The following is a 102,464-nucleotide window of genomic DNA, read 5'->3' as shown; positions in this document are numbered from 1 at the left end:
AGGGGAGAGTATTGACATATTGTGGGGTTGGCAACCAATGTCACAAAACAATATGTATATTAATTGTTTAATGAGAAACTAGTTTGCTCTGCAAACCTTCATCTAAAGTACAATAAAAAAAAAAAATCTACCCACTCCCAAAATAAATAATAAAAAAGCAAACTCCTCAAATTCCTAAAAATAATAAAAATTAAAAAGCAGACCTACTGGATTGGTTGAGAAGGCCTGGGGTGGCAAGAAAGGCCTGGCCGTGGTGCAACCATGTCACTGGATGCACCTCCCCCAATTTTTCTCTCCAAAGGAGAGAACCATCTTGAACCAGCCAGCGAGCTCTGGGGAGGGCATCCTGCCCAGGCCATGGCCCCAGGAGGCGCGTGGTCTCAGTAGGCAGCTCCGGAAAACATTTCTAAGTCCCCCTCTGGAGGTAGAGTCCAGCCTCCGTCAGTCAGAGAAGCCCAGGAGGGAGCCCCAGGCAGGGCCTTGTGTTAGAAGGCCTCCCCCAAGAAGTTTGCTAAGCCCCCCTCCAGAGGCCAGGAGCAGTTTGAGTAGAACAGGGAAGCCCCAGTAGGCTGCCCCGACCCAGCTTTGGTCCTGTGTGAGGTCTGTTCGATAGGTGCACCTTTGAAAATATTCCCAAGAGTCCTTCCGGATGGGAGAACGGGGCAGCCATCCAGGAGATTAGGGAGGTCGTGGATCTAGTTGTAGGAGGAGCCCCTAAAGTATTTTGACGTTCCCCTCCAGTGGTGTGGACAGGCTACAGGGAGGGTGCCCTGGTCTTAGAAGGGACCCACCAAAAGCGTTTCTAATCTCCTCCAGCAGTGTGGACAAGACTGGATGGGCCAGTGTGGCTTGGGGAGTGTCAGCTGGCTCCCTCTTGGCCCCGGTCATGGTATTCTTTCACTCTGGGAGGGGACACGGACCAGGCCAGCAGGGAAACTGGATGTGGGGGCACCGGGCCCACTGTCGGTCCTGCTTAGGTGCCGATCTTTAAGAGGACTTCCGGAAAAGATTTCTAAGTCTCTCTCACTAGGCTGGCACCGGTCCAAGCCAGAGAGGAACGCTCATGGAGGGCCCCCCTCCCCGGGTCTGCCCAGGACCCTGTGTGGGACCAGATTGAGGATGTGGCTCCTGAATGTTTTCTAAGTCTCCTCTACTTAGGGGGAGCAGAGCTGGGCCAATCAGGGAAGCCTGGAAAGGTGTCCCAGGTGCACCCAATGACCTGCTTAGGGCCTGGGCATTGGATAAAAAACAAAAACAAAACCATTGCTGTCGAGTCGATTCCGGCCCATAGCGACCCTAAAGGACAGAGTAGAACTGCCCTAAAGGGTTTCCAAGGAGCGGCTGGTGGATTTGAGCTGCCAAGCTTTTGGTCAGCAGCCTTATCAAAACAGAGGCTGCATTCCTGCTTAGGACCCTGTCTCAGGAGCTGCTCCCTGAGAAGGTGCTTAAGCCCCCCACCTTGGTGGGGACGAGTCAGGTCCAGAGAGTGAGCCGTGAAGGGGCATCCCAGACACAGCCATGTCTCTGAGTTTGCATTGGTCGCCACATGCGCCTCTAGCGAAAGTTTTCCAGTCCCCCTCTGGAGAAGGCCACGGGCCTGGGCTGAGCAGAAACACCTGAGGAGGACTCCCCAGTCCTGCCATGGCCCCCGGGGGGCCAGTTGCTGGATGCGACCCCTACAGAATTTTCCGTCTCCTTGTAGAGGAAAATACCAGTAGGAACCCTGGTGGCGCAGTGGTTAAGAGCTACGGCTGCTCACCAAAAAGTCAGCAGTTCAAATCCACCAGTTGCTCTTTGAAAACCCTATAGGGCAGTTCTACTCTGTCCTATAGGGTCACTATGACCCTATAGAAACAAAGAAAAAAACCCATTGTCATCGAGTTGGTTCCAATTCATAGCGACTCTATGGGAGCGACTGGTGGATTCGAACTGCTGGGCTTTTGGTTAGCAGCCATAGCTCTTAACCACTGTGACACCGGGGCTCCATGACCCTATATAGGGTCGTATATATATATATATGGAGGGGGGTTCCCACTCATAGCCACCCTATAGGACAGAGTAGAATTGCCCCATAAGAAATGCGAGGAGCGGCTGGTAGATTTGAAAAGCTGACCTTTTGGTAAGCAGCTGTAGCTCTTAACCACTGTGCCATCAGGGCTGTAGATATACATATATATATATATGTATATATAGGGTCACATTAGCTAATGGGGTCCTCGGGTGACCGCGGCTGAGACCAGAGCACTCCCCCACCTGGCCTCTTGGGATGACCTTCAAAAAAGAGAACCAAACCGGCTGCTGTGGAGTCGATTCCAACCCTATGTGTATATGACCCCATATGTATGACCACACACACATACATATGACCATATATACACATGGATCTGACTCTATACACACACACATATACATATGTATGTATGTGATCCTATATATATATGTATATACATCCTGTATATATATGGTTGGAATGGACTCGACGGCAGCGGGGTTTTTTTGGTGGGGGGGAGTCATCCCGAGAGGCCCGAGGAGGGGGCTCTGGTCCTAGCCACAGTCACATGTGGACCCCGTTAGTTTACGTGTCTCCGGAAAATGTTTCTAAGTCCCCTCCAGGGTGGCTAGGGACGGCCTTGGAGGGCGATCTCACGTGGGGCTCGGTAGCCACACCTGAATCCCAAAAACGTTGAAGTCCTCCTCCAGAGGGGGGACGCTGACCTGGGATGGCCAGGGAGGGCCGTGGAGAGCGCCCCCACAGTCTCATGTGGGGTGGTCATCAGGGGCACCTTGCAGAAATGATGTCTCTGTCCCTCGCCCGAGGTCCGAGATGGCCTAGGCCAGCATGACACCCCCACAGCTGCGGGCGCGTGTAGGCGGAGTGAGACTTGGAGGAGGCCGGCCTCTGCGGTCCGGGTCGGTCCCGGTTGTGCCGGTTGTCGGGCGCCACCTGGCGGCCACTTTTGTATCGTTCCCCCCCCCCCCCGAGCTTGGGCGGCCTCAGAGAGGAATGGGATTTGGCCGTGGAGCCCAGAGCAGAGTTGCAGGGGCCGCCAGGGATGGCACGGTTGTCCTGGCCACCACCCGTGCCGCTCAGAAGGGATTTGCTCGAGAGGTCCCTGCAGCTAGAGGGGACAGCCGGCATCTGGGAATTGAGTAGCTGCCCACAGGACCCACTTGGGCCCTAGAGGGCAACCTGAGTAGGGAGCCCTGGCTGGCTATGTTCCACGTGGAATTGTTCTAAGTCCCCCTCACGTGCGCCCCACACCCAGCCCAACACGACGGCGTGCTTCACCGTTGCCCGATTTGCTTCCCGAAAGTGTTTCCAAGGTCCCCTCTGCAGAGGGGCGAATGGCCCAGGCTGCCAGGAAAGCTGAGCTAGGTGCCCTGTGCCCAGCTGCAGTTCCTATTGCAGGCACCCCCAAAAGTTTGTAAGTCCCCGTCCAGTGGTGGGACTGTTACCACAAAACGCAGGTCTGAGCCGCCTGTCACAGAAGCCAATACTGAGACAGGGGTGAGGTGAGCAGCAAGAGTGTTTCAGTGTGTATCAATATACAGGAGACAGAGGGGAATGAGCGCCTCCAAAATCTGCCTCCCCCTCTGGAGGCCGACCAGAGGATTTTATCGGGACAGGGTCAGGGTCTGAAGAATCTGTGGAATGCTAGTTCCCCTTTGAGGTGGGCACAGTGACCTCTTTCCAGACACGCTGACCCTCGGCAGGTGTTCGTGAAGAGCCTTTGTTCAGCTGTCTTGCCTTCAGATTTTATCACTCGTTGGTCTACCTCCCAAAGAGGAACTTAGGTTAATTTTTAAACTTTTATAAAATCAGGGGAAAACAGGCGGGAAGAGAGAAGGAAAATAAATCAGAATCATAGGAGCATGCAGAAGTGAACTATGCAAGCAGTGTGTTAACAATACCACAATACCCAGGACGCTAGGCTTACATAGCTGACAATAAATGTGAAATTCCCAAGCAGTCCCTTTCAGAACCATCTGGGCCAAACAGAAAGGTCAGGACTGGGCGCCCTGGACCTGGCCACGGTCTCAGACAGGCCTTAGTTGTCTGAAGCACCTGCTGGAAACTCCCATTCTGCTGCGGGGGGTGGGGGGAGGCTGGCCCTCATTGGTCAGGGAGGTTCAAGTAGGTGCTGTGGGCCGTGCTTCATTCCAGTATCTTCTAAGTCCCTCTCTGGAAGCTGAATCCTTGCCAGGGCTGGCCAGGGACGCCTGAGGACATTGCTCCTGGCAAGGCAGTGGCCCTGGGTGGGGCCCAGACACCACCTAACCTAAAACTGCTTGCTGTTGAGAGGATTTTGACTCTTAATGACCCTATAGGACATAGTAGAACTGCCCCATAGCATTTCCAAGGCTGTGAATCTTTCTGGAAGCATACCTCCACTTCATTGTCCCGTGGAGCAGCTGGCGGGTTCGAACTGCTGAACTTTTGGTTAGCAGCCAAGCTCTTAACCACTGTGCCACCAGGGCTCCTATTAAATATATGGTCCTTGAAAATTTCTCTCCCAATCTGTGGGTTGTCTTTTCATTTCATTAATAAAGCCATTTGAAGAACAAAATATTTAATTTTTACTAGGGCCCATTTATCTATTTTGTTCTTTGCTGTTTGTGCTTTTGTTGTCATATCTGATAATACATCATTAAAAGCAGGTCTCACAGCTTCACCCCTATAACGTACCATGAGGGACAGTTTTTATTCTTGGTGAGTTTTTTTTTTTTAATTACAAAATTCCTTACCATAAAAGAATCATTGGTGCTCTTTAAGCCTCGGAGTATTATTCAAGCTATAAAATTAATAAGATCATGAATTAATATTGACTAGAGTAAAAATAATATTTTAGTATTGTACAAATAATTTCAACTACCAGAATCTGCACAAAGCCAATTTCTATGAGGCGGAGGTCAAATATATCCCAGATTTCCATATTCTCGAAGCTGCTGTATGTACCACGCCATCTCTGACACCAGTTACTCTCTCTCCTCTCAGCACTGTTCCCTACCCATTTGGGTTTGGCAATTCACTGTAAAGTCTCACAGAACTCACAAGGTGGGCATACACTAAAGTGGTTTATTAAGTAGGTAACAGGGTACCACTGGGGATCAGGATCAACAAGCTACAACTCTGGAGCAGGAGCAGGAAGTATGTAGGCAAAGTCTCCCTTCTTCAGGGCAGGACATCTCTCTCAGCTCCTCTCAGCCATGCAGGCCTCCTCTTGGCCCCCTGAGGATGGGCTCCCCCTCGCCCCCTCAGGACGGGCTCCTTTGAGACCCCTCGAAAACCACTTACTTTGCAGATTACTTTTTTTTTTTTTTAGCAGTTACGCCACTTTGACAAGGCAAATACCAACTCCCTTTGCTCCCCAAGGGTATCTTTGATTACTTAAATCCGCGTTTCAGCTCATATACGCATTTAAATCACAGGCTTCTTACTATAGAGGAAATAAGGACAGCCGTAGTGGATCCCAAACACCAGTGGGAACCACTGATCCCTATGGTCCCAAGTTGCTGCGCTCTGGGTTCCCGCACGGACACCGAGCTTTCCAATACCGGAAGCGGAAGTGAGCGTCCTCGGTCGGCAGCCCAGGTTGTGTCCCTGCTGCTCGTCTGTGAGGTCGGTGTGGCCCTGTCGCCGGTGGGCCCGCTCCGCTAGCCGGTGACCCGCAGGTCCTGTCCCGGGTCTGAGGGCGCTGCGCCCGCTCCCCGCGCACTCCTGGTCTCCCAGAGCCTCGGGACTCCCTGTAGCCGGGGAGCCGCCGCCGCCTGGCCGCGTCCTGCTGACTCCTCTGGGCTCTCTCGGTGCGTTCACAGGTGAGGTCGTGGGAACCCTCGCCGCGCACACGCGTGCTTCTCGGGTCAGCGGCGTCAGCGGCACAGGGGGCGCGTGAGAAATGCAGGGTCCTGATACCTGTAATAAAACCACCTAACCCAGGAGTCAGATGAGACTGCTTAAAAAGTTCCTTACACGAAGATTCAGAAAACTGGTTTTATTTAGCTACATGCATGCTTGTGGAGGGCAGCAAGCAAGGAGCCAGGAGAAATGTTCTCCGGTCAGGCTGCCCGCTGGAGAGGCGTGCATATTTATGGGGCGGCAGAATAAGGAGGTTGTACATCTTCATTAAATTTCTGGGGAATCATATGCAGAATAGCAGTGGGACAGGGGAAGATGTCTGGGCCGGATGCTGGTGTCGGACCTTTCGCTTCCGAATGTTTTCCCTCCGTTTTGTACTGCAGCACTTTGCTTCCTTCGGGTCTTTTAATGGCACTTGTGTTCTGCATACGTCAGCTTAAGAACACGGGAACCTTCCCTGCACGTGGGTTGCAGGCCGCAGCTGGTCTGCACTGGTTCAAGCCACCAGCCTCTAACACCCAGGTGGGGATTTTCCAGGAAGGTTAGAAACTGAAAAAACAACTCAAAAATATCTTTAGTGGGCGAGGCAGAATTTCTAGTTTGTCACCCTTACCCCCCCACCTCCAGGGGCGCCCCTTTATTCTCTTTTCTGTTTCTTTACACTCCAGCCTCAGCCAGACTCTTTGGCCTCATCTGCCAATGCCCCAGCACACATGCACACGCAGACGAACACGTGCATGCGCGCGCACACACGAACAAGATTTTCCTGCTTCTCAGCCTTTGCACCAGCTATGTTTTCTGGTTGGAGAAAAACTTTAATCATAGGAATTCGGTAATTCTTATAATACAGGTCTGACTTCAAATGTCACCTTCTCAGACAGTGCCCCCTACCCCCGTTACACCCACGCGTGTATGTTTAAATATCATTGCAGTTTTCAGAATGGGGTAAATCTAGTTTAGTCGACATTAACCTTCATCATGTAAATACAGGCAAATTAAGTTGAATGTGACCTTGGCTTTTACCTGTTCTTCTTCCCTGTGTGACAGGCTTCCAGCAAACAAACAGCTGTGAGGCTCTGCATTGTGCTGACGGCAGCTTTCACACCCTCCCTGCTGTGTTGCTCGCCTAGAGTTCTAGTGAGTCCACTAGAGCTGTGGTTGCCAGCCAGAGGTTGCTATTTCAATTAAAATAAATTACACCTAAAAGGAAAAGTTCATTTCCTCAGTTGTACTAGTCATGTGTTCAGTGGTAAGTAGCCACATGGGCTAGAGGCTACCCTATTGGCCTGTGCAGAAAGAGAACATGGCTGTCTTCACAGAAAGGTCTCTTGGATAGTGCTGCTCAAGAGTATATACAACAATTAAAGTTAACTAAAACTAAAAGAAAAAAAAGTACAGTTTCTTAGTTGTATTATTCATATGTTCTGTGGTAAATAGGCACATGGGGCTAGAGACTACCATATGGGCCTGTGCAGAAAGAGAACATGTCTATCTTCACAGAAAGGTCTCTTGGATAGTGCTGCTCAAGAGTATATACAGCAGGTGATAATCTGTGTGTGTCCTCGATGATCAGTGTCATAGGCCAGAAGGAACAAGTAAAGAAAATACAGAGTGTCTGCCCTAGAGTTATAGTCTAGCATGGGAGACAGTTTTAAATAACTAGTGAAAAACCAGGGACATGTGGTACCTGTATTGAAAGGACCTAACCTGAGAGGTTAGACAGCTTGAAAAGGAAAATTATCGAAGCGAAGATTCAGAAAATTGGTTTTATTTAGCTACACGCATGGCTGTGTAGGGCTGATAACATGTTTTATGGGTGGGGTGGAAGAGTGTTTCAGCTGGAAAGAATGAGTGTTTAAATAAATTCCTGAGGCGACAAAGAACCCGTATCCATTCCTTGATGAAAGTCAGAGATGATTGAAGCCGAGAAAACAATGTGTGGGTAGAGGGGGGTGTTGTGCAAGGCAGCTTGATTGGAGGAGGCAACGGCAGCCGGTGGTTTAGAACCATACTGACTACTCTGGGCTCTTTGAAGGCTGGTGGACAGCCACTGCCGGGTATGGAGCAGTTCCTGTGCTGCCAGTAGATTTGGGAGTGACAACCGTGATTGAATGGTCAGGCAGGAGCTTGTGAGCCAATTAGGGAAGACTGAGGAGGCCTAGACATGGAGATTGGTTGTGGATCAGGAAGACAGTGCAGTGATAGCATGTAGATGTGGATGGTTCACAGGGCATCCATTGATGGAATGCTCGTTCCTTGGGTTACAGGCTATAGATCAGTGAGTGCTTCTCATACTTGAATGTGAGTGTTATGGATTGAATTGTGGCCCCCACAAAAATGTGTGTCAAATTGGCTATGCCCTGATTCCTAGTGTTGTGTGATTGTCCACCGTTTTGTCATCTGAAGTGATTTTACTGTGTGTAGTAGATCCTACCTCTATGATGTTAGCCAGTACCCGTTGCCGTCGGGTTGATTTTCAAATAACGACCCTATAAGACAGGGTAGAACTGCCCTGCACGGTTTCCAAGGAGCGCCTGGTGGATTCGAACTGCCACCCTTTTGGTTAACAGCCATAGCTCTTAGCCACTACACCACCAGGATTTCCTCTGTGATGTTAGTAAGGCAGAAGTAGAGGCCGTTACGTTAACGAGATAGAATTCAGTCTACAAGATTAGGTTGTATCTTGAGTCAATCTCTTTTGAGATATAAAAGAGAGAAGCAAACAGAGAGATATGGGGACCTCATACCACCAAGAAGGAAGAGCCGGGAGAACAGCGCATCCTGTGGACCTGGAGTCCCTATGCTGAGAAGCTCCTACACCAGGGGAAGATTGATGATAAGGAACTTCCCCCAATACCGATAGAGAGAGAGAAAGCCTTCCCCTGGAGCTGGCGCCCTGATTCGGTCTTCTAGCCTCCTAGACTGTGACACAATAAATTTGTTAAAGCCATCCGCTTGTATTTCTGTTATTGGCAGCACTAGATAACTAAAACAACGTGGATAACCCGAGGATTTTGCTAAAATGCAGATTTTGATTCAGCCGTTCTGGGGTTGGGCTCGAGTCTACATAACTGAACAAGCTTTTAGGTTATGCTGGATATAAGACCAGAAATAAGGATGTGAATTAAAATTAGTGCTGTGAGAGAAAGTGATAAAAGGAAGGGTAATGCTGAAAGGGGAGATGCTGACATAAAGATGACGCGAGAGAGAGAACATTGACCTGAGGCCAAGAAATGGAAGACTAGGAGGCAGCTTGGAGGGGAGCAGGGTGGAAAGAAATGGGAACACCGGGGAGGGATGCTCCTCAGAGAAAACCTCATGATTTCCTGATTGATTGATTATAATACTGAAAAACAGTGCGTTCTGGAATCCTCCCAGATTTCTTAAAAGTTTAGGGGTTGGTGGTGTCATGGTTTGAAAACAAAGGGGGAAAAAAACTCAAGGGAAAGAAAGAAATGTTAATTGTAAAAGCAACCGGAAAAATACACATATTAACCAAACCCAACCCAACCCTACCCATTGCCATCAAGCCAATTCTGACTCCTAACGACCCTATACGACAGAGTAGAACTGCCCCGTAGGGTTTCTAAGGAGCAGCTGGTGGGTTGGAACTGCCAACCTTTTGGTTAGCAGCCGAACTCTTAACCACTGTGCCACCAGGGCTCCATATTACAAAGCTATAAATGAAACAGAAAATTGTTTTAAAAGTGCAGAAGAAGGGTTTTAACTGCACATAAGTAAAAGTGAATGAACCATGAGTTCATTGACAAAAGTTGAAAAATATGTTCTTCCTGACAGTTTGCCCACATTGCTGTCAAATAACAGTGCGTGTGTTCATGTATAAGGGAGAAAGTTACACAGGTGAGCCCACAACTTCAACCTTGGACCCCTGACTCCCTGGAGGGAATCAGGTTCAAGTTTTACAGTCTGGCCAGGTCTGGTTGCTTCCTGGGATAAGTAAATTCCTCCATCTGTGACCTTGCTGGCAGAAAGAAGAGGCCCATGGAGCCACATGAAGAATGCAGGTGTGTGCCCTGGAGGCTGGAGCCTGTTCTGCCTTCAGTGCAAATGCCCTCAGGGTGGAGCGTGGCCCTGAGCCTGGGAGGAGGCCAGAGACCTGTCACTCCCTGCTTCTCAATACTATTTCCTCCCCATCCTTCTTCCATTTCAGGTCTCAGGTGTGATGCAAGGAGAACGAGTCCAGTCCAGGCAGATGGAGACTTAGAGCAACCATTATGCATATTTGTAATTCAAGAGGAAGTGTTTCAACTGCTGTCTGGTGTGTGGACCAAACATTATTCATCTGCCTCCAAACTGCCCAGTGCTCTGCTTCCACTCCCGTCCCTCTTCCTGATGTGGCTTCATGGGCTCAGAGACGACATTCCCTTAGACTTCCAGAAGCTGGAGAAGGAAATGGTGAGTTCTACGGAGAACTGGGTTCTCCTTACCATAAGCGCGTGAGGCTGGATATGAATTGTTGGGGGAGCAGCTGTGTGCTGCGGGACTGGTTCCTCAAAGAAGAAGAAAAATGGCAGAGGAGGCCAAGGGACTGAGCCCTAGGAGACACCCTGATGCCCTGCTCCACTGCCACCGGACACTTCTTCTGTAGCCATGTGGCTTTTCAAGACGTGAATGCTGGGGTCACCTTCCTTCTTTGACTCCCAGAGCTGTCACCGTGGGGTGTTAACGTCCCCACCCTGGGCCTTGGTGCTCTGTGTTGAATGACAGAGTCTGCTGACAAGATCCTGAAGACGGAGCAGCTCTGGCTGTGGAGGCTGAGCCCCACCCTCCAGAGCCGTCCTTGGCCCATCTCTCTGAGCAGTGTTCTTGACTCTCCCCAGGCACTGGAACAATTTCTGTGCAGTTCTAAAACCACAGCTCCCCCTCTTACCCTGTGTTATGGGCCAGAAAAGTGGGGGAGAGTTCGCAGGGGGAGACCCTGACTGTTCGTGGGGTCTTGGGTGATGTGAGTGTTCTGATGTCACAAAGGCATGAAGCTGAGGACAATGAGTCCAGCTGAGTCCAGCTGGGTCCTGTGTGGGGTCTCCAGACCCACTTTTCGCCTAATGGGGAAGACTTTTGCCTTGAGGCATTGAGGTGTGTGGAAAGCATGACTCCCCAGTCTAGGTCCTTGTCCTCCCACCTGTGCCTGGAGCTGGGATTTAATCCTCTAATTGTTGATGTTCTCCGTAGTCTTGAATTAAAATCTGCAATTAAAGTGTTCTGTCATCCCATGAGATGTATTAAAGTTTTTGGATTTACAGTTTCCACTGGATGAAAATTTCTAGATCACTGGTTGTGTTTCTACTGAGAATTTTTCAATTTAATGGATATAAACTTCTTAAACTCTGAGGAATATTTATTTTAACTTATAAAAGTTACTCCAAAGTTTATCTAAATCTTGAGAAAGTTATCTTCTGTCTGAAGATTATTACTGTCTGTATTTGGAAGTTTCTGAGTATTACCAATAGTGTTGCTAGTATTATAGGCTTATCGTCCAGGTCTTCATCCATAGGCTGTCTCTTGTTTCGTTGTGCCTCTCTTGAGCTTTCTGTAGATTCACTTGTTACTCAGTTCTTCAGTGACTTGTAATCCATGCTGACGGTTGTAGGCTTTGATCTTCATCAGTAAGTGCTTCAAGTCCTCTTCACTTTCAGTAAGCGAGGTTGTGTCATCTGCATAACGCAGGTTGTTGATGAGTCTTCCTCCAATCCTGATGCTGCGTTCTTCTTCATATAGTCCAACTTCTCTGATTATTTGCTCAGCATACAGATGGAATAAGTATGGTGAAAGAATACAACCCTGGCACACACCTTTCCTGACTTTAAACCATGCAGTAACCCCTTGTTCTGTTTGAATGACTGCTTCTATGTACAGGTTCCTTGTGAGCACAATTAAGTGTTGTGAAATTCCCATTCTTCACAGTGTTATCCATGATTTGTTGTGAACCACACAGCCTTTGCATAGTCAGTGAAACACAGGTAAACATCTTCTGGTATTCTCTGCTTTCAGCCATGATCCATCTGACATCAGCTGTGGTATCCCTCGTTCCATGTCCTCTTCTGAATCTGGCTTGAATTTCTGGCAGTTCTTTGTCGATGTACTGCTACATCTGGTTTTGAATGATCCTTAGCAAAATTTTACTTGCATATGATACTAATGATAGTTTGATAGTTTCCACATTCTGTTGGATCAGCTTTCTTTTTTGTCACTTTCAGTTTGTTTTTTTTAAATTGTACTTTAGATGAAGGTTTACAGAACAAATAGTTTCTCATTAAACAGTCAGTACACATATTTATGACATTGGTTAACAACCCCATGACATGTCAACACTTTCCCTTTTCGACGTTGGAAGATTTTTTTTTTTTTTGTGAAAATATAGCCAAAGTTACACCATTTCAAATGTTTCTACATGTACGATTCAGTGACATCGGTTACATTCTTCTAGTTGTGCTGTTATTCTCACTATCCTTTTCCAAATTATTCCATCACCATTATCTTCAACTCACTGCCCCCTAGGCTTCCCATCAAACCTTTTGAGTCGCTGTTATCAATTTGATCTCACATAGATAATTGTTTTTTTTTTGTAACTTAGATGAAGATTTACAGAACAGTTTCTCATTAGACAGTACACATATTGCCCTATGACAATGGTTAACCCCAGGACATGTCAACACTGTCCCTTCTCAAACTTGAGTTCCCTATCACCAGCTTTCTTGTCCCCTCCTGACTTCTAGTCCTTGTCCCTGGACTGCTGTGCCCCATTAGTCCCGTTTGGTTTTATGGGGCTATCCAGTCCCCAGCCAAACGGTAAACCTCGGGAGTGATTTCACCACTGAGCTAAAAGGGTGTCCAGGGGCCATACTCCAGGGTTTCTGCAGTCTTTCAGGCCAATAAATCTGGTCTTTTTTTGTGAGTTAGAATTTTGTTCTGTATTCTTCTCCAGCTCTGTCCAGGACACTCTATTGTGGTCCCGGTGAGAGCAGTCAGTGGTGGTAGCTGGGCACCATCTAGCTGTACTGGACTCAGTCTGGTGGAGGCCATGGTAACTGTGGTTCATTAGTCCTTTGGACTGATTTTTTCCTTGCATCATGTTCTCTTAATTCTCCCTTGCCCCTGAAGAGGTGAGACCACTGGAGCATCTGAGATGGCTGCTCACAGGCGTTTAAGACCCCAGACGCTACTCACCAAAGTAGAATGTAGAATATTGTCTTTATAAATTGTGTTATGCCAATTGAGCTAGACGTTCCCTGAGACCATGGTCCCCACAGCCCTCCGCCCAGCAGTTCAGTCCCTCGGAGTTCGGATGTGTCTATGGAGCTTCCATGACCTTTCCTTGTACAAGCTGTGTTGGCTTCCCCGGTGTGTACTGTCTTACTCTTCACCAAAGTAACCACTTATTTATTGTCCATTTGGTTCCCCCCCACCCCAGCCATCCCTCATAACCAACAAAGATTATTTCTTTTTGTGTGTAAACTTTTACGGGTTTTTACAGTAGAGGTCTCATACAATATTTGTGTTTTTGTGATTGATTTATTTCACTCAGCATAATGTTCTCCAGTTTCATCCATGTCATGAAATGCTTCACACATTCATCATTGTTCTTTATCTTTGCATAATATTCCATTGTGTGTATGTACCATAGTTTGTTTATCCATTCATCTATTGATGGGCATCTAGGTTGTTTCCTTTTTTCTTTGCTATTGTGAACAATGCTGCAATGAATATGGGTGTGCATATGTCTATTCGTGTGATGGCTTTTATTTCTCTAGGATATATTCCTAGGAGTGGGATTGCATTTTGTAGTGCTTTTTTTTTTTTTTGTGCTGATGTTTTCTTTGTTCCTCTTAAACGCTCCTGTGCTAAATTCCTTTCGTTTGTGGATTTTTTTTTCATTTCTTTTGTTTTTGTAGGTTTTGTTTTCACTGAGACTTTGTTTTTCTTCATTTTGATGAGTAGGTTTGTTAACTTTCTTTGCGGTTACGTTGAAATTTACCCTTATATTCCTAGATTTGAACAAGTCTATTATTAATTGGTATCGCTTTGCCTTTCTTTCCGTTAGAAGGTTCTATACCTACATCGTTTATTCCATCTGTTGTTGTTCTGATGCTGTTGTCATTTACAGATAAACGTCTAGTAATTCTTTTGGTTTTGTATAGTCCTTAAGAGTTCATTTCCTAGGTTGGTATTTGGCTAGTACAATCCTGAGTCCTGTATTCAGCCTGTGGTCTGATGTCGTTTGTTCTCAGATCAAAGGACTCGTTTTAATAAATCTGGTGAGTTTGGTTTGGTTTTTACATAGTCGTTAATTTCTGTTTATCTGGAAATGACCTAATTTCACCATCGTATTTGAACGAGAGTTTTGCAGGATATGTTATTCTTGGCTGGCAAGTCAAGGTTTTGTATATGTCGTCCCATTGCCTTTTTGCCTGCATGGTTTCTGCCAGATAATCCGAGCTTTGTCTTACTGCTTCTCCTCTGTATGTGACTTGTTTTTCTGGAGCTGCTCTTAGGATTGTTTGTTTTTGGTTTTAGCGAGTGTCATTATGCTATGCCTTGGTGATTTTCTTTTGGGGTCTATCCTACATGGGGTTTGTTGAGCTTCTTGAATGGTCAGCTTTTCATCTTTCATGATATTGGGGAAGTTTTCTGTTAGCAATTCTTCAGTGATCCTATCTGTGTTTTCTGTTTTCTACCCATTCTGGAACTCTGATCACTTGCAGATTTTTGGTTTTGATTGTATCCCATATAATTCTCAGGGTTTCTTCATTTTTTTTCATTCTGTTTTCTGATTTGTCTTCAGAGTGGTGTCCAAGTGTTTGTCTGCAATTTTGCTGATCCTGTCTTCCATCCTTTCAAACCTGCTCCTCAGCCCTTCTGTGACACTGTCCATTTATGAAATCTTGTTTATCTTTTGGATTTCTAATTGTTGTTTCTGTAGGATTTCTAGTTGTGAATTTATTTTGGCAGTATGTTCCTGTATTATTTTCTTGAATTCTTCTGTTTTGTGGTCTGTATTTTCCATGAATTTGTCTGTCCCTTCCATGAATTTGTCTATTTTTTCCTCATTTTTGTCTGCTCTTTGCTTCAAGTCTTGGATAATTCTAAATATTAGAGATTTGAATTCTCTATCAGTTAGGTATATTGCCTTTTCTACTGGAAAGTCATTTGGTGTTTTATTCTGGACGCCGACCGGAAACATCCTGTCCGGTTTTTGTAAATGTTTTGATGTTGTCTGCTGTCTTCAGGGCATTCAGTGGTTATTTTCTTCATTTATTGATTGTAGATTTGTTTCATCCTGTTTTTTTTTTTTTTAATTTGGTTATGTTTGAGCAGGCAGGCTGTGCGTTCTTTGCTCGTCTGTGGGCACGATACTTTTCAGCTCCTTCTCCAGTGGGCAGGGTCAGTCACTCAGGTATGGTATAACAGGACAGGTCCGGCTGCAAGGGAGTTGCTGGGAATGGTTTGTGGCATGTACCAGGGCTGACAGTGCGGACCGGGAATCAGTGCAGGGCAGGTTCCAATAGGCCGTACCTGTGCTGCTTGGGAGTGTGATGTTCAGCGCATGGTGCAGGTAGGCAGGAAGGAGGGGGTAGATTATGATGTGTGGAGCTAAGATGGGTATGGGAAAGAGGAGAGAAAGGAGAGGAACAGGGCCAAAAACAAACAAAAAAGGGGTGCTAAGGGAGCTTGCTATTGGAGTGGAGAGATGAGAGACTGAGAAATGGGGAAAAACAAAAGAAAAAAAACCAAAAGGGTAAAATAAACAATGAATAAATCAAGAAACTGAAAATGAAAGGTAAAAAGGGAGTAAGAAAGAGAACAAAACAAGAGAAAAACCAAAACAAACAAACAAAACAAAAGAATTGCCCCCAGGGATGTCCCTGTGTGTGTGCGCCGAGTAAGGGAGTAGCTTCCAAGCTGCGCAGTACTGCCTGGCTAGAAGGGGCTCCCAAGGCCAGAAAAAAAGAAAACAAAGAAATCAAAACAGAACAAATCAGGGCAAACAAATAATGAAAGCCGCGGGGGTCCGACCAGCACTGCAGCACGAGTTGGGAAGCAGCTTCACAGTCAAGCAGTGTTTGCAGCCTTTCAAGAAGAAGCAAAGATGGCGCACGGAGCCAGGTATTTGAGAGAAAGGAGGGAGAGGTAGTGAGAGGTAAGGAAGAAATCTAAAGAAGGGGAAAAAAGCAACACCAGCAGCCAACAAACGGCACTCAGAGCCGGCCTGTGTGGGCGGGTGGAATCCAAGTGATACCGGGGTGAAGTGGGTGCTTCCTGGCCATGAGACGGTGGTTGTAAAAAGCAGAGGAGGCTGAGTAGGGGTGAAGAAGGGTGGGAGGTGGGAAAACCTATGTTGCTGGTTACCAGTTCTGTCTCCTGCTGGAAGCTCCATTAAGTTGCTTTCTCGTACCCCTTGTTCACTGATCTCTGATAGGAGTCCAAGATGGTGGATCTGTGCTGTGGTAGCTGATAGGGGACCTCTGCACATATCTCTCCTCGCTTTCTGTTCTTGGTCGGCTTCTTATTCCATTCGGTGCTTGGCTGAGTTCTTTATCTCTTTATTTGATGCTTAGGGTTTCAGGATTGACGTGTGACTCTGTTTGACTTAGTTTTTCGGATCTTTCCTGCGGCGGGACGGCGTGGTGCTTCTGACTATAGCGCCATGTTGCCTGGAAGTCTGGATCACCTTTCTTTGGAATAGGCATAAATAGGGATCTCTTCCAGTCGGTGGGCTGTCTTCCAAATTTCTTAGCATAGATAGTGGGCACATCTAGCTCTGCATTTGTTTGTAGAAACATCTCAATTGGTATTCGTCAATTCCCAGAGGCTTGTTTTTCTCCAGTGTCTTCAGCATAGCTTGGACTTCCTCCTTCAGTACCATTGGTTCTTAATCGTCGGCTACTACCTGACACGGTTGAACACTGACCAGTTCTTTTTGGTACAGTAGTGTATTCCTTCTGTCTTCTTTTGACGCTTCCTTCACCATTCAATTTTTTGCCGAGTCTTTTAATATTGGAACTTAAGGCTTGAATTTTTTCTTCAGTTCTTTCAGCTTGAGAAACACTGAGCGTGTTCTTCCCTTTTGGTTTTCTATCTCCAGGTCTTTGCATATGTCATTATGATACTTTTGTCTTCTCGAGCTGTTCTTTGAAATCTTATGCTCAGCTCATTTCTTCCTTTTGCTTTAGTTATTCATGTTCAAGAGCAAGTTTTTTAGTCTTTTCTGACATCCACTTTGGTCTTTTCTTTCTTTCATGTCTTTCTTTTCAAATTGTGCTTTAGGTGAAAGTTTACAGTTCAAGTTAGTTTCTCATAAAAAATGTATACACACGTTGTTATGTGACCCTGGTTGTTAGGTGCCGAGTCAGTTGCAACTCCTGGTGACCCTGTGTACAACAGAGCAAAACACTGCCCGGTCCTGTGCCATCCTAACAATTGTTGCTGTGATTGAGTGCATTGTAGCAGCCACTGTGTCACTTCGTGTTGTTAAGGGACTTCCTCTGTTTCGCTGACCCTCTAGTTTACCAAGGAAGATGTCCTTCTCCAGGGACTGGTCCCTCCTGATAACATGTCCAGAGTACGCGAGATGTGGTCTCACCATCCTCACTTCTAAGGCACATTCTGGCTGTACTTTTTCCAGTATATGCATCCCTGAATCAGTGTATTTTTCTTTTTGATGGTTTTTATGGTATAAACAAATAGAATAATACTTTGTGTACTTTTTATGTCAGTCCCTTTGGTTCAAATTCTCATTAGGATAACTCTTCCATGGCTGTTAATTCATTTTAATTGCTCCATAATCTTTTCTTATAGGAATATAGTGTCTCATTCTCTTTGATGTCTTTTCTCATTTGGGTCTCAACATACTGTAAGTAACCTCTGCATCCTCTCCATAAAATGTGCTCCCCTTGTAGCCTTCCCCATCTGAGTGGTCGGCACACCATTTGCCTTGGTGATCTAATGCTACCATAACAGAAATACCACAGGCGGGTGGCTTTAACAAACAGAAATTTATTTTCTCACAGTTTAGGAGGCTAAAAGTCTGAATTCAGGGCGCCAACAATAGTGGAAGGCTTTCTCTGTCAACTCTGGGGTAAGGTCCTTGTCTCTTTTCAGCTTCTTCCTCCTTGGCCTCTTAGTGATCTTCATGTACCATGGCATGTGTCTTCCTCCATCTCTTTTTTCTTGCTGCTTGTTTAATCTCCTCATATATCTCAAAAGAGATTACTCAAGACACTCCGTGTGCTAATACTGCCTCATTAATGAGATTATAACCAAAGATACAGGGTTTTTGTTGTTGGCTCAGACTCATAGTGATCTTACGTGCAATAGAATGAAACACTGACCTATCTTGTGCCATCATCACAATCGTTAAGCTTGACCCACTGTTGCAGCCACTGTGTCACTCCATGTCTTTGACGGTCTTCCTCTCTTCTGCTGACCCTCTGCTTTACCAAACATGATATCCTTCTCCAGGGACTGGCCCCTCCTGATAACATGTCCAAAGTATGTGAGACAAGGTCTCACCATCCTTGCCTCTAAGGAGCTTTATGGCTGTACTTCTTAATGTAGATCTGGGTTTCTAATCCATATCATTTTTCTTTTCCATGAAGAACTTCTTTTACCATTTCTTGCAGGAAAGTTATACTGGTCACCAATTTTCCTCATATTTGTATGGAAACATCCTTCTCTTTCATCCTTTTTAAAGTATATTTTTAATTGTAATAAAAATCTATGTAACAAAGCATTTGCCTATTGAGTAATTTTTACTTGTATAATCTAATGGGTGGTGAAAATGGTTAAGCACTTGACTGCTAGCCGAAAGGTTGGCTATTCAAATCCAGCTACAGGCTCCTTGGAAGACAGACTTGTTGATCTGCTTCCAAAGGGTCACAGCCTTGAAAACTCTATGGAGCAGTTCTACTGTGCACATGTGGGGTCGCCTTGAGTTATAATTGACTGAATGGCAACTTGAGAACAACAGCAATAACAGTGAAGTTGATTACTCTGAAGTGTTGTGCAATTATTGCCACTATCTTTTCCTTTTTTATTGCACCACCAGTAGCAGTAACTCAGTGCCCCCTCTGCAATGAACCTTCTTTTCTCACTCTTTCCCACCCCTGGTAATCACTAGTAAGTTTGGTCACTATACGTTTGCCTATTTTGTAGAAGTTGGATCATGTGGTATTTGTCTTTTTTAGACTGAGTTAATTTCACTCAGCATAATGTTTTCAAAGTTCATCCATACTGTAGCATCTATCAGGATTTCATTTCTTTTATAGCTAAGCAATATTCCGTTGTGTGGCTGGATTGTATGTTTTTCATCCATTCATCTGTTGATGGGCATTTAGGTTGTTTCCATGTTTTGGCTATTGTGAATATTGCTGCAATGAATATTGGCGTACAGATTTCTGTTCTTAATTCTTTTGTGTATTTGCCTAGGAGTGGGATTGCTGGGTCATATTGTAGTTCTATAGTGAACTTTCGGAGGAACTGCCAAACTTTTCCATAGTAGTTGTACAGCTGTACCATTTTACGTTTCCACCAGCAATAGATGATGGTTTGTTTCTCCACATATTTGCCAACACTTGTTATTTTCCATTTTTCTCCTTCTCTTTTGAAGGTTTATTTTGCTAGATACAGAATTCTAGTTTAGTCGTCTTTTTTTTTTTTTCCTCTCTCAACGAACACTAAATGTTTCATTCCAGTCTTCCCTTGTCTTCATGGTTGTTTAAGACAAATCTGATGTAATTCTTAACAGTGCGTTTCAATAGGTGATTTTTCCCCACTCTGGTTTCTTACAGTGTTTTCTCTTAGATTTTGTGCAGTTCCCTCTCTTTCCCATCACTAGGTGTAGTTTGCTATCTATCTTGCTGGGTATTTCCTGAACTTCCTGGGTCTTTCGTTTGGTGTGCATCATAGATTTTCTAAATTTCTCAGTCATCGTTACCTCAAATAGCTCTTCTTTTTGTTTCTGTTGTCTTTCCTTTCTGGTATTCTCAATACGTGGATGACTCTCTTTTACTAATTGTCCCACAGTTTTTGAATATTCTGTTCCATTTTTTTCATTCTTTTTTTCTCTTTGCATTTCAGTTTTGAGTGTTTATTAACACACCCTCAAGCTCACTGCTTCTTTCTTTGGCTTTGTCCTGTCATTTGAGGAATTTGTTAAAGGCACTTTTCATTTCTGTTACTGACAGTTGATTTTTAGCAATTCATTTGATTTCTTTGTTACAGTTTCTATTTCTTTATGTGTTGTTACATATGCTATATTATTGGCATTTGTAGCATGTTAATAAACCATGTAATTTGGAATTTTTGGTTTGATGATTACGAAATATCTGCTATATTTTAGACTGATTTTGATGTTTGCACTGTCTCTTCAAGCTGTGCCTTTGTCTTTAGTATGCCTAGTGGGTTTTTGTTGAAAGGCTGGGATTATTATATACTAAGTAGAAGGAACTGAGGTGAATAAATAGGCCTTTGTTACGAGGTTTTATTTTTTTCTAGCTAGACGCTGGGCGGTGTTTATTGTTTGTTGTAGCTGTCAGTTGCTCTGATGTGCTTTTTTTCTTGTTGTGTTTGGGTTGTTGAGATACTTCTTAAATCAGGTCTGAGACTGATAGTTCTTTTCTGTTGTAATCTTGTTATTATGTAAGAGCGCTATGGATGAAGAGGTAAGATGAGGGCAAAAGGGAAGCCTGAGATGGTCCAATGATTGTCAGACTTAGTGAGTCTGTGCCCTGGGCAGGGAGCCTACAAGTGCTCCTCTCTTCTCCCCTCACCCACTTTCATGAGACAGGAAGCCTAGATGAGGCTGAAGTTGGGTGTTTCACTACCGCAGGTCAGGTAGACTCTGGTAAAGTGAATTCTTTTGAGGGAGACCTTGTTAGGGAGAACAGAATTCTCTGGGAAATTTTTGAAATGGCTGCTTTTCCTCTTCCCCCTACTGGAAGGAAGCACTAGGAAATTTTTCTCTGATGGTCACACTGAGGACCTGATAGGGTTCTTGCAGGTAAAACTCAACAAAACTCTGTGGATTCACCTAAGTTTGGGCCCCCCAGCATTTTTAACCCGGAATTTGTCCGCAGTGACCTTCCAGCAATTCATCAGTTGCATTTTAAGTTTTCCTATGCTGATGCTGATCGTAGAGGTGGGTTCTGCTCCTAGGTTTTTGCTCTGGTATGATTCTCTGTAGCTGCTTATGCGGCTCTCCAGTTTTGGGGAAGCAATTGTGTCTTCAATGTTCTGAGTTTTGGATATTCAGATTTTTTTCTTGTGAGGATGGAAGTGATAACTTCCAAGCTCCTTATATATCGGATCAGAAACTGGAAGCCTTTGTGTTTTGTGTCATTACTGTTGTCTTTATCTTTTATGTTACTTTCTTTACAATACTCACTTATGCTGCTTTTGTTTTTCCCATTTTGCGAAGTCACATGTTTAGCCTACTGCTAATGACTTTTTTTTTCCTTGGATATAAGCAAGATATCTTTCCCTTCCTGGGCACGAAGGTTAGTGGAGCCCTTTGGCTCTTGTACCTCCGCGTTGGGATTTGTTGAGGTTGACGAGCATGTGAAATGTATATGAGTGTTTCTAGAATCATCATAGTCTGCTTCCAGTTTTTTCAGAATGGAAAGTGCTTTTTTTCTCTTACCAAGCCAGGTTTCACTAGTTAATGTTTTCTAAAATGATTACTTTGCTCCCTGTGCTACTTTACTAAAGATAAACTTGGTTGTGTTACTTGTTTATTCTCTTACTGTGCTGCATTTTCTGTAGAACGTATTGCCGCTTGAATATACATATATATGTTTACTGTGTACACTTAAAGAAGTTACTATCCATATTCATCTGGATGTTTCTGTTTTGTTTATTGCTGTATTTGCTTTTTCAACATGAAGTAGGCTGTGTGTCAGTATTAACTAAATGAATTTTCATAAATGAAGGGAGTCACAGTTAAGAGTCTGAAGGGAAGAAGTTTTGTCCAAGACACAGGACTTTGCCAGAAGTAGCTCGGGTTGTGTGAATTGAATAGGATGTTTCTTTTGTCTCTTCTCCCTAGTATCCAGCAGGACTCTAAATCATCCATGGTGTTGCTGGAGAATAACAGCGAGGATAACAACAAAACTATTCGTATGAACAGAAATGGATTTGTTAGGAATTTAGCCTTCAAAGACAAACTGATCTTCCTCCTGACCGTGGCTCAGCATTCCACGTGGGCAACATTGAGCATGTGATTGTCTCTAACTTTACTCAACGAGAAAATGTTTGAAATATCTACTTAGGAGGCTTATGAGGTATAAATGAGCTAATGTGTTGCAAATTGTTCTGCGAAACTTTTCACAAATCATACTTGCTCAGTACATGGAAAATTTTATTATCTTTGTTTAATGAACGTTAGGGTTTTGATCCTCGCCCGCTGCACTGGAGGAGACGTTTGGATTTGGCTCTAGCTCAAGAGTTTGTTGTGATCCCATCACACCTGGATTGATAAGAAATCACATACACTGCTCACGTCACCCCTTCCCTAACATGAGGAGTGTTCTTACTCTAAAACTGTTCTGTTTTACAGCCTTTGTTTTCCGCAGGACATGAGGAAGCCAAGGAATTGGTGCTATTTCACAGAGGTCGCTCTTACAGATCAGGGGATTCGACTGGTCGGGGTTCAGGTAGTCATGGTTGGGTGACTTCCAGGGGCTACAAATAAGAGAGAATTCTGGAATGGAGCCTCTAGAGGGCTGATGTGCAAGTCTTTGTTTCCTAGGCTTCGCAGGCAATTTAATAGGTAAACTCTCCACACTTCAACTTACGAAGTTGTTTTTGTGGTAGAAATCATACGTAACAAAATATTCGCCAGTTCAGTAGTGTTTACATGTATAACTTGGTCACATTATGTTTATCATGTTGTGCAATCATTATAGGATGGAAACAGTCTCTTTCCGGTTAGCAAACAGAAGGGCATGCTGTTCTTGTTTATGCAGAGGTAGTACTCTTTGTCATAACAGTAGACTTTATGTGAGGATGTATGAGTTTGAGGAAACAGTCACTAATAATTGATGTACAGTTGCATCCGGTCTTGAAATTTGAGAATTGTGTGGCGATCTGGATTCTCCTGTTTCCTGTCTCATCGGAGCTCTTTAAACTTCTGTTACCTTTGCCTGTTTCTGAAAAGGACAGAACATAACAGAGCGATTTTTTCAAAAAATAGGTGACTGACATGTAAAAATTCATAATTCTGCAAAAGAATATTCTTTTTTCAGAAAGTGAACCTGTCATCTTCTGATCTCCTAGAGTTCAAGAAAATATGACCAGCTCAGGGCCTTGGGTTGCCAGTTTCTGCGGGCTCTTGGTCCTCCTGTGGCTGTGAGTGGCAAAATGAAAAGCTGCCATTCTGCAGCGTTTCCCAGTTGTTAATACCTCGTCTTGCGTTCACCCTTTGTTTTATGTTTGTTGAGTGTTCTGGTGGGTCTTATGGAAGGAGGTGTAATTGTTTTTTCACAAGGAAGCGATGATCTGAATGAACGTATTTCTCTAATTTTTGCTGTTTTCTAACTGTTCTAGGCCATAAAGAGAGGAGTAAGCCTGCAGTGGGTCGAAAACCTTAGAGAGATCATTTCTGTTTGTTGAAAGTGTATGAGACAGGATGCAATAAGTGAGGAAGTGAATGTAGTTAGTGAAGGGATAAGGCTGATGGCTATACCCAAGGGTAAACCTTGGTGGAACACAGAACTTTGTGTCAAATCCCTTTGAATTCTCAGTTCCCCAGGGCTATCAGCGTCACTCTACATTCTTGTACATAATTGAAGTACATGGTACCTTGCTGATCCATAATGTATGGAATGTTTTATGACTCAGTGGTCTTTGAAGATGTGGCCATGGACTTTAGCCAGGAAGAGTGGGCTTTGCTGGATCTTGCTGAGAGGAAACTCTACAGAGATGTGATGATAGAAACCTTCAGAAACCTGGCTTAAATAGGTAAGAATAGCATCTTTTGTTTTTTATTTATTTACTGAACAAAAATATTTAACTCATTGATTTTGCTCCAGTATTTGAGCAAATGAAACAGGCGTGGTCCCTTCGTCTGTGGAGCTTACATATCCTGGCTTTCCTATGAACATAAAGCTCTATATGTTAAAATGAGTTTTCGTTTCTTTTGTGATAAAAAGCCCCGAGGCTCTCTAAGTGTTGTAAGTGTAAGCACTGGCTTCAGGGTTACTGTGGGACATTGAGAGATATGTGGTTTGGGACCTTGTAGAGTTTTACTGTATTTATTACAAGTTTGACATGATTATTTTGCTGCAAATAAACTCACACCTGAACATTTTCAGAGACCCTGAAGAGCAAAGTATTGCCTCAGTTTTAAGGAAATGTTCACTGCTCTTCACTGTTTTCCCTCACGATAGGCATTTCTTCATGAGCACCATGTCAGCTATACCTGTTTGTTTTCCCAGAGAAGCAAGGGAAAGATCTGAGGACAGTGGAAATCGGACCCATCCAGGGCCACTGTGTCGGGAAACACCAGGAAAGCAGGAATTTTTGGAAGGACCAGCCCTGTATGGATGGAATTACATTTGAATTAGTCAGCTAGAAAAATTCTCTTTTGAGTCGTGGACAAAACTTCACAGATACCAGAGCTTTTCTGACTTGAGCAATTTTCTCACACCTGTGGTCATGGAGACCGTTTTCTTCTTTGGATGTTACATGTGTATTGTATCCAATATCTTCCTTCTTGGTTGTCCTAACTACAGCTATTTATGTTACCATCACTCTGTCCTCATGGAATTATTTCCTAGTAAATTGCTTTTTAACCAGTGCGAATGTGCTAAAACAGTGAAATGTGGCTGTCTTTTGTTCACAGCATCCTTTTTCCGCTAATGATTCCTTTCTTTTTTGTTTCATATTGTGAATCTCAACTTGAATATTTGGTCAGTCTCCCAAAAGCTTAGTGATGGAGAAAAGTTATACAGTGAACATATAATGTTGCAATACATAGAGAATAACACCTGGTTGCCTGTATTAGGAAAAGTCTACAAATTGCATGGCAATATAGATCGCCATGAAAACCAGGAGAGACATTTGAGATGAGTATAATTCAAACAAGAAAAAACAGTGCCTCAGGGAAAGACCTAATGTGTCGTGACGTTGAAGTACACAAATATATATTTATGTATGTATATTAGCACTTTTAGTCAGTTTGTAACAGTTCAGTAATTGCCAACGTAATGAGGGCAGCGTATGCATTGCATAGGAACCATATCTGTTGTCTGTCAGATTTTGACCCAAGTAGGAAACAGCAGTGCCCTACTCAAAGATGGCAGCCATTTGTGCCACTTTGAATATGTGTCACTCTCCACAGTCCTGCCAGTAATCCAATTTCCCACATCATGCTCCTGAAACTTTCAGATTGGATTATTGGCAGGACCGTGGAAGAGATACACATTCAGAGTGATGTAGTTGGCTGCCATCTTGGAGCAGGGCACCGCTGTTTGTTTCCTACTCATGTTAAAATTGGATGGGCAACAGATTTGGTTTCTATGCAATGTATATGCTACCCTCGTTTATGTTGGCAATTCCTGAATTCTTAGGTCCATTTCGAAGCCTTGACATAATAATAGATACAGCTTCTCACTTTTGACTATCTCTTTATCCAGCGTTTTGTATTTATGACAGTAGTAAAAAAAATCTGCTGTCCAAGTATTTTGAGCATTAATGACGTATGTTTGGCAGTAATGAATGTTGAGATGCGAGGCATAAGGAATGCTGGTTGTGATGGTTAAGATTGTATGTCAACTTGACCGGACCATGATTCTCACTGGTTTGTCCTTTATGTAATGATGTAATTTGGCCGTTATGTAATGTTGTTATCCTTCATTTTTGGATCTAATGTCATCGTTCAGTTTTGCATAATGCCAATTTTGCATAACAACCTGATCTTTGGAACCTACCCATATTGATTAACGAGGAGAAGGTGTACACACACAAGTTTATGTATGTAAACATAGGTGGAGATGTATGTGTTTAGAGAATTTGCATAATATAAGAAGCATATTCAAATACATGAGTCAGATATAGAGTATTTGAAACATACCTTACTTGGGCACAATTATTAAAAAGCCTCAAATATTTTAGAAATTCAGTGACGGTAATGGTGGTATTTCTGCTAGATGATTTAACATAGGAGACATGAGACAAGTCAGGGCAAAAACCATGCATGTTCACTGTGTTTGGTAATGGTGAAAATGGGAACAAATTTATTTCCAACACCATGTGTTCCCTATTTTGAACAGAAGTCATACAGTAGACAACCTCTGTGAAAGTAATGAGTGAGCTCAGTGTTGGAAAACCTTCAGCTGGACTCCAGATCTTACTGGGCTCAAAAGAAATCTTCCTGAAATCCTTTTGAATGCTCAGAGTAATGAAAAGTCTTCATGGCTCACTCATCATATAACCATCATATCGGATCTTCCACCAGATGCAGTGTCAGTGTAAGGAATGTGGAGAATCCTGCAGTTCTTCCTCTCACCTAACTTCTCCTTTGAGAATTCTTCATAGAAAGAAACCCCATAAATGTAAGGTATGTGGGAAGGACTTCATTTGTATGTCAACCCTTAAGAATCCTGTGACAACATTGACTGGTGAGAAACGCTGTGACTGTAACAAATGTGGGAAAGATTTCTGTAGTTTCTTATCCTTTTGGACACGTGAAAGGTCATAAGCATGCATGTAAAGAATGCTGTAAAACCTGTAATCCTTTATCCCTCATTTTACATAAAATATTTCCTAAGAAGATAAGCCTTATGAATGTGAGGAATGTGGGAAAACCTTTAGTTTCTCAGAATCCACTGTACGTATTAGAACTCACAGTGGAGAGAGGACTTATGAATGTAAAGAATGCGGGAAAGCCTTTCATTGTTCCTCATCCCTCACTACACATAAGAACTCACAGTGGAGAGAAACCTTATGAATGTAAGTAATGTGGGAAAGCCTTTAATTAGGCCTCAGTCCTCACTATCCATATAAGAACTCAACGGTGGACAGAGGCCTTAAGAGTGTAAGGAATGTGGGAAAGCCTTTAGTTGTTCTGCAGCTCTCACTATGCATAAAAGAACTCACAATGGGGAGAAACCTTATGAATATAAAGAATGTGGGAAAGCCTTTAGTTATTCCTCAGCCCTCACTATGCACATATAAGAACTTATGATAGAGTGAAGCCTTATGAATGTAAAAAATGTGGAAGAGCCTTTAGTTATTCTTCAGCCCTCACTATGCGTAAAAGAACTCACAGTAGAGAGATACCTTATGAGTGTGAGGAATGTGAGAAAACCTATAGTTATTCCTCTACCCTTAACATGTATAAAAACTCACAGTGGAGAGAGGCCTTATGAATGTAAGGAGTGTGGAAAGCCTTTAGTCAGATCTCATACTCACAGTGGAGAAAGGCTTTATGAATGTAAGCGATGTGGAAAGACTTTAGTTGTTCCTCACACCTCACTTCACATATGAGAACTCTAAATGGTTTGATTACTCTTATGTTAAAAATGGAATGTTTCATCGTTACTGTTACTCATTTCGAACAACAAATTTTTGAGTCTATGAATAAAGAACAAAGTTTCTTAGTAAGTAGGAAATCAATACTAACTCGAAGGGATAATTAAAGCTAATTTGTGCCTTTGGAAGAAATGACAGTTTCATTGTAACGGTGGGGTTGTCCTCATCAGTGTTTGGTAGTTTCTCAGTCCAAGCTAAATTCTACCTTTCTTAAAGTTTTTGTTGTTACAAATAAGGCTGCAGGGAATAGCCTTGAGCAAGTATGGTTTTATATTTTTTAACGTTGTTATTGATGTTATTTTGTGAACAATTAAATACACTTGTTGTGTATTTGGTTAAGAATATTTTATTTTCTGTTGTCTCCTCTTGTAAATTATTTTATCTTTTACAATTAGTAACTCATGTAGCGATACCGCAAATGTTCTGTTTTTCATTGTACTTTGGGTTACTAATTTTAGTATCCATATATAATTATTCAGTGCTATTATTATTTTGGTGTTTACCAAATGGCATTTTCTGTTTCATTTCTTCTATGTTTATTGATCGGGAATACTGCAAAAAATACCTTTTCCATTTCTCCTTTTTATTTAATTGTTTATAATAGCATAGGCAGTCCACAGATTACAAAGGCGTTCCTTTTCTAAGTATGTTTTTAAGTTGAATTTGTACATATATCGCGATAGGTATGATTGTATGTAATGTCAGTTGAGTGTTTTTTCGAGTATAGTGTATAGTGCATAAAATTTTTTAAAGAAACACTTCCAGATACAGTAAGACAGTGTTAACGTATTACGTTAATAACAGTAACAGTGTTTTGATGCACATCACAAAGTTGTGCACATTTGTGATTACAACCATTGCCTCTTCATTGGGAGGCCGCCCTCTTAGGCACTGCACATGTGAACCCCCACCATAGTGTGTGGGGGGAGTGCTGGCAATGGACCTCTCACCCCTGCATGGCTCTGTACCTGACCTTGCAGGGGGCGCCAGCCTCCGCTCAGCTCCGAACAGTAAGAATGAGCAGCGGGCTGACGCTGCATCACCAGTGGACAAGGCATGTGGGGCTTGAGTTCTTGCAGGAGGGGCTCTTCATTGGTAATAGGCTTTGTGGTGGTGGGTTCATGATTATGCGTTGTATATAAGTCAGATGTTAGTAACTTATGATCGCCCGTATAGGCAAATCCATATGACTTTTTTTTAAAAAAATATATTCCACATTTGGTTATTAGAAGCTTTGTTAAGTAGATACCTATATTTTTTTGTGATGTCTCCATTTCTGCCACTGTTCAAGACTCATTTTGTCTTTTTTTCTGCTCGAGCAGTGGAACCAGACTTTTCTCCAAGAAATACTGGTTCCTTTTATTAGATAATGATATTTAGAAACAAATATCTCGGTATCAGGTATACTTATTGCTGTTGGGTCCTCAGTTTACAAAGAGTTAAATATTTATGTGTGAATGTATAGGTATGTGTTTCTTAACATTTGTGCTGGCAACGTGTTAACTGCATATATGTTTGTGGTCCCATAAGATTATTCCAGTCGAAGAACTAGATGTGTACGTATTTTGCTAAGTAGGAAGATCCTGATCAGTTTCTCACTACCTCTCCGGGTCCCAGGTCTCCCATGGCTCTGGGGCAGCAAAGAGAGGGGTCCTGGCACCCATCTATGGCTGCCTGTACCACTGTGTTTGCCTCAGGCAGGGACCATGTTCTCCTTGCCCATGTGCTCTGCGTGTGATGTCTGGGCCCCAAGGTCACAGCTACTTTTGCTGTAGTAGCTGCTGCATGGTACGGGCTGCAGTGGTAGCAGGAGGAGCAGGGGATGCGGCTTAGGAGGAGGTGGAGGAGACAGTGCTGGAACAGTTTAAAGCCCACGGGGGGACAAGAAAGGCAGGGAGGAAGGAAGTGAAGGGAGCTGGCAGCACGGCTGGGTTAGGACGCGGCTGGCTGGATGACGTGTGTGAGCCCCAGTGGCCTGGCTGGCGGGGGCCAGGTGCAACTTGGAGACTGGGCATCGACCATACAGGAGCTGTGATGGTGGAGCCAAAGTTCTTGTGTAGTCTTTTGGCGCAGCAGTGGTACAGGTCCTGAGCCCAACTGGTGACTATTCTACACACTTCTTCCCTATGTATAATATAGCGTTTGAACAACGCCGAAGTCACATCATGTCCTATTTCGCTGAACGTGTTCTGGACATTAAGAGGTGTATACATGTACGAAAAAACGTATTTGTATCTACATATGTACTTGTATATATTAAGATACCACAAAATTATACTCATTTCTGATTCCAGTCCAACACCATGACGTTTATTTTCCATTTTGCCTTACTTTTTGTGTTATTTTTTTGTCTGTTATCTGTAATACAGTACTTGCTGAATATTAAAATATACGTAGTTTCAAAATTGCGAAGTGTGAGGTGATGAACCATTTACAGAAAGCAATTTTGCCTTTGTTCATGGTTCCTGAGAGTCGGACTGCAGCTGAGGTGAATGAGTGAGGGTGGGTAAGATTAGAGAGACCACCAATGACCTGATGCTAACCTCCTGAGGCACAATTTACTTTCATTCCGGACTGGTCAATACAAACACCAGTGTTGGAAGCTTAGGGGAGCTTCCTGGTTGGTGAGAAACATCTATCCATATGGAGGATAGCATGTCCTGGGGGCATAGCAGCTCTACCCTGGGACCCTCCTAGACCTTACCCCATGCATCTCTTCATTTGTGTCCTTTTTGGTTATATTTAGTCTGTTATCATAAGGATGGTCTTTTTGTGAAATACATAAGTCATTTGAGTGAATTATTGAACCAAAATGAGGCCCAAAATTTAGGGGGCTAGGGAACTCTGATCTCGAGGCTGGTATTCTTGGGGCTACAGGGAACCCTCAGACTTTTAGCCAGCAGATCAGAAGTTGGAGTCATTCAGACTTCCACACTTGCAGCTGATGCCTGCCTGGACAGGAATGTGGGATTTCCACACGATGAAGATGGTCTGTGAGGTATGATCTTTTTAGTGTTTTTGGTATAGATGGTACGTAGATGAAGCCATTAAGCTCCGTCTGACCCTAAAACTGATGTCTCAACTACTACGTTACATGATTTGTGGTATTTTAGTGAGGATTGGAAAACGTATGAAGAAAAGAGTCATAATTTTTAGCTAGTGAGTGAATGGACAAACGAATACATTTAGAGGCCATCAGGCAGAGACTTCCTCAATTTACTGCCTCTTCTTACAAAAGTTTCTTTAACTCCCATCCACACCTCCATACTCTGCGTCTCAGTAAAAAATTTGGCCCTCTCCATCAGCTCTGGGTCCCCTCCGTTTTCTGAGCCATCATACCATGAATCATTTACTCTCTCTCCGGCATTTTCAATACCTCCTGTCTCCTGACTGCCCTGAGTGTCAAATCTCTCCAACCTAACGAACCCTCTTCTAGCTGTGTTTTCACTATCTCCATATTTAAGTTTCTTTGAAAAGATGCTATAACCACCTGTGTTCTTGGCTTCAACCACAAACCCAATTAATTCCCACATGTCCCCATTTCCAGCAGCAATCTCTTTCTCAGGCTTAGGCCGCAAATATCCTTTAATCATTACAGTAGGCTTCAAAGAATTTATCGTCATATATCCTTTAGGCACTGCCCTACTGCCAGCAGAAAGTTGGTTTTTAAAATTAGCTAAGTATATCATTACGCTTAACATCTATGTTTGTCCTTCACCTGTCTAAAATGCTTTCCTTTTTCTGTTTGTTTTTACATCATGACTCATCTGTAAGGCTACCAATTCTAGGAACCCAATCATCACTCCAACTGCCCTTTCTCTGTAATATCTTTGTAGTTTTCTTTGGCTCCTAGTATAGTACTTGTTATACTCTGTTTCACTTCCTATAAATAGAGCGTCTTGGGATAGAGCTTATGCTTGTTTGTCTCTGCTTCTCTCTGTGCTTGTCACACTGAAGGCCCTCAAACACTTGAAGCAAAGAATGGATGGGTGAACTGATTACTTATGATTTGTCACATTCTTCTGTGTCAGTAGCATAGAGAACAGGGCTGTCACAGAGCAGGCAGTCATTTAATGGATGTGGGATGGGTGAAAATAAAAAGATGATGAAATGGAATTTTCAGATGACTGGTAAGTGGAATGAAAGAAGAGCGGTCCTGCAGGTAACTGCTAGAGGTCTTTCTCAGAAATAGAATGTGTGTTTCCTTCTTACATGAGGTGCCCTCATCTGCACCACTGTTCCAGAATAGTTTCAGAGACATGGACCACTAGACAGATACGGATCCAGCCTGGATGAAAGTAAAAGTTTAAAACTACCTTTTTAGATGAAGAGAATCGTAGGAGGACAGTGGTGGAATCCTCCGTGCTTATCATGGCTGAAGATTGTTGAATAGCTGATGTTTATTTTCTAAAACCAAGTAATTCAACATGGTAGGGTCTCTAGTTCTTTAAATGTATTTTTAGAAATTTCCTAATCTAGAGATCTCCCCCATCAAACCTACATCTGCATCCTGGGCACACAATAAATGTAATCCCTTTTCCATATGGAACTCTTAAAATCGTGAAACATTCTGATATATTCTCCATGTCTTATACTTTTTAGGCTCAATGTCCCCATTTCTGTACCTGTAAAAGTTTGACATTCTGCACCCTCAGCTTTTTCTGTACGCTTTTTGTGGACATTGTCCTTGTCGGTTAAAGGCAACATTCAAGATTCGGATGCAGTCATTAAATAATAGTCAGACTAATCAAACTGGTTTCAGAACAGTGTAGTTTTGTGGACACAGACCAAGCTCACGTGATCTACAATGATGCTGAGTTCATAACTCTATGAAATATTTTAAACACTCTACTGTTTTTAATTTAGAAAAAAAATTATTTTTAAAAATTGAACAGAAATTCCATAAGAAGAACATATTCACAATAAATTTGATTTATCTTTTAGTCAGAGTTCACTGGTGTGTAGTAGGGAGCACTTCATGGGATTTCCTGGGAGATAACATATCTTGATTTCAGAAAATCATTGGCGATATAGCATCGTTATGTTTGTGGTGTCTGAAAGGAGGAGGATCAGTAGTGTCCTGAGAAGGAAGAGGTAGAAGAACAGCACAACTGTAGATTTTAATTTAATGAAGAAGTATATGTAGGTCAAGCTATCAGTAGGCGAGTGGATGTTTTATAGAATCATTGATTTCAGAGGCACAGAGCACTTCCGGATGACCAAGGTCCATGGAATTGGTTATCTGGGTGGAATGGAGTGGAAATCCCCCAGTAATGAGGTCAGTGAAATTAGAGGCCAAAGTAGTAAAAATCCATGTAGACACTGAAGCCCCAAAAGTGATGCAGAATTTAGGAGAGAGTGTAAGGATAAGCTAGTTTCCAAAGTCATGAGTCAGTACGGTAAATGACTGGGAGGTGGGCAGGCAACAGTGATGAAGATGGAGAGAAGCTGGTATAGTTAAAAGATAGTAAAAGGAACAAGGGATTTTATATGAGAGTGGAGGAAGGTCAGTCCCTAAATGGTACTAGGGATTGAGAGCATTCTGACCTCATTCCTGGAATCAGAGATGCAAAGGATGTGAAACAAAATTGAAAGTGTTGAATAGATTTTTAAAAATCTAGAAACAACCTGGAGAAAGGAGACTTTTTCCACAAACGAGAACTGGGAATTACGGGAAGAAAGGTTTGCTCACTTTAACCTGTCTCTATTTTCCTTACCATGAGTTGTTAATTCTCTCTTTCTTTCAACGTTTTCCAACTTTTGTAGCTCTGCTTTTTTCTTTTTCTTTTTGTACCTGTCTTTAAGTTCATGAAACCTATCTCCTGCTGTGCATCGAATGATACTAAGCTTATCTGTCCTTTCAAATTTTGTAAGTATATGTTTCAGTACAGAATTTTTGAGTGGTTTGGTGTTTTATGTCTGTGTGTCTGTTTCTGTTGTCTGTGCTGGTTCATTCCCTGTGTGCCTGATAATTTGTTCTGTGGTACACATTATATTCTTTAGGTTTTCTTATTTTGAACAGCTTTTAAAATATACTGAAGAACAAGGATAGTTCGTATATGTGTTGTCAAGGCTCAGAGGCTGTCAGTATGTTTGATGTTTCAGTAAAAGACATAATTGAAGATACAATTTTTCTTTTTCCAAAGAGGTTTTTTTTTGCCAAGCCAGGTGTCTGGAGTTACGACCAGTCTCAGAAACCTTAAAACATTCGGAGCTCTATATTCCCATTTCAATGACTCACAGCCAGGCCACGTAGTCCCTGTGTTATGTTGAATGGCTCCCACTTTCAGGAAGCCTGACCTCCAACTTCTGCTCCTACCTCTGAACACTGTTTCCATAGTTTTATAACTGACCCAGCCTCCTGTTGGTAAAGTTCATCTGAAATGCTTGACTGTTGATTTAGGAAATAATATTGGAGTTATTATTCCTTCTCCTTGAGCATAAAGAATGTGACCCAGCTGGAGCTGGGCTCCAAGGACTCACAAGGACACATCAGCTGGGCCCTGACGTATAAAGACAATAGCTAAGATAATCTTGGAAAATATCTTTTAGGGAAACTTTCACATAAAGCTAATCAAACAGATCATAAAAGGTTTTCTACTCTTTTTCTATTCGCATTTAGCGAATAGAAATTTGTCGGACCAACGAAGATCCTCCTGATTGTTGTTACTGAAACCTGTATCAATGATTGTTAAGAAAGACAATTCAAAATGTAGGATCTCGGTTTCTAGCCAATCTATGAAAAGGTGCAGCTTTCAATGGTTTTGCCCATTTGTAATGTTAATATATACTGATGATTCTGTAATGGTCTTTGGACTTGGACAGACATGGCTGTGGCAGCATGCTTGTCCGTTTTCCCGTTCTTGCCTGTTCTGTAATATTCTTTGGACTCGGGCAGACATGGTTGTAGCAGCATGCTTGTCCGTTTTCCCACTTTTGTCTGTTCTATTTCCTTGGCTCGGGCAGACATGGCTCTGGCAGCATGCTTGTCTGTTTCCCCACGTTTGTCTGTTCTGTGATATTTCCTTGAACTTGGATAGACATGGCTCTGGCAGCATGGCTGTCCATTTCCTTTTGCCTTTTTGAATACGTGCTGAATAAAACTTTTTTAATTTGTGATGTTTTTCCCTTACAACACTGTTCTCTCTTATTCCATGTTTTTCTGAATTGTGCCCAGCAGTTCCTCGATATTTTATTTCTTTATACTTTTAGGAAGATGTATTTTATTTTATCTAGTCTTACGAAGTGTATTCACTAGAAGACTTGGTCCAAACTACTGAATGTGGAAGAGTCTCAATTTGTTTTTGAACTTCTGTTAAAATTTAGCATATTTATCTATAGTTATACCTTTATTGCTGTGCGTATAGATAGGTAGCTAGATGGATGTATGTTGTTGATACCAACTCATAGGACACAGTAGAACTGCTCCATAGCATTCCCAAGGCTGTAATCTTTACAGAAGCAGACTGCTACATCTTTCTCCCGTGGAGTGGCTGGTGGTTTGAACCAACAACCTTTTGGTTAGCAGCCAAGCTCTTAAGCTCTGCACCACAAGAGCTCTTACAGATAGGTGGATAGATATGTATATATGTATATCCCTTTACTTACATATATAAATTTGTAAGATATGTGAAGAAATCTACCAAAGTTTGTGTATTTGGTGAGACAAAACATGTTTTTCAAAAGGAAGCGTCAAACTTGAAAGAAATGAAATCCCTCTAATTTTTAAAACAGCTTTTTCTTTTAAAACATTAATAGCATTCTTTGTTTCTAAGACTTATCTGGAGACTCAAGAAGAAGTAGATTAGACTCTCTTGATATAAAGACGAGTGTATCTAATGTATGGCAGTGGTGCTGTGCCTCTTGGGGTGGTGCTTATGCCAAAGGCAAGACATTGCGCGACTTCTCACAGGGCAGTTGAGGGGGGGCTAGGTGTTTCCCAGTGGGCCCCTGTCCCTTGGCTCCTAAGTTATCCTGGGTCCTATTCTTGGTGCCCTCCTGCCGCTGTTCACACCTGCACTGTTGTATCTACCCTGCATCCCTCCCTATGGGTGCATGCTCCATCCTTCCTGCCCTCTGCCCATGAGGTCCCCCAGGCCAGTCCACACCACTTTACTTTGGCTGTATTTCCTTTGGATTCCTGGGACTCAGGTCTGTGCTGCGCTTCTCTCTCTCAGGTCTTTGTAGTCAGGACACACTTAGCCCACCTTGTCGCTCCTTCCAAGACTAGCTAAGCCTGAGTCCTCTGTTTTGATTCTGTCATGGGCTTTTGGTAATTATGAGTAAAGCTGCTGCCGCCTGTGTTCATCTCAAAATGGCCACATTGAGCTGGGCAGCAAGTAGGGTGTGGTCCGTCTGCGAATCTCCACCTTCCTGTGGTCCCCATTTCAACTCTAGCGTGATTTCGTGCTCAGCCTGGTCCTCCAATCCTTCGCTTAGTATCTAGAGTTCCTGCATCGCTGGTTTTGCAGGTTTTTACTTGTTTTCTTTGTCATTGTTGTGGAGGATCGCCAGCATGCTACTATCTGTGCTGCCATCTTGATCCTCTTCCTCATTTCTGTTTTGAACCCTGCAGACAGATTCTAGAAGAAGTGGAAGGGTGAGGGGAAGAAAGGCTCACTTTTGACAAAATGTTTTTGTGGTACACATTCCCTCTGGTCCAGTCATTTGGTGTGTGTATCTGGGGTAACACATTCACATATTTCAACTGATAAACGATAGTTTTTGAGCTACATACACAGGTGAGGTATTCATTCCTCTCTAGGAAGAAAGTTTAGAAATGAAATGTGTTCCGAACAGTGACTTAGAGCAGGGTTCAGCAAACACTTTCGTAAAGGACTAGATAGTAAACATTCTAGGCTTTGGAGGCCAGGTATTTACTTTTGCAAAGAGTTAGCTCTCTGTTGTAGCTTGAAAGCAGCTGTAGGCAGTCCGGCCATGAATGGTGTGGCCATGAATGGCTGTGGCCACGTTCCAAGGACGTGCTGTTTACAAATACAGCTGTTGGGCAGATTTGGCCTAGGGCTGTGTAGTGTGTTGACCCCTGATGTAGAGAGTAGATTCAGATATAGGGAGCAGGCAAATCACAGAGGACACTGTAAAATTAATAGAACAAATCACATGCAGCTTCCTTTCTGTTAGTGGGACTCATCTAGTAGAAGGTCCAGGATGATTACATCACTCAGGCTCTGTCCTGTGTCCTTGGCTGGTGCCGATGTGACTGTCAGACTCTTCATCATCCTGGCCTTCCCCTATACCAGCCTACCCCACTTACAAAAAAAGGTTGTCTTTTAGTCAACTCAGACTCATGGCAGGCATTGAGTTTCTTCTGTTTATGGTGATGGAAAATTTGACAGCAGATACTGGTGATGGTGCCACAGCATGCCTAGTGTAATTGATGTCACTAAATTACATGTATGAAAAACCTTAAATTGGCAAATGTTTTGTTTATATATATTTACAGAAAAAATTTTTCAGGGTAAGGCAGAAAAGTGAACTTCGAATTGTCGTTTCATATTCTGTGTATTTTACTATTATTGTTGTTTTGTATTTGGAAAGGGAAATACCCTGATAAAAATATATATTCAAATAGTACAGGGTACACAATGAAAAGTCTCTTTCTCACTCTTGACCTCAATCATCCTGCCAGGGGAATCCTTGTCGTCATTTTCTTATGTATCCAGAGATATTCTGTGGATATACAAACACAATTGACCTTTTCTACACAAATAGATTATTGTACCTTTTTTTTTTACACCTTGCTTTCTAGTTTTTTTCACTCAACTGTGTCTTGGAAATCATTCCACGTAGCACATAGGGATTGTCTTCTTTTTCTTGAACAGCTAATAGTACGATTTCACTCTACTGCTAACATAAAGCTTGGCAGTTCAAACCCACCCAGCAGCACCAAGGAAAGTGATCTGCTTCCATAAAGAGTATAGCCGATAAAACTATGGAGCAGTTCTGCACTGGAAACGTGGGGTTGCCATGAGTCGGAGTCGAGTTGATGGCAGTGGGTTTGATTATTTTGGTTTACTAAATCTGTATGCTTTATTGGGACTAGTTATACGAAGTTCTTTTGTAGTCCCTACCAGTTCTGTCTGTTACCGAATTTTTATTGAAAAATTCAGGGGTTCATTTTCTCTTTACAGCTGGGTAAGTGCCTATCTTAGTCATCTGGTGCTGCTCTAACAGAAACGCAAGTGGATGGCTTTTAACAAAGAGAAATTTATTCTCTCACGGTCTAGTGAGCTAAAAGTCTAAATTCAGGGCGTCAGCTCCAGGGGAAGGCTTTCTCTCTCTGTCTCCTTCTCATCTATCTTCCTCCGGACTAGGAGCTTCTCTGAGCAGGGACCCCGGGTCCAAAGGAAGCACTCTGCTCCCGGCACTGCTTCCTTGGTAGTATGAGGTCCCCCACTTTCTATTTGCTTCCCCTTCCTTTTTACGTCCTGAAAAATAAAAGGTCGTTCCGGCCACACCTAGAGAAACTCCCTTTACACTGGATCAGGGATGTGACCTGAGTAAGGGTGTTACAATCCCACCCTAATTCTCTTTAACACAAAATTACAATCACAAAATGGAGGACAACCACACAATACTGGGAATCATGGCCTGACCAAGTTGACACACATTTTGGGGGGACCACAGTTCAATCCATGGCACTGTTGTTAGATAAACTGCCTGCATGAGTTTGCTATGGCTGTGTAAATACTCAGGAATTTAAAACAACAAGCCCTTATTTCTGGGTCAGCGGGGCAGGCTTCTGGTCTTGACTGGCCCCCGCATGCCTCTGCATCAGCTGTGGGTCCAGAAGGCAGCCGCTCCTCCAGGCTGGGTTCTCATGAGCTCAGGCTTGGCTGGATGCTGGCTGGTCTAGGATGGCCCTGTATAAGATGACTGAGTTCTGCTTCATAAGGTGTCTATTCTTTCAGCAGCAGCCCAGGCTGTTCACATGGCGGAGCAGGTACCCAGAGTGACAGGAGGCATGCAGTGTTTTTTGAGGCCCAGTAGAGAATCTGCACACACTAATTTTTCCTATTGTCCAAAGCAAAGCAGTCACTCTAAAAAGCAGGTACCCTGTTGAATCCGATTCATGGCACCTCCCTGTGTGACAGAGTAGAACTGTGTACAATTATGTTTTCAGTGGCTGATGTTTTGAAAGCACATTGACAAACTTTTCATCTCAGGTGCCTTTGGGTGAACTTGAACTGCCGACCCTACAGGTCAGCGGCAGAGTGAGTTAGCTGTTGATACCACTCAGGGACTCTAAGCAAATCAGTAGGCCACGGTAGTTTGCCGTCTGATCACAGAGAGTGGTCACGTAGTACAGAGTGGATACAGACACAAGGAGAGGTGAAGAATGGCACCTACTTTTGCTCACAGCCAACTGCTTTTATCATTCTTATGTTCCCACGTGGAGGGACCCCTGCCAGATGCCACTGTGGCCCCTCTCTACCTGCCAATGACCCTTTTGCAGGATGGAGACACTTAGGTCAGAGGGACCAGGCACGCCAGCCTGGCCCCTTGTCCTCACCTCTCTTTGGGCTCTGCCTGCCTGTGGTCCTGTCAGCTGTGGCTTTGGCCTGAAGGTGCCCAGCTGTGTGAAGGACTGGTTTCTCCACGGATCCACATCATGAGTGAATTATGCCAAGCCCACGAGCCCAGGTGTGCATTCTCTCTGGTTCCAGGCAGCCCAGGTGAGCCTATTCTCCTTGTGGTCCTTTGTCATTTCCCAGTGGTTCAGTCTGTGTCTTTTCCCTCTGGTGTCCTTGGTTCTGCGCAGCCTGGAAGCAAACCCATCCCTCCTCCATTCTCCCTGGTTTCCATTCAGCTCTGGGGTGGTCCTAGGCCAGTTCTGGGACTAGGGTGAGGCCAGTGATGCCTTCACTCAGTTGAAGGAATGAGTGCCCCCGTGTCCCGCGCCCCTCGCCCCCCTCACTGTACTCCCGGAACTGGCCCCCAACCCAGCAGGCACCTTGATGGGGTCTCCCCTGGGGAAGCGTTTCCCCTTTCCCCTGGCTCAGTGGTGATCCTGGAGGTTGAGTGCACGTCCTTTCCTCAGGTTTCCCGGGGCTTTCAGTTGGTCCTCACTTGGTTCAAAAGTCCAGAGTCCCTAAGAGCTCAGTCTTCCTCGGTTGGCATACATTTCCTTCCCGTGGTCCTCACCTTCTGTCGTCTTGACTTAGCTAGGCTCCTTTCCCCAGGCTCCTGGCTCAGGCACACTTTTTGTTTCCTGGCGTCCCTCAGAGGCCTCATGGCTCCACACCAGGAAGTTTTCTTCTAACTTTGCCCTGACTCAGGCTCGATGTCCCTCGGTGACCATTGGTTTCTTCTTGGTCGGACAGCGGCCTCGGTGTCCATTGGTTTCTTCTTGGTCGGACAGCGTGTCGTGAAGTCTGTGCTCCCCCGCTCAGCGCCACTTCCTTTCTCAGCACTTGCACAGTCACGCTACAGTTACCACTGGGCAGCTCTGCTTCCTTCTCGCGTTACCCATACTCTGCTGCCGCGTCTGGTATGGGCTTCCCAAACCCAAATTTTCCACTTCCCAGATTCCATCTTGCCATTTGCTTATGTGGAAGATATCCGAGAGTCATAATTGACTCCAAAGTTAACATGAATGTTATGTGGTTGCTAAAAATCCATGCAGTCATAGGTTTTATAGTGGTCTATGAGTTTATCACAGACTGATTTTACATTACTAGACCTTGTTTACGGCATAGTTTTCAGTCTTGAGGATTGCAGTTTAAGAACTGTTGTATACTCAACATAATTCATGCATCACAGAAATATAGTATAGTTGCAGTTAATGACACCAGGGAGATTTCCTGGGGACTGAGTGATGAGGGGAGCCTGGGAACCATTTTTCTCACTGATAACTGCTTAGAAGCTGAGGGACCTTTCACTCCAGTACTCTAAAATAGCTTCCATGAGAATTTATAGGTTTTCAATTCTTCATGCTAGAGAGACCGTCCTGGTCTTCCTTTAATGCTCAATGACAGAAGGCAGTGTTCTCACCAAGAAACCCTTTGCATTGTTCCATAGTGGGGAATTTTTATGGTGTTTCTCCCATAGGCGAGCTGAGGTCTTTCAAATTCCAGGCTATATTAAGTGAGCACATTTATCTAACCTTGTTTCCAGGTGTGTACTCCATTTATTAGAAGACCACTTTGTGCCTGCTCATATTTAAGAATTGCAGGTAGAAGGTCCTTGACACGGGAGTGCACCTGTGTACCTATGAAGGGCAGTGAGAGAGGGAGGCAGTTCAAAGTGGAGAAGACCACGTTGTCCTCATCTGTTTTCCTTGCAAAGCATCTGAGCAAACTTGGAATGAAAGATTTGTATCCTAGGATTCAAATATCCCTTCAATGTTTAGTAGATTTAGTCTAGAAAAGAGGAGCCCTGATGGCACAAACAGTTAAAGTGTCGGCTGCTAACCAAAAAGTAAATGTTAGCAGTTTTAACTCAGCCAGCGGCTCTGCAGGCCAAAGACCCGGCGATCTGCTTCCATAAAGACTGCAGCCCAGAAAACCCCGTGGGGCAGGCCTACTCCAACATGGGGTCACTGTGAGTTGAAGTCAACTCAGTGGCAACTAACAGCAACAACAGTCTGAAAAAGATACAATAATATATTATTTGTGGACAAAGATGATTTTGAGAATTACATGTCATTATTAGGTTTCTCTTGCTTTATAATTGGGAAACCCTGGTGGCGTAGGGGTTAAGCGCTACAGCTGCTAACCAAAAGGTCAGCAGTTCAAATCCACCAGGTGCTCCTTGGAAACTCTATGAGGCAGTTCTCCTCTGTCCTATAGGGTCTCTATGAGTCAAAATCAACTCAACAGCAGTGGGTTTGGTTTTTTTTTTTTCCTTGCTCCTTAAAAAAATTGGCCCCAAACTAAGTGGTTTAAAACATTCACCGACATTTGTTATCTCACATAGTTTCTGCAGGTCAGGAATGCAGGAGTGACTTAGCTGGAAGTTCTGATTTGAGGTCTCTGGGAATGCTGGCCAGTGCTGCAGTCATCTGAAAACTTCACTGGGGCTGGAGGATCTGTTTCTGGCTGTTGGCAGGAGGCCTCAGTTTCTCACCATGTGAGTGTCCTCACGATATGGTGGCTAGCTTCTCAGGGTGAGCAGTGCAAGAGAGAGCAAAGGGAAGCTGTAATATCTGTTATGCACTAGCTTTGGAAGCTACATTCTGATGTGTCTGCACAATTGTATTGGTGTCACAGTTCAGCCCTATTCAGTATGGGAGAAGACTGCAAAGGGACATGATTACCAGGCGGTAGGGATCGCTGAGGGCCATCTTGGAGAGTGGCTACCACAAGTATGGTGCTGTAAATCTAATAACTGGAATGACTGATGTAGAAATTGAAAGAGCCTGGGAGTAGAACTGTTTTTTTTTGGGCAACACAATGGGCAGGAAGGTGCATGTGATGGTTAAGGTTGTCACCTTGGCTGGGCCATGATTCTCAGTGGTTTGGCAGTTATGTAATGATGTAGTTTGGCAGTTAAGTAATTAATGATGTAGTTTGGTAGTGATGTAGTGATTTAATTTGGCAGTTATGTAGTGATTTAATTTGGCAGTTATGTAATGATGTAGTCATCCTCATGATGTGATCTGATGTGATCAGCCAATTAGTCGTAAGGGGAGTTTCCTTGGAATGTGACCTCCATCAAATATATATATACGTGTGTGTGTATATTTATATTTGTGTGGATGTTCTGGCAAAACTTGCTTACTTGCTCTGGATCCTACATGCGGCTCATCATCATCTGACCTCTGGTTTTGGGACTTGAGCCAACAGCCTGCTGTATTGCTTGCTGATGTTGGGATTCCTCAGCCTCTGGAGCCTGTGAGCCAGTGGCCTGCCCTGTTACCTTCCAATCTTGGGATCGTCAGCCTCCACAGCCTGTGAGGCAGCTGCCTCCCGTCTTCCTAATCTTGGGTTCGTCAGCCCCTGCAGCTACATGAGTCAGGAAAAGCCTCCAGCCTGACACCTGACCCATGTATTTGGACTTGCCAGCCTCCACAACCATGTGAGCCTTTTCCTTGAGATAAATTTGTATATATACACTTTACAGGTTTTGCTTCCCTAGAGATCCCAGCCTAAGTCATTTGGTACCGAGAGTCGTTCTAGAGAGAAAAAATTGTAATGATGAGTTTTCGAAATTGGTTCTCAAGTCTGACTAGTCTTAAAGGCTCTGCTGACTCTGCCTCCTGTAGTAAAGAGGCCACTGCTAATCCTTGGCGTGAGGTGGTAATATTAATATGCAACGTATCACCACCAATAGATCAAGTATTGGTGAGAAGTGAGACTCTGATTGTATGTTTGATACTTTTCTACAATTCTTTCAGAATGAGAAGTATCAGTAAATTCCTACTTTAACTAGACAAAGTGATGAAAGAGATGAGCTCAGGGCTTCAGAGTCAGAGCTCAAGTGCCGCATAAAACACCTCAAAGTTGCTACTTTTGCCCTGAAAGAAAGCCTTATTTTTTTGTAGTAACAGAGCTGATACTGCCAAAAACCAAACCCAGTGTCTTACCATAAGAGTGGTTGAATTACACTGCCAGTTGAATTCCCAACATTGAATAGTGTCTGAAGTTAAATTGAGGGTATCGATTGGGAAGAAATGAAATCCTGAAACTTAGGATGGGGACATATGGGCAGATAATCAGGAAGCAGGCAACATTGAGCCCCTAAATTCCATTGAATCACTCCTGCCAACAAAACCAGTCCTCTTAGTCCCATTTGAAGCGATCACTCCATCTTTGTCTGCTAAGCCACCCTCCCCAGTAAAACCATTATCCCTTCCACCCCCATCTGATGAGATTAACCCAGCTGTTCTTGTAGTCTTTGAGATATCGCCTGGGGCAGCGTCTGAGTCACTGCCTTGGGCATCACCTGAGGTAGATCCCTTACAAGTCATTGCTGAATGTTCCCAGGACCCACTGCCACTACCCATTTTTGCTTCTGTATCTATAATTAGACTTATGTCCCAGAGATCCACAAAAGGTGAAGTACAAAATGTGACTCAGGAGGAGGTACACAGCACTCCAAAAGAACTGCTTGACTTTTCTAATATGTACAAACCTGAGAAATATGTATGGGAATGGCTGGCTATTAAGGATGTGGGATAATGGTTCCAGGAACATAAAGTTGGATCAGTCTGAGTTTATTGATATGAGTGCACTAAGCAGAGACTCTTCATTCAGTGTTTCAGCTTGAGAGCTTAGGAAAGGATCTAATAGTTTATTTGGTTGGTTTGCTGAAGCATGGGTTACGCCTGTGATGGACTGTGGACTGATGGACTGTGATGCTTAAGGTTGTGTTTCAACTTGGGTAGGCCATGATTCTCAGTGGTTAGGAAGCTATGTAATGATGTAGTTTGGAAATTCTGTAATGATATAGTTATTCTCCATGATGTAATCTGATGTGATTAGCCAGTCAGTTTTAAGAGGGGTTTCCTCAGGGGTGTGACCTGCATCCAGTATATATATGTGTATATATACACAAATGTTCTGGCAAAACTCATTTGCTTGCTGTGGATCCTGCATCTGCCTTGTCATCATCTGACTATTGGTTCTTGTACTTGAGCCAGCAGCCTGCCATATTGCCTGCTGATCTTGGGAATTGTCAGTCTCCGCAGTCTGTGAGCCAACAGTCTGCCGTCTGAACTGCCAGTCTTGGGTTCGTCAGCCCCTGCAGCTACGTGAGTCAGGAGAAGCTTCCAGCTTGACACCTAACCAACAACGTACCAGGGACTTAGCCTCTACAACTGCATGACCCATTTTTTTGAGATAAATATATGTGTGTGTATATGCTTAAGACAGTCCACAAAACGTTTTTGGGGAGGAGTTGATTCAAATGTGCCAAAACAAGAGAATCCTTTGCTAGGATATCCCACACATTGAGGAAGAGAGTAGACTTTTGTATCAGATATTAAAAACCTCAGTCTTCTGGATTTCAGCTCACTGCCATACGCTTATTATAATGGCAGAAACAGGAAAATGGAGGTCACTGGACAGTCACCTGAACTGTCAGCGATTGGCACTGTGATTGGGCCTTCCACTGGCAGCCACTACCAAAGTCTGAGCATGAATGTTTGCTATGTTCTCTTGGCCTGTACCAGACCCTGTGGTCCTCTCTTGCTGATTTAGCCGTGCCTTAGCCCCTTCCAAAAACCCTGATGGCATAGTGGTTAAGAGGTACAGCTGCTAACCAAAAGGCTGGCAATTCGAATCCAACAAGGCGCCCCTTGAAAACTCTATGGGGCGGTTCTACTCTGTCCTGTAGGGTCACTATGAGTCGGAATTGACTCGCCGGCAACGGGTTTGGGGTTTTTTTTTTTTTTTAGCCCCTTCCAATCCCCAAGAACCTTCTTCATCACAATGAATCCTTCATCTGCTCCTTGGCATAGGCTGTCTATACCAGATACTGGATAGCATCACCTTACCCCTCACATCAGGGGACATTTCCAATATGTGGACTCTGGGCTCTTCCTACTTCCTCATGGGGCCTCTGGAAATCCAAGGGGGCCGAGATGAAAGCCGAATGGCCTCTTGAGTTCCCCAGCCTGCACAGACCTTCCATCTATGTTACAGAAGTCCTGTTTTAATATAGAGCCAGACTCTGACCATATTCCCCAAGATTCCCAAACGGTACAGAGATACAGCTCCCATTTCATTTCTTTTAGCCTTTTTAAATTTTTCTTTCTTTTTGGAAAACGCTCCCTTACATAAGTGATTCTCATTTGGGCATTTTCTACCTCAGAGGATGTCTGGCAATATCTGGAGACATTTTTATAGTCACAAGTGGGAGGGAGCCATGTGCTAGTAGTGTCTAGAGTTTTAGAGGCAAAGAATGCTGCTAAACATCCTATATGCATACGTTCATCCTGGGGCACTTAGCCCTATTGGGGGCCAAGGCACAGGGAGAGAAACTGGTTTAATAATATGGGGTAAAACCCAAGGACATTGTAAAAACATCTCTCTTAGATAAGAACAGCCAACATTTACTTGGTACTTGACATGTGACATTTCTTGTGCTGGTGCTTTATAATATTTGTTCATTTAATTCTTACATCAGCCTTATGAGGCACCTGTCCTAGTCTCTCACAGATGAGGAAATGGAGGCAGAGGGAAGGTGAGCATTTTTCTCAGAGTCAGTGTCTACTAGGGTGGCATCAAGATTTCAACCCAGAAAGGAAAACTTGAGTTCACACTATTAAGTGCTCTGTTCCATTGCCCTTGGACACACTTGTCCAGCACAGGGTATTGGTACTGTCACTGGGAAGAAGATTCACTGCAGAGAAGCTTATGCAGGGCTCCATCATGTCTTTGTTTCCCAAGCTGTAGATGAAGGGGTTCATCATGGGAACGACCACGGTGTACAGGACCAAGGCAAAAATCGCTGCCCAACAGGCATACATGGATGTAGACTTGACAAAGACACCGAGGCAGGCTCCTTAGACCAAGGAGACAACTGAGAGGTGAGACCCACGCATAGAAAGTACTCTATAGTTACTGTTAAGGATTGAATTGTATCACCCCAAAATATCTGTTATAAATAGTAACCCCTATACCTGTGGATATAATCCTGTCTGGGAGTGGATTTTCTTTGTTATGTTAGAAAGGAGGTATTAGTGTAAGATATGACATATAAAAAGAGAAGACTGAGCAAGCAAGCAGAGATGGAGGAAGGTAGATGATGCTCCATATGAAGATCAACTGAGAAACAGAAGCTGAGAAAAGACAAGGCCCTTCCCCCAGAGTCGACAGAGAGAGAAAGCCTTCCCCGAACCTGAGCCCTGAATTTGAACTTGCCTGCTAAACTTTGAGAAAATGAATTACTGTTTGTTAAAGCCTCTCACTTGTGGTATTTCTTTTAGAGCAACCATAGATAACTAAGAGAGAATATGGTATCAGAGATTGGGGTGCTGCTCTAAAAAACACCTAAAATGAGAAAGTGGTTTTGGAATTGGTAATAGGTGGAGGCTGGAAGAGTTTTAAGGTGCATAATAGCAAAAGCCTAGATTTCCTTGAAGAGACATCAAAGGCAGTTCTGGTGAGGGCTCAGAAAGAAGTGAAGAGAGCCACTAAGAAAGTATTACCTTAGAGAATACATACTGCACAACCAACAGAAAGTTGCTAGACACGTGGACATTAAATGTTTTTCTGGTGAGGTTTTAAAAGGAAGTTATGAACATGTGATTGGATAATGCAGGAGGGATGATTCTTTTTGTGCAGTGGCAAAGAGCTTGTCTGAATTATGTTCAAATGTTTGTTGGAAGGTAGATCTTGTAAGTGATAAAAGTTGGATATCTGGCTGTGGAGATTTTTAAGCAAGATCTTAAAGGGGCCACATGGTTTCTTGTTGCTTATTAAAGTAAAATGTGAGAGGAAAGAGATGGACTTTAAAATGAATTATGAAAAATGAAAACAGAACTTAAAGATGTACATAATTCTGTTGTACACAAAAGAAGGATGTGTGCCCTAAAACTCTCACCAAGGTCTCGGTACCTCAGTCTTTTGTTAAAGAGATTAAGCTTATGGCTGATGGATCTAACAACCGCAGCAGAAAACCCATCAGCTTAGACTGAAGGGGACAGAGATAGGATGAAAAGAAGAAAAGCGGTCTACGTCTTGGAATTCTATAGACAGGAAATAGGTCAAAGGTGTTACATGTGTTGTCTTCCAAGAAAAGGACAATTCATGGAGCAGCTGGGAGATCACAGCTGTTGTTGAAAGGAACACTATAAGCAGGGATGACTTGGTTTCAAAGGGTAGAGTCATAGCCTCTTAGGTTTCAAAGAGTTAGATCTCCACCAACTCAGTTCTGGAATGTGGGGCTGCCATTCAAGTGTGCCAGGGGAATGGGACTGCTGCCCAAAGCTGAGGGGGCGGGGTTGCCGTGCTCAGAGGTAGAAGAAAGGCACCTGCCGGGCCGCGACTCAGAACGACTAGGAGAATGGGGCTGCCTGAGACCAAGGCAGCAGAGTCAGAGTCCCAGTGGGGTTAGAGGGTGGGGCTGAAGCCCAGGGCAGAGGGGCTTCCACCCAGAATCCTGAAAGCATGGCCAACATCCAGAGTCTGGAGGGCAGGGCCTTTGCCCAGATGGTCTCAGAGAAGAGATTATTTTCAAGACTTGAGAACTAACGAAATTGGTTCTATTGGGTTTTGGACTTGTTTGATGCTCGTTATCCCTCCTTCCCCTCCAGTTTTTCCCATTTGTAATGAAAATGTCTACTTTGTGCCCATTCAACCATTGTGCTTTGGAATCAGATAACTCATATTCTAGATTTGATAAGTTCACAGATGAAGAGGAATTTTTCTCCAGGATGGAATATGCCTGAAGTCCTACCCATATTTGATTTAGATTATTCAGAAGATGAGATTTCAGACTTAGAGTTTACTTAAAACTTTTGGGATGTGTGAAGGGGTGAATGTGTTTTGCACGTGGCAAGGACATGAATTTGGGGGTGCTAGAGGGTAGAATGTTATGGATTGAACTGTGTTTCCCAAAATAATGTCTTGGAAATCATAATTCTTATACCTGTGCTTATAATCGCACTTGGGAGTGTGTCTTAGGCTGGGTTCTGTAGAGAAGTAACACCAGTAAAGCATATAAGTATGTGTACATAGAGAGATTTATATCAAGAAAATGCTCACGCTGTTGTAGAGGTTGGAACATCCCATGTCCGTGGATCAGGATAGAGGCTTCTCCTGATTCACGTAGCTGTAGGGGCTGGCGAACCCAAGATCGGTAGGTCGGAGAGCAGGGCTCTTGCTCACAGGCTGTGAGGACTGACGAATCCCAAGATTGGCAGGCAAGACTGCAGGTACTCTGCTAGCTCAAGTCCCAAGAACTGGAGGTCAGATGAACAGAAGCCAGCTGTAGGATCCAGAGTGAGCAGAAGCCCTAGAGCCTTGCCCAAACATCTGCTTATATTTGGATTCAGGCCACACACCCAAGGAAACTACTTTTCAACTGATTGGCTACTCACAGCAGATTTCATCATGAGTGTGATCACATATCACATTTCAGCAGGGAAGTGATCACATTACATGACTGCCAAAACACTGAGAATCATGGCCCAGCCAAGTTGACACACAATCCTAACCATCACAGAGTGGAATGTTTTTGTTATGTTAATGAGGCAGTATTAATCATTTTGAAATCTCGGAGAACTTTACTTGCTTAAGTCAATCTCTTGAGCAGATTGAGCAAGCAAGAATAGACAGTGGAAGATGCCACTCCACATGAAGATCACCACAGAACCGAGAAACAGAAGCTGAGAAGAGACAAGGACTTTCTCCCAGAGCCCGAGCCCTGAATTTGAACCTCTAGCCCGCTAAAGTGTGAGAAAATAAATTCCTGTTTGTTAAAGGTACCCACTTGTGGTATTTCTGTTAACAGCAGTACAGTATAACTAAGACACTTCCCTTGTTCTCTTGAGATGCTCATTATAGAAACAATTTGTGCACATGAGAAAAGAATTTCAGTGAGAGTAAAGAGTCCATGACACCTTTTACAATATATAACACAATGTTACTGATGAAGGTGTTGAAATAGGCAAGGTTGAAGATCTCAGGGAGTTCTCAGAAAGAGTGTGGGATTTCAATGACTATGCAGAAAGGAGGTGGCAACACAGTCAAACTACCTTGAAGGGCCCCCAGCATGCTGATAAACCTGTGGTTCATGAAGAGCGTGTAGTGCAATGGGTGACACTTAGCCTCAAAGCAGTCATAGGCCATTGCAATCAGAAGCAAATAGTCTAAAAGTCCAAAAATTGTGAAAAAGCTCATGTGCATGATGTAGCCTGCATAGGTAATGACTGTTCTGCATGTGGATGTTCAGCAGCATCTTTGAGACTACGACGGGTGAAACACGTGTCAGAAAAGGACAGATTGGAGAAGTACACAGGCATGTGGAGATGGCAGTCCAAGGTGATGGCCAGGAAGATGACCAGGTTCCCAAGAACTGGAGGTCCCTGCACTAAGAAGCTCCTAGTCCGGGGAAGATTGATGACAAAGACCTTCCTCCAGAGCCGACAGAGAAAGCCTTTCCCCTGGATCTGGCACTTGAATTTGGACTTCTAGCCTACCAAACTGTGAGAAAATAAACTCCTGTTGAAGTCATCCACTTGTGGTATTCCTGTTACAGTAGCACTAGATAACTAAGACAGCGATACAGGAGTATTTAGCGGCCTTTTCTTACTCCGTGAGGAAGCCAATGGATTGGTGCTATTTTCACAGGTCACTCTTACTGACCAGGGGATTCCAGTGGTCAGGGTTCAGGTAGTCATAGTTTGCCTTCTAGGGGCGGCAAACGTGAGGGAACTTTGGAATGGAGCATCTAGAGGACTGGTGTGTAAGTCTCTGTTTCCTAGGCTCCGTGGCAATTTAACAGGTAAACCGTCTGCACTTCAACTTACTTACAAAATTAATTTTTTTTGAGGTAAAAATTGTATATAAGAAATCATTTATTAACTTAGTAATGTTTACACGTATAACTTGGTCAAACCAATTATCGTGTTGTGCAGTCATTACGAGATGGGAATTGTAACCTCTTCTCTGTCAACACAAGAGCATGCTGTTCTTGTTTCTGCAGAGGTAATGCTCTTTGTCATCTGATAACATGACAGTGTGTGTGAGGGGGTATGATTTATGTTTGTTGAGGGGAGCAGTCACTAATATGTAATTGGTGTAGAGTTGCGTCAGGTCTCGAAATCCTAGAATTGTGGGGAAATCTGGATTATCATGTTTCCTGTCTCACCTGAGCTGTTTTTAACTTCAGTTATCTTTGCCTGTCTGTATGAAAGGGACAGATAGGATGATAGAACAACTGAATTTTTGAAAAATAGGTGACTGACATGCAAAAATTCATATTTCTCCAAAGAATTGTTCTTTTTTCAGCAGATAGACCTGTCACTTCCTGATCTCCTAGAGTTCAAGAAAATATAATCAGCTGAGGGCCTTGGGTTACCAGTTTGTTTGTGTGGGACCTTGGTCCTCCCATGGCTGTGAGGGGCAAAAGGAAAAACTGCCATTCTGCAGTGTTTCCCAATTACTAACACCTTTGCTTTATGTGTTGTTGAGTGTTCTGGTGGGATTTATGGAAAGAGGTGTAATTGTTTGTTCACAAGGAAGTGATTATCTGAATGAGGGCGTTTCTCTAATTTCTGCTGTTTGCTAACTGTTCTAGACCATAGAGAGGAGTAAGACTGCAATTAGTCACAAAGTGTGGAGAGATTATTTCATTGTGTTGGAAGTGGGAGACAGGATGCAGTCAGTGAGGAAGTGAGTGTAGTCAGTGAAGTAACGAGGCTGATGGCTATACTCTAGAGTAGCCCTTGGTAGAATACAGAACCTTGTGTCAAATCTCTAAGAATTCACAGTTCCCCGGGACTGTCAGCCTCACCCATTGTTGTTATACAAATTGCAGTGTGTGATACTTTGCTGATCCAGAGTGTATTGAATGTTTTAGGACACAGTGGTCTTTGAAGATGTGGCTGTGGTCTTTAGCCAGGGAGAGTGGGCTTTGCTGGATCTTGCTCAGAAGAAACTCTACAGAGATGTGATGAGGGAAACCTTCAGAAGCCTGGCCGCAATTGGTAAGAATGAACTTTTTTTTTTTCCTTCAGTGAACAATAATATTTTACTCATTGATTTTGCTCCAGTATTTGGGCTGAGGAATGAGAATAAATTGTTAAATGAAGGAGGCACGGTTCCTTGGTCTGTGGAGCTCACAGATCCTGACATCCTACCTTCCCCATGAACATAAAGCTCTATGTATTAAAGTGAGTATTCATTTCTCTTGTGATTAAATGCCTTGAGGCTCTTTAAGTGCTGTAAGTATAAGCGTTACGTCAGGGGTCACTCTGGGGCACTGAGGGATTTGTGCTTTGTAGAGAGTTTTACTGTATTTATTACAAGTTTGACATGATTATTTTGCTGCAGATAAACTCCCATCTGTCCATCTTCAGAGACCCTGAAGAGGAAAGTATTGACTCAGTGTCAAGGAAATGTTCACTGCTCTTCATTTTCCTTCCTCGTGATAGGCATTTCTCCTTGAGCACCATGTCAGCTATACACATTTGTTTTCCCAGAAAAGCAAGGAAAACATCTGAGCACAGTGGAGTTAGGATTCATCCAGGGCCACCGTGTCTGGAAGGACGAGGAAAGCAAGAATTTTTGGAAAGACCAGCCTTGCATGGAGTGAGTTGCATTTGAGTCAGCTAGGAAAAGTATCTTTTGGGTTGAGGATACAACTTCCTACTTACCTCAGCTTAATTTTCTGAGTGTAGCAATCCTTTCCAAGTGTATTGTGTCCAATATCTTTCTACTTAGCCATCCTATTTATGCCTCTTTATGTTACCATCAGTCTCAGTCCTTATGTTAGTTATCTAGTGCCACTGTAACAGAAATACCACAGGTGATGGCTTTAACAAATTCATTCTGTCACATTTTAGAAGGCTAAAAGTCCAAATTCAGGCCACCAGCTCTAGGGGAAGGCTTTCTCTTTCTGTCGACTGTGGGGAAAGATCTTCGTTTTCTTTCAACATCTGTATGACCACCATTACTTGGAGATCTCCATGTGTCTTGGCTTCAGTCTTCCCCTGGGTATAGGTGCTTCTCAGCACAGGGATCTGGGGCCTAAAGGACACGCTGTGCTTCCAGCTCTTCTTTCTTGGTAGTAGTCAGACTGCCCCCACCCTGCTTGCTTCTCTCTCCTTTTATCTCATGTGAGAAAAAATGTGTGACTCAAGCAGCAGTGGTGCATTCCAACTTAATCCTCATTAACATAACCTAATCATGCTTCGTTAACATAATGGACAACTCACCCCCAAAGGGGAGCATAACCACAGGCATTAGGCTAGGATTTACAACACGTAATTACATCAGATCACAAAAAATGAGGACAGCAACACAATATTGGGAATCGTGGCCTAGCCAAGTTGATAGGAATTTTGGAGGGATAGAATTCAGTCCATGACAGTGATCATGGATGTTTTTCCTAGAAAGTTTGCTTTTAACCATTGCTATACTGCTGAAACAGCAAAATGTGACTAAGTTTTTCTTTATTCTCAACAATCTTTTTCCCCTTATAATTCTTTTCCTTTTTATTTCATATTGTGAATCTCAACTGGAATTATTGAGTCAGTCTCTCGAAACCTTGATGGAGAAAAGTTATCTGGTGAACTTGTAATGGTGCAATTCATGAAGAATAACACCTGGCCCTCCATGTTAGGAGGAATCTTTGAGTTGCATAGCACTAAAGATCATAAAAAGCAGGGGAGATATTTGAGGTGAGTGCCATTCAAAGGAAAACAGTGCCTCAGGAGAAAGGCCTGAGGTGTGATGACACCAAAATACATGTATATGTATTTATGTATGTGTAAACATAAATGCATATATGTATGGAATCCCTGATGGTGTAGTGGTTAAGAGCTATGGCTCCTAACCTTTTGGTCGGCAGTTCGAATCTACCAGGCGCTCCTTGGAAACTCTATGGGACAGTTTCACTCTGTCCTGTGGGGTTACTATGAGTCAGAATGGACTTGATGGCATCGGGTTTGAGGTTTTTTTTTTTCGTTTTGGTATGTATGTATACAAAGGCTTCAAACCAGTTCATAGTGGTTCACTAATTGCCAACTTAAATGAAGTCAGTGTACCCTTTGCATAGTAAGCATATCTTTTGCCCTTTGGATTCTGACCCCAGTAGGAAATAATTCAGTGATGCCCTGCTCAAAGATGCCAGCTGGCCGCATTGCATTGAACGTCTGTCGCTTTCCACAATCCTGCCAGTAATCCAATCTCTTGCATCAGGCTGTAGAAACTTTCCGGTGAAATCCAATGTGCAACAGATTTTTTTGTTCTGCAACCCATGTTTTGCTCTTTTTTACGTCAGGAATTGCTGAACTGTTATGACCTGGTTTGAAGTCGTGAATTGTGTTAATGTACGTAAATTATGTATGTGTACATATTTACGTATATATGTAACTAAATGTAAAATTTTGCGTTCAGAGAATTTTCACAATACATTTTCATAGATGTGAGTCGGATATTGAGTATTTGAAACATTTCACTTGGAAACAATTATAAGAAAGCCTCATATTTTAGAAAAATGGTTACAGTAATGGTAGTATTTCTTGTACTTCATTTATCCTATGAAACATAGGTCAGTGTGAAAACTTTGCACGTACACTGTGTTTTGTAGTGGTAAACTAGGAAGAAATTTATTTCCAATAGCATGTTACCTATTTTTAACAGAAGTCATACAGTAGAGAACCTCTGTGAGAGTAATGAAGGAAATCAGTGTGGGAAAATCTTCAGCCAGATGCCAAATCTTAGTGTGCTAAAGATAACTCCTTCAGAAATAAATCCTTTTGAATGCTTTGAGTCTGCAAAAGCCTTCATGGATCACTCATCACATAACCCTCGTACTAGATCCCACACTGGATGCAATACCTGTCAGGGTAAGGAATGTGGAGAAGCCTGCAGCTGTCCCTCTCACCTAACCACTCCTATGAGAATTGTTAGTAGAAAGAAACCACATAAACGTAAGGTATGTAGGAAGGACTTAATTTGTATGTCAACGCTTAAGAATCCTGTGACAACACTCACTGGTGAGAAACGCTATGAATGTAAAGAATGTGGGAAATATTTCTGTAGTTTCTCATCCTTTCGGACACATCTGAGAGGTCACAATCGTGTATGTAAACAGTACTGTAAAACCTATAGCCATTCATTCTTTGTTGTAAAAAACTTCATCACAGACGTAAACTTTATGAATGTAAAGATTGTGGGAAACTTTAAATATAACTCATCCCTCAGCATATAAATATTCACAGTGGAGAGAGGTCTTACGAATGTAAGAAATGTGGGAAAGACTTTAGACATTCTGGATCCCTCAGTACACATAAAAACTCATAGTGCAGTGAGGCCGTATAAATGTAAGCAATGTGGGAAAGTCTTTAGTTATTCCTCAGCCCTCACTACACATATGCAAACTCACAGTGGAGAGAAGCCTTATGAATGTAAGGTATGTGGAAAGCCTTTAGTTATTCCTCAAGCCTCACTTCACATAAACATGCTCACAGCAGAGAGAGGCCTTATGAATGTAAGCAGTGTGGGAAACCTTTTAGTCATTCCTCAGCCCTCACTACACACAGAAGAATTCACAGTGGAGAGAAACCTTACGAATGTAAGGAATGTGGAAAAGTCTTTAGACAAGCCTCAAACCTCGCTACACATAGAAGAATTCACAGTGGACAGAAGCCTTATAAATGTAAGGAATGTGGGAAAGCCTTTAGTCAGAGCTCATCCCTCACTATGCATAAAAGAACTCACAGTGGAGAGAAACCTTATGAATGTAGGGAATGTGGGAAAGCCTTTCGTAACTTATCCAACCTCACTTCACATATAAAATCTCACAGTGGAGAGAGGCCTTATCAGTGTAAGCAATGTGGAAAAGTCTTTAGTCATTCCTCTTCCCTCACTAAACATAAAAGAACTCACAGTGGAGAGAGGCCTTTTGAATGTAAGCAATGTGGGAAAGCCTTTAGTGATTCCTCATACCTTATTAAACATATAAGAACTCACAGTGGAGAGAGGCCTTATGAATGTAAGGAATGTGGAAAAGCCTTTAGTGGTTCCTCAGGCCTCATTAGACATAATAGGACTCACAGTGGAGCGAGGCCCTATGAATGTAAGCAATGTGGGAAAACCTTTAGTCTTTCCTCATCTCCCAATACTCATATGCGAACTCACAGTGGAGAGAGGCCTTATGAACGTAAGGAATGTGGGAAAGTCTTTAGTCATTTCTCATCTCTGTATACGCATATAAAAATTCACACTGGAGAGAAGCCTTATGAATGTAGGGAATGTGGGAAAGCCTTTAGGCAGGCCTCACACCTCATGCAACATATAAGAACTCACAGTGGAGAGACTATGTCAAAAGTGAGATATTTCATCGTTACTGCTATAATTTCAGATAGGAAGTTTATGAAACTTTGTGATTTAAGAAAAAAGTATCTCTGAGTAAGAAAGCATACTAACTCAAAGAAGGGGTCATTAGAGCTACTTTGTGCCTTTGAGAGAAATGACATTTTTATTGTAACTGCGGGGATTTCTTAATCTGTGTTTGTCACTTTCTCAATCCAAGCTAAATTTTCCCTTTCTGAATGCCTTTGGCTATTGCAAATAAGGCTTCAGGGAATAGCCTTGAGCAAATGTGATTTTATATTTTTTAATGTTTTTATATTTGTGATTTTGCATATAATTACACACATTTTACATTTGGTTTAAGAGTGTTTGTTTTGTTTTCATATTTTCCTTCCACTCTTTCATATTGTAAAGGTAACTACCCTTTATAATTAGTTAAGTTTCTAATAGGGCAATACTTTGAGAGTGTGCAAATACTCTATTTTTCATCGTACTTTGGCCTACTGATGTTAGTATCCGTAATTGTTACCTATGCTTGTTGTTATTGTGGTGTTTACCAAGTAGTATTTTGTGTTCAATCATGTCTTCTATGCTTATTAATTGAAATTCTACAAGAAATACTTTCCTTTCTTCCCTCCTTTGATTTATTAAATTGTTTATAGCGGTACAGGCATTCCCCAGATTGCAAAAGAATTCCATTCCTAAGTCTTTACATCAGATTTGTAAGTTTGAATTGTTAGCTACGGTTCTTATGTAACGTTAGTGAAATATTTGTTATAGTATATAGTATTTGTTGTAACTTTCTATGTAGAAAAAGCATTAAAGAAATGCTTCTAGTTATACTAAAATATATTTAACATAATAATACAGTGCCGTTGCTGTTAGGTGCCTTCGAGTTGGTTCTGACTCATAGCAACGCTGTACAACAGAACGAAACACTCCCTGGTCCTCTGCCATCCTCACAGTCATTGCTATGCTTGAGCCCATTTTTGCAGCCACTGTTTCAGTCCATCTCATTGGGGCTCTTCCTTTTTTTTTTTGCTGACCCTCTGTTTTACTAAGTATGATGTCCTACTCCAGGGACTGATCCCTCATGATAACATTTTCTAAGTATGTGAGACATAACTTCGCCAGGCTTGCTTCTAAGGAGCATTCTGGTTGTACTTCTTCCAAAACAGATTTGTTCATTCTTTTGGTGGTCCATGGTATATTCAGTATTCTTCGCAAACAAAATTCAAAGTCGTCAGTTCTTCACTCTACATGCATATAAGGTGATTGGAAACATGATGTTTGGGATCAGGTGCACTGTCTTAGTCATCTAGTGCTGCTATAACAGAAATACCACAAGTGGATGGCTTTAACAAAGAAGTTTATTCTCTCACAGTCCAGTAGGTACAAGTACAAATTTAGAGCATCAGCTCCAGGAGAAGGCTTTCTCTCTCTTTTGGCTCTGGAGGAAGGTCCTTGTGATGCATCAGTCTTCCCTTGGTCTGGGAGCATCTCAGCACAGGAACCTCAGATCCAAAGGACGGCCTCTCCTCTTAGTGCTTTCTTGGTGGTGTGAGGTTCCCGTGTGTCTCTGCTTGGTTCTCTGTTTTATATCTCGAAAGACATTGGCTTAAGACACTCTCGATCTTGTATAACTCATCAGTATAACTGCTGTTAATCCATCTTATTACATAGTGATTGATACAACACATAAAGAAATCACATCAGATTACAAAATGGTACACAATCATAAAATGCAAGGAATCATGACCCAGCCAAGTTGACAGATCTTTCTGGGGGACACAGTTCAATGCATGACACGCACCTTAGTCTTAAGGTGACATCTTTGCTTTTTTGCAGATTTGCCCAGTACATTGCATCTTTTGATTTCTGGACAGCTGCTTCCATGAGTGTTGATTGCGGATCCAAGTAAAATGAAATCTTTGACAGCTTCAGTCTTTTCTCCATTTATCATGATGTTGCTTATTGGTCCAGTTGTGAAAATTTTTGTTTTCTATATGTTGAGGTGTAATCAATACTGATGGCTGTAGTCTTTGGTCTTCATCAGTAAGTGCATCAAGTCCTTTTCATTTTTAGCAAGCAAAGTTGTTTTATTTGCATATCAAAGGTTGTTAATGAGTCTTTCAATTCTGATGCCATGAAAACTGTATTTGTTACTATCACTAACTATAGGAGGTTTTTATTGAAAATAATTTTTGCTGAAACACTGGACAAAAATTTTATAGACAATTATTTTAGTGTCACCTCCTCCACCACTGTAACTCAGTGTGGTCCACACCCCACTCACCTCCCTAATGAATCCACTGCGGGGAAGGTGCATCTTTAGTCACAGGGAGTCAGAAGACCTGCAGTGGAGAGTTACATAAATCATAAACACATCATAGGGGGACCAGATGTAGAAACTAGAGGTATTTATTTTCTGCCTATGTGAGGATGTAGTGAGTCATGATATCTGTCTCCAACTAAAGGAAGTGATATAGCTATTTCTAACATCACTTCCTGCTTTACCAGCTGATTACCTTGCAGTCTCCAATGACTCTCATCTGTCTTGAATGAACTTAAACTCCTCCTTTGAATTCCTAAATCTCTGTCGTCTGCTTGTATTTAAAATATCCCTCTCTTCCAGTAGCACTTTTTGATTTACTGGATGAAAGATAAAAAACTTTGCCATGCACATCCTGCCATCTGCTAATCCCAGGCTGGAGACCCTTATAAATATGTTACAGAGAGCAGGTTACTCCAAGGAAAAAAGAGAGAAAGAAGTAGGTATGTGTGGAGGTTCATTTATCCCAGCTGTTGTGAGGACCAGTCTCCTCTAAGTTCATCATCTTCACAGTGATAAAGAACATACATGTGAGAGACAATGGAGTGGTGAGGGGGTTCACCTTGCCTTCTACTAACTGGTGTCAGGTGGACATCATCTTACCCACCAATAAAACATTTGTGTACCGTGTATTTGAGCACCATCAGGAAAATATTTCCTCTGCTAATAAAATAGTAATTTTAACTACAACTAATGCATCAGTATTCCATGTGTGGCCCATGGACTAGCACCACGTGGGAGCTTATCAGAAATGTAGATTCTGGGGCCCCACCTCAGGCCTAGAGAATCAAAATCTGCATTGTAACAAAATCCACAGGTGATGTGTTTGTGCAAGAAAGTTTGAGAACCACTAGTTTTATGGACGGAAGAGTAAATAAGGCCAGAATTACCTTGAGGCAGTGGGAGGTAAAAGCACAGAGTTTGGGGGCCAGAAATATCCTGGATATTACAATGAATTGTGGCCCTCTAAAGATAAAAAAATACATAAACCGATACATAGTATAGCTACGGTATTAATTTTAAGGGACGATTAGGAAGAAAATGTCTAAAACAGCTCCTTTAGGGTAATAAAGAAAAGTTGAGAAACTCTGGCGCAGAGGTATGGAAGCAGGGAAGGCTTTGGTGAACAATAAATGACACTAAATTGAGTTGATCAATATTCAGTATAATTAAGTTTATGTAGTTTTGCTTTATGCCACAGAGAAAGGATATTTTTTGGATCCACTAATCTGTTCATTTTTGCCACCTGAAAGGTACTATAAGAGATAAGTAACAAAGAAAGTTTAAAAGGTTTATTTAATGAGTAATGAGTTTCATGAAACATGTCAATTCAGGTGAAATGCCAAATTTTCCTTAGGTTAAAAATTAATGTGTCAGTGTGCCTGGTATTTGACAACAAGTGCATAAAATTCTGTCATAATTTTCTTATTTTAATTGCTAGCTTGGTCACAACTTTAATTCTTTTGTGTCTAGCATCATCAGAGCCAATGGGTTTAACTGGGGAATTCACATCGTTTACCCATGGAGTATTTTTTTTTTTTTTTTTTTTACTGTTTAGATGTTTATGGACTTGGTAATCTTGGTATTTTCTTGATATACCATATTTTTAAGCAAATAATGCATGCCTTCTATGTTTATCAACAATGCTCTCCCTACACAAGGTATTAAGTGCCACCATCCCAATTTTTTTACGTTACTGTAAAAAAAAATCACATTGCACTCTTACGAAAATACCTCGAGGGGGGAGGGCATGGTTAGCAAACAAACGTAGAAGGCATGCATTATTTCTGTAAAAGTACAGTATCCAGACGATATGGTATTACATATCAAGTTACTATGTGTTATACCTGAAGCACTTTGAAAATAAAGTTAATCATTGTTAAAAATATTTTTGTCTAATTTTTTTGTACTGACTTTAACCTTACGTTACTTTTGTAATTAATTCCATATATCGGACTTATAGAAAAGACTGCAGTGTTTGAATGTGGATACCACTTGACTGAATCAAGATTTCCAGAACTCTTGCATAGAAAGTGATGGGTTTACAGACTGATCCAGAATTGCAAGGAACTGAAATTAACTACATACGACTGAGTGGACTAAAAGATTATTATGATTACAATTACTACATGAGAGTCAAGCTCTCAGAACAAAACGAGACAGAAAAAGATCATAAACTCATCAGTCTGTTGAGTCCAGATAAAAAACCAGGCTTATACTCTTAAACAACATGATAGAATACAAAGCAAATAGGGAACCCAGGACCTTAAAATGTATATACATTAATCCTTTGGTAAGATTAACTCAATTTAACAGAAAAAGAGGTACTATATAAAACCCATTAACTTGCCAGAATATCAGATGTATAGATATCAGACCCTGTGAGAAAACCTGAACACCAAACAAGAATTCCCCAAAGAGGAAAGAAAAGACAACACAAATAGGAACTCATTTTCACAAAGTGATCACTGAAATTCCGAATTGTTTCTAGTACATTCAGCTTATAGCATTTTTGAATATGAACCCCAAACCAGTGTCCTAGTAGGGGTAGCTCCAGGCTCCCTGGTGAAGGATCCTATTCCTTTAGGTTGAGACTTAGCTCTTCCTGAGTCAAAATTCCTAACTGGGAGTCAGCTTCAGTGTTTTGTTTTACAGTGTACCTCTGTTGCATGAGAGTTCTCTTGTGGCTGGTGGGCAGCCTAATGCTCTCGCCCATCTCATGTCCCAGCTTATTCCAACACGAGTGTCTCTGTTAGTGGCCCTCTGAAGACAGGCCGCCTCTCAGCCACCTCAGGACAGGCTCCTCTTGGCCCCCTCAGCACAGTCTCCTCTGCCCCCTCAGGAGAAGATCTCGTCAGCACCCTCGGGACAGGCTCCTCTTGACGCCTCAGGAGGGGCTCCTGTTGGCCCTGCTGTCTGTCACCACTGAATGTCTTTTGGCCCACATGGTTTTCTACTTGTCCAGGTTGATTGACATTTCCTAGGTAAGTTGTAAACAACTTGTGGTTTGATACTTTTTCTCTAGTCCTGGGCTTTTCCCACACTAAAGCACCTGAAGCTTTTAAACTGACTATTAAGTTCTTAGTGCATGCCAATTCCAAGACCTACACCCTCTTGCCATACATAAGCTCTCTTCTACACTCCCAATGTGTTGTTCCTTTGTCCCTGGGTGCAATCCCTGGTGTGGCCCTGTGTCTATGTTTGCTGTAGTATCCTCTCTGGCACCTGTGAGTACTAAATTCTATTTGTTTTCTAGCCTTCTTGCATGAATCTCTCTCCTGGCTCACTTGACAAAGTATTCCACAATACCCACAGACCCTCTTTGCGTTGAAATTAACACATGCATTCCATGGTCCCCACAGTATTTTTCAAGAAATTAAACTTGAGAAACTTTAGTTAGATCATGCTCTTTCAGCCTCTTATACACACACACCTTGGGTCATAAAACATCTCTGGATGTGTGCACAGGAAAATGGATAAATTGCTTCCCTTTTTCAGGGCTGTGTGGACAAGCTCTCAGTAACTAATCCTTGTTCTTTGACTCCAACTTGTCTCTCCTTTCACTTCTCAATTTTTGGAAAGGCACTACCATTTACTCAGTTTCTTAGGTCAGGAAAGGGGGAATCAGGAGTGTTGCTTCTCTTTTCCTTAGTCATTGCTGATTAAATCAATCATCAACTCCTGCCACGTGTACCAACAAAACATACCTCTATTGTCTACTTCTGTGACAGAAGATGTTGGTTTCCCTCAATACTTGTTCCCTTGGTCTTTAGTCATCGAATTCCTGATTTTCAGTTCTTACTGGGGTCACCTAGGAAGACCGTTTTATTTCCCAGCAGTCCTCGCTACCATGTGGGACCACGTGACTAAGTTCTCTTCAATGAGCTGTAACCAAAAGTGTCATGTAATTTCTAAGAAATGTCCTTAAACGTAGAGGACTTACCTTTCTCAGTATCGTTGGCTACTGAATTCCGCGTTTTAGTTCATATACGCATTTAAGAAAACCCAGGCTTTTCTCTGTAGAGGAAATAAGGACAGCTGTGGGCCGATCGCAAACACGAGGAGGAATCACGGATCCCCACGGTGCCGAGTTAGAGCGCTCTGGGTTCCCGCACGGAAGCCTTCCGCTGCGCACCGAGCGTCCCCGAAACCGGAAGCGGAAGTAAGCTTCCTGGCTTGGCAGCCGCGATCGTGCCATTCCTGCTCTGCGGTGAGGTCGGTGTGGCCCCGTCGCCGGTCGGCCCGCTCCGCTAGCGGTTGCCTCGCAGCTCCTGTCCCGGGGCTGAGGGCGCTGTGCCCGCTCCCCGCGCACCCCTGGTCTCCCAGAGCTTCGGGACTCCCTGTAGCCGGGGAGCCGCCGCCTCTTGGCCGCTTCCTGCGCCCCCGGCGCCGCGGCCGCAGCTGCTTCCTGGAGGCCGCGGAGGTGGGACCTGTGTCTCGGTGCGTTCACAAATGAGAAGGATTTTAACTGCACATAATTTAAAATGAATGGACTATGATGACTTCGTTGACAAAATCTGAAAAATATGTTCTTCCAGACAATTCACCCACATTAATATCAAACAACAGTGCGTGTGTTCATGTTACACAGGTGAACCCACAACTTGAGCATTGGTCCCCTGACTCCGTGGAAGAAATCAGGTTGAAGTTTTGCAGCCTGGCCAGGCCTGGTTGCTTGCCATGCTCTGGGATAAGTAAATTCCTCCGTCTGTGACCTTGTTGGCAGAAAGAAGAGGCCCTTGGAGCTGCATGAAGAATGCAGGCCTGTGCTCTGGAGGCTGGAGCCTGTTCGGCCTTCAGTGCAAATGCCCTGAGGGTGGAGCGTGGCCCTGAGCCTGGGAGGAGGCCAGAGACCTGTCACTCCCTGCTTCTCAATACTGTTTCCTCCCCGTCCTTCCATTTCAGGTCTCAGGTGTGGTGCAGGGAGAAGGAGTCCAGTCCAGGCAGTCGGGGACCTAGGGTGCCCATCTTGCACATCCATAAATCACAGGGAAGGATTTCAACTGCTCTGGCTGGTGTGTGGACCAAACATTATTCATCTGCCTCCAAACTGCCCAGTGCTCTGCTTCCACTCCCGTCCCTCTTCCTGACGTGGCTTCATGGGCTCAGAGATGACATTCCCTTAGACTTCCAGAAGCTGGAGAAGGAAATGGTGAGTTCTGCGGAGAACTGGGTTATGCTTACCGTAAGTGGGTGAAGCTGGATATGAATTATTGGGGGGAGCAGCTGTGTACTACGGGACTCTGGTTCCTCAATGAACAAAAAAGGTGGCAGAGGAGGCCAGGGGACAGAGCCCTAGGCGACGACCCTGAGGCCCTGCTCCACTGTTACTGGACCCTTCCTCTATACACATGTGACTTTTCAAGATTTGGATCCCTGGGGTTACCTTCCTTAATGTGACTCTCAGAGCTGGCACCGTGGTGTGTTAACGCCCCCACCCTGGGCCTTGGTGCTCTGTATTGAATGACAGAGTCTCCTGACTAGAGCTGGAAGATGGAGCAGCTCTAGCTGTGGAGGCTGAGCCCCGCCCTCCAGAGCCATCCCTGTACCACCTCTCTGAGCAGTGTTCTTGACTCCCCCCAGGCACTGGAGCATTTCCTGTGCAGTTCTAAAACCACAGCTCCCCCCTCACACTGTGTTATGGGTCAGAAAAGGGGGGGAGAGTTCGTTCGTAGGGGAAGGACCTGACTGTTCATGGGGTCCTGGGTGATGTGGGTGCTCTCCTGATGTCACAAAGGCATGAAGCTGGGGACAGGGAGTCCAGCTGGGTCCTGTGTGGGGTCTCCAGACCCATTTTTCGCCTAATGGGGGAGGCTTTTGCCTTGAGGCGTTGAGGTGTGTGAAAAGCACAACTCCCCAGTCTAGGTCCTTGTCCTCCCACCTGTGCCTGGAGCTGGGATTTAATCCTCTAATTGTTGATGTTCTCCATAGTCTTGACTTAGAGTCTGAAATTAAAGGGTTCTGTCGTTATATGAGATTTGTGTATTCAAGTTCTTAGGTGTACAGTTTCCACCGGATGAAAATTTCTAGATCACTAGTTGTGTTTCTGCTGAGAATTTTTCAGTTTAATGGATGTAAACTTCTCAAACACAGAGAAATGCTTATTTTAACTTATATGAAAGTTACTCCAAAGCTTGCTTAAATTTTGAGAAAGTTATCTTCTGTCTGAAGATTATTACTGTCTGTATTTGGAAGTTTCTGAGTATTACCAATAGTGTTGCTAGTATTATAGGCTTATCGTCCAGGTCTTCATCCATAGGCTGTCTCTTGTTTCGTTGTGCCTCTCTTGAGCTTTCTGTAGATTCACTTGTTACTCAGTTCTTCAGTGACTTGTAATCCATGCTGACGGTTGTAGGCTTTGATCTTCATCAGTAAGTGCTTCAAGTCCTCTTCAGTTTCCGTAAGCGAGATTGTGTCATCTGCATAACGCAGGTTGTTGATGAGTCTTTCTCCAATCCTGATGCTGCGTTCTTCTTCATATAGTCCAACTTCTCTGATTATTTGCTCAGCATACAGATTGAATAAGTATGGTGAAAGGATACAACCTTGACACACACCTTTCCTGACTTTAAACCATGCAGTAACCCCTTGTTCTGTTTGAATGACTGCCTCTTGGTCTATGTGCAAGTTCCTTACGAGCAAAATTAAGTGTTTTGGAATTCCCATTCTTTGTAATGTTATCCAAAATTGTTATGATCTGTACAGTCGAATGCCTTTGCGTAGTCAGTGAAACACAGGTAAACATCTTTCTGGTATTCTCTGCTTTCAGCCAGGATCCATCTGACAACAGCAGTGGTATCCCTCGTTCTGTGTCCTCTTCTGAATCCGGCTTAAATTTCAGGCAGTTTTCTGTCGATATACTGCTATAGCCGCTTTTGAATGATCCTTAGCAAAATTTATTTGCCCGTGATATTAATGATACTGTTTGATAATTTCCACATTCTGTTGGATCACCTTTTTTTGGAATAGGCATAAATATGGATCTGTTCCAGTTGGTTGGCCAGGTAGCTGTCTTCCAAATTTTTTTTAACTTTTTTTAATTGTGCTTTAGGTGAGACTTTACAATTCAAGTTAGATTTTCATACCAAAATTTATACATACATTGTTATGTGACCCTAGCTGCTCACTCTATTCGGTGACAGCCGACTCCTCCTTTCCACCCCAGATTTCCTGTATCCATTCAGCCAGCTCCTGTTCCTTTCTACCTTCTCATTTCATCTCCAGACAGGAGCTTCCCATTTAGACTCATGTGCCTGCTTGAACTAAGAAGCACACTCTTCACGAGTATTATTTTATGTCTTATAGTCCAGTCTAATTTTTTAAGAGTTGGCTTTGGAAATGATTTTAGTTTTGGACTAACAGAGAGTCCGGGGGCCCTGTCTTCCGGGGTCCTTCCAGTCTCTGTCAGACCATTAAGTCTGGTCTTTTTACTGGAATTTGAGTTCTGTGCCCCACTTTTCACCTGCTCCATCAGGGACTCTGTTGTGTTCCCTGTCAGGGAGGTCACTGGTGGTAGCCAGGCACCGTCTAGTTCTTCTGATCTCAGGCTGATGGAATCTCTGGTATATGTGGCCCTTTCTGTCTCTTGGGCTAATACTTTCCTTGTGTCTTTGGTGTTCTTCATTCTCCTTGGCTCCAGGTGGGTTGGGACCAATTGATGCATCTTAGATGGCTGCTCGCTAGCTTTTAAGACCCCAGACGCCACTCACCAAAGTGGGATGCAGAGCATTTTCTTAATAAATTTTGTTATGCCAGTTGACCTAAATGTCCCCTGAAAGCATGGTCCCCAGACCCCCGCCCCTGCTACTCTGTCCCTCGAAGCGTTTGGTTGTATTCAGGAAACTTCTTAGCTTTGGTTTAGTCTAGTTGTGCTGACTTCCCCTATAGTGTGTGCTGTCCTTCCCTTCACCTAATTCTTGTCTACTATCTAGTTAGTGAATACCCCTCTCCCTCCTTCCCCACCCTTGTTACCATCAAAGAATGTTTTCTTCTGTATTTAAACCTTTACTTGAGTTCTTATAATAGTGGTCTCATACAATATTTGTTGTTTTGCGACTGACTAAATTCACTCAGCATAATACCTTCCAGATTTCTCCATGTTATGTTTCACAGATTCATTGTTGTTCTTTATCATTGGTATAGTATTCCACTGTGTGAATATACCATAATTTATTTATCCATTTGTCCGTTGATGGGCACCTAGGTTGCTTCCATCTCTTTACTATTGTAAACAGTGCTGCAGTGAACATGGGTGTGCATATATGTATTCGTGTGACGGCTATCTAGGGTATGTTCCAAGGAGTGGGATTGCTGGATCATATGGTACTTCTAGCTTTTTAAGGAAGTGCCAAGTCGATTTTCAAGTTGGTTGTACCATTTTACATTCCCACCGTGTATAAGTGTTCCAGTCTCTCCACAATCTCTCCAACATTGATTATTTTGTGTTTTTTGAATTAATGCTAGCCTTGTTGAGGTGAGATGGTGTCTCATTGTAGTTTTGATTTGCATTTCTCTAATGGCTAATGATCGTGAGCATTTCCTCATGTATCTATTAGCTGCCTAAATGTTTTCTATGGTGAAGTGCCTGTTCATATGCTTTGCTCATTTTTTAATTGGATTATTTGTCTCTTTGTTGTTGAGGTTTTACAGTATTTTGTAGATTTTAGAGATCAGATGCTGATCAGATTTGTCGTAGCCAAAAATTTTTCCCAGTCTGTAGGTTGTCTTTTTACTCTTTTGGTGAAGTATTTTGAGCGTAAGTGTCTGATTTTTAGGAGCTCCCAGTTATCTGGTTTCTCCTCTGGTATTTGTGCATTGTAACTCATGGTTTGTATTCTGTTTATGCTATGTATTCAGGCTCCTAGCATTGTCCCTATGTTTTCTTCCATGATCTTTATCGTTTTAGATTTTATGTTTAGGTCTTTGATCCATTATGAGTTGGTTTTTGTGCATGGTGTGGGTCCTGTTTCATTTTTTTGCAGATGGACATCCAGTTTTGCTAGCACCATTTGTTAAAAAAAAACTGTCTTTTCCCCATTTGATGGACCTTGGGCCCTTGTCGAAGATCAGGTGACCGTAGGTGGATGAATTTATATCTGGGTTCTCAATTCTGTTCTATTGGTTTATGTATCTTTTGTACCAGTACTGTGCTGTTTTGACTACTGTGGTGGTATAATAGGTTCTAAAATCAGGTAGTGTGAGGCCTCCCACTTTGTTGTTCTTCTTCAGTAATGCTTTACTTATCCAGGGCCTCTTCCCTTTCCATATGAAATTGGTGATTTGTTTCTCCATCTTATTAAAAAATGCCGTTGGAATTTGGATTGGGATTGCATTGTATCTGTAGATTGCTTTGGGTAGAATTGACATTGTCACAATGTTGAGTCTTCCTATCCATTAGCAAGGTATGTTTTTCCACTAATGCAGGTCTCCTTTGGTTTCTTGCAGTAGTTTCTTGTAGTTTTCTTTGTATAGGTCTTTTATGTTTTTGATTAGATTTATTTCTAAGTATTTTATCTTTCTGGGGGTTGTGGTAAATGGTATTGATTTGGTGATTTCCTCTTCAGAGTTCTCTTTGTTGGTGTAGAGGAATCCAACTGATTTTTGTATATTTATCTTGTATCTTGATACTTCGCTGAAATCTTCTATTAGTTTCAGTAGTTTTCTTGTGGATTCTTTGGGGTTTTCTGTGTATAAGATCATATCATCTGCAGTAGAGATACTTTGACTTCTTCCTTGCCAATTTGGATGCTCTTTATTTCTTTTTCTAGCCTAATTGCTCTGGCTGGGACCTCCAGCACAGTGTTGAATAAGAGTGGTGATAAAGGGCCTCCTTGTCTGGTTCCCGTTCTCAAGGGGAATGCTTTAGACTCTCTCCATTTAGGATGATGTTGGCTGTTGGCTTTTCATAAATGCCTTTAATTATGTTGAGGAATTTCCTTTTTATTCCCATTTTGCTGAGAATTTTTATCACAGGTGGGTGTTGGACTTTGTCAAATGCCTTTTCTGCATCAATTGATAAGATCATGTGGTTCTTGTCTTTTGTTTTATGTGATGGGTTACATTTTTGAGTAATTTTTTTTTTATTGTACTTTAGATGAACAAACAAGTTCCTCATTAAACAGTACGCATATTGTTTTATGACACTGGTTAACAATCCCACGCCATGTCAACACTCTCCCTTCACGAACTTGGGTTCCCTGTTACCAGTTTTCCCGTCACCTCCTGCCTTCTAGTCCTTGTCCCTGGGCTGTTGTGCCCCTTTAGTCTTGTTTTGTTTTATTGGCCTGCCTTATCTTTGGCTGAAAGGTGAATCTCTGGAGTGACTTAATTGGTGAGCTAAAAGGGTGTCTGGGAGCCATACTTTCAGGTTTTTCCAGTCTCTGTCAGGCCAGTAAGTCTGGTCGTTTTTTGTGAGTTAGAATTTTGTTCTACATTTTTGTCCAGCTCTGTCTGGGACCCTCTGTTGTAATCCCTGTCAGAGCATTCAGTGGTGGTAGCCTGGCACCATCTCGTTGTACTGGACTCAGTCTGGTAGAGGCCGTGGTAGTTGTGGTCCATTAGTCCTTTGGACTAATCTTTCCCTTGTATCTTGTTTTCTTCATTCTCCCTTGCTCCCGAAGGGGTGAGACCAGTGGAGTATCTTAGATGGCTGCTGATAGGCTTTTAAGGCCTCAGATGCTACTCACCAAGTAGAATGTAGAAAATTTTCTTTATAAACTATGTTATGCAAATTGAGCTAGATGTTCCCCGAGACAGTGGTCCCCACAGCCCTCAGCCCAGCAATTCGATCCCTCAAGGAGTTTGGATGTGTCTACTGAGCTTCCGTGACCTTGCCTTGTACAGGTTGTACCGGCTTCCCCAGTATTGTGTACTGTCTTACCCTTCACCAAAGTTACCACTTTTCTATTGTCTATTTAGTGTGTCCCCCCCACCCATAACCATAGATTGTTTCTTTTTGTGTGTAAACCTTTTCATGACTTCTTACAGTAGTGCTCTCATACAGTTTTTGTCCTTTTGTGATTGATCTATTTCACTCAGCATAATGCCCTCTAGTTTCATTCATTTTATGAGATACTTCGCAGATTCATCATTGTTCTTTATTGTTGCGTAATACTCAGTTATGTGTATATACCATAGTTTGTCCATTCATCTGTTGATGGGCATGTAGGTTCTTTCCATCTTTTTGCTATTGTGAACAATGCTGCAGTTGACATGGGTATGCATATGTCTATTTGTGTGATGACTCTTACTTCTCTAGGATATATTCCTGGGAGTGGGATTGCTGGATCGTGTGGTATTTCTATTTCTGGCTTTTTGAGGAAGCGCCATATTGATTTCCAAAATGGTTGTATTATTTTGCATTCCTGCTAGCAGTGCATAAGAGTTCCGATCTCCCTGCAGCCTCTGCAACATTTGTTATTTCCAGTTTATTTGTGCCAGTAATGCCAAGGTGAGATGGCATCTCATGGTGATTTTGATTTGCATTTGTCTAATGGCTAGTGATCACGAGCATTTCCTCATGTGTCTGTTGGCCGCTTGAATGTCTTTTCTGGTGAAGTGTCTGTTCATTTCCTTTGCCCATTTTTTAATTTAATTATTTGTCTTTTGGTTGTAGAGGTGTTGGATTTTTTTGTAGATTTTAGAGGTTAGAGTTTGTCTGATTTGTAATGTCCAAAATTTTTTTCCCAGCCTGAAGTTTCTCTTTTTACTCTTTTGTTGAAGTCTTCTGATAAGCATAAGTGTTTAATTTTTAGAAGATCCCAGTTATCTAGCTTATCTTCTGGATTTTGTGTTGTTGATTATGGTTTGTATCCTGTTAATGCTGTATATTAGGGACTTTAGCATTGATCCTGTTTTTTTTCTATGAACTTTATAGTTTTTGGCTTTATGTTTAGATCTTTGATCCATTTTGAATTAGTTTTTGTATATGGTGTGCGGTATGGGTCCTGTTTCATTTTTTTGCAGATGGACATCCAGTTTTGCCAGCACCATTTGTTAAAAAGACTGTTCTCCATTTGATGGACTTTGGGCCCTTGTTGAAGATCAGGTGACCTTAGGTGGATGGATTTACAACTGGGTTGTTGATTCTGCTCCATTGGTCAATGTCTCTGTCGTTGTACCAGTAGCAGGCTGTTTTGACTACCATAGCGGTATACTAAATTCTGAGGTCAGGTAGTGCGAGTCCTCCTACTTTATTCTTCTCCAGTAGTGCTTTACTTCTCTGGGGCTTCTTACCTTTCCATATAAAGTTAATGATTAGTTTTGTATCTCTTTGAAGACTATTGTCGGTATTTGGATTGAGATTGCATTGTATTTGTAAATTGCTTTGGGTAGAATTCATTTTCATAATGTTGAGTCTACCTATCCATGAGCATGGTATGTTCTTCTGTTTCTGTAGATCTCTTTTGGTTGGTTGTAGTAGTGTTTTGTAGTTTTCTGTGTATAGGTCTTTCACATCCCTGGTTAGATTTATTCCTAAGTATTTTATTTTCTTGGGGGCTATTGTAAATGATACTGATTTGGTTATTTCCTCTTTGGAGTTCTCTTTGTTGGTGTATAGGAATCCAACTGATTTTTGTATGTTTATCTCGTATCCTGCTACTCTGCTGAATCTTTCTATTAGTTCCAGTAGTTTTCTCATGGAGTCTTTTGGGTTTTCTATGTATAGTATCATATTATCCACAAATAAGGGCAGTTTAACTTCTTCATTACCAATTTGGATGCCCTTTATTTCTTTTTCTTGCCTTATTTCTCTAGCTTAGACTTCCAGCACAGTGTTAAATAGGAGTGGTGATAAAGGGCATCCTTGTCTTGCTCCTGTTCTCAAGGGTGATGTTTTCAGCCTCTCTCCATTAAGAATGATGTTGGCTGTTGGGTTTGCATAGATGCCTTTTATTATGTTGAGAAATTTCCTTTCTATACCTATTTTGCTGAAAATTTTTATCATGAATGGTGTGGGACTTTGTCACATGCCTTTTCTGCCTCAATTGATAAGATTATGTGGTTCTTATCTTTTATTTATGTGATGGATTACATCTTCGAGTAATTTTTAATGAACAAATTAAAACTCCTTTAAGACCGTAAGACATTAGTACCTCCTACTTTGCCCGTGGGAATTGTGGCTTATACTTGTTGCTCTAGTGTAATTAATGTTACTTCCTCATTTTGGTCTTAAAAATGCCCTCTTGTGTGCACTAAACTGGCATATACTCATACAATTGCATTCCTTTAGTTTTCTGGGTGCTGGATCACCAGTGAACAAAGGGTGCCAAACTCCCTGTTTTCATGGCATTTGGATTCTAGTGGAGGGAGACAGACCAGAAAGTAAAATAAGTATATCATATGATATGTTAAACCAAACCAAACCTATTGTCGTTGAGTTGACTCTGACTCCTGGCGACCCCGTAAGTGTCAGAGTAGAACCGTGCTCAGAGGGTTTTCAATGTCTGTGATCTTATGGAAACAGGTCTCTGCTCCTCTGGGTGCATTCAGACCACCAACCTTCGTTTAGTCAGTGAGTACAAAGCATTTGTGCTCTCCAGGAACCTAGATGATATGTTGTTGTGTGCTGTCTAGTTGATTCTAACTCATAGCGACCCCAAGTGTGACAGAGTAGAACTGCCCCATAGGATTTCCTAAGCTATGATCTTTAGAGGAGCAGATAACCAGGTCTTTTCTTCCGCAGAGCCAATGATTAATTAGAATCACTGACATTTTGGTTATAGCAGCTGAGTGCTTTAACCATTGTGCCACCTCTCTCTTCCATCACACCCTTCCTTGTATTCCGACTCACAGCGACCCTATAGGACAGAGTAGAACTGCCCCATAGGGTTTCTAAGGAATGGCTGGTTATTTGAACTGCAGACCTTTTGGTTAGCAGCCGAGCTCTTAACCACCGTGCCACCCAGGCTCCTTTCCTTGTGTATGTAGTAAATGGTGAAAAAATGCTTTCGCTTGAAGAGTATTTTTGGATGAGCCGTAGTTATGGTCACTTTTCCTCATTTTCAGCCCCTCCTCCCATCAACCTTGTATTAATTTCTATTCCCATTTAATAGGTTGTCATGTGTCAACAGGAGTCCCTGGGTCAGCAGCTGAGCACTTTAACCACTGCACCACCAGGGCTGCTAAAAAACAACTAAACCCGTTGCTCTTGAGTCGAGTTCGACTCATAGCGACCCTACAGGACAGAGTAGAACTGCCCCATAGGGTTTCCAAGGACTGGCTGGTGGATTCGAACTGCCGACGTTTTGGTTAGCAGCCGTAGCTCACCATAACTCTTAACCACTGTGCTGCGAGTACTACGAAATACAGAGCAGAAACAAGGTTGGGGAAAGCTGGGATAGGGCTGCCTTTTTACCTAAGAAGGTAACTTAGTGGAAAGGTGTGAAGGAGGCTGGCAATGGAGCTGGTTTGGTTCTGAAATTAGAGCATTCCAGGTAGAGAAATCCATCTGGGAGGATGTACAGGCAGGAGGCTCCTTAGAAGCGAGGATGGTGAGAGTTCATTCTATGTACTTTGGACGTGTTGTCAGGACGGACCAGTCCCTGGAGAAGGGCATCATGCTTGGTAAAGCAGAGGGCCAGCAAAAGAGAGGAAGACGCTCAACAAGATGGATTGACACAGTGACTGCAGCAACGGGTTCGAGCATAGCAGTGATTGTGAGGATGGCGCAGGACCGGGCAGTGTTGCGTTCTGTGGTACATGGGGTCACTGTGATTCGGAAGTGACTCAGTGGTATCTCACAACTAAATACGGGCAGAGAAAGTAGCCATCACATACGCCCAATATTGAACATGACTAATTATTCAATTGAAAATCCATCAGCAGCATAACTCCAGGGCTGTGTCCTGCTAAAACCATCAGGACTTTCCCTAAGGAGAGCATTGAGCAAATGTTGTCCATACTGATACACTTTTTAATTTAATTTTATTGTGGTAAAATGTGTCTAACAAAGCATTTGGCGTTTTAACCGTTATCCAGTGTATGATTCATTGACTGGTCATGATGAGCATGCTGTGCAACCTTCACCACCGCCGTATTGCAGAATTTGTTCATCACACTCATCAGACACTCTGTGCTCCCTTAAGCCATGACCCCCCATTCCCCTTCCCCTCAGCCCCTGCTAACCACTGATGAACTTTCTGGTCTCCATGATTTTTCCTGTTGTAGATATTTCGTCTCGGGAGAAAGATATGGTGGTCTGCTTCCATAAAGATTACGGCCTAGGAAATCCTATCATGCAGTTCTACACTGTCCTGTAGGGTCGCTAGGAGTTGGAATCAACTCGGTGGCAGTTGGTTTGGATTTTTTGGTAGCTATTTCGTTATCAGTGGGATTATACAGTATTTGTTCTTTGATGGCTGGCTTGTTTCACTCGTCCTAATGTGTTCTAGGTTCATCTATGTTGTAGCATATATCAGAACTTCGTTTCTCTCTGTGGCTGAATAATACACCATTGTATGTGTATATCACATTTTGTTTATCCATTCTTCTGTTGATGGACACTTAGGTTGCTACCACCTTTTGGTGATTGCAGTAATACTGCAGTGAAGACAAGTGTGCAAACATCTGTTTGAGTTCCTGCTGTCAAGTATCTTGGTATCCGTATTGATATTCTGTGTACGACACTCGCCACCATGACTATCTGGGCACAATCACTGAACTTAATTCCATTGTCTTGTAGGCGGTAAAGTCACGGGAGGCTGGGAAGGTGGAATCCGTGTCCCGGCAATTTTCCGACGGCCTGCAAAGTTGCCCACTGGACGATTGACTGAGGAACCTACAAGCTTAATGGATATTTTCTGGACTCTAGCCTCCTTGTCAGGAGGAATCCTGCCTCAGGACAGGTGATGTGAAGTCGTATAATCTGTTCACAAGAGCTCCTGCTCGATCTCCTTTCGTCTAACGAGGCTCAGGACAAAGGACACCACCTGACAGATGCCCTGTCTCCCTGGGTGCTTTTACTGCTGTGTATGCCTGTCCTATGCAACAGCATTCATGTATCAGAGACCACTTGTATACCACCATGGCCCATCTTCAGACCAGTCCAGCCCAGTAGCTGTGGAGACAACCCTGACTCATGGCGACCCCTTGTGTGTCAGAGTAGAACTGTGCACCGCAGGGTTTTCAGTGGCTGATTTTTCAGAAGTAGATCTCCAGACCTTCCTTCTGAGGCACCTCTGGGTGGACTTGAATCTCCAGCCTTTCAGTTAGCAGCCGAGCATGTTAACTGTTTGCACCACATATAGCAGTATATATTTTATATATTCTCTATCTATCTATATCTATTTATCTATCCATCTGTCATTTATGTATCTGCCAACCAGTTGTTGAGTCGATTCCAACTTGTGGCACCCCCATGTGTGTCATAATAGAACTGTGCTCCATAGGGTTCTCAATGGATGAGTTTTCAGAAGTAGATTGCCAGGCATTTCTTCCAAGGCACCTCTGGATGAACTCAAACCTCCAGCCTTTCAGTTAGCAGCCGAGTACCTTAACAGTTTGTACCACCCAAGGACTCCTGTCTTCTTCTTGGAAGAAAGGTTTTCATCAATTTGAACTAAACGTCCCATTCCAAAATATAGGTTATAGTGTCAGCATTGGAGTCCCTTCTCCAGCCTATAAATCAAAGGCATCAATTCTTCTTCAGACTTCCTTATTCATTGCCTAGCTTTCTCATGCATGTGAGGTGATTGAAAATACCGTGGCTTGGGTCAGGCGCACCTTAGTCCTTTAAGTGACATCTTTGCTTTTTAACACTTTAAAGCGGTCCTTGGCAGCAGATTTGCCCAATGCAATGTGTCATTAGATCTCTTGACTGCTGCTTCCACGGGCAGAGAATGTGGATCCAAGTAGGATGAAATCGTTGACAAGGATTGCACTGAGCATACCTCCTGCCGCCTGGTGGCCAGCTTCCCTTTGTCTTAGCATCTTGGTCTGTGTCCCCAGGGTGACTGACGGCCGAGACCTCGTGCCCTTGTGGAAGGGTGAGGTCCAGTGCTCCGAGCATGAGTTGCTGTTTCCCTACCGTGGCCCGTACCTCCACGCTGTGAGGTGACCCTCACAGGACAGTGAGTCCATGTTCACCTGCTCCTTGCTGACCCCAAGAGCAAGATCGGTCACTCCGGTCCCATCATTCTCTTCTTATTTCCCCATCTGTTGTTGTTAGGGAGCACTGGGGCGCAAGGTTGGCAGTTCAAATCCACCAACCGCTCCTTGGAAACCCTATGGGACAGCTCTGTTCTGTCCTGTATGGGCTTTATGAGTCGGAATCGACGTGACAGCAACAAGTTTTTTTCTGGTTTTGGTTGTTGTTCGGTGCTGTTGAGTTGATTGTGACCCATGGCGACCCCGTATGTTATGGGGTAGAACCGCCCCATAGGGTTTTCTTGGCTCACATCTTCACCAGTGGATCCTGGTAGTGCAGTGGTTAAGCACTTGGCTGCTAACCAAGATGTCGGCGGTTCGAACCCACCTAGCGGCTCCAAGGAGAAAGACCTAGAGATCTAACTCCCATAAACACTACAGCCTAGGAAACACTCTGGGGCAATTCTACTCTGTCACATGGGGTCACTACAAGTCGGAATTGACTCGAGAGTAACGGGTTATGGAATCTGTACAGGAGCAGATCACCAGGGCTTTCTTCTGTGGCGCCACTGGTGGGTTCTAACTGCCAACGTTTTGGTTAGCAGCCAAAAGGTTGTCGTAAAGATCTGAGCTGAGCTGAGAGGTGAGCTGAGCCAATAGTGTCCCACAAACTGGTCTTAAAACAAAGACCTAAAGTGAAAGTAACAGTCAAACTTTTCATTACTGGGATGCGCCACGAATCAGAATTGACTGGGATACGCTATGAGTTGGAGTTGACTCAATAGTAGTGAGTTTGTTGTGTGTAGTTTTTGGTTGGCATGATATAAACAAGAGGCTAACCTTGAGAAAGGTCCCTGGGTAGCACAAACGGTTTGTGCATGGCTGGTAACCGAAAGGTCAGGTGTTCAAAATCACCCAATAGTACCACAAAAGGAAGGCCTGGCGATCTGCTTCCATTAAGGTTTCAGCCAAGAAAACCTTTCGGGGCACAGTTCTGCTCTGCACGCAAGGGGTCACCATGAGTTGGAGTCAGCTCAACAGCAGCTAACAACAACAACCTCAAGAAAGCGCTGATTCACTTGTTGTCTTGTCTCCTAGCACTGCTGTAACAGAAATACCACAAGGGGGTGGCTTTCACAAACAGGAATTTATTTTCTCACAGTCTAGGAGGCTAGAAGTCTGAATTCAGGGCGCCGGCTCTAGGGGAAGTCTCTCTCTCTCTCTGTTGGCTCTGGGGGCAGGTCCTTGTCTCTTTTCAGCTTCTGTTCCTCATTTCCTTGGCGATCTCCACATGGCATTTGTCTTCCCCCATCTGTGCTTGCTTGCTTCTGTGTCTAATCAGCTGCTTTTATATCTCAGAAGTGATCGGCTTAAGACACACCCTACATTGCTATGGTCTCATTCCCGTAATAAAGAAAATCGTATTCCCAGATGGGATTACATTCACAAGTATAAAAACCAAAAGCAAACCCACTGTTGTCAAGTTGATTCCAACTTACAGCGACCCTACAGGACAGAGTAGAATGGCCCCATAGGGTTTCCAAGGCTGTAATCTTTACAGAAGCCGACTGCCCCATCTTTCTCCCCCCAGGAGCAGTTGGTGGGTTCAAACTACGGAGCTTTCAGTTAGCAGCCGAGCACTTTAACCACTGTGCCACCAGGGCTCCTCCACAGGTACAGGGGTCAGCATTCATAGGTATAGGGGTTAGGATTTACAACACGTATTCTGGGGGAGGACGCAGTTCAATCCATCACACCTGTGTTCCATTTCTTCTCTGTGGAACAGTGCCAGGTGACTGCGGTGGGTTATGGAAGATGTTGGGAAGGCTCCTCCTGTTTTTTAGGCATGAGGACTGGGGTGGGTGGTGGTGAAGGAGAAGCTCTAGGAGTGGACAGGTACTGACTGTACAGAGTGGAGAAAAGTGTCTTCAGGGATCTCCCCCTCCCCTCAGTAGGAGGTCTTGGGTGAGAGGCCTGGGGTAGGCCTCAGCTGAAGGCCCCCAGTAATAAAGAGACCTCTGATAGAGGTGCCTGGGTTATTGTTTTGGTACCATCTAGTGCTGCCATAACAGAAATCCCACAAGTGGATGGTGTCTCAGTCACCTAGTGCTGATACAACAGAAATACCACAAGTGGATGGTGTCTCAGTCATCTAGTGCTGCTGTAACAGAAACACCACAAGTGGATGGTGTCTCAGTCACCTAGTGCTGCTGTAACAGAAACACCACAAGTGGATGGTGTCTCAGTCACCTAGTGCTGCTGTAACAGAAATCCCACAAGTGGATGGTGTCTCAGTCACCTAGTGCTGCTGTAACAGAAATACCACAAGTGGATGGTGTCTCAGTCACCTAGTGCTGCTATAACAGAAATACCACAAGTGGATGGTGTCTCAGTCACCTAGTGCTGCTGTAACAGAAAGACCATAAGTAGATGACTTTAACAAACAAAAGTTTATTCTCTCATAGTTTAGGAGGCTAGAAGTCCGAATTCAGGGCGCCAGCTCCAGGGGAAGGCTTTCTCTGTCACCTCCGGAGGAAGGTCCTTGTCATCAATCTTCCCCTGGTCTGGGAGTTTCTCAGCACAGGGACCCCGGGTCTAAAGGACATGCTCGGCTCCCAGCTCTGTTTTCTTGGTGGTATGAGGTCCCCCTGTCTCTCTGCTCACTTCTCTCTTTCGTATGTCAAAAGAGATTGACTCAAGATACAACCTAATCCTGTAGATTGATTCCTGCCTCATTAACATAACTGCTTCTAATCCTGCCTCATTAACATCACAGAGGTTAGGATTTACAACACATAGGGTGATCCTATCAGATCATAAAATGGAGGACAGCCACACCATACTGGGAATCATGGCCTAGCCAAGTTGATAAAGACATTTTTGGGGGGCACAGTTGAGTCTAACAGCTAGGAAGACAGGTATTGAAAAAAGCGTGTCTGGTTGGGAGGGCCTCAGTCCTTAACTGTACCATATTTTTATGTAAATCACACTTTTTTTGCCATCTGAGAACCCTCCTCATGCATTAGTTTTGTGCTGTGTGTGTTATATGGGTGGATGTGTTATTTACATAGTCGTGTTATTTGGAAAAAATATGATAACTGCCTTCAGAACCTGCAGTGCAAGGACTGTGTACTGTGTCTGCGTGGGGAGGGCAGCTTTCAGCTGAGGTCTGCCATGTAAAAATAAAAAACTAAGCCCATTGCTGTCCAGTCGGTTCTGACTCATAGCGACCCCCATGTGTTGCAGAGTAGAGCTGTGCTCCACAGCGTTTTCTTGGCTGTGATCTTCACAGAAGCAGATCGCCAGGCCTTGCTTCCACAGCACCTCTGAGTGGGTTTGAACCAGCAACCTTTAGATTAGTAGTCGAGTGCTTCATCGTTTGTGCCACCTGGGGACCCTTGGCCACACAAAGCATTTGTAATTGCCTGTGGTCAGGGCTGGAAAACCACAGCTAGGTTTTTGGCTAGGAGTCGGACTCGTCAGCAGTCAGTGAAAATACCCTCTGAACGTTGCTATCCTTACAAAGGCAAGGAGACATCTTTAAGATGTATAGATTTTGAGAAATAGAATTACTGACAGCTGCACAGGTGTGTAAGTTCAAACACGGGGACTCTGACGTCCTGGTTTGGGGCTCCTGGATGGTGCAAACAGTGAGTGCTCTCAGCCGCTGACTGCAAAGTTGGGGGTTCCTGCCCACAGAAGCCCTTAGAAGAAAGGCCCGGTGACCTACGTACAGAAAAGTTTACAGTCAGGAAAACCTTATGGGGCACAGTTCTTCGCTGTAACACATGGGGGCGCCATGAGTCAGAACTGACTGAACGGCAACTGAGTTGTTTGTTTATTTATTTTAATAGGGCTCTGGAGTCCCTTAAAAAAAAAAAAAACTCATTGCCGTTGAACTGATTCTGACTCCTAGTGACCCCATAGGACAGAGTAGAACTGCCCCATAGGGTTTCCAAGGAGAGGTACAAATGGTTAACATGCTTGGCTGCTAACTGAAAGGTGGGAGGTTCAAATCTACCCAGAGGTGCCTTGGAAGAAAGACCTGGTGATCTACTTCTAAAAAATCAGCCCCTGAAAACCCTGTGGAGGCCAGTTCTGCTCTGACACATGTGGGGGTGCCGTGAGTGGGAGTCAGCTCAAGGACAACTGGTTGAGTCTGGCTCTACAGATAGAATAATATTTAGCACGAACCGGGGTGCAAAGAGAGATGCTGAAGAAGATGAGGGAGAGAGAGGGCAGTGGGCAGGTGTGGTGGATGTGTCTGATGGTCTTGTCTTCTCCAGGGGGGGCTGTTCGGAAGGCTCATTACGTGACCCCACTATTCCAGCCGCCGGGAGCTCAAGCCTGCTACACGACCAAGTTCTGCCAGTGGTTGGAGCAGAGCGTTACCCACCACAACCCCCCTCTGCTCTTTGATCTCCTCCTGGGATCCCGCTGTGTCCACCCCCCAACTCTCCAGGGACACAGAGCCCCTGTTCGACCTGGTGACTGAGAAGGTGGCCGCCACCCTGAGGGATCACCAGGAATCGGTGGTTCCCACCCAGGAGCAGCTGTCGGAGTTAAATGGGGACAGGATGTGTCTGAAGCCCTGCTGTGGGGTGTTCCCATTCTGCCTGTGTGACGAAGAGGGGGAGCCCTCAGCTGGGGAGTCATAACAAGAAGCGATGTTAGAGACCAGGCGATTGGAGTCTGCCACGCTTGGCCGTTTCATATCTGCAGTGAGTGCAATGCGGGCCGATGAGTTCATCTCCAATTCCAGATGATTAAATGTCCGTCTGTCTTAATGCTTTCTGTTCACCTTTTGGATTCCTGGTGATAACTGTTTATTTAATTGTTTAATTATTTTTGTATTCTTTTTCTAATGTCTTGAGTGGTAGGAAGCAAGCATGTATAGCCATTTGTCCCATCTGCTCTGTTACTCTCCAAAAAAACCAAACTCATTGCCGTCAAGTTGATTCCAACTCCTAGTGACCCTGTAGGACACAGCAGAACTGCCCCATAGGCTTTCCAAGGCTGTAATCTTTATGGAAGCAGACTGCTACATTTTAAGCAGTGAGTGCTTAACCACAGTGCCACCAGGCTCCTTTTGCTCTTCAAAGCAAACTAAATGTCTGGGCCTATGTGTACCGAGGAGCCCTGGTGGCGCAGTGGTTAAGAGCTTGGCTGCTAACCAAAAGTCAGCAGTTTGAATCCCCCAGCTGCTCCTTGGAGACCCTGTGGGGCAGTTCTACTCTTTCCTCGAGGGTTGCTGTGAGTTGGAATCGACTGGACGGCAATGGGTTTGGTTTTTGGTATACTCTGGGTAGGACTCATAGCGACCCTATATGACTAAGTAGAACTGCCGCATAGGATTTTCTAGGCTGTAATCTTTACGAGGGAGCCCTGGTGGCGCAGTGGTTAAGAGCTCGGCTGCTAACCAAAAGTCGGCAGTTTGAATCCCCCAGCTGCTCCTTGGAAACCCTGTGGGGCAGTTCTACTCTGTCTTACAGGGTGTTTGTGAGTCCAAATCGACTGGATGGCAATGGGTTTGGGTTTTTTTTGTTATGTGCATTGAGGAGTTGCTGGGTGGTGCAGGCGGTGAATGTGCTGGACGGCTACCTGGAAGGCTGGAGGTTCCACCTGTGTGACTTTGGGGAACGTTCCTTAACTGCCCAAGCTTCACTTGTCACATTTACAAAATGCAAACACTAACAGTACGTATGTCATAGGATTGTTGCAAAGATCCGTGGGGATAATATCTGTAAAAGACTCAGCACACGGCCCGTAGGTGGTGGTGGTGGTGGTTAGTGGCCGAGTCGGCTCCGGCTCACGGCAACCTTATGTATCACAGAACAAAACATCGCCCTGTCCTGCGCCATCCGCACAGTGTTGGTGTGTGTGAGTCTGTGGATGTAGCCACTGTGTCAGTCCATCTCGTTGAGGGTCTCCCTCATTATCACTGACCTCCACTTTACCAAACAGGATGTCCTTTTCTAGAGATCGGTCTTACTTGATGTGTCCAAAGTAAGCGAGATGAAGTCTCGCCATCCTTGCTTCTAAGGATCATTCCTGTTATATTTTATCTAAAGTTGATGTATTCATTCTTTTGGCAGTAGTGCTTGCTTTGATATCAGCTGTTTTGAAGCCAAGGAGCCCTGGCGGTACAGTGGTTGGGGACTCAGCTGTTAGCCGAAAGGCCAGCGATTCGAACCCACCAGAGACTCTGCAGGAGAAAGACCTGGTGATCTGCTTTCATAAAGATGACAGCCCAGGAAACCCTACGAGGCAGTTCTACTGTGTCCTCTGGGGTCGTTATGAGTCGGGATTGACTCAATGGCAATGGGATTGGTTTCTTTTGATTTTTTATTTTGAAGACATGTGAAAAACATCATATGTTAAATGATACAAACCTTTGCCGTCCCTCAAAACACTTCAGACTGGATAATTAATTAACCATATCCCCCAATCATACATTTTATGCTCTCTCCATATATAATTACTTAAAAAAATAACAATTTTTATCCTTTCCCCTTCCCCAACGTCTCTTAATCTAATCCTTATGGAGCAATGGCTGATTTAAATAAATCAATGGGTTTAACCACTAGGGGGCAAGCGTATATAGTGGGTGGCTAGCTCAGCGTCCCTAAAAAAGTACACATTTATTTCATTTTTTAAAAAAAGGAAGCATGCGTTTAAACAAGAATTCCTGAAACAGGAGTTTGCAAAGAACAGACACTCTTTTCAACATCTTATCTCCAGTAGGGTCCGGAAATTCAGCCTTGTCCACCTGGCATATCTTAGTGGTCGTTACTTAACAGGTATCCCTCAGACTTGTAATAACTTTGGGGGGATGGGGTACGTTCTCTAAGTTTTCTGATAGGAATAACAGAAAGCAGACAGAGAAGCTGAGAAAGAAAGATCAAGGGAGAGAGAAAGACCTACATACTATATGATGCCAAGTCTAGAACATTCTCCAGAAGGCAAAACTAGAGAGAGTGAAGGTATCAATGGTGACCTGCTGGAGCACAGGGTATTTTAACCCTTTTGTGACCCAATTATTTTCTGCTTTGAACTTTTTGTTGATGCCATGTGTTTTCTTTAACGGAAGCATGCTGAGTCACGGAGTGTGTCTGAATTTTTGGTAGGTAGTGTGTGTTGTTTTTTTTCCTGCCCCTCCCCACAAGTCTACCCTAAGTGTTTAGCGGTACATATGAAGTACCGCTAATTATACCCCAGTCCCCACAGGGGACTATTGGTACATATGTGTAACAAAGATTTTCACAATTTCTATTTTCCTACCAAAAATTCAGACACCTCATATACACAATTCCCTCTAAAAACAGTACTAGGTGGTACACAGCGTGTCTTCAGTTTCAAACTGTCCTAAAGGCCCCTGCCTTGTGGCCGCATGCACTGTCAGTGGTACTGCAGCTTCCCAGGGAACCCTCCGAGACAGAAAGAGTACTTAATCCCTAGAGGTACTGCTGAGCAGGAAGGGTAGTGAAACTATTGTATGATACTGTGATGATGGACACACGACATTATGCCTTTGTCAAAACGCATGGGATTATACAACACAAAGAGGGAAGCCTTATGTAAACTTTGGACTCTAGGTGATAACAGCGTATCACTGTTGGTTCATCGATTGTTACAAACCAACCACAAAAATTGCAAGATGTTAGTAACAGGAGAAAGAATCCCTGGTGGCACAGTGGTTAAGCGCTTGGCTGCTAACCAAAAGGTTGGAGGTTTAAATCCACCCAGTGGTGCCTCAGAAGAAAGCCCTGGCAATCTACTTCCTAAAAATAAGTCATCGAAAACCCAGTGGAGCCCAGGTCTGCTCTGAGACACATGGAGCACATGGGTCAGATTGGACTCAAAAGTAATGGTTTTGGCTTGGTTGCCATCTTGAAATTCTTAACCAATGTTTAACACAGTGACATCCCTGGGTGGCACAATCAGAGTCCAGTGGCTCACTGAGAGGTTGGCTGTTCGAGTCTACCTGCAAGTGCTGCAGAAGAAAGGCCTGCCCATCTACTTCCAGAAAATCGGCCATTGAAAACCCTAAGGAGCACAGTTCTTCACGAGTCAGAAGAGACTCAACAGCAACTGGTTTACTTTGTAAAGGACACGGTATATCTGGAGATCTATGTAGAATGCCAGTTTACGGTCCAGTTCTTTGTATGAAATTTGACTTTGGATGATACTGGGATTTGGGAACATGTCCTAAAGTGGATGAACTTAAAGGCTGATTAAAATTCCTTGGGTTCGGGTTGGTGATCTCCATGGCCCAGGTCAGAAGAACGTCTTCAGGAGCTGAGCCACTAGATCCCCACAGCCGGGGGGCTTACGAAGACCATGTCCTATCACCACAGCCAGGACAGACTTAGGGGCGGGAATGAGCGGGAGTAAGCAGCTCATCTCATGTGTCTTAACCATGAAAAAGAACAGTGGATTGCTTTGCCCAGATGTGACTGGAGACATTACTAGAACCCCAGGAGAGAGCAAATTGATAACAGCTACTTGAAAGGTTAGATAGGAACCTTGGGGAGGTGGCAGTGAGTTTATGTTAATGGAGGAAGGAAAACTCAGCAAAGGAGGGTGAGGATGGTTGCACAACTCCAAGAATGTAATCAGTGTCACTGAATTGCACGCGTAGAAATGGTCCAGTTGGTATGTGTGCTGCTGTGTATATTCTTAATAACAATGATGGTTACAAAAATGAAATAAATTATTAAAAAAGAAAATAGAACCGTTGGAGAGAAAACCCTCCAGCAAGCATGAGTTGGGGTGGAGCGGCCAGAGAAATGATGAGTAATAAAGACGGCACAGTTTCCAGAAAGTACCGAGGGAGGGAGCAGAATGGACTTCTCACAATGCTCCACGTAGCAGATGAGGATGAGCCAGGGAGGGCGTTGGGAGTTTCTGGGAAGCACAGCTTGCGTGGATCGCCTGGATACCTGATGGTATAGGGTGTTGGAGGTTTCCCGGGGCTGCCGTATCAAAATACCACAAACCAGGGGCTTTGTAAGAATAGAAGTTTATTGTTTCTCAGTCCTGATGGCTGGGAGTCTGAGACCAGGGTGTTGGCCATGTTGGTTCCTTATGAGGCTCTGAGGGAGACGGTGTCTGCCTCTCTCTGAGCTTCTGGTGGCCCCAGGTGTTCCTCAGCCTGTAGATGTGTCTTCACGTGGTGACTGTCCTTACTCTGTGTCTCTTCTGCTCTTTTAGAGGACACCACTTAGTTGGAGCCCTGGTGGCACAGTGGTTAAGAGCTCGGCTGCTAACCAAAAAGGTCGGCAGTTCGAATCCACCAGCCGTTCCTTGGAAACCCTATGGAGGCAGTTCTACTCTGTCATGTAGGGTCCCCGTGAGTCGGGATGGATACTTAAATGGGATTAGGACCCACCCTCCTCCGGTATGACCTCATATTAACTGATAACATCCGCAAAGACCCTCCTTCCAGACACTTCTGGGTGTGGGCAGGGTGGCACTCCCTCTGGAGGGTCTACCGGAGGATCCCTCCTCATCTCTCCCAGCTTCTGGTGGCCCCAGGCGTTCCTGGGCTTGTGGTCACATCACTCCCTCTCTGCTCGGTCTTCACAAGGCCGTCTTCCCTCTGTATCTCTTCTCTTTTATAAGGACGCCAGCATATAAGATTAGGACCCAGCGTTCTTGGGATGCAGTGGTTAAGAGCTACGTCTGCTAAGTAAAACTGCCAGTAGTTTGAGTCCGCCAGCTGCTCCTTGGAAACCCTATGGGGCCGTTCTGCTCTGTCCTATAGGGTTGCTAGGAGTCGGAATGGACTGGACAGCAATCGGTTGTTCGTTGTATTTATAGTATGACCTCAGGTGAACTTACCTGGCAATATCCGCAAAGCCTCCTATTTCCAAACAAGGTCACCTTCACAGGTATAGGAGGGTAGGACTTCAACACGTCTTTTTTGGGGGACACAATTCAACCCAAAACACTGAGCAGTGGGCAGTTGCCCATCCGCCCCTGGCCGATGGCAGCTGGCAGTCAGGAACAGGTTGCTGGGAATGGCCGATGTGGGTTCCCACCGAGAATTGTGCCATCTCCCCGAGTATGCCGGACAGAAATCCCCGTTGCAGCTATACAAGGTGCAGATGACTTTCCTGCAAGGAAAAAGCCGAGTAGTCACTGCATCTCCCTCGCCCGCACCCTCTTCCTTAAACAGGACAAGCCAGAATCCTTTTTGGTAGAAGCTTCATCAGTGAGGCTCACTCCTTAACTTCAACCCCGATAGCCAAGACAGGTCCCTGCTAAAGGAATGTTCCAAAAATTCAGACCCCAGAAATGTTGGGTGCCGTTGAGTTGATTCCGACTCATAGCGACCCCGTGTGATAGAGTAGAACTGCCCCATAGTTTTCTAGGCTGTAATCTTTACGGGAGCAGAAGGCCAGGCCTTTCTCCTGTGGAGCCGCTGAGTGGGTTCACACTGCTGACCTTGGGGTTAGCAGCCGAGTGCTTAGCTGTTGAGCCACCAGGGCTCTTACCCAAGAAATAAGCACGGTTGAGAGCAAACCTTTGCAGACACAAACCGGCTCTTGCTCTGCTTCTGAGTCATAATGGCGTAAATGAGTTCAGTTATTGCTGTCTGTCTTTGGGGGCCAGGGCTGGCTACAGAATTTGGCGGCGGGGTAGGGGGTGGTTGTGGAAGGAGGCAGTGTAAAGTGAAAATGTGGGACCCGTTTAGGAATTTCAAGATGTTGACAGCAGAGCATGGAACCGAGTCCAGGCCTCTGTGAGCACAGAATCCTGTGATAATGCATGGATGGAAAACCCAGGTCCCGGCCCTGATTGTGGGGGATGTCACTCCCCGCCTGTCCATGTGTCGTACTGTGGGGGCTCGCGTATTGCTGTGATACTGGAAGCTGTGCCACCGGTATTTCAAATACCAGCAGGGTCACCCACGGTGGACAGGTTTCAGTGGAGCTTCCAGACTAAGACTAGGAAGAAAGACCTGGTGATCTCCGTCTAAAGACTAGCCAGTGAAAACCCTATGGATCCCAACAGAACAGTGTCTGACTTCTCTCGCTTCAGACACGTCATCAGGAGGGATCAATGGCTGGAGGAAGACATGGTGTTGGATGAAGCAGAGGGCCAGCGAGGGCGGGGGAGACCCTCGGGGAGATGGACTGGCACCATAGCAGCAGGGATGGACTCGAACGTGCCTTTAATTGCGAGGGTGTTGCAGGACCGGACAACACTTTGTTCTGTGGTACGTGAGGTCGCCATGAATCAGAGTCAACTCAGTGACAGCTGTCTATCTGTCCTCTAGTAGAGAAATGGGCGAGACATCCAGGGCAAGCTGAAAGCGGCAGGTCATGTCTGGACAAGCTTCCCTCCTTATCCAAAACAGTTCTCAAGTTTCGAGTATGGGTTGGCCAGGAACAGACCTGATCCTCTGCTTTGACTGTTTAAGGTAAGAGCTGCTTTCCTGCTGAGAGCTGTGGCGTTACTAGAGGGAGTGCGGAGGGTGTGGACCACACCGGGTGGCTCTGTCAGAGGGGGTGACACCAAAATGACCGTCTGTAAGATTTCTGTGCAGTGTTTCAGCAGGAATTCATTATTTTTTATAAAAATATCGCCGTAGTTAGCTATAACAAGAAAAAAACTATCTCGTAAGTCCAGCTTACATATATCAACATGCCTACAGGGCTGAAACTCTATACTAACGAACATGCCTACAGGGCTGAAACTCTGTACTAACCCGCTCTTGGAACCTTGTATGCACCCCGGTCAGAGCTGTCATCATTACCCACCTAGCCGAGGTTCCGTCTGCACGCCCTACAGGCGCGCACAGCCGTTCCCGTTGCTGGCGGTGTTTTTATTGTCGCTGATCTTGTCAAGAGTCCTGGGGTTTTAGCTACAGGGTTGTGACGGTTAGCATGGGGGGTGACACCATGAGTCACTGCACTGGGTGACATCAGCCCTAGTGACGCCACAGGCTGAGAGCTGGACGACGGGACGGGTAATGGAGCCATGGTGGCCCACAGCTGTGTGGCTCCCAGCAGCTCCTCGCGGATGGGGGATGGGGACAGGATGTGGAGGGGGCGGCTGGGCTCAGGGTCTCTCCTGTCACGGCAGGCAGCGTAGATGGTGTTCTGCACGCAGAAGGAAGGCACTGATGAGCTTTAAGGAGGAAGTGTCCCGGGGCGGTGCAAATGGTGAGCGGCCTTGGCTTCTAACCATAAGGTTGGAGGTTCGAACCCGCCCAGAGGCACCTCAGAAGAAAGGCCTGGCAATCTACTTCCGAAAAATCAGCCTTTGAGAAGCCTCTGGAACCCAGTTCTACTTTGACACATGTAGGGGCGCCATGCGTCAGAGTCGGTTGGTCGACAGCCGATGGTGATGGTGGTGAAATATTAGCTAGCGTCTGTAGTTCACGCGGAGCCCAGGTGGCGCAGTGGTTAAGAGCTAAGGCTGCTAACCAGAAGGTTGGCAGTTCGAATCTACCAGGGTTTCCTTGGAAACCCTGTGGGGCAATTGTACTCTGTCCTATAGGGTCGCTATGAGTCGGAACCGACGCGACAGCAATGGGTTTGGTTTGGGTTTGAGAATTTACATTGGGGTTCACTCTTGGTGTTGCACAGTCCTGTGGGTTTTGACAAAGGCTTAATGCCATGTGTCCACCATGGTAGTATCATTGGAACAGCTTCACTGCATTAAAAATCCCCAGTCACACTTTTTTTGTTAAATAGGCTTTATTTTTTAGAGAAGTTTTAGGTTTACAGAACATTTGTGCAAGAAGTACAGAGGGTTCCCATATATCCCCTGTCTTCCCTGCACACAGTTTAGGCTGAATAGAGCCCTGAATGCACCTGTTATAATAGTAATGTAATAATAGGGCCAGCGCACCTAGTTTTGGGGTCCCTGAGCGGTGCAAATAGTTAACATGCTCGTGGACGACAAGGCGGGACGGGACAGGGAAACTGGATGAATGGACTTGGGAACCCGGGGTGGAAACGGGGAGTATGCTGTCATATTGCAGAGATTGCAACCAATGTCACAAAACAGTATGTGTATAAATGTTTCAATGAGTAATTCACTTGAGTTGTAAACATTCACCTAAAGCACAATTAAAAAATAATACTAATCTACTGAAAAATGAGAAAGTTAAATTTATGCCACAGCTGTTAAGAGGCCATGCCTCAGAAGACACAGAAGGAACCATGTGGACTCTGATCAAAGCAAGGATATAAAAAAAAAGTGTGTACATTGTGAATTAGAAACTAACTTGAGCTGTAAACTTGCACCTACAGCACAATTAAATAAAAAACAAACAAAAAGTTAACGTGCTCGGCTGCTAACCAAAAGGCTGGAGGTTCAAGTCCACCCAGAGGTGCCTTGGAAGAAAGGCCTGGTGATCTACTTACGAAAAATCAGCTATTAAAAATCCCGTGGAGCACAGTTCTACTCTGACACACATGGGGGCACCATGAGTGGGAGCTGACTTGATGGCTGTTGGTGGTGGTGGTGACCGTGTTGTTAACCTGTTACATTCCTGTGGTCCATTTATTACAATTGATGCACCAATGCTGACACATTGTTATGAACTAGGGCCCATAGTTTACAGGAGGGTTCACTCTTAGTGCCGTGCACTCCTGTGGGTTTAGACAAACACATAATACCACGTGTCCGCCATGACAGTATCACACAGAATAGTTTCCCTGCCCTAAAAATGCCCTGGGCTCCCCCTGTCCATCCTCCCTTCCTCCCCTTGAGCCCTAGGCAACCAAGGGTCTGTTCACTGTCTCTTTAGTTCTGTCTTTCCAGCCTGGTCTGAAATAACTCGTTAAAACCCATTGCTGTCGAGTGGATTCTGACTCACAGCGACCCTATAGGACAGAGTAGAACTGCCCCCAGAGGGTTTCCAAGGAGCACCCGGTGGATTTGAACTGCTGACCTTTTGCCTAGCAGCTGAGTGCTTAACTGCTGCACCGCTGAGATAGCCAATGGAACTGGAAGTCTGGCTCGGAGTGACTGTTGGTCTGGAGAGCCGAGGAGGCCCTCTCTGGGAACCCGGCTGCAGCTGGGACGGCCGAGTACCTTTAGCACCGAAACACGCGTCTCTGGCTGGTTCAGACAAGCTTCTGGCCTTCAGAGGACGGACCTCGTCTCTTGTAATGTGGCTACGTTATCTCACGCGCCAAAGTCAGCTTTGAAGGACATGGGAGAATTCTACACGCAGTCATTCAACAAACATGCATTAAGTGTGTCAGAGACACATGGTGGTGTGCTAGGGATTTAAGCACTATACCTATGCTCGTCTCACTTTATAACAGAGGAGAGGACAAAGAACGAGACAGGCAATTACTACTTAATGCTGCGTGTATTGGTTTGCTGGCGCGCCCGGGTGATGCAAACCATTAACACGCTTAGCTATTAACTCAAAGGTTGGCAGTTCAAGTCCACCCAGAGGCACCTCAGAAGAAAGGCCTGGTGATCTACTTCTGAAAAATCAGCCATTAAGGACCCTGTGGAGTACATGGGGGCGCCATGGGTGGGAGTCGACTGGACGGCAACTAGAATGGATTCATCTCCTAGGGCTGGTGTAACAAACTGGGAGCCCTGGTGGCACAGTGGTTAAGCGCTTGGCTGCTAACTGAAGGGTGGGTGGTTCGAACCCACCAGCTGCTCCACAGGGAAAAGATGTGGCAATGTGCTTCTGTAAAGATGACAGCCTTGGAAACCCTATGAAGCAGTTCTACTCCGTAACACATGGGGTCACTATAAGTTGTAATCAGCTTGATAGCAAAGGGTATATGTAGAGATAGATAGCTTGATGTACAGATAGGTGGATGGATGATAGATAGATAGATAATAAATTACAGATTTAGAAACTCTATGAGGCAGTTCTACTCTGTCCTGCGGGGTCACTCTGAGTCGGAATTGACTTGACGGCAGTGGGTTCAGTTTTTTGTTTTGTTTTGTTTTGGTATAACAAAGTACCACCAAGTGGGCGGCTTTAAGCAACAGGCATTTATTATTCACAGTTATGGAAACTGGAAGTCCAGTCTCCCTCCAAAGTCTCTGGGGGAGGCGCTTTCACTCCAGCGTCTCTTGGCCTCAGACCTTCCTCCCTTGTATGTGAATCTTTACACGGCCGTGTCCCCTCTGTGTCTCTTCTCTTTTATAGGACACCACTCAGATGGAATCAGGACCCACCCGCTCCAGTGTGACCTCATGTTAACCTAACTCATAACATCTGCAAAGACCCCATTTCCCAACAGGGTCACGTGCCCACCGCTGAGAGCGAGATATTTGAACGAAGATCTCAGAATGAAAATGATAATGAAAATGGCAAGGATGGCGAGACGTCATCGCACACACTTTGGACACGTTATCAGGAAGGACCAGTCCCTGGAGAAGGACATCATGCTTGGTAAAGGACAGGGTCAGCGAAAGAGAGGAAGACCCTCCATGAGATGGATTGACCCAGTGGCTGCCACAATGGGCGCAAGCTTAACAACGACTGTGAGGATGGCACAGGACCGGGCAGTGTTTCCTTCTGTTGGACACGGGGTCGTTATGAGTCAGAACCGACTGGACGGCACCTGACAACAACAACAGCTAGGGGCAGGGGTCGTTGGGAGGACTGTCTGTCTCCGTGGCAGAGCTTGGCAAAGGCCGTGGAGCGGAAATGGGCAGGGCAGCCAAGGAGAGCTACCCCCGGAGGCTGGAACCCTCAGAATGAGGGAGATGAGAATGCAGAGGGCATTCACAGGGGCAGCCCTGGGTGAGGAGTCTGATCGTCATCCCAGTGACAAGGGAAAACTGAGCAGGATTTACACAGAATTCACAATGATCAGATGTAAGATTTCGTAACACCCCCTCAGCACCCAAGAGGGTTTGGGTTAAAGAAGGACAGGACTGGATCTTGGGGACTTACCAGTCGGGAGGGTTTTGTAATCGCCAAGGCAAGAGATGATGGTGTTTTCGCCACTGTTGGCATTAGCGTCGGAAGAAGTAGGCTGGGTCTTGAGATACCTAAGGGATGAAAGCAACAAGGAGGGGCCCTGGTGGTGCAGTGGTTAAACACGCGACTACTAACTGAAGGTGGTCGGTTTGAACCCACCCAGTGGTTCCGTGGAAGAAAGACCTGGCAATCTCCTTCTGTAAAGATTACCCTTTGCCATCAAGTCGATTCCGACTCATAGAGACACCCCGCAGGACAGAATAGAACTGCCCCATAGGGTTTCCAAGGAGTGGCTGGTGGATTGATTAGAGCTACTGACCTTTTGATTAGCGGCCGAGCTCTTAACCACTGTGCCACCAGGGCTCCCCGTAAAGATTACAGCCTAGAAAACTCTGTGGGACAGTTCCACCCTGTACCACACGGGGTCTCTGTGCGTAGGAATCCACAGCACCTGATAACAACGCAACAAGCCAACTCCACGCCCAGTGCAATGAAATGCTGCCTGGTCCTGCTCCACCCCCAACGAATCATGGGGATCAGATCGTTGGGGTCCATAGGTCTTTCATGGGCTGATTTTCAGAAGTAGATCCCCAGGCCTTTCTTCCTAGTCCATCTTAGTCTGGAAGCTCTGCTGAAACCTGCTCAGCATCACAGCAACACGCAAGCCTCCACTGACAGACGGGTGGTGGCTGCGCGTGAGGTGCACTGGCCGGGAATCAAACCCTGGTCCTTCGGCCTGGAAGGCGAGAATTCTACCGCTGAACCACAGGTGCCCCTAAGCAACAAAGACAGGAAAGTTAAATGATATCCATGCCCTCATATGAGGCCACACCAACATTATTGTAGTTGCCTTGTTGAGGATCGTCTTTGAGAACGAAGCAGCACTGTTTTCAGGGGAGGTCTTTGAGCTTCACCCATCTATGAACAGGCAGTGATGGAAACATGTTAAGCCTGGGCTAGAACAGCCAACGGCGTGTCCTCCCCTTGGAATCACGGGGCAGGGAGGGGGTTGTGGGCTGCTGGGTGGCCACAGTTTGATCGGATGAAGGCTGTGGTCACCCCGTAAATTTTCGAGCAATAATTTCCTGTCTGGACTTTGTCTCTTCTCAGTAAATTTCCTTAAAGTCACCTGGACCGCGTTTCTTAACTTGGACATGTTGGCACGGTCTGGACCCTGTTTCTTCTTTGAACCTTAAATTGAGGGTCTCTGTCATTTTCGGTAACGTGCAGCTGTCTGGGCTCAGGTGGGGAGCCTCACTGCTGGCTGTGTCTGTAACTTGCTTCGTGACTTGGGGCGATTTATGGAAATGTACAGCTGGCAATAAGCTCGGGCAGGTCTGTGCTGCTCCCAGTGCGTGGAGCTCAGGATGAAGGTAATCACCTCGTTCCTCTGCAGCCCGTTCCGTCTTTATAATGAGGGGCATTTTAGTCTCGGCTCACTCAGCCTTGACCTTGTGTGCAGATGGAGATCATGATCAACATGCTGTTTGTTAGGAGCCCTGGTGCTGCAACAGTGAAGCGCTCGGTTAGCGGCTCCTCGGGTGGTCTGCTCCCATAAAGATGACAGCCTAGGAAACCCTGTGGGGCAGTTCCGCTCTGTCACATGGGGTCGCCAGGAGTAGGAATTGACTTGGCTGGCACCCGCCACCATCACCAACATGCTGTTTGTAATGACCCTCCTGTGAAACCAATTACTAGGTTGTTCATGTTTTGTTCACGCTTTCCAAGCCATGTTACGCCCTGTTATGGATTGAACTGCATCCGAAAAAAACGTATGTTAACTTGGCTAGGCCATGATTCCCAGTATTGTGTCGCTGTCCTCCATTTTGTGATCTGCTCTGATTTTCCTATGTGTTGTAAATCCTAATCTGTCTGTGGTTAATGAGGCAAGATTTGTTATGGTATAGGGGGTTAGGGTGGGATGCAACATCCTTACTCAGGTCACAGCCCTGATCTGACGTAAGGGGAGTTTCTGTGGGTTGTGGCCTGCACCACCTTTTATCTTACAAGAGATAAAAGGACAGGGAAGCAGAGAGAGAGGGACCTCATGTTACCAAGGAAGAAGAGCTGGGAGTGGAGGGTATCCTTTGGGCCCAGGGTCCCTGTGCTGAGAAGCTCCTAGACCAGGGGAAGATTGATGACAAGGACCTTCCCCCAGAGTCAACAGAGAGAGAAAGCCTTCCCCTGGAGCTGGTGCCCTGAATTTGGACTTGTAGCCTACTGGACTGTGAGAGAATAAATTTCTGTTTGTTAAAGCCATCCACTTGTCGTATTTCTGTTATAGCAACACCAGATGACCAAGACATCCTCATTAAGCCTTCTTTCATCCCAGTCACCTTCCCTACCCCCTTTTCATTTTCTATTTCCTTTCGAGTCTCTCTACCAAAATGTTGCTTGAAAATAGACATCCAGACTTCATAAATATTAAATAAAATTCGATTGAAAGCTGAGGTTCAAATCCTGGCCAAAGCACCTCATATCCAGTCACCATCCGTCTGTCAGTGGAGGCTTGCGTGTTGCTAGGATGCTGAACAGGTTTCAGCAGAGCTTCCTGACTAAGATGAACTAGGAAGAAAGGCCTGATGAATGACTTTCAAAAATTAGTCTATGAAAACCGTATGGATTACAACAGAATATTGTCTGATATAGTGCTGGAAGATGAGTCCCCTAGGTTGGACGGTACTGAAAATACATAGTGGCCTCAACAATGGACTCAAGCAGACCAATGATTATGAAAATGGTGCAGGATGGATCAGCACATTGTACTGTTGTGCGTGGGGCTGCTGTGAGATGAAGCCAATTCCATGGCAGCTATCAACAACTCCTAAACTGTATTCCCTTCCCCACGTGTACCTTTCCTTCTCTCTAATAAAGCAAAGACTATCTACCCTGTCAGTTAATTTCTTACCAGAAGATTCTCTGAACAGTTGGAAATCTGTGGACAGGTTGCCCAGTTCTGTTCTTTAACAGTGGAACAGTTTTACTGTTGGGTACTCCCTGACTTATGACGTATTCAAGTTAGGACGTGAACCTCGCTGTCTTAGTTACCTGGTGCAGAAATACCACAAGTGGACAGCTTTAACAAAGAGAAATTTACTCTCTCACAGTCTAGGAGGCTAGAAGTCCAAATTCGGGGTGCCAACTCCAGGGGAAGGTTTTCTCTCTCTGCCGGCTCTGGAGGAAGCTCCTTGTCATCAATCTTCCCCTGGTCTAGGAGCGTTTCGGTGCAGGGACCCCGGGTCCAAAGGACACGTTATTCTGCTGACTCTGGTTTCTTGGTGGTACAAGGTCCCTCTGTCTGCTTGCTTCTCTCTTTTATATCTCAAAGGAGATTGACTCAAGATACAACCTAAGCCTATAGACTGAGTCCTGCCTCATTAACATAACTGCCGCTAATCCACCTCATTAACATCATAGAGAGAGGATTTACAACGCATAGGAAAGTCACATCAGGTGACAAAATGGTAGACAGTCACACAATGGGAATCATGGCCTAGCCAAATCCATACACGTATTTTTTGGGGACACAGTTCAGTCTATGACACTCACTACCATCCTGTTTTTTTTTTTTTTTTGGTACATCTTATGATTAGCAATACGTACTACGTACAATGTTGCAGCACATAATTTGCGGATGTTGTCATGCTCAGATGTAATGTTTCCAACCTCCAAAGACATCAGATTTATAAAGATACTGATGATAAAAGGCAATAATAATGAAATTAAAAAAAAAAAAAACGAGATACTCGACTTACGTCAGAACAGACTTAGGAGGGAGTCGTTGGGATGGAACCCCATCTGTTGTAAGTCAGACCACCTGTATAATGAAACAGAGACGTACCTTGACGCCAGCTCACCCTTTTGGCAGGGCAGTGTCCTGGAGGCAGAGGAATCCCCCTGACATGCCGGGTCATACTTTAAAACAGCTTCCTTTTCTCCCCTAGCAGCTCCTGCCGTAAGTGACCAAGGAGACTGGAGCTGATACAAAGTTGCAAAGTGGGAGTACCAGGAAAGCTTTCATTTTACATCCCTGCTCAGCAGCCAGTGGAGTGGCTCAGGTTTCTAGGAGCCCTGGTGTGCAGTTGTTAAGCTCTTGGCTGCTAACCAAACCGTCAGCAGTTTGAATCCACCAGCTGCTCCTTGGAAACCCTATGGGGCAGTTTACTCTGGCCTGTAGGGTCTATGCGAGTCGGCATCGACTCAATGGCAACAGGTTTGGGTTTTTCTTGTTTGTTTAATGAGAGTTCCTAGTGGTGCAAACGGTTAACGCACTTAGCTTCAAACCGAAAGGTTGGAAGTTTGAGTCCACCCAGAGGCACCTCGGAAGAAAGGCCTGGCAATTGACGTCTGAAAAATCAACTATGGAAAAACCTGTGGAGAACAGTTCTACTCTGCCACACATGGGGGCACCGTGAGTTGGACTCGACTCCGTGACAACTGGTTTTTAGGATTTCCTGGGTGGTGAAAGTGGTCAACATGCTTGGCTATTAACTGAAAGGTCAGAGGTTTGAATCCACCCGGAGGCACCTCGGAAAAAAGGCCTGGCGATCTAGTTCTGAAAAATCATCCACTGAAAACATGGAGCACAGCTGTACTCTGACACACACAGGGTCGAAGTCGACTTAACAACAGCTGGTTTGATACGTATCTTTGAGAGTTAAAAACAAGAAAAGGAGCAATAACAAACGGTTATTCCTGAAATACTGCTTGGTATCTTAGCAAAATGAAAATTCCCCCCATTTGCATAGCAGAAGCAGGCAGATTTTTACTTGCAGCGAATCTTTACACTAAGTATCAGGGGTTCACCTGTTACCAGTTTGATCTGAGACTTGGATGAAGTAGGGGGGAAAGTTAAAAGGCGTTAAAATCTCCCTGCCTCCTGCCAGCCCACCAGACACCTGGATGTTTCAGAAGCAGCAGGAGAAATACAGTTTCTGAGAGCACCAAATTCCATGCGTGCTTCTGCGTCAGTGGAAAAAAGTAGCTGCGTGGAACAGGTGCAGGAAATGAATAGAAGTGCTTTTCAAGATTCTCTTTTCAGTAAAAGCAAAACTGGTTGGTTCAGAGATAAAGTGAAGTGTTGTTTTTTTTTTTTTTTTTTTGGTAAAGGAAAGAATTCTCAGGTTTGGAATAAACTCATTGATCCTGGCAGTAAAAGAATAGCTGAATATATAAAAGTGCTATCTTAACTGCTTATTGAGTATTTATGCCTTTTTGGAAACTTCCAAACGCTTAGTACACACCAAACTTCCATTCTAAGGGAAGTATATTATACCTCATGGACCATTTTTAAATTTTTTTTCTTTTTCTTCTTAAGCATGTGGAGGTTCTACTCATGAAAATGATCCTTCCACTTCAGATAGTATAAGCAGAAACATGACTTTCGAAACAGTGGCATAAACTCAGAGCCTAAATTCCCTAGCCCTCTAAATCATTCATTGTAGAGTTGAAATATTAAGGGAAATTGTTAAAGCAGTGGAAAAATCCTGAACAGATGGGTACACCATAAACCACAAGGTGTCAGTGACCCCAACCGAAAGCTTGAGGGAGTCATTACAAACATTGATGATGCAACTGCTGTTGGATCAAAAAAAAAAAAAAAATTGATGGCAAATTTTCTTTCCATCAGGCAAACAAACGTCAAGTTAGTCACGGCCTCTAGTTAATGTAGATTCCAGAACTTGTGACAGTGTGGAGGAAGTCCAGACCCACTGGTTGGTTTCCCAGAGTCACGTGGAAACACTTCTTCCTTCCAGGTGAAATGGCAGCTTAGCTGGCTGCAAGGCAAAAGGCCCCGCTCACTTCCGAGGGAAGGGAATGAGAACTCTTTGCAAGAGCCGCCAACACAGCACATTCTGTTGAAAATATCTTCGCTTCTTGGTTTCCCATCATTAGGTTCATGCAGTAACTTGGAAAAAAGATTAAATCTACAGATAAATTGTTGTTATGTGCTGTTGAGTCAGCTCTGACTCATAGTGACCCCATGTACAACAGAACGAAACACTGCCTGATCCTGCGCCATCCTCACAATCTTTGCTATGTTTGAGCCCATTGTTGCAGCCACTGTGTCAGTCCATCTCGTTAAGGGTCTTCTTCTTTTTTGCTGACCCTCTGCTTTACCAAGCATGATGTCTTTCTCCAGAGACTGATCCCTCCTGATAAGATGTCCAAAGTATGTGAGACAATATACATAGAGGGTCTTCCTCTTTTTCGATAGTCCTCTGCTTTACCAAGCATGATGTCCTTCTCCAGGGACTGTTCCCTGCTGGTAACATGTCCAAAGTATGTGAGACAATATACATAGATAGATGTACATTAAAAGATAGATGTATATAGATATACATATGCTTAGAACCCACCCAGCCGCTCCAGAGGAGAAAGATTTGGCAGTCTGCTTCCATAAAGATGACAACCTTGGGAACCCTATGAAATAGTTCTATTCTGTAACACATGGGGTCACTATAAGTTACAATTGACTTGATAGCAAAGGGTATATGTATAGATAGATTGATATATGGATAAGTGGATGGATGGATGATAGATAATAAGTAGATGATAGATAGATAAACCAGTTGCCGAGTCAACTCCAACTCATAGAGAGCCCACGTGTATCAGAGTACATCTTTACCTCGTAGGGTTTTCAATGGCTGATTTTTTCAGAAGTGGATTGCCAGGCCTTTCTTCTGAGGCACCTCTGGGTGAATTCGAACCGCCAACATTTTGGTTAGTGGCCTGGCACTATCCAGGGACTACAGGTGATAGAAACATGGACGGGTGGATGGATGGATAGATAGATAAATGATAGATGGATGGATACATCCATCTATATCTATCCGTATGTAGATACATTTCTCTGTATCTATACATCTGTGATAGATAGATGGATAGATAGATACATGGATATGTAAGATGCCTGAGAGCAGGATAGCTATATTGAAGCTAAATTCACCCTGACCCTCTGAGCCTCTGAACCAATGCTAACTGAACTCCTAGGACTCAAGGGATGAGAGAGTGCCTGTGATCCCCCACATCCCTCATGCTGAGCCCTACTCCTCTGCAGTCAGGTGTATATTCAGCACTGGGAACAATAGCCCGATGCCACACACCTGTGTGGGTGCAGACCCCAACTTAAGTGCAGAGGCCTGGGGAGTTGGGAAGTGGGCCCACGGCGGGACTCTGCTGCTGGGATTTCTGTTCTGCCCTCCCCACAAGGCTCTTCCGAAGCTCCGTCTTCTTCCTTCTTCATTTTTTTCCCACTAGCTTTATTGGAATATAATTCACGTGCTCTACAATTCGCTGATTTAAAGTGTACGAGCCACTGGCTTGTAGCCATTCCACGGAGTTTTGTAACCATCACCACAATCAATTTCGGAATATTTTGATCACACACCCCCCACCCCACCCCCACCATCAGCCCAACTCCCCGTCTCGCCATTGCCCACCCCATCCTAGAACCGATATTCTGCTCTCTGCCTCTGTGGATCTAGTTGACCGTTTCTTTGACCGTTGGGACATGTCTTGGAATTGGAAGCACACAGTAGGTGGTCTTTTGTGTTTGAGCTTCTTCACTGAGCATCGTGTTTTCGGGTTTCATCCACGTTCTCGCATCTATCAGGACTCCACAGCCTGCTTAAAATGGCGGTAGATATATCTGTAACAGAACATTCGCCACTGCAACATTTTTGTATGGCTCAGAAGAAAGCAGGGGATAACCAGAGGTGCGTTTTCTCCCTCATGCCTCGGGCAAAGGATGGCTGGAAGGTAATGAGAGAGAGAGAGACAGAGACAAACAGACAGAGAGAGAGAGGGAGAAATAGAGACAGAGAGAGAGGGGTGGGGGAAGTGAGGGAGGGAGGGGGAGAGAGAGAGACAGAGCAGCAGGGCTTGGAGCTGAATTTCAGCCTTGGCTCTGCTCCTGAATCAAGGAGTGTGCTCCAGTCAGTCATTCTGCCTCTCTCAACCTCCAGAGGTGCCACGTTGGATAACGGACACTGTCCTCAATAACACATTTGAGAGCCAATTGGATTGAAACCAACACATCTGAGTATAGCCAGGCTTGGTCGTACACAGACACGATGTTCTGTTATACATAAGGTCACCGTGAGTCGGAGCTCATCTGATGACAGCGTACAACAGCACCAAAACCACAGCAGACAGCAGTGGCGGGTCAACGGTACCATTCTTGCCTTCCGTGTGGGAGACCCAGGTCTGGTTTCTGGCCAATGCACTTCGAGTGCAGCCACCATCTGTCTGCCAGTGGAGGTTTGTGTGTTGCTAAGATGCTTAACACATATCAGTGGAGCTTCCAGACTAAGACAGATTAGGAAGAAAGACCTGGCATTGTGTGTGTGTGTGTGTGTGTGTGTGTGTGTGTGTGTGTGTGTGTGTATCGTTTATCTGTCTGTCTTGTCCACGTCAATTTTGAGGAACAAGGACTGAGACATCCAACCAGTTCCTTGGAGGAAACCAATAGCCATTCTCTCAAAAAGTTCTGTAATTATTTCAAAACTAATGTGATCCGGACTCGTTTTAATCTTTGTTTTCCAAACGGAAGATGTGAAGGCATTGAAAATAATTCTCTCTTGTGTCAGTTGCAGTTAGATAGACCCTACCCCGTAGTAAATGTTCTGTAGAGTTTGTTGAAAGAATTAATAAATTAAATTAAGGATGCTAATCCGTACATCTCAAAATACTTTGGACATGTTATCAGCAGGGACCAGTCCTTGGAGAAGGTCATCATGCTTGGTGAAGTAACAGGGTCAGCAAAAAAGAGGAAGACCTTCAAAGAGGTGGATTGACACAGTGGCTGCAACAATGGGCTCAAGCATAATGATTGTGAGGATGGTGCAGGACCGGGCAGTGTTTCGTTCTGTTGTACACGGGGTCGCTGTGAGATGGAACCGACTTGACAGGCCCTGACAACAACAATCCCTGATGTTCCTCTACATATGATACAAGGAACATATTTTTAAAGTATGCAAGAGAGTTCCCATATATAATACATTTTTTAAATCGATACTCCGATTTTTTTTTTTTGGAAGAATGGAAAAAAATTTTTTGGTCAAAGTAATGGTAAAATAACCACCACGTGTCAGGCATTGTATATTCATGACTTCATTTACTTCTAATGTCTTTGTGGGGTCCCTGGGTGATGCAAACAGTTAACATATTCGGCTGCTAACTGAAAGGTTGGAGGTTCGAGTCCATCGGTGTGAGACGGGGAGAGAGAGCAGGTAAAGGGCAAATTACTCTCATACTGTGTTCCTGCTCCGCGTAGACTCTCTCTCTCTAGTTCCCTCTTTCTCTTCCCGCTTCCCTTTCTATATCTTTCTTTTATCTGTCTATCATTTATCTGTCTGTCTTGTCTATCTATCTATATCCATTGTTGTGAGGTACCGTAACTCATAGAGACCCTATGTGCAACAGAACAAAACGCTGCTCGGTCCCGTGCCATCCTCGCAATCGATGCTCTGCTTGAGCCCATTACTGCAGCCACTGTGTCAGTCCATCTCGTTGAGGATCTTCCTCTTTTTCGCTGACCCTCTACTTTACCAAGCATGATGTCCTTCTCCAGGGACTGATCCCTCCTGATAACATGTCCAAAGTATGTGAGACATAGTCCTGCCATTCTTGCTTCTAAGGAGCATTCTGGCTGTACTTCTTCCAAGACAGATTTGTTCGTTTTTCTGGCAGTCCACGGTATATTCAGTATTCTTGGCCAACACCATAATTCAAAGGTGTCAGTTCTTCTATATCTAGGTTCTGTATCTATCATCTAGTAATCATCTATCATCTATAAATCATTTATCTGTCATCTATCTCCATAGCTGTCTACATCTATCATCTATCTGTCTGTCTGTCTACCTACCTACCTGTCCATGTATCTGTGTATCTGTCTATATATATATGTATGTATGTATCTATATATCTATGTATGTATGTATCTGTCTGTGTGTCTGTCTGTCTATCTATGTATGTATCTATCTGTCTGTCTGTCCCTCCAGAGTTGCCCTTTGTATGTTGCAGATGTGTCTGTTTCCTCCAAGCTGTGGAGATGTCAGACGTCCCCTGTACACCTCACCATTGATTCTTTGGTGTGACCCGCCGACCTTGGGCCGTGCACCCAGGGCAGCTGATTGCTCCTCCCCGCACCTGCCATCAGTGGGGGTTACCTGTGGGGGTGTAGAACTGCATTTACTCAAAGGACCCCGGGGGGTCTCCTAGGAGGGATGGGATCCCCACGACAGCCCCTCTCTCAGATGTTCAGAGTTCTTGGAGAATTTCACAGACTGGGTGGTCCTTCCCTGAGGCCAGCTGGGGGGTGGGGAGAAAAACAGAGACCCCTGACACAACCACCAGGGGTTGTGAGCCCCCGGGGGGAGGGGCCTGAGAAAGGGCTGAGAATGCTGAGTCCCCAAAGACGGACCGGTGGGAGCTAGCGCTAGGCAGAGCCAGGGGTGTCAGGGGCGTCCCTGCTCCTGTTTGTGTGTATGGAGTCGGGCAGTCTCACACAGATGGTCTCCTGAAAACAAACAGTGGTATCGCTGTGGACGCTGGTGGCCATACTTTTGAAGGCAGACAGCAGGCCCCCGGGGGTGGCTGAGAGCTAAGGGGTCCATATTCCTCCCCTGGCTGAGATGACCTTGGACCGCCTTCTCAGGATCTTGCTTTCCTTTTCAGGATCAACGGTTTCAGTCAGGTGGGTGGCGAGGCTGTTTTCTCTGGCACATAGGGGAGTCCTGTCAGTGCTGTGCGCTGGTGGGGTTTTCCAAGTGCAAACGATGTGTTGACCTAAGGATTTTTTTTTTGTTCAGAGTCAGCCTTTTCGGGCTTAAGGCGTTCTATGTACTTCTCTAACATTTGGAATCACCATTTCAAGGGCAAAAGCAAAAAAGAAAAAAACACCAAACCCGTTGCCGTGGAGTTGATCGTGACTCTTGGTGACCCTATAGGACAGAGTAGAACTGCCGCATAGGGTGTCCAAGGAGTGGCTGGTGGATTCGAACTGCTGACGTTTTGCTTAGCAACCAAGTGCTTAACCACTGCGCAACCAGAGCTCCATCTCCAGGACAGATACTTACAAATGATAAAGCTTTCTATGTGACGTTATTGCAGACACTGCAGTCATATCACTACGGAATCCATACCTACCAGTTGAGAAACCAAACCCATCACGATCGAGTCGATTCCAACTCATAGCAACCCTATAGGACAGAGTAGAGCTGCCCCATAGGGTTTCCAAGGAGTGGCTGGTGGATTTCGACGGAGCTCTTAACCACTGTGCCACCAGGACGCCCCCAGTTGAGAAATCATTTTAATTCTCCTGGAATCCAGATTTCTGGGGTCCTTGGAGATGAGGTGACCCACCCTGGCTGTTTGCCCTTAGGTATCGTTTTGAACTTGAGCCTTGAGAGAACTGGTTTGTTAAAGTCACCTTTAAGTCAAACAATATCCCAGTAAGTATCTTAGTGGAGACTGTGTGGACTTAGGCATTGGGCTCTTTTGAGGAATTGTCTCTGAGCACGCAGTTTTGAGGGGCCCTGGTGGTGCAGTGGAGATGGATTGGCACAGTAGCCACAATGATGGGCTCGAAAATGCTGACATTTGTGAGGATGACCAGGCACCATTTCCTGCTGTTCTACATGGCATCTCCATGAGTCAGAGTCGACTCCACAGCATCTATCAATCAATCAACCAGTCTCTCTGTCTGTCCATCCATCCTTCTATCCATCCAGCCAGCCAGCCAGCCACTCATCCATCCACCCA

At 44.3% G+C, this 102,464-nt stretch overlaps 2 protein-coding genes, 1 long non-coding RNA gene and 1 pseudogene across 4 annotated transcripts; all 4 read left to right on the top strand.

Moving 5' to 3' along the window:
- The first annotated feature begins 5,595 nt into the window (after positions 1–5,595).
- Positions 5,596–25,210, top strand: LOC111822150 (uncharacterized). Of its 2 annotated transcripts, none has more exons than XR_002825419.1 (4): positions 5,596–5,817; positions 10,029–10,954; positions 21,921–23,833; positions 24,262–25,210. It is a non-coding gene; the product is annotated as an uncharacterized LOC111822150 (long non-coding RNA). The 2 variants fall into 2 exon arrangements; XR_002825420.1 differs by having other exon boundaries at positions 10,029–10,273; positions 24,262–25,202.
- Positions 25,211–25,567: 357 nt separating this feature from the next.
- Positions 25,568–52,856, top strand: LOC111822156 (zinc finger protein 699-like; annotated as a pseudogene).
- A 130-nt stretch (positions 52,857–52,986) lies between these two features.
- On the top strand, positions 52,987–56,277 carry LOC111822148 (zinc finger protein OZF-like). Its single transcript, XM_023739458.1, has one exon. The coding sequence runs from the start codon at positions 54,457–54,459 to the stop codon at positions 55,450–55,452; it is 996 nt and encodes a 331-aa protein (XP_023595226.1). The 5' UTR covers positions 52,987–54,456; the 3' UTR covers positions 55,453–56,277.
- A 362-nt stretch (positions 56,278–56,639) lies between these two features.
- Positions 56,640–79,592, top strand: LOC101356251 (uncharacterized). The gene is made up of 5 exons (XM_023739481.1): positions 56,640–56,656; positions 61,712–62,128; positions 62,594–62,840; positions 73,371–73,533; positions 79,060–79,592. The coding sequence occupies exons 1-4, from the start codon at positions 56,640–56,642 to the stop codon at positions 73,455–73,457; spliced, it is 768 nt and encodes a 255-aa protein (XP_023595249.1). The 3' UTR covers positions 73,458–73,533; positions 79,060–79,592.
- Positions 79,593–102,464: the final 22,872 nt, after the last annotated feature.

This window comes from Trichechus manatus, unplaced genomic scaffold (assembly GCF_000243295.1).
Source record: "Trichechus manatus latirostris isolate Lorelei unplaced genomic scaffold, TriManLat1.0 scaffold00134, whole genome shotgun sequence".
NCBI lineage: Eukaryota > Metazoa > Chordata > Mammalia > Sirenia > Trichechidae > Trichechus > Trichechus manatus.
This window is presented reverse-complemented; position numbering and strand designations above follow the sequence as displayed.

Bases quoted from the DNA above. Each gene is read 5' to 3' on its own strand.
- LOC111822148 (XM_023739458.1), top strand. From the start codon at position 54,457: ATGTGGAAAGCCTTTAGTTATTCCTCAAGCCTCACTTCACATAAACAT.
- LOC101356251 (XM_023739481.1), top strand. The intron at 62,129-62,593 runs GTGCGTTCACAA...CTTCCATTTCAG, and splicing joins GAGGTGGGACCTGTGTCTCG to GTCTCAGGTGTGGTGCAGGG. The intron at 62,841-73,370 runs GTGAGTTCTGCG...ATTGTCTTGTAG, and splicing joins AGAAGCTGGAGAAGGAAATG to GCGGTAAAGTCACGGGAGGC.